At 37.5% G+C, this 136,880-nt stretch overlaps 19 protein-coding genes, 2 long non-coding RNA genes and 1 other non-coding gene across 30 annotated transcripts in view; 10 read left to right on the top strand and 12 right to left on the bottom strand.

Annotated features, from left to right (window-relative positions):
* Positions 1–1,763, bottom strand: part of LOC113701524 (agamous-like MADS-box protein MADS2) — a 5,214-nt gene extending 3,451 nt beyond the window's left edge. Inside the window, exon 1 of one of the 2 annotated variants that reach the window (XM_027222233.2) lies at positions 1,153–1,763. In XM_027222233.2, the coding sequence (XP_027078034.1) occupies positions 1,153–1,337 (185 nt within the window). In that variant the 5' untranslated portion in view covers positions 1,338–1,763. The remainder of the gene's footprint in view (positions 1–1,152) is intronic. The other variant, XM_027222234.2, reaches the window with a different exon arrangement.
* Positions 1,764–8,724: 6,961 nt separating this feature from the next.
* On the top strand, positions 8,725–10,018 carry LOC140010970 (uncharacterized). 2 transcript variants are annotated; one of them, XR_011818168.1, is made up of 2 exons: positions 8,725–9,044; positions 9,717–10,018. It is a non-coding gene; the product is annotated as an uncharacterized lncRNA (long non-coding RNA). The 2 variants fall into 2 exon arrangements; XR_011818167.1 differs by having other exon boundaries at positions 9,703–10,018.
* Positions 10,019–11,299: 1,281 nt separating this feature from the next.
* LOC113701275 (MYB-like transcription factor EOBII) lies at positions 11,300–13,225 on the bottom strand. 2 transcript variants are annotated; one of them, XM_072058748.1, is made up of 3 exons: positions 12,658–13,225; positions 12,234–12,267; positions 11,300–11,995 (listed from the first exon to the last, which is right to left on the bottom strand). In XM_072058748.1, the coding sequence occupies exons 1-3, from the start codon at positions 12,800–12,802 to the stop codon at positions 11,506–11,508; spliced, it is 669 nt and encodes a 222-aa protein (XP_071914849.1). In that variant the 5' UTR covers positions 12,803–13,225; the 3' UTR covers positions 11,300–11,505. The 2 variants fall into 2 exon arrangements, with proteins under 2 accessions (XP_071914849.1, XP_027077645.1); XM_027221844.2 differs by having other exon boundaries at positions 12,138–12,267; positions 12,658–13,220.
* A 3,098-nt stretch (positions 13,226–16,323) lies between these two features.
* On the top strand, positions 16,324–21,676 carry LOC113702340 (tRNA (guanine(26)-N(2))-dimethyltransferase 2). The gene is made up of 12 exons (XM_027223495.2): positions 16,324–16,819; positions 17,249–17,542; positions 17,653–17,740; positions 17,810–17,931; positions 18,207–18,346; positions 18,465–18,537; positions 19,052–19,140; positions 19,282–19,387; positions 19,890–20,102; positions 20,425–20,619; positions 20,961–21,038; positions 21,224–21,676. Exons 1-12 carry the CDS (start codon positions 16,451–16,453, stop codon positions 21,458–21,460), a joined length of 2,004 nt encoding a protein of 667 aa, XP_027079296.1. The 5' UTR covers positions 16,324–16,450; the 3' UTR covers positions 21,461–21,676.
* An 810-nt stretch (positions 21,677–22,486) lies between these two features.
* On the top strand, positions 22,487–22,558 carry TRNAD-GUC (transfer RNA aspartic acid (anticodon GUC)). Its single transcript has one exon. It is a non-coding gene; the product is annotated as a tRNA-Asp (tRNA).
* A 621-nt stretch (positions 22,559–23,179) lies between these two features.
* LOC113700407 (probable UDP-arabinopyranose mutase 1) lies at positions 23,180–26,310 on the bottom strand. Its single transcript, XM_027220844.2, has 4 exons — positions 25,930–26,310; positions 24,215–24,465; positions 23,926–24,094; positions 23,180–23,797 (listed from the first exon to the last, which is right to left on the bottom strand). The coding sequence occupies exons 1-4, from the start codon at positions 26,239–26,241 to the stop codon at positions 23,459–23,461; spliced, it is 1,071 nt and encodes a 356-aa protein (XP_027076645.1). The 5' UTR covers positions 26,242–26,310; the 3' UTR covers positions 23,180–23,458.
* Positions 26,311–28,251: 1,941 nt separating this feature from the next.
* Positions 28,252–33,872, top strand: LOC140011190 (uncharacterized). The gene is made up of 2 exons (XR_011818455.1): positions 28,252–29,146; positions 33,298–33,872. It is a non-coding gene; the product is annotated as an uncharacterized lncRNA (long non-coding RNA).
* On the bottom strand, positions 29,405–32,736 carry LOC113702447 (cytochrome P450 85A1-like). Its single transcript, XM_027223664.2, has 9 exons — positions 32,257–32,736; positions 31,532–31,853; positions 31,290–31,439; positions 30,964–31,209; positions 30,774–30,860; positions 30,600–30,678; positions 29,952–30,058; positions 29,721–29,845; positions 29,405–29,625 (listed from the first exon to the last, which is right to left on the bottom strand). Exons 1-9 carry the CDS (start codon positions 32,445–32,447, stop codon positions 29,538–29,540), a joined length of 1,395 nt encoding a protein of 464 aa, XP_027079465.1. The 5' UTR covers positions 32,448–32,736; the 3' UTR covers positions 29,405–29,537.
* Positions 33,873–45,931: 12,059 nt separating the features above from the next.
* On the bottom strand, positions 45,932–48,811 carry LOC113702455 (PI-PLC X domain-containing protein At5g67130). Its single transcript, XM_027223673.2, has 8 exons — positions 48,349–48,811; positions 48,114–48,227; positions 47,502–47,639; positions 47,311–47,409; positions 46,867–47,170; positions 46,535–46,758; positions 46,358–46,444; positions 45,932–46,162 (listed from the first exon to the last, which is right to left on the bottom strand). Exons 1-8 carry the CDS (start codon positions 48,439–48,441, stop codon positions 46,127–46,129), a joined length of 1,095 nt encoding a protein of 364 aa, XP_027079474.1. The 5' UTR covers positions 48,442–48,811; the 3' UTR covers positions 45,932–46,126.
* A 2,767-nt stretch (positions 48,812–51,578) lies between these two features.
* LOC113700715 (uncharacterized) lies at positions 51,579–52,537 on the bottom strand. The gene is made up of 2 exons (XM_027221171.2): positions 52,286–52,537; positions 51,579–51,981 (listed from the first exon to the last, which is right to left on the bottom strand). The coding sequence occupies exons 1-2, from the start codon at positions 52,396–52,398 to the stop codon at positions 51,816–51,818; spliced, it is 279 nt and encodes a 92-aa protein (XP_027076972.1). The 5' UTR covers positions 52,399–52,537; the 3' UTR covers positions 51,579–51,815.
* Positions 52,538–55,355: 2,818 nt separating this feature from the next.
* Positions 55,356–57,849, bottom strand: LOC113702070 (protein COBRA-like). Its single transcript, XM_027223033.2, has 4 exons — positions 57,498–57,849; positions 56,614–56,693; positions 55,899–56,355; positions 55,356–55,587 (listed from the first exon to the last, which is right to left on the bottom strand). The coding sequence occupies exons 1-4, from the start codon at positions 57,589–57,591 to the stop codon at positions 55,523–55,525; spliced, it is 696 nt and encodes a 231-aa protein (XP_027078834.1). The 5' UTR covers positions 57,592–57,849; the 3' UTR covers positions 55,356–55,522.
* A 5,876-nt stretch (positions 57,850–63,725) lies between these two features.
* LOC113702069 (COBRA-like protein 4) lies at positions 63,726–66,150 on the top strand. Of its 2 annotated transcripts, none has more exons than XM_027223031.2 (6): positions 63,726–64,130; positions 64,195–64,286; positions 64,423–64,879; positions 64,988–65,135; positions 65,238–65,515; positions 65,601–66,150. In XM_027223031.2, exons 1-6 carry the CDS (start codon positions 64,079–64,081, stop codon positions 65,885–65,887), a joined length of 1,314 nt encoding a protein of 437 aa, XP_027078832.1. In that variant the 5' UTR covers positions 63,726–64,078; the 3' UTR covers positions 65,888–66,150. The 2 variants fall into 2 exon arrangements, with proteins under 2 accessions (XP_027078832.1, XP_027078833.1); XM_027223032.2 differs by having other exon boundaries at positions 63,727–64,130; positions 64,207–64,286.
* A 119-nt stretch (positions 66,151–66,269) lies between these two features.
* LOC113702068 (protein COBRA) lies at positions 66,270–69,922 on the bottom strand. Its single transcript, XM_027223029.2, has 6 exons — positions 69,607–69,922; positions 68,724–68,803; positions 68,010–68,466; positions 67,539–67,698; positions 67,156–67,436; positions 66,270–66,946 (listed from the first exon to the last, which is right to left on the bottom strand). The coding sequence occupies exons 1-6, from the start codon at positions 69,698–69,700 to the stop codon at positions 66,654–66,656; spliced, it is 1,365 nt and encodes a 454-aa protein (XP_027078830.1). The 5' UTR covers positions 69,701–69,922; the 3' UTR covers positions 66,270–66,653.
* A 4,654-nt stretch (positions 69,923–74,576) lies between these two features.
* On the top strand, positions 74,577–78,936 carry LOC113702433 (uncharacterized). Its single transcript, XM_027223646.2, has 6 exons — positions 74,577–74,961; positions 75,539–75,920; positions 76,283–76,479; positions 77,275–77,419; positions 77,912–78,065; positions 78,602–78,936. Exons 1-6 carry the CDS (start codon positions 74,903–74,905, stop codon positions 78,625–78,627), a joined length of 963 nt encoding a protein of 320 aa, XP_027079447.1. The 5' UTR covers positions 74,577–74,902; the 3' UTR covers positions 78,628–78,936.
* A 1,192-nt stretch (positions 78,937–80,128) lies between these two features.
* Positions 80,129–81,831, top strand: LOC113701126 (uncharacterized). Of its 3 annotated transcripts, none has more exons than XM_027221635.2 (7): positions 80,129–80,292; positions 80,388–80,509; positions 80,646–80,698; positions 80,833–80,896; positions 81,017–81,059; positions 81,162–81,209; positions 81,328–81,443. In XM_027221635.2, exons 1-7 carry the CDS (start codon positions 80,212–80,214, stop codon positions 81,388–81,390), a joined length of 474 nt encoding a protein of 157 aa, XP_027077436.1. In that variant the 5' UTR covers positions 80,129–80,211; the 3' UTR covers positions 81,391–81,443. The 3 variants fall into 3 exon arrangements, with proteins under 3 accessions (XP_027077436.1, XP_071914680.1, XP_027077435.1); XM_072058579.1 differs by having other exon boundaries at positions 81,322–81,443; XM_027221634.2 differs by having other exon boundaries at positions 80,132–80,292; positions 81,387–81,831.
* Positions 81,832–84,008: 2,177 nt separating this feature from the next.
* Positions 84,009–87,846, bottom strand: LOC113701163 (receptor-like protein kinase FERONIA). Its single transcript, XM_027221691.2, has one exon. The coding sequence runs from the start codon at positions 87,703–87,705 to the stop codon at positions 84,127–84,129; it is 3,579 nt and encodes a 1,192-aa protein (XP_027077492.1). The 5' UTR covers positions 87,706–87,846; the 3' UTR covers positions 84,009–84,126.
* Positions 87,847–91,206: 3,360 nt separating this feature from the next.
* On the top strand, positions 91,207–98,439 carry LOC113702147 (ABC transporter B family member 27). Of its 2 annotated transcripts, XM_027223174.2 has the most exons (18): positions 91,472–91,612; positions 91,763–91,884; positions 92,585–92,656; positions 92,750–92,785; positions 92,871–92,945; positions 93,352–93,476; positions 93,958–94,057; positions 94,334–94,505; positions 94,591–94,709; positions 94,796–94,906; positions 95,040–95,184; positions 95,909–96,041; positions 96,418–96,493; positions 96,780–96,845; positions 96,953–97,060; positions 97,198–97,305; positions 97,410–97,607; positions 97,912–98,358. In XM_027223174.2, the coding sequence occupies exons 2-18, from the start codon at positions 91,828–91,830 to the stop codon at positions 98,131–98,133; spliced, it is 1,923 nt and encodes a 640-aa protein (XP_027078975.1). In that variant the 5' UTR covers positions 91,472–91,612; positions 91,763–91,827; the 3' UTR covers positions 98,134–98,358. The 2 variants fall into 2 exon arrangements, with proteins under 2 accessions (XP_027078974.1, XP_027078975.1); XM_027223173.2 differs by lacking the exon at positions 91,763–91,884 and having other exon boundaries at positions 91,207–91,612; positions 97,912–98,439.
* Positions 98,440–98,909: 470 nt separating this feature from the next.
* On the bottom strand, positions 98,910–102,805 carry LOC113702225 (uncharacterized). The gene is made up of 10 exons (XM_027223321.2): positions 102,444–102,805; positions 102,078–102,207; positions 101,379–101,517; positions 101,076–101,288; positions 100,820–100,958; positions 100,106–100,256; positions 99,898–100,007; positions 99,716–99,813; positions 99,546–99,615; positions 98,910–99,290 (listed from the first exon to the last, which is right to left on the bottom strand). Exons 1-10 carry the CDS (start codon positions 102,534–102,536, stop codon positions 99,207–99,209), a joined length of 1,227 nt encoding a protein of 408 aa, XP_027079122.1. The 5' UTR covers positions 102,537–102,805; the 3' UTR covers positions 98,910–99,206.
* Positions 102,806–104,589: 1,784 nt separating this feature from the next.
* On the top strand, positions 104,590–105,228 carry LOC113701074 (large ribosomal subunit protein eL39x). The gene is made up of 2 exons (XM_027221555.2): positions 104,590–104,728; positions 104,837–105,228. Exons 1-2 carry the CDS (start codon positions 104,726–104,728, stop codon positions 104,987–104,989), a joined length of 156 nt encoding a protein of 51 aa, XP_027077356.1. The 5' UTR covers positions 104,590–104,725; the 3' UTR covers positions 104,990–105,228.
* A 1,157-nt stretch (positions 105,229–106,385) lies between these two features.
* On the bottom strand, positions 106,386–108,800 carry LOC113702084 (protein SPIRAL1-like 2). The gene is made up of 3 exons (XM_027223057.2): positions 108,650–108,800; positions 107,724–107,990; positions 106,386–106,749 (listed from the first exon to the last, which is right to left on the bottom strand). Exons 2-3 carry the CDS (start codon positions 107,970–107,972, stop codon positions 106,669–106,671), a joined length of 330 nt encoding a protein of 109 aa, XP_027078858.1. The 5' UTR covers positions 107,973–107,990; positions 108,650–108,800; the 3' UTR covers positions 106,386–106,668.
* A 3,097-nt stretch (positions 108,801–111,897) lies between these two features.
* Positions 111,898–117,622, bottom strand: LOC113700497 (putative methylesterase 11, chloroplastic). Its single transcript, XM_027220983.2, has 5 exons — positions 117,014–117,622; positions 115,422–115,658; positions 114,836–114,979; positions 113,097–113,228; positions 111,898–112,703 (listed from the first exon to the last, which is right to left on the bottom strand). The coding sequence occupies exons 1-5, from the start codon at positions 117,374–117,376 to the stop codon at positions 112,431–112,433; spliced, it is 1,149 nt and encodes a 382-aa protein (XP_027076784.1). The 5' UTR covers positions 117,377–117,622; the 3' UTR covers positions 111,898–112,430.
* Positions 117,623–125,791: 8,169 nt separating this feature from the next.
* On the top strand, positions 125,792–130,609 carry LOC113701087 (uncharacterized). 2 transcript variants are annotated; one of them, XM_027221576.2, is made up of 8 exons: positions 125,792–126,010; positions 126,886–127,726; positions 127,834–127,915; positions 127,991–128,057; positions 128,869–129,054; positions 129,140–129,200; positions 129,343–129,565; positions 130,163–130,609. In XM_027221576.2, the coding sequence occupies exons 2-7, from the start codon at positions 127,021–127,023 to the stop codon at positions 129,540–129,542; spliced, it is 1,302 nt and encodes a 433-aa protein (XP_027077377.1). In that variant the 5' UTR covers positions 125,792–126,010; positions 126,886–127,020; the 3' UTR covers positions 129,543–129,565; positions 130,163–130,609. The 2 variants fall into 2 exon arrangements, with proteins under 2 accessions (XP_027077377.1, XP_027077376.1); XM_027221575.2 differs by lacking the exon at positions 130,163–130,609 and having other exon boundaries at positions 125,793–126,010; positions 129,343–129,893.
* The last annotated feature ends 6,271 nt before the right edge of the window (positions 130,610–136,880 follow it).

The raw sequence follows: 136,880 nt of genomic DNA, 5'->3' as shown, positions 1-136,880 counted from the left end.
CTAGCAGAATATTCATTTTAAAGCAAGACGGATGATAATAAATTGGTGCTAAAGTTCTAATGCATAAGATTTTCTGGTCTTTCTTTCCATCGGCAGTAGCCAGTACTCCATCAGTCCCAATTATTTGTCATATTTTGGAATTTCAACTTTTTAGAAATAGTGATTTGATGGCGATGTTAATGAATTTATTTTCAAAATTATCCTTGAAAATTCAAATTTTAAATTTAAATTTAGTACGAAATATAGATAAAGATGGAAATAATATTTAAAAAAAAATCATAAGTAATTTAACTAAACATATCAAAAAATAGAAAGCACGACAATTTTATCAACTTCAAACCTTGTCACCCAAAGTTTAGGGGACCCAAAATTTAAGAAAGAACACAGCTTCACCAGCCAGTCAATAAGGAAGGTTTCTTTGAAATCTGAAAATCACATGTTCCAAGAAGACTTAGTTCTCTCAAACTCTTTTCAAGCTCCTTCATCAAAGAGCTTGACGTAACATCTGAACACTAGTAATTACAAGTACCGCAGTATTTCAGGCCAGCATAACAAATTTTTAGGGATTCACTTGTTCCTCCCCCGGCCCAACCCCTTAGAAGATCCTTTTCTTCAGTATCTGTTAGATCAACACGAACTATTTCGTTTATGTACTCTACGTCCCAAGAAATTTTCCAACTGGAAATCACAAGCTTAACTTTTCAAGAAACTAGAAACCCTAGAACTTGAACTGGCACCTAGTTTGCTTAAAATAAAGGGGAAATTTTGCCAAATTTTGAACGGACACAATAAATAAAAGTAAACAATTGAAGGAGGAAAAAAAATAAAAAAAGACCATCCAAACAAAAACATATCCATCTGATTGGTGTAGCAGATCCAATTTTGATCATACTAAAAACTAGGTCAAGCTCAAAACTCTTTTTCAGAGCCAAAAACATGTCTATCTGATTGGTGTTGCAGATCCGATTTTGATCATACTGAAAACTAGCTCAAGCTCAAAACTCTTTTTTAGAGCCTAAAAATAGAAAAGATACATTTATAAGAACCCAAAGGGAATGACTTCATTATGCATCTAAAAAACCAAAATCAACAAACCAAAAGTTAGTATGAATATGTTCTCAGAAGATGGGTAAAAAAGAGAAAGAAATATACTTGGAGCTGCTACAGAACTCATAAAGCTTGCCCCGGTTAGAGAAGATGATGAGGGCCACCTCAGCATCACACAGAACTGAGAGCTCATAAGCTTTCTTGAGCAGTCCATTCCTCCTCTTAGCAAACGTAACCTGCCTATTTATCTTGTTCTCTATTCTCTTCAGCTCCACTCTCCCCCTACCCATGGTCAACACTTCTCAGCAGTCACAAGCCCTTGTTTATATCTATGTCTGTGAAAGTATATATCTTTACTCAACAATAACCTTTCTTCTTCTGGGTTAGTCTTAGATCCTTTATACTTCTCACAAATTGCAACCAAAACTATGCAAGAAACAAGGAAGATATATACAAACCCTAAATTGTAGTAATGTATTTATGTTTGTAGTTAGAAAGAGAGAAAAGGGGAAGAAATGGGAATCTGGGATTGCTTCTTCTCTTTCCTTGTACTTCTCTTCAGGATTGGGGTTTGAGCTTGAACCTCAGGATTAGCATCTGGATGGAAAGACAAGAGGGATCAAAAGCTTTAGGGTTGGAGTCCCTTTTTCTGTGTTTCTACTTTGGTTTGGTTTGATGGGTTTCATGTCCTTGGACCCCCTGTACATTTGGAGTTTAAGGTGGGATTATGTAATAAAGCGTGGATGACACGACGTTCGGCTTTGCATTGAAATCAAACAACGTGAAGGCACGCGCGCGGGAAATCCGTGGTTGTCGTTGATTCGGGTTGAGATTATGTCTAGTCTCCAGAAAAATCTGGCAGTCGTCACTGAGGTTAAATTGCTTTCTTCCTTAAAAAAAAAAAAAGGTTAAATTACTTTCCCACTCATTGCTGATTTAGCGCAACGGATCTTCTCTCCCACATCCTGTGTCACTCTCTATCCCATTTTTTATTATATTACTATTTCTCATACATGAATATCATGTTTTAGTTTTTTTTTTCTTAAGATTCAATAACTATTAATTGAGTAATACACAATATTTAACAAACTCAAAAAATCAAAATGCATAAAAAATGAGATTTTTTATGATTTTTTTGCTGTATTTTTTAATTTTCTATTATGTATTGCTTTTTTGAACTTGTTGTATTTATTTTTTATTCAATTAATAGTTATTGAATCTTAAGGAAAAAAAAAGAACTAAAACATGATATTTACGTAGGAGAAATAATAATATAATAAAAAGTGGGACAAAGAGTGGCACAGGGTGTGGGACAGAAGATCCGTTGCGCTGATTTAGTCATTTAATTACTTCACTAAGCACGCAAATTGTTTTGTCCACGGTCTTACCAATATTTTATAGGGATTAAATTTCATAAACTATTTAGTGCAGAAATTTTTTTTATACAAACATGTTTAGATGAATGCTATATTATCACGGTTTAAATTTTAAGTTCTTTTTTTGCTCATGTATCATATATCTATACGTGATTATGTAAAAAAAATTTATATTGATAGTGTATATAGTATTTAATTCATATTTATAACGATACTGTGGTACATGAGCAAGTGAAATTTACAACAACAAAAAAAAGCTATTAATCTTAATTTCAAGTGACAAAAACTCTTTTTTCCCCTTATTTAGATAATATTTGAGATCGTGGTAGCTCTTTTTTCAACTAATTATAAGCCAATTCTTTGAGTTTTTAATTGAAAATGCGTACCAATCAATTATGGTTAGTCCTGATAGGGCATATGATTCAACAAATCCTGCCTTTTAAAAAAAAAAAAAAAGAAAGAAAGAATGACAAATCCAAGTGAGTATCAGTTGCATTTCCGTCCAGACAAAAAATTGTGTTTGGTAAAAGACCAAATCAAGTCAAGTCAATGTTACTTTACAAACGTACCAATTGTTTAAACATATGGTTTTCAAGTTGTGAAGTGATTCGAAATGTAAGGGTGCTATTTCCTAATTTGCAATTCAAAGGCTGTTAAGTTAGTTCTTGATGTGCGCATAGCCGAAGAAGTCCCAAAAGAATAAACCCAACAAAAAACTCAAATACATAAACAAGAGAAAGAAAGAGGAAGAATACATTAAACATTTGATGATAATAACAAATGTATGTCTAATCTTCAGCGTGGTGCTTTGAACTCAAATTTACACAGTTTTGTACCCCACTGGTGATTTGCAGGAGCATGAGTTTTGATTAGAAGTTGGACATAAGCATCAATTAGTAGTTTTTGCTGAATTTCACGTTTGGTAATTGAAGTGTAAATTATACTACTACAAGCAACCGCGTTGATCTTTTATTGGCATCCATGTCAAAAGCTAATGCCGAATCCACGGTCATTCTAACCACATCCGATCCTCAGTATCACTTTTCTAGTGATAATTCAGTGGCACTTCTATATTTATACCAAATGTCCTGTTTATTTAACTTGTCACGTGTTATTTATTTAAATTTCTTCTATCTTCATATGATAAGTGGGATTGACGTTAAATTTAGCACTGAATAGTGACACATAAGATCGCAATTGCATTCTCACTGTTTCTGAACTTCGAACAATTTCACCACCCAACATTCTACATATATACATACATATATATATATATATATATATATATATATGAAGCCCGATAATCCCTTTTGTTAATTAGCGAATTGTTAAGCTTTATAGGATTTTTAAGCTTGTATTCCACATTATTTCTGTACTTCATTCAAAGAGTAACACAATTGCATTGCATCCCCGCATTTCCTCAAGCATGCGGTTACAATTAGAGCTTTTATAATTTCACTTTATAAAGCGTTTCTGACGTATGATAAATGTCACGAAGCATTAAAGAGAAAAAAGAAATACTGTAGCATTTTCTGACGTATGATACAAACAGAATCCTACCGTACACTTGAAGGTCCCACCCAAGTAACCAAGTAATAATAATAATTAATTGTCTTCTCCGGTGCCTAATGGATATCTAGATGCTTATCTACTCATAACGTTAATCGGTACATACAGGAGTCCACGTGCCAATTTCCGCGACAGCGCCTTAAGCCTTCTTTTCTTTCGCATCAAATTCTTCCCCATCGGATCAAAAAATGAAACCACAAAGGCTGCATTCTTCTTTGACGTTTATTGGTGGAGTACAATTGTGGTATTTAATAACAACTCCTCTATGTCTAATTAAACAGCTGTAACCATGCACTCCATTATTAAGTGCGGCACACCCTATTTTCTTCGACCTTTTCATTATATTGAATGCTAAATTTAGTTTCAATCCCACTTATTAAATAAGAGTAAAAATAAATTTAAGTAAATAACACATGACAATTAAACGTTTGGCATAAATATAGAAGTGATAGTAAATTGCCACTAAAAAGGTGGCACGAAGATATCATGTGATAATTTTTTACTTATTAAAAAATTTCCCGTGCAATTTCTTTCGTGGTTCTATCTCATGCCTTCTCTCAGTGAATCTCTTTTTTTTTTTTTAACTACTAATAGTAGATAAGTGAGATTTAAGAAGCAGGAGGAAGAAAGGAGAATCCCGTATCTCTAAATTCTAGGATCTCGATTTTGACCACACGTATGAAATTAGTAGTTAGTAATCTGCTTAAATTGATTGATCGCAGCAGCATAATATACATATTTTGAACCAAAAAAGTATCGACATTTATCAAAATGTTAAGTTTAGAGAAAATGAAATATTCCGCTCTCTTTATTAGCTTTCACGAACTTAGCATATGTATCTTTATCACATCATGTTCGCTTTTGGTGCCAATAATATCATCACGTCCAAAAAAACCAGTGCAGTCAATATTCAAGCATCCACAATTGTCTGGTCATACTTAGCTAACAATGAGTGAAAACGTAAAGCGACGGCTGACAATTGCGTGAAAACCCCAATTGATAAAGAAAAAGCGGAGGATGCAATGCCTTCTAAATTCGTAAACTTAATCTAGTCCTGATAAAGAGTCTTGTTAATCGAGTCGAGTATTTAACTGTCGAGCTTGAGCTTAACTCGAGCCAGATTCGAGCTCGCTCCACTAATCGGACGAGTCTTGAAGTATGCTCGAATTTGACTCGCCAATGGAACATATGACTCGAGTTTGAGTTCGAGCTCCACTCATTTATCATAAACGAGTCGAGCTCGCATGAGTTTGAGCTCGAACTCGTGTAAATTTATCACAATAAAAATCTATAATTTTCAATTTTTATTTTTTTGACTTGTAAAATGATATATATGCTTTTCTTTATCGAGGCCAAACGAGTTATTTGAATGACAAACGATTCGAACTTACTCGACTCGTTAATTAATCGAGTAAATTTTTAACTCAAACTCAACTCGTTTACTAAAATTGACGAGTTGAGTTCGAACCTTATCGAGTCGAGTTCAGTCGAGTTTTCGAATTGCTAGTTTTGTTTAACAGCACTATCGATAAATTAAGGATTTACAAATAGATTTTGTGGTGATTGAAGTCTAACGTACGTATATCAAGATTGAACTTCCGTCTTTCCTGTGTGTAATTGCGTGCACTTTTCTTCCCAATTGGGAAAGGTTCCAAAAAATAAACTGGTGAATTTTTGTTCAAGTTTTGAATCGGAGTAATTTACAAGCGAGTGACGACTACATTTGAAGGATCCTGACTTAATACTTGAAAGAGTTAACCAAAAATTATTAGACCGAAGCTAGGAGGGCTTACAAAAACTTTGCAGCTGTTGCTTATAATATACACTTGGCGCCACTCTCTCTTCAAGGCCTCATATACCTAGGTACCACCAAAATTTTTTTTTTTTTTTTTTAACGTTCATGAATGAGGATAAAAACCATATACTCCATCAAAATACAGTCATATTTTGATGCACCTAAGAAAACGTTTTCAGATTTCAAATTAAATAACGACTAAATCATACTCCTGCTTCTTGATAGAAAGTCATATCACATTTAGTTCTCAATAAATATTGCTAAGGACTTTGCTCAAAAAAAAAAAAGAAAAAAAAAAGAACTAGGGCTGAGGATTATGGCCTCTTCTCCCTCAGATTCTCGCCCTACAGTATCCTGAAAGGTAATCCGTCTTCCCCTTTCGTGATGAATGATGATCCATTGGGCAGAAATTTGTCACTCTAGAAAGTTTTCTCTTGTTTTGACGAAAAAAAGAAAAGAAAAGAAAGTTTTCTCTTGCAGTTGTCAACTTTAAGTCTGTAGCTGTTGAAAGAACAGAACAGCTACAGACAAAATTATTTACTTTACGATTGTGATGTTATTGATAAAGTTGCCTTGTTTAGCGATACAAATGGGATTAAGGAACTATGAAATACTAAACGAGGGTCATCTTACTTAATTTCTTTGATTAACATAATTGAAGTACATTTGTTTTGTTATTTAGGATCAATTACGAGATTTCATTGGACAAAAGATCCAATTACAAATAATACAAAATATGTAAGGGGGCAAAAAAAAAAAGAGAGAGAGAGAGAGGAACAGAGCAACAAGCATCGTACATTCAAGGTTGTAGACAAGCCACATGAATACGAGTCTTTTCAAGGACCTCGCTATATCTTGTGTGTACTCGTCTGCTACGGTGCAACAACCACTGCAGAGGTCCAAAAATTGTCGTTTACGGGTCAGATTCTAATAAGCTCCAGTGTACAGTGGCAGGTGATGCTGACAAACGGAGGCGAGCTGGAAAAGCTATGGCTCTTACACTTACAGTAGTATCTTCGGCGTCGACAGCACAGTAACTCGCCGCCTCGTGTACACGTGTCAAAATATTACGGGTGACTGTCAGTTGACGGTCTTCTTCATGGCTGCATGACAGAAGTCGGCGCGTGATGGCTGAACTAAACACTGTGCAATAATTAGACTGCGGAAAGGGAAGGGGCCCAAGTAACAGGATTGAACCAAAAAAAAGTGTATATACATATATATATATATATATATATATATATAGCGGGCCGGTGGGGATAAGAGGGGTTGGGCCTTTTCTTTCCTTACTGTTGTGTTGCCCGTATTGGAAATTTGACATCACGAATTTTGGCTGTAAGCCTGCTGGTAATTTTCATTTCAAGGACCATTGAGGGGCGGAGGAGGACTAAAGGTAGAAACCAAGATCCAGCTAAATTAAATGGTAGTGACATTGATCACTGCAAGATCCATAGTAGGGGAAGAACAAGGAGAAAATTTTTAAAAAAAATGAAAGGAGATGTAGGGGAAGAAAAAAAGAACTCTATAAATGTCAAGGCGTATTTGTTTTTTTTTTCCGACACAGGGGGTATTCGGGCCCCCGAAAGGAGAGGCTCAATTCCCTCGAACACGATATCCCTGAGACTCAAACTGTGGTCGTCATATCCTAAAGAGGAGCAACGAAACCACTCGAGTTATCCTGAATTGGACGTCAAGGCATATTTGTATGTTCAATCTTTTTGACGATAAACTTCCCTTGACCTATCATCAAAGGGGTTAAGTGAAACAAAATTAACTTCCAATATATAGTCAAATGCCCCTAAACCAGTGGTAGATTTAAGGTGGGCGCACGGCCCCACTCCCCCCTTAAACTTCTATAGTATTCATAGAATTTTGATATAATCTCAAGTGTGTCCCAAAGTTTTCTTATGAAGGAAATGAAAGAATTACGTGATCTTTTAAGTTGGTTTATGAACTAATATTCTAAAAGGATATGTGGGCCAGAAAGTTCCATTTAAAGTAAGCTAAAAAAAGACTTTTTATTTCAACTTGTTGGTGAATATTTTTTTGCTTAAAAAACTAGAAAAATAGTTGGTAAAAAGTTTTAGTGTTGCTTTTGCCCCCACTGAAAATTTTTTCTGACTCCGCCACTGCCCTAAACTTTGAAGGGTTAAATTTTAAACCACTTTTTAGTTCAACTCTCATATTTTTCTCCTTTTTTTTTTCTTGTGAAGTTTAGAGTCGTCCCTTGAATCAAAAGAGAAAAAAAAATGAAAGGAGATGTAGGGGAAGAAAAAAGAACTCTATAAATGTCAAGGCGTATTTGTATGTTCAATCTTTTTACGATAAACTTCCATTGACCTATTATCAAAGGGGTTAAGTGAAACAAATTTAACTTCCAATAAATGGGCAAATGCCCCTAAACTTTGAAGGGTTAATGTAATTGACCCTAATATTTGTGCCGCTCTTTAACAACATATTGCTATGGCCTCAACTTGAGATTTACTTTAAAAAATGGAAATCTTTTTATTCTCTTTTGTATTTAGTAAAAATGATACGCCAACTAACAAATACAGAACTAACTCCATATATCGCAGTAATTTTTTATCTAATTGCATGATGAAATTTCGGGAATCTGTACTCTTGTCTTTTGAAAAAGAAAGTAGTAGAAAAGGAGTTCTCCTTCCTTCACAACGGAATGTGGTAGCTTTGCAAGGGGTCGATCTTATACCCAAAATGCAGCCTTTAACTTCCCACATGGGCAATGGAAATGAAAAGGAAGACGCTACTAATTACCTGTGTTTTCAGACTCGGACCGGGCTGGGCGGTCGAACCGGGAACCGGCCAGGCATCCGGTCCGAGCTAATTAAAAAACTCGGGTATTAAAAACTCGGTCAAACCCGGTCATAAACCGGGTTTGACCGGTGAACCAGATAATTTGATCAAACCCGGTTTTTTTTTTACCCTTTTTCTGCCTTTTTTTTCAGTCAAAAGTTGGACTGACCAACTAAAAAAGAGACGAAATTATCAAAACTTGGGGTCAGCTCCTCTGCTTCTCTTTCCGTACTTTTCTTCCTTTCTTCTTCAGCTCCAATAACCCTAAAATCTAAAAGCCTCCACCGCTGGCATTTGAGATTCACCGATCGTCGCTTAATCAAGGTTGCCGTTAGTCACTTGTCCTTCAATCTCTAGCCTCCACCGCCGCAACACCACCAGTTTCTTCAGATTTCAAGGTTCAATCAAGTAATTAACACGCTGGTGAACCGAAGCTAAATCTGGTAATTTTTATAATCTAAAACAGTCGTGAAGATAGCTAATTCATTATGTTGAAGTTGATATGTGACTAAAATTTCAGTATTTTTTTGATTTATTATGCTGGGCATTTGGGATTTGGATATTATGGGTGAGAATATCACGTCCTTATTAGAGAATCTGGAAATTTGAATTTGATTGTCTCTTCTTGTTTTCAAGTTTCTTCCATTGATGATTGGTTACTTTTCTTTGTCTGTTCCATCTGGGTTAACCATTTACTGGTAATAATTCGCACAACCATGCTTATATGTCCCTTCACGTTTCTCTGTTATAGCATCAGTACCGGTGCAAACTGGTTGGATACATTGGATCAAGAATTTTTAAGTTGATAATGATCACACAGTTCAAGCGAATAGTTTTCTTTTCGTTTTGAGAATACACTGGATCAAAAGTTAATAATGTCTGTTACATGAATGAGTCTCTTCTGTAGTTTTGTTGACCAACTTATGTGTTTCCTACCTCAAAGGCCGATGGATACAATTATCAGCCGTACTAGTACCATGGACATAAATGGTAGAATAATATGCTACAACCATTTAATGCAGTTTTTAATGTCCTGTGGTCCAATAAAGCAGCAGTTTTTAGTGTAATTTCCTACCTCAATGTCTCTTCAGTCTTCTGTAGTTTTTAATGTGCAGCTTGATGATGAGGATGATCTTGATGACATCGATATCGAAAGTTATGAAATTGGAGAAAAGGGTGATGAAGATGAAGATGAAGATAAAGAATGGTTTAGATAGTTCTTTGGTTTAGAAATTGAACGTGTTGTTTTATTTAGATTGATATTTATCAAGCATTTGAACATGAGATTGTTACCTTAGTTGGATTGCTATTTGTCAGGGATTAAACATGTATGGGATTTCTATTTTATAAATTTTGTGAGTTTGGATGAATTTGGTGAATTGGATATAAATTTAGATGATTGGGTTCTTTGGTTATATTTTGTAAATTTGATTTGTAGGAATATATATATATATATATATATATGACGTATATATGACGTCATCCGGTTCGACCCCTATTGACCCCAGTCGAACCCATTGACCCCTGACCCCTGAGTTCGACCGAGTCGATTCCCGGGCCGAGTCTGAAAACATAGCTAATTACGTATAGTTACCATTTACGCAACTTCTGTTAGCTAAGTCCCAATAGATATTAGAAATAAAAAAATAAAGTCCCAATACATAGGCTGATTAATTCTTTTAGTCGCCCTCAACGAATGCTAAGGCCTTGTTTGGATTGCGATTTTCCGTCGGAAAATTACGTCGTTTTTCGTGATCACATTTCCCTATTACCTTTTTCTCTCACATACATCAAATCGCTACAGTATTTTTTCCATGAAAAATCATGAAAAATGCAATCCAAACACAATAAAATTTTTTTCGAGTAATCCGAAATATGCTTCGACTCAAACCACTTAGGACCCCAGCCGACACACCAAATTGGAGCAGTACGCTGCAACCTTATGCAATGCACCCGGGCGAATCACGAGGATTCAAGTTCTGAGTAAAATTCGAATCCAACCCAAGACCAAAGAAATTCTTAAGAGTTCGCTTACCACTAGACCACTCCGTGGTTACAATGCTAAAATTTCAAGTATTAAAAGTCTTGAGTTGTATGCCACCATGACCACACCAGTTGCAAGCGTGGCAAGATACGAGACGTGTCCACTTAACAAGTCATCATCATGGGGCCGTTTAGTTGTCTCTTTCATTTAGAGGTTTTTTTTTTAATCTTTTTTTCCCATTTAGAACATGATATATTTAGGACCCATAATGCACGAAAAGATTCTAAAGCTTTGCTTTGCTCTCTTACCTTTTGGAGCACTGGACCTTGATTTGGTCGTAGCATGCATGATATGCTAGATGGAGAAGCAGTCTATTTGACCGTGAATTAAGATATATATGTTTCCTGCTTGATCAGGTTGGAATTTTGAGACGTAACTAAAAAGAAGTGCGCGTTCTCTTTGGTCTCTTTAAATGGTAAAAGAAAATGGATTTTGAGCAAAAATAGGTTTTGTTATTTAGACGCATTCATCATCTTCTTAAACTTTCAACCACACCATCAAATTGTACAAGAAAATGCGAGTGGCCGAAAACCCAATACAATCCAAATTATTTTCTTAACTTTCTTAATATATATATATATATATATTTTTGCATGTCCTTTTGTTTCAGACAATCCAAATTCGAACGAGAGGTCTTAGTGAAGACCTGAGAACTGAGACAAAAGAGGCATAGACCAAGTATTTTGACTTGAGGTACCATCCATCAACTCATGAAAAACATCAAATCCTTAGCAAAGTTATTTTGGTTAATCAACCAATACTCTAGTCTCGTTCTAGTTATATATAACCCTAGAAGACAAAGCAAGTTCTAACTTAGCAAAGCCCAACACGACAACTAGATATTAGATTTCTCTGGCTAGCTAATAAATGTATCCTCCATTTTGCACGTCGACATTATCAAATCCAAAGGAACAAGGAGCAAAAGAGGCTTGATTTTTGTTGGTCATTTTGCTGCAATCATTATTAGCTTGTACCCCTTTACCATTTTGATCATCAAAATTCCATAGCCACCCCGATAAACCATCCATGAGAATATTGGTGTCCGACCATGAATCCGCTTCTTGATACAGCACAGGCAATTGTGGATTTTCCATTACTGGATGTAGCGGTAGCGTTGGAAATTCTTGCTGGGCTTGTAGCTCCGGAGAGAGAGTCTGTTCGCTTGTTACCTCTGACAGGGGCGACGCCTTAGCTCCGGTGCCAGTTTCATCTTGTTCCATCTTCTGTTTAAGTAATCTTCTCCTATCTTTCTTTTCAGAAGGCTTTCCCTTTTTCTTGAAATGGGTTCTCCAATAGTTCTTTATTTCATTGTCCGTTCTTCCTGGCAGGTATCGAGCTATGGTTGACCATCTGTGCATATATAAACATAAAGCCGGCGAAGAGTTAATGATGCATAAGATGAGAGTTACTTCTTTAAATTAATATCCCTCTATTAAAAACTCAAAAGGAACTTGCTGAGGTTAAACGACAAGGAGGAGGACAAGTTCATTACTTGTTACCCCACAAGGCATGAAGTTCGATGATGATGCCCTCCTCCTGAGGGGTTAGATGCCCTCGTTTAAGTCCTGGTCTTAAATAATTCACCCACCTTAGTCTGCAGCTCTTCCCAGTCCTACGTAGTCCTGCATACCAAAATAAATGACAAAACTGTGATTTCGATCTCCTGCATATACTATACTATATATTGTACTACCATATAGTGAGCCTATATATATATATAGGTCTAAAACTCGTTGGCATTGCTTTTTATGCCTTTTCCATTAGAATTATAGGCAGAGGAAAAACTCTTACTACCAAGAGCTTGTGCGCCAACAGTATATCGTACGTGTCTGTGATGGTGCCATGCAAGACTGCACTAACTAGCAAGAATTGGATTTTGCATATGGTGAATTTATTCGAAAAAAAATTGAAAATTTCTTGTACAGTTTTATACACCTTGTGATTTGTGCATGTATAACAACACAAATCCTGAAACCCGAGAGCTGCATACTAATACAGTATAAGATACATACCTGCAGACTTAGCCACAGAACTCCATCTTCCTTCGCCATGCAAGCTGACATATTCTTTTAGCAGCTTATCTTCCTCAGGTGTCCAAGGTCCTTTTCTCCACCACCCTTGCTCATGTACGTTCCAACCCATCATTCCAACAACCATCCTTGATCGAACTGCTTCAGTAAGAATCTTTGTTATGCTGTCTCCTATTGTATGACAGAAATCACAAATGCCTTCTTATATTTATACCCTGATCTTCAGCTTGTCACCTGAGTAGTAGTTAATAATTAAATACAATCATGAGTTTAACCAACTCTGCTTTCCTTCTTTGATTATCATAAAATCAGTCCAGATATCTGCCAAGTGTTGCTGCATAATGTTCTTGGTCAGATTCTGAACCAATCACGGTCAACCACGTTCATCTTCAAAATCTTTGTCACAGGAAAACAAAAAAAAACTTGAGGACAACTATTCCCCTATTAATTTCAATTCCGCAACACGAGGTAATTAATTGCACCGTACATTCTAAAAATCAATAAACATATATATGTATAGTGGGTTGTCGGTACGTCTCATGGAAAATGGTTTTCAGGACCAATCGTTACGTAACATATGGTGATTAAGGTATTGCTAAGCAGCATACTTTAAGCATATTTAAGTGATTTGTGAAGCATTAAAGAAGGTTCTGGGATGCTAATTCAGGTAATGCGGATTAGAATAAGAAAAGGGAGACTTCCGACAATTGAGTCAGCTCTTGGACGCGTGGCCTTAGTTCATGGTAATCCAGCAATTTTAGAATGTCGAAGCATTACTTTATTGCCAAGGCTTATTAATTAATGGGATAATGCCATAAATAGGCAATGATGTGTACGATTCCACTTCCTAATGTAAGATCTCGCGCAAGATTACACGGATACTTAAAAGATGTCGTTCAACGTAGTTATGCACATTTTGTGGTCGCAAGAGATTCTTGATTTGATTAGTGCTTAAAAAAGTCGAGGGGAAGACAGAAAATGGGTCGTCACAACTCTTTAAGGGCGAACTGAACTTCATTTGCTTGCTGGTCGCTTACGGCAACTAACTTGCTTTTTCCAGATGTCTACAATACCTTGCTTAATTAGTATAATTGTTCATCCATTTTATTACAAGTTTATCCCATATAAATTTAGTTCTCATACTAATTGAGCTTTGTGTATCTTGTAGCACACAATCAAATGGCCTTGTTTGGCAGGCAAGTTTGTTTGCCAAGTTTGTCTGCTACAAGTTTTTTAAAAACTTTAGCTACAATAACCTTAAAAAAATTCTCAAAGTTTTTAAATTATACATTTCAAAATATTCAAAAATTTACACACTTCAAAATTTTTTTAAAAAACTTCTACAGTAAACTACAATAAAGTTTTAGACAAACACCCAAAAAACTTCTACAGTAAACTTCTACAATAAACTTCTACAGTAAACTATAACAAAGTTTTAGACAAACACCCAAAAAACTCACTTTGACAAACGGTGTTACAACTTACAGATGCCCGCTACTCAAGCTATCTTTAACAAGTACATGGAGCCGGTGCCATGTTGCCTGAAATGTAAAAATAATTATGCGTGATGAGCAGATTAAGATATTACTTCTGGAAGGATGTTGTCGTCTTGAATCTTGAACAACGGCAAATGGAAGTGGATACATATGCTCCAAGACATCAGCAGAAAAGAAAAGGTTTATTTCCTAAAGCACGCAAGGCCTTCTTTCAACTTCGGATTGTCCCACCACCGAACCTGGGATATCAATCATGTTTGCCTCTCAATTCTGAGTCACCATCGATCTCAAGAATGCTAGTCCCACAATAGACTTAAAATTTTTTTTTTCTTTCCTAATTCATTAACGCTTCGGTGGTAGCAGCATTTTGGTTCAGATTTCTAAGAAATAATCATCAATTCGTCGTGGGGAGTAGGCACTAGCCTCCAGCTCCGTTGGGCTTTAACCTTGTTGCTCAGAATCATTCGGCTTTACAGACATCCTTGTGTATCTGAGTGTCTGGTCATGATTACGTGCTTTCCTCCTATATTCTTGGAGTATTTATCTCCTGTATTTGCTTGTTCATTCTTCGTAGGTCTGTGCTGTGTACAAAGCCTTCAAACTGGATTCATCTAAACGAATGAAAAAGAAAGTCGCTCAAAGCTATTCATTTGAATACTTGCTCACAAAACGAAGAGAATAAAAAAAAAAAAACAAATGAAAATTAAGGAAAGCTATTCATTTAGCTGGATTTGTTTTATAACATATTCAACATGCTGATATGTTTGCACCTTTAAACTTGTATCGCGTTTTCACTTTTACCATAAATTTTAATTTTAAATACTTTGCAGTCTAAACTTTTAATTTTACCTTATTTAAATTCAATTAATTATAACGATTAACAAAATTAACAGAATAGAGGGTCATGGAAAATTAATGACAGGGCTTGATCGGGTTCAGTCCATCGTCACTCAGGCCTTCCCTTAGCTAGTGAGGCTTTGCTTGCGCGGTTATGAACCGGACCTTAATTCAAGCCCTGCCATGTGACAAGTGTCCAATCCACATCGTTGATTTGGGCTCTGCTAATCCACAACTTTGGATTTCCATTCTCCGTCGCTTAGCAGTGCTGGTGGCCCAAGGGCACGGGCCTCCTTCCCGCTTGAAATTTTCTCGTGTACGTACTAAAGCTTTCGAAAGAGGCTGAGACCGTTGGTCGTTCCTTTCCAATTTGATCATTGATCCCAGCGCAGGCTAGTCTTAGTGAACTGAAATTGGACATCCTTCAGATTTAGTTAATGTATCAACACTCCTCTTTAACTCTTTTTTTTTTTTTTTTTTAAACCTAAGAAGAAATGACAAAAGCTGAAGACAAAAAATATTTGTGAGATGTGCGTGAATAAACCAACTTTGACAATAATGCCACTTAACATCTTCCGAATAAACCAGTAGTATAAGCCTATATAAACTAATGGAGTATAAACAGATCACCGCCATATATTATTGTACATTTAAGTTACAGGTGGTACTTTAACTATTTCCATTAGTATATTTGGACACTTCCAACCTTTGACTTCCCTCTTTTTTGAAAAAAAAAAAAAAACTAGTAAAACGTTTAACCCTTTTTAACAATTTAATGCCTAGTTAGCCAAACCCTTATTCTTTGATAAAGGCGTTTTATTGTTACTAGTGCTTAAGACAAACTCGACGCGCGTGCAATAATAAATAAATATTTTTAAAATTTTTTTTAAAATATTTGTTAAAATTATTTTTTTAAGAGATTTGGTTTTATAATTTTATAATACATACAGACATTTACATAAATAAAATGTACAAATAGTCTATTATTTGATAGTGGGTAGTTATAAAAACAGAGGTTGAAATAGATATGATTGTGGGTGGAAGAGATAGAGATAGATATGATAATGGGTGCGAGAAGTAACATGATAGTGGACAGTTATATTTAAAGGATAATTTAAAAAGATCATAAGATGATAACTTTTTATTTACACCAAAAGGCTCCCTGCCCTTTTATATGTAGTATAGATAGAGAAAAAAAAAATTTGAAAATAGACAATTGGTGTTAACTATCTCTACTTTTCTTCAAAAAAAAAAAAAAATCATTACACAGGTTCTATTATTGTAAAGATGAATATGTATAATTGTGGTCTAGTACCTAAGGTAGATATTCTTTGACAATATGCTCCAAGAATCTTTCACTGAAAACCCAGGGTAGGGTTTTAGGAATTCCCTTGACCAAATCCAGCCATGTCTGCATACCCCTATATAAGCCCTCTTCCTTGATGCGTTCGCTCCTTCCCCTTTTACAAACTTCAGCCAAAAACACAAGAAATTTCAGAAAATTCCTCTCTTTCCAACTTCGGCCTTTCTCCCCACTTCCAAAGCTACAACCTACCCCGTCGCCGCCGCCGCCGCCGCAGCCGCCAAGTGAAGGAGCATTCAACCCCAGATTCTCCAATTTTATTGTTGAAGCGACAACATTTGATATTGATATGGGCGCGAGTGGAGAGAAAACAGGGGATGAGGAGGAACAGCAAAAGGAGACCTCAAAGGCTGCCTCCCTTGATCTCAATGATTACACTGTCATCAGAGAAGGAGAGGCTGAGATTCTCATGCACGCTAAAAACGAAGTCTTCTACAATAAAACCCAGGTCTTGCATTTTCCCCTGAGTTTTTAGAGCTGTTTACTTTCTAATCAATCAAATTTCAATCCTTTCAATTGTAGAGATGGTATCTTTTATGGATTTTTATTGGATGAGCGCGTCAATTGCGATATAGTCCATCGTGGGCTATTGTGTTTTAGCTTTGGGCTTACTTCTAACCTCAATTGTTACTGGCGGACCAGTCTGTGAAAACGATTCAGTTAAAAATTCAAGTTAGATACATGCATTTTAATGGTCAGCGTACAGTTTGCAGGGGCTGGTCCCCGGCCTTGAAGAAATGATTATGTGTTGTAGAACTAGTAATATCACAATTAACGTGCTATAAATATTGTAGTATCTCAAATATAGAGGTCTCCGTATCTAGTTCAGCATTGGAAACACAATAACCTAATCCTTGGTGCATTGTCTCGTTTCCAGGTTAATAACAGAGATATGTCTATTGCTGTTCTGAGGGCATTTATAGCAAAACGCAAGCTAGAACATGAAGCAATGTTGTCAAAAAGAATGAAAGCAGTAGCAAAGGTATCAGATAAGCCTGTTGACAAAACAGAAGCTCCAGTAGAGTCCATCTCTGAGGCTGAAAAATCTAATGGTCGATACGAAGCTTCAGAAGAGGCGTCTGAACATGAACCTTGTAGCACATCAGAGAAGCTGGTTGATAATATAGAGGAGAAAAGCCGAGGAGGGTTGAAACCACCCCGAGTTCTTGAGGTTTCTGAAAATTCTTCTTTTAATTTAAGTTGTGCCCTATATTTTATTTCTTTTCAAAAAAGAAAAGGGCTTCAGTACTGCATATCTCAAAAACTTATCTGCTTTAACAGGCTTTGTCAGCTTCTGGTTTGAGAGCTCTAAGATATGCACGGGAAGTTGAAGGAATTGGCCAGGTTGTAGCATTGGACAATGATAAAGGTAGATGGAGCTTGGTTGTCCTTGAGAGTATATGATGAAAATGTGTAATAATGTTTGTCTCTTGTGCAGTGTCAGTTGAAGCTTGCCGGAGAAACATCAAGTTCAATGGGTCAGTAGCATGTTCAAAGGTGGAATCTCACCTCGCTGATGCGAGAGTTTACATGCTTACCCATCCAAAAGAATTTGACGTGGTATGGTTCATATGCTTGGTATCCTTTTCAGACAGATTTACATGGTATTGATCTGAAGTTTGGACATTCTTTTAATTTGTGTTCATGCTATTGATCCATGGAAAAAGACATGCATAATTTTCCCAGTCTTTTGTGCTTGATACTTGTTTGTGAGTGAGTAATTTGCCCGTAGTTTGTATCTTGATAAGAAAAGTAAGAAAGAAACATGTTTTCTTGTTAATCGCAGTCGCATTCTGAGCCAATTAATGATCTTTTCCTGTTTGTCGGTGTTTCAGGTGGATCTTGATCCTTATGGCTCACCCTCCGTGTTTCTGGACTCTGCTGTCCAATCAGTCATTGATGGCGGCATCTTAATGTGTACTGCAACTGATATGGCAGTACTTTGTGGGGGTAATGGGGAGGTTTGCTATTCCAAGTAAGGTTTATTACTTATTCATATTATTGCCTCTGATTGAACACAATTATTTAGTGATGGACTCACCTAAGATGATTCAAGTGTCATAAAAAGCTTTTTTGCTGTTGCTTGGAACTAGGTATGGCTCCTATCCATTAAGAGGAAAGTATTGCCATGAAATGGCTTTGAGGATCCTTCTTGCCAGCATTGAGGTACCTATTGTTTAACCAGAAAAGCTGTTGACTTTCTGCAAAGAAATTTGAGTTTTGCCTTCAAGAAGAGGGAATTTAATAATTTTGCGTTTGATGATAGTCTGTTTTCACTAATTCTTGCTGTAGGAATTGGAAATTCGTTATTCAGACGTTTGAGTTTTGTGGTGGTCTGTTGTTGTGACTTCTTGCTCATCCTTTGCTTGATGAAAATGTATCAAGTTTAATAACTTTCTGAAGATAGAAGATGAAGGAGAAAACTTTTGTGTTAGTTCACGTCTGACATTTCGTGGGCTGTGAAGCTCTTCTATAGCTTGAAATAAGTTCAGCTGTACAACCAAACTGTCCTTTCCCTTTTCAAATTGCCAACGTTTTAGATAAGGAAAATAGTAATACCTCAAACATTTTGAGTCAAGGCATTGAGTTGGAAAGGCAATATTATTCCTTCTGTCATTTGCTATTTCTTTCTTTTTTTCCCTGGGTCTTGTAAGCAGTTATTTCCACTTTGGATATGCAGAGCCATGCAAATCGGTATAAAAGGTACATTGTTCCAGTATTATCTGTTCAGATGGACTTCTACGTGCGTGTTTTTGTCCGTGTATATACGTGAGTATATTTCTTCCTCCCTTGTGATGACAATTAGAGTGAGTTAGCATGAATAGTAATGTATGCATTTACATTTTTTATTTAGACTAGTAGGTACTTCTGATTTTTACCCCCAACTGAGCTTCTGAGTGACTCTTGCAGTTCGGCAAGTGCAATGAAAAACACTCCTTTAAAGCTCTCATATGTTTATCAATGCACTGGCTGTGATTCTTTTCATCTTCAAGCAATTGGGCGTACCGTCTCTAAGGTATGCCCTTGTGTCATGATATTTTGATTCATCATGATCACCTATTGGTTTTCGTGGCTTAGATTTGGTGCTTTGATATGTGTTCATACTAGCCATATATATTATGTAAAGTGGGAAATGAATTGTGTTTTTCAGTTGTATTTGACATTTTACTTGAGGAAGGTTGGTCCTTAGTTTGTACTTGGCATATATTTGCCCACTGCATATGTTGAATGGCCAAAAAAGGTAATGCTTGTATTTAATAGTATATCTTAAGGGAACTTTATGTTACACTTGTGGAAACAAGTCCTGCATCAGTAGATTCTTTTTCATATTCCAGACCTCTTGTATCTGAGATATCTTCCATTTGTATGTCCGTTACGTGTTGTTTGGAAAGAAGTCCTGCGTCAGTTGATTACTTTTCATTTTCCAGGTCTCTTGAACTTAGGCTCATGACCGAAATGTGCTTTTGGCATGTATTGGATCCATAATTGTGGTTTTCTTTGCTTCCTTTCTATTGCAGAATACCAGTTTGAGATATCTTCCTGGGTTTGGGCCTGTTGTTCCCCAAGAGTGCAGTGACTGTGGCAAAAAATATAATATGGGCGGACCAATCTGGTCTGCTCCCATCCATGATCAAGAATGGGTAACTTGCATTCTTGAAGATGTGAAATCCATGAAGGATCACTATCCTGCTTATGGTCGCATCTCAGCTGTATTGACAACAATTTCAGAGGTTTGTCTTGGGTTTAGGCTGAAATTGCTTTTTACGCTTTAGAATTCAGTTGTGAATTTCTCATTCATTAAGTGCATTAATGGCATTCTATCATGCTAGACATTAACATAGTTTTTTCTAGTGATAATATTGGGCATGCATTTCAGACATTTATTCCTTCCTTCATCTTCTCTATTTCCTTCGTTAAGGGGGTTGTGGCTTGCCATTATTTTGGGCTAAAGAGTGAAAATCTAAGAATTTTGAATTATAAGACATTTTTGCCATTTATTTTTTATTTGTTTATCCCCGTTATGTTCTTACTTTCATAATTCTCATTTTATAGGAATTGTCTGATGTTCCTCTGTTTCTGAGTTTGCATAATCTGTGTGCCACGCTGAAGTGCACTTCCCCCTCAGCAGTTATATTCCGATCTGCTGTCATCAATGCTGGATATCGTATATCAGGAACTCATGTCAATCCACTTGGGCTGAAAACAGATGCTCCAATGGATGTCATTTGGGACATAATGCGTTGTTGGGTAAGACTGCACGACGAAATTCTTTATGAAATATGGTGACAAAACACACTTCCTTGATTTTCATTGCTCATTGAATTATTCCAAATTCATAAAGTTCTGATGGCCTGAATTTGAAGGTTTTTTTAATTTTTATGTTTTTGGTGGTTGTAAAAACAATCTGAAGAGAAATCCGAGAAAAGCTGTTATTTTCGAAGTTGACATTTTTTATGGCCCCCGATACATTTTATGTCACGTCATATCATTCTTTTATTGTGAAATACTATGTCATCAGCTTCTGTTATTTTTCTGCGATGCGGTTATTCTGCAAGTATTTGTGAGTGAAGTGGCATGTTGTTCTGTAGGTCAAAAACCATCCTGTGAAGGCTCAACCTCCAGACCAAGCTGGAAGTGTGATCCTTGCAAAGGAACGTGTTCTACAGGTATGTTTGTGCAGGCACCCAATCTCCATTATCGTGTTGGTTATATCTCTCTTTAGTTACAGAGGTACATTAAGGTTCGGAGTTAGTGAGACCTTTAATGCAAAGAGCCAACGATTTTGGGCCACATTTTTTAAGCCTTAACTCTCCCATAACAATCATTTACTCATTTAAAACATTTTACTTAGGCTAATTTTGCACGAGCCGTGGCATCTTTAAGCAAGGCACAGGCCAAGAAGGTTGCACGGTTCCTTCCTAATCCTGAAAGGCATTGGGGACCAAAGCTGAGGGCTGGTCGTCAGATCACAAGCAAGCACGTCTCACTTCTTGGTGTAGATGCAGTGAATGGTGCTAGCAACCATGAGGAGGACAGCGATGAACCTGCAGCCAAGCGTAAGAAGGCAGAAGATCTTACACCTAGTTAATAAAATTTAAAGAAGTCCTCGCGGCCCAGTTATTGGGCAAAAGCATCTTCAACCTTGGTGATCAGTTTGTTGTGATGCATTGCCATTGCAGAGAGACCAGTATTGCCGGGGGGATAATTTTGTCAAAGGTGCCATATGAAATCGAAGGATAGATGGATAGTTTCTGTGAATTCTCTGATTTTAAAGGAGCAATGCCAGTTTTTGTTGGTTTAGTAATTCTTTCCGGTGAGTTACTTGTGTATGTATTGCATTTGTTCTTTTTGTCTTCTTGAATCCACGAGTATTAAGTGTCATATAATTTATTGCGCAAGAAGTTAAAAATATTGCCATAGGTGGCAGCAACCGGCGTTAACCGTCCATAAGAGTAAATAACCAATGGCAAATATGTTTGGCCTTTCCTTCCGCATCTTCTTGTTAGCTGCGGATTATGGTAATCTCCAAGTTCCACCCCTTGTCTACACACACACACACACAAAGATACATACATGCAGACATACATACATATACGGCTTGTATACGACATATTAATCTCAAATCGTGAAGTGGTACGAGTCTCTGTGAATGATTCTGATCTCCATTTGCTCCAATCCGAGGGAAAAGAAATACTTCGGTTGCGACTCTGAGGTGGTTATGTTAGATTTTAATCTCCATTTTTCTTTTGGTTTCATTGAAAACCAAGGATTGTTGCCTCTTTTTATTTGACTAAACGCATTGGTACTTCGTCTGCTAAACGATCGGTAGAATATAATCAGAATGAAAGGGGGTAACCATCCCACCTATTCCTTGCCAAAGTCTTCAATTTGCATGACTAGTAGGAATCCTGTGTACCTTTGAATTGCATCAATGCGTTATATTGTTTATACAAAAATGAAAAGAAAAATTTTGAACGCTCTTTATCTCAAATTCTACGGTTTTTTTTTTTTTTTTTTTGGCTGGTTAAAAATTTTTGTTTTAAATTTTCGTTATGTTGTTTTTTTGCTAGTTTTAAAATATTTGTAATCAATTATCCCAATCATCATCAACAAGGTCGTTGTAGTATAGTGGTGAGTATTCCCGCCTGTCACGCGGGTGACCCGGGTTCGATCCCCGGCAACGGCGTTTTGCTCTCAGCCTTTTTATCTACTGCGTTTCCGCTATTACCAGTTAACCTAATAAACATTCTTCAGCAGGCAAATCAACAAGGTCGTTGTGGTATAGTGGTGAGTATTCCCGTCTGTCACGCGGGTGACCCGGGTTCGATCCCCGGCAACGGCGTTTTGCTCTCAGCCTTTTTTATCTACTGTGTTTCCGCTATTACCAGTTAACCTTATAAACATTCTTCAGCGGGCATGCCAATGTGCTTAAACAAGGATCTGCCTTTTTAGCTATTGCTTTTCTGCTATTACCAGTTAACCTTATAAACATTCTTGAGCTGGCATACCAATGTGCTTAAACAAGGAGAAAGGCTATCCAATTACCGAGGAAAGAGGAAGTTATTCCAGATGGTTGTGTAGCCAAATAATGATCCCAGATTGACTACACAATACACGTAGAGAGTGGAGAAATTGACGATAGTTCAATGCCAATCTGTTTGCGAAGGTTTTGGAGTATGTAATGCAACCTGAGTTTAAATTCCATATATTCTTGTTCTTTTCTCCATGTCCGGGACTTAAAAACAAATTAGTATCGCAGATAATCCTTCAATCATGCTCTCAAAATACGGGTGCAGTATAAAACCAAGCCAAAGTTTCTACCTTCATGTGGAAAGAAACAATAAGGATTCAACCGCGGTCTGTTGGAACTTGGAAGTTGCATCAACTATTATTCTTTTCTCTACTCTAAAATATGCATATTGCGCGGATGTTACATTGGACCAGTTCATTAGTTCCATGAAAAAGGAACTAATACACGGACTTATCCGAACGTATAAAGGGTTGCATACTTGAAAAAAGAAGCAGTAAGTATTAAATTTTGAGCTATTGCAAAAACTAAAGGCCGTCGTCAATGCTGCTATGACTTTCACTTAGCAGAGCCGTTTGGTAATTTGGCAGTATCTGTGGCCGGGTTGAGCTCATCCCAAGCTTCAATCCAAGTGACCATGGCATCTGCAAGTTTGGTAAAGTAGGGATCTATCTTTCCTAGCTTCTCCTTAACTTGCTTTGACAGTTCTACATAGCACTTCTGGACTGTAGTGGAATCCTTTGAAAGAGTTGCTGACTGGAAGAACGGAATGATCTCTTCTTGCCAATAGATACCATTATACTCTTTCTTCAAGTTCACAAAAGGATTGCTAGCTTTGCTGTGCCAGATGTAGGGAAGCCCTGTCTTGATTCCCAGTCCCAAATGATCGCATATCACCTGAAAACATCAACAACCACCTAAAAGGTTAGGGAGACAAAATAAGTGCAGAGTAGATCATTTTCTCTTGATTTTACTGCATACAATAAAAATATTTTGAAAAAGAGAAGGAAAGACAGATACAGCACCTTGGTACACCAGCCAGCCCACATGTCGTCGTAACGTCCAATTGGCTGACCCTCTCCCATGAGTCCAAAATACATCGCTGGGCCAATGAGGTCACGATCAAATGCTAGATTCATTCCACACATGGGAAAGAGGGTGCCCTTTGGTATTGTCATGACCGTGTTGACATACCTAATAAAATTAAAACATATATACTTGAGAATTCTGTACGCATTAATGCATGGACAAATGATTGAAAAGTTTGTTAAATACTAGAAGCTTGCTGAGCTAATCTGCGAAAGAAATGGAGACCTGGTATTTCTCTCAAGAGGCTTCACAAGCTGCGTGGGAGCATCATAATCGGGAATATTAAGCCAAAGGCCATGGGAAACGGCTGTAGGCACACCCTCACGAAGGCTGAATGGATAACCCCGGACAAAATCATTGCCTTCTTGGAAAGGATCATACAAAGTGTTGAAGAAATAGGGAGTCGATGGAGAGAGAATATTCTTAATGTGCTGTTCAAGCGCATTGATATCTTTGCCAGAAGGGTCTTTTGCAACCTGCACATCAATGGTGATCATTTGAAAAAAATATAAGCCCCCGAAGAAATATCTGTATCAGCTCCTGATTTTTACTACTGACTGAATATGTTCACAAGCGCAAAGAATTGAAGATCTAAGATCATTCAATCAATCAAAGGTATCCAACAGTGAAGATCGTAATAGTTTGAGATAGAGATATTTATTATTACTAGCTCTTTAACAGCAACTAAGATGCAAGATTAAATCATGAGGTGCCTAAAACGTCAGTATTAGTAGTGTGTGGCCTGCATGGCAAGTCCCGAAAATTGTGGTCAGTTTCAGCAATCGTTACTGTCGAACATAATGGATTAGTAGAGGTAAAGAATCAAGGCGACTTTCTGTTAACTGGAGTGCTAAAGTTCTTTTGACACTACGCGATGCGCGAAGGCAGTTCATTGATGCACCATGTGAATTTGCCTTGCCAGAACATGACCCCGTGCACACGCAGCGGAAAAGTCTTAAAAGTTGTCTCCCCTTCTAAACAGAATAGTGGATGGCAGGCGCCGGCAATTTAGCATTTTTCTTGGGAAACTAGGCATACTCATTTACCTACATGAATACCCCACTTTTAAGAGGAAAAAGAACCATTTGTTATGCTACAGATAGAAAATGAAGGACCAAAAGACCAGAATGATTCCGTCTTATTTTACAAAACTAGGTTTACGTGCTTATCTAGATACGTCAAGCACCACTTTGGCGGGAATCATTTTTCTCCTCTGATAGGTAAATTAATCTGTTAGCTATACAGCCGTAATAACAATTGGCTCCATTTACAGCGCCAACCTATAGCAACAAGCTATAACCAAGCCACCCTATGACGTAAAAGTGGATGCTGAAACTCAATATATAGTGCATTTAAGTGTCATGAAAGTTACTGCTTTTTTATCAGCCTCCTCCTCTCGTTACAAGATCGATTGTAACTTATTGTGGTCGTGAGATGAGTGGGAGAGGGAGAGTGTTAAGTATTTTGAGAATGGATAGATAGTCTAAGAATTGCATAGATCCAGTCGGATTATAGTCTTCATGAGTAAGAGAAATTTAGGTATAAGATTGAATGCAATACAAGCAAATATACTATCAATCTGATTCACTGGGAAATGTATAGTCCAATAGCCTCGTATAGTCCTTGACTATCCCTCATATAGTCCTTAATGAGTTTTGTTGAAGGTGTATATCGAAATTATTCACAAGTTTATCGGCAACAAACCAAACATCATGATCCACTAATCTGAATTATCCATTAAACACATAAACTTTACGTCAATTAGTACTGATAAACAGTGTTGCATCAGAAGAAGAAAAACGAAGGAAGGGCCAAGGGGCAAATGGGGAACTCACAAAGCAATCATCATCATAAACTTTACGTCAATTAGTACTGATAAACAGTGTTGCATCAGAAGAAGAAAAACGAAGGAAGGGCCAAGGGGCAAATGGGGAACTCACAAAGCAATCATCATCAATGGTATAGATGTACTTCTTCTTGGAAACCATGTAACCAAAGCAGCGGCAAGCAGAGTCCTTGAAGGAGATGCAACTAGCCCTGGGGCCCAACATTTTGTTAATGTCGTTACGATTATAGAGATCGTAGTCGAAGCCATCAGGGACCTTGATGGTTCTGGAAGGATCACCATCTTGGACGATGATGAGGTGGTAGGGCTGGAAGAAGGGCCTCCACATCTCCAAGAAATCAAGGTTTCTGATGGTTGGTATCACAATGTCGAGCTCATCTTTCAGAGGAGGGCTTGACGAAGCCATGATCTTCTTGCTTGTTTGAGTGAGAGATGAAAATGCTTCTATTTTTTTTGGGGGGTTTCCGGGGCTTGGATATGGAAGAGAAGAGCTGAGGAGAGCAGGATTGATTTGGTGGGGAGTTTATATAGGCATTGTTGCTTGTTGGTGGTACGGAGCTGGAGGGTTGCTTTGCATGCGGATGCGGGAACTCGTTTAAGATGCAAGTGGGCAAAATGGCAGCAGCGAGTGCGGTGGGTTCGGCACGTGTAGGGCAGTAGGGTGTCCAAAGTCAAAGGGGCATTATATGGCTAGGGACTGCTTCAAAGGGGCAGTTCCAGCCGGTGCGCCATATTTTTGTTTTTTTTTTTTTTTTTGGGATAATTTCAGAAACCTCCTCTGAGATTTTTGAAAATTTTATTTGGCTCTCTTAAGATTTCAAAAATTACACTTACCTCCCTTTTTCATTTAAAATAGCAATACTAACCTTAATATTTTAATTAAATTCTCTTGTTTCCATGTTAATACAAATGATGGATTTTATAATTTTTTTTCTTTTTCCTTCTTACTCATTTCTCTTATATTTCATTAGAAATATAGAAGAACGATCAATGTTGTCGCTAATATCTATTCAAATCAAAAGCTAAATTAGTAATATTTTTCTATGACTTTTAATAGCATCCAATTTTTTTGTAACACTTTTTTTGTATCAAAATCAAGAATAAGTCAACAATAATTAAAAACAAATGGCCCAAAATCACTACGAAACTATGATAGTTTCATCACTAAACTAGTCCATAAACTTTTGTTAAAAAAAAGTCCATAAACTTTAAAAAAAAAAAAGGCAAGATAACACTTTCTTCTCCATCTTGAAGGAATTTATATTCCCAATAAAACACTACAAGAAAACCTATTATAGCAAAAGATTTATTGTTATAGTTGATTATTACATAACAAATATTGCCATGAAAATTTTGTGACTCCTTTTTTTTTATAATTGTGCCAAATTACTTTACAATTGTTTAGAAGAACGAATTCAACTTTATAAGATAAGGGTATTTTAGGATATTCATTAAATTATTGATCTTATTTTAAGGTTTGGTTACAAAAGTGTCAAATCAAGCGAGGTTAGTGTAAGTTTTATAACTTCAAGGGAACTAAGTAAAATAATCAGAAATCTCAAAGGAGGTTTTTGAAATTATACCTTTTGTTTTTGTATATTCTGATTGATGATCTTGTTTTTTCGAGTAAATTATTTTCTTTCTAACAGAGCAAAAATTTGCCAAACACAAGTTGATTTAATTAGTAATTTTCTTCAATAAAGATTGCGTATTTGAATTCCGTTGCCAACATGTAATGCTAGAGGCATACTTTCACGGAGGTGAAATCCACCCATGTTTTGCTTTTGAAAAAAAAAATAGAGTAAAAATTTTGTTCTATGCTTGTGGCAACTTTGCAATTTTCTAACCACAAACAGCCAACTGAAGGCATTCCCACAAAATATGTACCCAAAATGTTGATTTCATGGAGAAATTAAGAAAATATGCTTGGAGAAAAAGGAAATTTGTGTGATATTTGGAGTTAATCGGATTAGTTTAGGCCATGAATTGTGGCCTCTTTTGGTGTGGGATTTGATTGTTTTGGGATGGTAACCGTTAAGTTGATTCCTCGGCGGAAATGATGGGTTGAGCAGTAGGGGAAAGAAAAAAGTATAAGTGAGAGATTTGGATTCCGAGACCCTCGATTTATGCTAAAAAAACAGTAATTGATTCCTAGCTCAAAATAGAAAATATCAATCACTTGGAAGTGCAACAATGGATCTTCCTTCCAGAAGCATTGGTTTACTTTATTTGGTTTCTCCGAAGACTAGTTCAAGGCGTATTGGTGTAGTAGACTAGTGGGCAGATGAGATCCGGAATTTGACACAATGGGAATAAATTATTGCTATTTCTAATTAACCCAAATTCTGCTAATTACAAGAACACACAATACACTTCTATAGGGATACTAAGTGAACTTAAAAGAAATCTGCTGATTTATTAAACTAGAATCCATGAAAATCTCGATCTCACGAAAGTTCGTTTGAATTCAGTTCGTTAAATAAACAAATCAAACTTGAACAAATTTTTAAATTCATTCAAATAATCGAACAAATTTAGATACTCGGATCTTTGATTCGATTAGCCCTGTCTACAACCTACTCCTGTTTGATACTTCGCCGAAAAAGAAAAAAAAATGTGGCCTTTTGTATCTGTTACTGTTGTAAGAGCCCTTAGCTAACGATTATTGGGGGCCCACCTAAAGATCACCAACGAGAGGCCGGGCCAAGAGACAGGCTATAACTTTTAATCAACTTGGGATCACAAAGCTTCCGGTGTTGCCGTGAATGTCATCGAGAGACCAGCCCAAAATTCACACTTACCAAACTGTTTTTGTGGGCTTCCTAACTCATATCGTTGGTCAATCAAAACCCACCTCTCTCTCTCTCTCTCTCTCTCTCTTAAGCACATGCTGCGGATGGAAAAAAATAAGTGGCTGTGTGTCCAATATTCAGTTTAGTTGGTGGCAACGTGAACAGACGGATAGTGAGGGTCTTCACTTTCCCGGGAAGAAGTTTTAGGGACCAAAAAAAAATCTCCTACGACCCCCCAAAAAAAAAAAAGAAAATTTGTTGCCGTTGGTATGTGTGGAAATTGGAGTAGTTTTGAGATTCCAGTCTATAAACCTGCTGTTGGCTTTGGCGCTCAAATTTCAATTGGCACCTTGCACGGGGTGTGGGAGCGGCAATCAAAGTATTATTGTGTCATTCTTTCTTATAATTAATTGATCCAAGTTAAGTTGTTCATTGATTTGGTACGAGCCCAGAAGGGGCAGAGGGGATTTAAATTCATTTGGCGTTGCAAGTCTCCGCTACCTGCAGCGTGGTTCAAAGGTACTAATATTTTTATTATTATGCATGATTGTTTGTTGGTGTTGTTGATCTGCATCTTGAACAAATGCATCCTGTATCTTGAACAAATGCTTCTAAATTCAACAACTAAACTTTTTGCTTAAATGATATGTTGTAAGCTTGTGAGAAGGGGCTTTAGGAATGGAATTTTGGAAGGATAATTCGTGGTGCCCACATGAAATCGATTAGTTTCTGTCTGCTAGAAATAATTGACATGTCTCACATGTAGAACGTCTCAAGAGCCGGCCAAAAAACAGGTTTCAATTTGTCCTGTGTTAACAGATCGGTGATTTGTACATCAAATGTTACTCTAATATGCTGCTACTGTAATTATATCATTACCATTACGCCTCCTGTACATTCAAGTTGTTTGTCAATGACTTGATATCTTAAGGTGTAGTCCATTTGGTGCTTCAACTCTTGGGAACTTCATCAGCTCATCTCCCCCAACTTCTTCCCATCTGCATCATGCCAGACACAATACACAATTTAACACGCTGCCATGAATTAGAGACATAATATAATACCCAAAAAAAAAAAAAAAAAAATGGTTCACCTGTATGTTGTTACGAAATAATGAAGAAAAGCAGAAATTTCAGCAATTCCAAGCTCCTTTCCGGGGCACTGCCTTGTTCCTCCTCCGAATATTAAGAAGTAATTTTTGTTCTCCAGGTTTTTATCCTGTTTTTTATCAGGTAGGTAGGAGTTTTGTTAGCCAGCCTCCAATAAACACATTAATTCCACCCTCTAATATTGCACAAACACAGAGTTGATTATGAATACGAACCAGCCATCTCCAGGGATTAAATTTTAACGGATCAGGATAGAGGCACGGGTCATAATTAATCTCCCTAGTGTAGACATATATTCTCCAGCCTTTAGGAATAATGAACCCTGAAAAGTAAACAAAATACATATAAGTAAGGTGATTGGCATTTCTTTCTTGTAGTGAAAGCAGAACGATATATTCTTAAAGTAGAATTCTGCCTGGAAAACAAGGCTTCGACAATCATTGCAGATGGGGGGGCCTTAAGCTTTTTTCTTGTTTAAATTCCTCTTGAAGAATATATTATTTTATGAAGATCATATTTGCTCTATCCAGTGAGAGTCTGAGAGAGAATCGAGTTGCATCTTCTCTTTATCATCAAAAGTAGTTTGATTAAAATAATTCAGTTGGACAAGAGATAGGGAATGTCTCAGCTGGAATGGTAGGTGCAGCATGTGGATTATGATAGGGTAGGGTCCTTTTGATATCTCATACATGATGCATCATCCCTTGTACGTTTAGGCATTATAGTCTATACGCTCCTTTTTCTTTTCATTTCAGTATCGAAAGGAAGAAGGAAATATAAAGTTGCTACTTTAGCCCCCCACCCCCTGCAGGCAGATTATGAAGCTAATCAAATAAATATACAGCTCATGGTAATAAACCCACCATTCAGTTGCATGTCTTCAGTAGTTTTCCTCAAGACTCCATTCACAATAGTAGCTAATCTGGAGGTCTCATAGATCACCTGAATCAGGAAAATACTAATAAGAACCAAGTGTCAACAGCTTGAACATCCTTCCACCTAAACTTTCTCATGCGTCTATCATTTTGGATACTTACTGCACGTGTGAAGCGCATTGACTTGTAGTCATCAAAATCAATAGGGTCCTCCGGCCTTTTCCTCTCTCTAATTGCCATATGTTCCTTCTACAGTAATAGGGATTTCCAGTTCAAGTTAGAATAAGATGCAAAAGAATTAACTAGTACTGATTTATTTAAGCATGGTAAACGAGTAAAAACACAGACTCACTCTGACTTCTTCAAGAACTTTTGGGTGATCGTGGAGATATTTGACAGCCATCATTGAAGTCGTTGAAACAGTTTCGTAGCCAGAGTACAAAATGGTTATGATCAGATCAATCATCTGCTCATCCGTTAGTTTGTACTTGTTTACTTCATCATTCATAAGAAAGCCAAGCATATCACAGCTCGTCTTTCCAGAAGCTCTTCTCCCCTCTATAAGTTTTCTCAGCAGACTGACAATGTTTTTCCTTGCCTGCAGTACATTTCAATTATTAGTTACACCAAGCAATTTTAAACCTTCTTTCCAGTAGTAAAAGATGAGAGCGCATTTACCTGAAGTCCACGATGGTAATTAGTGCGCGGAAGGTTGATAGGCAGAGAAAGAGTTCCTAATACTAACATGAAAAATTCGGGCATAAATTCTTGAGCTATGGTTCCAGATTCAATGCCTGCAATCTGCTTTAAGGATGATACAAATGCCATCTGGAAAAAAGTTATTCAGCAGAGATGCAGATTAGAACAGGGGAAGAATGAGTTTAGAGGCAAATCTGTCTTTCACAGGAGTTTGGACAAACCTCTTTAGTTTTTTGCTGAATGTCAATCACCGAGTCACCCCAATTGCTTAGGTGGGATCTCATGAATTCATCAATTGTCGGCAAAAGGTGTTCTCTGATCACCGTGGGACTGATAAGAGAAAGCAATGCTCCTCTCATGTGCTTGTGAGCTGAACCATGAACAGCTGCAATGTTGCTTTTCCCCAAGATGTCTAGCATGGACTGGGGATAGCCAGGGACCAGCCCTTTCGCTTCATTCATCAGGATATATCTATTTAGCTCTGGATCCATTGAAACAATGGTTGGACAGCCCAGTATGTGGGATTTGAAAAAACTTCCATACCTGTTATCGTAACAAAAACAAGAAAGTTTTCAACAGTTGGAGGAACCATAAAGCCGGAGAGTGGCTGCTATATGACTTGTTTTACTGTTATATCCGAAACTAGCAGATATCCATCCAGCAGCACCTTCTTGTAAACATAATCAATTATGCCCGTCGACTTTTATGCACATAGATATTGCAAGCATCCTATTTAACGCTTTTCATGCACATATACATATTGCAATTTTCATGTGGTAGAAGTTACTTTTGTGCTGCACAGCTTCTAAGTATCATGCAAGCATCATACTTTGTGTCAAATAAAGGTAGCAAGGCACAATCTATATGTTACAACTAGGCAAGAGACCATTAGAATGTCAAAATCTGTACAATATACAAGGAGAATTACTAAGAAAGATACCATTACCTTGATCTCTGGTTCTTCATGAAGCCTGGACCTTGTTTGAGAAACTCAGTGGTCTCCCCAAATACTGGCCAACCCATAGTTCCGGGAGGCAAACCTTTCTTCCTGTACTTGACTTCATTCCACTTCAATAAAGCAGTGCTCAAGATGCAGAGCCCAAAAACCACGCCAAGAACTACCATTAGGACAGCCATTGATGCCCTCCAGAAGTTCAGAACACTTCAAAGAGAGCTGTAAAATTTGTTTAGGCCAGCTTCGTTGTAAAGCTAGTTGTAATCGTGTGCAGCTGTGTGTGTGTATATATAGGCCTGAGAGCTGAGACACGGAGAGCAAGAGAGCAAGAGAGAGGGAGAGAGAATTAGGGGTGTGGGGAGATGGCTAATACGCCAAAAAGCATGCAACCTACAATTACAGAGGCGGGGCCTAGCCTTCAACCTCAAGTAAATCGATTTCAGACCAGGGAATTAGTAGTAGTAATTGGCAGTCTGATTCTAACTTTTCACTGGATATGGGAACCTTTTTGCGTTTTGACTCAGTATAGCGATTCAAGGCACCTAGAGGCTAGTGGAAAGCGTCTCTCTCTAGCATGCTACTACTAAGACTACTTGGTTTGCAACACCAATAATAAAAAGTAAACTCATTCCTATGGGAGGGAATAGGGCCCTAAGGTTGGAAACCCCTGAAGGAGTTCCCAAGGTTTATGGTCAAGATCTCGTCTCGTCACGTCACAACAATGAACCTTTGATGGTAAAAACTATTTTGCTCAATATTTCTTTTTGTAGTAGACACCAGCGTCTCTTTTATCATCTAAGAGTTGGAAAGGGAAAAAAAAAAACTCTCCATTCATGCAGTTGTTTTGTACTAATGGTTTTAATTTCTACAGCTTTTCTCTTTTCTTCATACTAATGGTTACTTGCACTGATCTAGATATTGGTGTTCTGAAGAGAAAGGGACATTCAGTTCATCCAAATTGTTCCTTTTTTTTTCCTTTCCCTTCTTTTTCCCCTTGTGAGCAGTTAATCAGATGGGTGCTATTGTGGGCAGAAGGAAAAAGCACATGCAAACCATCCATTTGAGTTGAGAGGAATAGCGGTCAAAGAGTTCACATGTAGCCTAAACAACAGATCTGCCCTGCCCTGGAATTACAAAAGTCACTAGAAGACACGGAGCCCTCTTGGTTAGCAAGTGAAAAAGTGCGAGACAATACAGAAAGCCCCAGGAAGGAAAGGGAAATTGGGGGGGCATTGGGTTTGGGGAGATGGTCTTTGTTTCACTCCAACAGCAATTTCCAAATCTTAGGCTGCATCCGACACTAGGTTGAACCCTGTGGACTTTAAATTTCCTGAAACCTTCCTCGTGGCTTTTTGACTTTTCGGCCGATGTTCCGAGTAGCCATTTGCTTCTCCACAGTCCATACTCCATACCCACTGGCAAGTGGCAACTACCACTATGCATTATGCAATGCAAGTCCTTAATTCAACTGTGGTAGCTTAGGAAGAGACGAGAGCTCCTTTACTGAGCCTCACGTGACTCAGAGCCGATTTCCCTTTTCCTTTTGGGAAAATTTGGCTTCTTTCTAATAAATTGAATTCGCTCCTCTGAAAAATGATTAGATTGGACCCTCGTGCTCGTGGTGATAAAAATTCTCCTTCGCTAATCACATCGATTGACCTGGGGATGACCAATGTCTTTTCCGTTTTTTCCGTAAGCAAATGCATATCGATATCGGAATTCCACTTCTGCCATCGGAATTTTAACTAGCTCAAAGTATTACTACAAGTTTGAACGCGCTCATAACAAATGTCAGAAATTGCTCGGTTTGTCCCAGTTGAGCATGTCGGACCAACACTTTTTTTTTTTTTTTTTTTAGAGATTTCTCTTGATTTTTCTATGTATTATATTTTAAAGGTGAATTTTAATTCGAAACCGAGAACTTTGAAATGAGAGAGCACCGGGAATCCCGCTTATAAACCATTTTGATTGGCAACTGCTAAATTTATTGCAGAAAAAATGTTATTGCCAAGTGAACTTGTCATTTCTTTTGATTTATGTATTTATTTTAGCAAGGATTGAGGCTAGTTTTGGAATGACCTTAACGATTTTCTTTTATTCTTTTTTACTTTCAAGACTGAAGCTACGTACCCTGAACGAGCGACCAGGAATTTCTGCAAGCTATATCTTCACAATACTAGTAGTCTTTTCTCATATATATATATATATATATATATATATATATATATATATATTCATTTCTTAAGATAGCAAAATGCTGGTTGAAAGTGAATTTTGAAGAAAGGCTGCATACTTCGATGTCATGCAATGTCCCATGAGAGATTTTGCATGGCAGTCGGCGAATTTGGATGCACAAGTTGTAACTAATAATCAATCTTACCTAGTATTTTTAGTTAGGGTGCAGCATTTAGTTGCTTTCGAACTACTACTTATTAAACTTGTCATCTGTTTTATAGTGGGATTCGTCAACTTCCCAACAACAAATGAACGATTAGCCTCTGCCCCAGGGCAAGGGTTAAACCTGGCTGGTGACTTGGGTTGTCTTGAACTTTATATTCTTTTGTCCTGTTCAGTCTTTGGTTGCGCTAAAAAATGAAAATTCTCATCCGAACATTCTTATGGATTGAAGATTGAGGTTGTGGTTGTTCAACAATGAGTCCAAAGTACCGGTGGAAGCGTTTGGATTGGTATTTACTTACCTCGTAAACATATTTTTTTATTATATTTTTTAAAATCTCATATACATCACATCACGTCATCATTTTATCTTCTAAACGGAACCTTTTAAACATGTGCACTGCAATGTGTTGCAATGATGAATTTCGGGGTGGTCTAAGCAGCAAAAGTCAGCGCTTGATGTGCGATCTCATGCATTCTGAAACTTGGCAGAATAATTATGGTCTAATCCGATTCAATCATCTCACAAATTAAATTAGGAACAGAACATAAAACGGGGATGCATCAATTAGAGACTAGTTGAGTAAGGTGAGTTATTATTTCAGTGAAATGAAGATTTGTTATTTAGCTCAGCTCGCAATGAACTTGCCATCCCCCAGAACGAAAGAGAGTCGGATTACTCCGAGCGATTGCGGATTAGATAAGAGTTCTAATTTGCGGTTGTGTACCGTACACAAGCTGTTCATGCTTGAACTGTCTTATCAGTTGGTAAGATCATTAGGAGACGTGGTTTGTATGGAAACAGGAGACGTGGTTTGTCCTGCAAATTTTCTTTCTTTCCCCTCCTCATTATCTCCTCTCCTCTTTACGTTCATTTTGTTTGTTGACTTTTGAGTGAGAAGCGGATGGCTTGTCTTGATGTGGCTCAAAAAGGTTGATTGGATGGTAACTTGAACAAAAGTGTGGATCCATGGAGAGATCCTTAGAAAGCGATCTGACACTATACAGGCAGCGTTTCCCTTTTGCAATTTAAAGAAAACCCAGGCCAACCCTCCTTTTCCTCCTCAACTTGCTCTTACTGCTTTCGGACCAGCTTTCACGTTGCATGCTAATGCCTTCTTCCATTTTGCTACCTTTTTTTTTTCTTCCTTTTTTTTTCTATAGAAGGAAGAAAAAAAAGGAAAGGAAAGGAAAAGAAAGATGAGCGACACCAGTACTAAACGACAGACTGGAAATTTTTTAGAATCTTATCAAAATTTGTTGACGTCTACCTCCATTTCTTTGGCAGCGTATAAAACCAACAGGATGAAAAGAAGAAAGTCATAAAAAGGAAGAGGGAGGATGCTTTGCATAGAAAATTTGAACCACGCATCCATATTCAACAGGACCGTTTTGGAGGCATATACAACATGGACGATGATGGATGGATGGATTGATTACATACCGAATTAAGCTTCTACAAGATTGTCATGTTTTACGAGCAATTCTTTCAACTTCCCTTATGATTGGTGAACTCTAATAATGATATGTCACTCGGGTTTTGATGAGATGGTGTCTTTATCTTCAGATCACCGGAGTTACTACCAAACCACCCCTTCTTCTTGATACTAGTTATTATTAATTAATACCCATTTGAGCGTGTGATATCATATGCGAACATTTGTCTAGCCATGTGGATGACAAATGGCAATATGGATATGGCTCTTCTCTTTAGTTCATTATATTTGATTTTATCTTCCTTGTCATCTATGGATCTCCATGATTTGCCGACACATGATACGAATTAATACCAAAATGATGGCGACCTGGGGGGCCAAATGGACTGGTTCAAAGCCGCCACAGTTTGCAAGAGTAGTAGTGCTACTCCACTAAGTACAAGTCATTCGTTTGGCGGAACTTAATTCAATGGGTCAGGTGAGGGAAGTGAGATTGGGCGGTGGAGTAGGGGAAAATTACACCACTGATTACTGCTAGGATCTACTATTGTAGAAACAAGGGTGCTTTTACATTTAAGAATTAATCTTATATACACTGGCAGACAGTGTGTAAACGATCAGCGTCGGATGATTGATAATTATTTAAAATTTAACTTTTACATATATGTCATGAATCCAACAATGATAGTATTATGTATATACTATCAGTGTATATAAAATTTACTCTTTAATTAAACATTTTACGTGCGTATTTTTTCCTCTTCGTAGATGGGTTGGGCATCGAAAGAAGAAGGCGAAGGAGATAGGGCTGCGTGAGGGATGGACACCAAAGGGAGAAATAAAATCCTTTATTAAGTGCACCAACTGCAGAAAGAAAGGATGGATACAATTAATAGGCTGCAAAAAGGTTACGCATATTACCAACAATAATGTTTGAGAGATAGAGAGAGAGAGCTGGGGCTGGGGCTGGCTGGTCTTTGAACCGGATAGTAGATAGAACTTAGAAGGGAGGAATGTCCACCCACACGCACGCACGCACGCACGCACGCATTAAAGAAGAAGGAAGTAAACGAAGGAGTTGAATGATGGATGAATCCAGAAATTGAAAGCCCTACTACTATTTTTCTTCCTTCTTTGTTTCCTACTCCTTTTCTTCTTCGGCTTCTGCTTCATTAAATGAGTGATGTACATTGAAAACCCACACAGGGCAGAGAAGGGAGGCCCCAGCCAGACCTGCCCGCACGCACGCACGAGGGCCTCTCTTTTGTTTTCATGTGCTTTTCAGTTTTTCCATTTCGTCCGCTACTGCCTTTTTTCATTTTTTCTTTTTCTTGTGCGCGGGGGGGAACTGCCCTCCTTCTCAGTTTCTCAGCCTCCATGCCCTCTCTCCCCTTTTACCACAATTAGGAACGCGTCCTTCTCATAAAAGTTCCTGTTTATGATATGTACGAGAGGCGAGCGCGCGTATCAATTAAACGTTTATTGTTCTGTACGTGTGCGTGGTTTCACAACACAATTCTGCACGCACGTACCGCTCCCTACTCTGGTCGTGTAATATCTATCCACCGCTACAGCACTTATCTTTTTGAGGGCCTTCTTGTGTGTTTCCAGCAATAATGTTATTAAACTCGGACCGGACAGTGAATCGAAAAATCTTCTGATTAAGTTCGATCTCGATTCAAAGATTTAATAATTTTTTATTTATTTTAGTATTAAAAATTTTAATGAAACTAAAATATTTATTTTAAAAAATAAAAATTGATTGAACCTCTCGATTTTTATCGGTTCAATCAGTTCTTGATCGATTCAATTAATTCTTTAATTTTTTAATTAAACCAGACTAAAGGCATGAAACCGGCCGATCCGATTCGATTTTCAAAACATTTGTTTCCAGAGATATTCAATGGGACGTCTCTAAATGTAAATGTATGTATGCACGTACATATGTATCTACATAGGTTTGTACGTAGCTGTTGTAGCTGTCTGACATGATGATTGAATGAATTCATGTTAGACGTGTAGATCTGACCTTGTCGATTAATTTGTCATCTTGTATGGAATGATCTCATATCACGGACGGATCCTCAAGTAACGCAGCTTAATTGGCTATGATAATCAAGTTTTCAGAAACCATCTCAATCTGAAATGATTTGCCAAAGGATACATGGCGCTGTCGGATATGCCAAACTTTTATCCCCAATCAGAGAAGGCCTCTAAAATCAGGACTGCTTGTGTGGAAACGGATATCATACCCGTAAAACAAACACAAACACAAACACAAACACAAACACAGGTGTGGCTTAGATTTCAAGTATGCAAATCTACTATTAATTACCATGACTGTGTTAGTACAGTACAGTATAGTATAGATGACATGAAAGATGGGGTGTGATTTTAATTTTGTTGTTTTGTTTAGTGAGGTCTTATCCCGGGAGGAGGGATGGAGACGGGGTTGTTGGGGACTTGGACCGTGACGAGATGATTGAGTGCACGTGTGGGGCGATTCAGCCCTCGTGCGGTCGTTTTATTCACTCAATTCATTCACTTTTGTCCTTGTCTCTCTGTACTACTGCACTGCACTGCACTGCACTCATTAATTAATTAGCTAAACTAATGATTTGTCTTCCCCCTTTTTTTTAAAATTTTTTTTTTCCTATTTTCCCCCATTTTCTAGTGTTGTGTGTGTGTGTTGGGGGGATATTTTCCTTCTGTCCTGTTTCTTTGGCATTCCAAGTTCCAACTCCAGGGAGTCCACACAGTCAAAAACCTGAGGGGTCCTGTTTCCTGACTTACAATTATCTACACTGCTTTCTGGTTCTTTAAAGTCGAAATTAATAACTAATCCATCAAACCTGTAACCCCAAATCAACAAGAAAGAATGAAAGATGATGATCTGTTTTTTTTTTTTTCCTTGTTTTCCAAGAAGGTAGATGAGGGCATTTAGCAAAGCGTCGCTGTCACCCTGGGGGAATGGGACGATGATGATGGTCCAATATCCAGAGTGTCTCTCTCTCTCCAGAGCGAATTGCATAGTCCCATTGCCATTGCTGCTGGTGCTGCTGGCTTCTGCAGCCTATTCCTTGCTAGCTGAGAGGCCTGAGCTCCCCTGTCTGCGTTGCTAGTGTTTAGTGTTCACCATACAGGAACAGGATACACCCACCCTTAATTTCTGCCCACCCCATTTACTCTCTGCTTTAAATTCCCCCCACTTCCTTTCAACTGCCTCTTTTTTACTCCCTCCCTTTTTTTATAACTGACGTTTAAGAAATTTGCTCTTAAGTACTTTTATCTGTCGTTTTACTATCCCCATGCAGCATTAATTATTTTTTTATAATTTTACCCTTTTATCTCTCTTTTCCAATATAGGGTTCTTAATTACTACTCCTAGTTAGTTTGCATTGCTTTTGGCCTAGTAAAACAGCACCATTTAGTATTCTAGTGAGAGAAAACATGGGTGAATTGGACAATTAATGAGGGTACAAAAGAAAAGTAGTGTATAGATTTAAACAATGAAAAATTTTTCTTAATTGGTGTGCAAAATCTTAAACGTCAGTTATAAAATGAGGGAGGGAGTATTCTTTAAAACGGTATTAACTTCTCTTAACTGGCCACTCCTGCCCACTTTCTACTTTACCATTTCTCGCATTCTTTCATCGCACCACCAGTTTCTTTTAGCCTGAGGCTTTTCCTAAGCTTCACATTTCTGAAAATGGGGTAATTCAACTGATCGCTCCACATGAGAAATTATGTTATCAATTGCTATGTGTACACTTGTTGTCGCTGGGGAAAAAAAAAAATCCTTTGACTGGTACATCTTGCATTGTTATTTGTTTAACCCAGAGTTAAAAAAAAAAGGAAAGAAATTATAAGCAATCGCCCTTGAGGTTTGACAAGTTGATGCCCCTTTTAGGATGGGGTTCAATTGGATGATAAGTAAAAAAAATTATAAATAAGAGATTTTGGATTTAAATTATCTTATTTAAAAAGATAGAGAGAGAGTGTTGATGCCCCTTTCCATTTCCTAATCGGAGTTCATCGACCGGAGCAGAATTTTTTTTTTTTTTTTTTTTTTTAAAGAGAGAGTGTGTGTTGAATGTTGATGCCCTTTTGGAGAAGGGTTGGATAATAAAGTGGGAGAAGTTATAAGTAAAAATTGAATTCAATTCCTCTTATTTTAGAGAGAGAGAGAAAGAGAGAGTTGATGCCTCTTTCCTTTTCCTAATCGTAATTAGGCGAGGGGGGCAACTACCCCCACAATGGGACTTATTGCTAATTATTTCTACTGCAAATTACTAAATGCTTGTTATTAAATACGTCAGAACCATAAAGGAATTCGACTGCACAAATTAAGTACCTCTAACTTCCATCCTGCTTGTTCAGTACTTCTTAACTTTTGGCAGCGGCTCAATCTAGCGGTACTATCCCATAACCTAAAACCAACGTCCTACTGTCTGTCTTTTCGTTTCTCGAAAGAAGGCCCTTCCAAAGTAAATTTTTTTAAAATTTATTTTATTTTTATAAAAAAAAATAATAAAAACAATACCCGTCCTACCAAAAATAAAAGATAAATAACAATATAGTTTAAGAAAAGTTATAAAGCATTTAACCATAAACTATATCTAATCAAATTTTATATATATTTGATCTAAATTGAAGCCAACCACTAAGAATAATCTTGAGTATTATTAATTATTTTCTGTACTTTTATTATTTTCGTATGATTGTTAGGGGTATTTTAAGATATTATTAGTTTTCCATTTGTATTTTTAGATGCCAATATTTGTAATCTTTGTGGTCAATTCTTGATTTTTATACTTATCATATTATGGGGGTAAAATTAATTATATTCTAAAAATATTAAACCAAATTGAAGGTTATGGGGTTTTTTTTTTTTTTTGTCTTTTGCTCCCTCAACTTAGAGGATGAATACAGAATCAACTATAAATTTTTTTCAGAAGAAAAGTTAATACCATTTATCCAAATTCATATCACAAAAAATAAAACTTGGTTCTTTTACTTTGAAGATACAAATGTAAGTACATTGTAAAGGTGTAAAACTAAATTGCAAGGTATGGGAGTTTTTCTTTTGCTTCAAATTTAACTCTTTATTTTGGAGGTTGAAATAGCACGGGTACGGATGCTAATTAAGGAAAATTTTCTATGGTTTCTTTTGAAACTTTTAAGAGTGAAGTCGTGAATTCTGTTAGACTGTCAGTTTATAGCTTAATGGTTTCTAGCTAAGACTAACTAGCAAAGTGTTTTCTGGATTCAAATTACAAGCTGTCATATATATATATTTTTTGTCAACACAGGGAGTGTCCCAACCTTCGACCAGACTAATCTCCCTATTCTTGTGCATCCCGCTCCCAAAAATATATAAGACGGTAGAAGGGGTCGAACCCGATCACACGGTATTAGGACCTAACTAGGCAACCCTGGCACCGGCCACGCAAACCCGGAGGGGCACCACGCGGCCGCTACGAGGAGCTCTGGTCATCAAAAAGTTTCACAGTCACTCGAGGTCTCGAAAACATTCAAATTAATTTCGCTTTCTTCTTCCTCTTGAAATGATGTATGAATGCATCCTTTCTGCAAATGATAATGGAATGCAGACTTGAAATGCGTTTATTCTCTCCTTCAAAGGAAGACAGCCATAACTGGGTGGTCGAGTGAGGATACAAGAAAAGATTGGTACCAGCTAATATGTAGTATAGTAGTATAAAATTTGCATGATGAAGGGATACAAACGCACACGTTACTATTGGATTTTCTTGGAAAAGTTGTGAGTAGTAGTACTAGTACTAGCTAGGAACGTATGTACGGTGTAATATGGGTGCGCTTCCAACCAACATATTGCAAAAGAATCTTAGCTTTTGGTTGGCTCCATTGATCACTGGATGCCCCAAATTTTCTTGCAAAGTTTTTTTTTTGGGTTCAAGGCACCCCACCCCATGTGTAAAAGGGTCCCCATTTCACTTTGTTTGATGCTTTTAAGTGCTTGTCTTTGCTGCTGTTTCTTTCGCTTACCTTTGTGTTTGTTTTCTTCTAAGTAAAGATCTGTAATAATTACTAGTACTACACATAGCATAATAATGATAAATATGGCGATCGGTGACTGCATGCAGACCAGTGAGTCCGTAGCGTAGTGAACCCCTCCAAAGTCCAAAGTCCAAATCTTGCTAACTACCAAGTATTATTAACTAAGCTACTAGCACTACCTCTCTTTGATGATTTGATCTTTGGTCCTGTGTCTCTCTTCTTCCATGTTTCTACCTTTTGATGGAAACTGAACTCTCGAGCAGCGCACATTTTGCATCCTTACGTTGAAAAGGGGATACCGGCACCATGTGATCCGGTGACTGCTTGGCCACAATGGGAAAAATGGAAATTTTGCCCAACCATAGGTGTGCCCAGCTGCCCAGTCCCCCCCCCCCCATCCCCACCACCACCTTCCTTGTGTGGGTCTTCTCATTCTGTTGGTCTCTTATGTTCAGTCAGATTACTCAGATTCTCCAGACCCCCCCTTCTAGTCTCTACAGTCTACACATAAAAGATGTGCGAAATTTTCAAACTGCATGTTACCCCCTCGTGGGATTATCGTAATCGTCCTCGGTACCATAATCATCAACAAATTGACCCTTTCTATCCATACCTCACTCTTTTCAAACCAACAAGCCTACCCTGTCCTTGCGTTTCCTGCACCCCATAAAAAGAGCTTGGGCCTATCTATTTATTTGTTTCCCCCTTTCATCTACCTCGTGAGAACCTTGCTTAATTGAGGACGAACAAATGGAGCAAGCAATTATTGTCTACCCATTAATTGTAGAGATAGTACTGAGATCAGTCTATTTCTTTTCTTCGTCCGTCAGAACAAATTAAAGAGAAAATACTGCTACTTACTATATACGTGTGCTTTACATCTCTCAAGCAAAACAGAGAGAATACTATAATGACTTGGGAGTCAAGATGGTTGTTATGTTTGTGTGTTGAACTCTTGAGATGGAAGTCAATTTTGGGAGTATACAGGACCATGAGCTATAGAACTGATCTACCTCATCAACCGCATGCATGCACATTTATTAGCCTTTTTTATCTTTCAGACTCATGCTGACACAGTTTTATGGTGCCCAAGAAAGTGGGGGACCTAAGTATTAAAAGGGCGTTCTTATCATTTGCAAACAAAGAATTCGAAGGATTTTATTGCTTTCAATTGATGATGCGGACTTTTGCTATACCCCTTTTTTAACTCTCAGTTTCGAGATAAAATGACCTCTCGCACTCAGCATACGCCTTTTGCACGTAAATTTTCTACTTCTGCAACTCGCATCACCATCATATCTCACATCTTATGAGCTCACCCATTTTCTACGGATCGAAGTATTAACATCATCCATTGATTATATGATTGTTACAACCCCAAATGAAAATATCTTAGATTGGATCGATTGACTAGTTGTTAGATTGTAATTTCCTGTCTTCAATATAGTATATTCTAGTAGTTTTGACGCCTCCTCCTTCCCGTGTGATTTGGTCACGACTCGATGTCCTATAGCCGGCTGGCTGGCTAATTGTTGTTGGGATTACAAACAAAACACTTGCAGTTCCCAATCCCTTAGCAAAAGTTAAGGTACTACCCATTTGTATCAAGAAACTTAGGAAGGAGCACAATTTGCCTCGAAAGGAGCATATTCGTTGAATTTCAAAATGCAAATAAAATGTATAGGCAAGCAGCAATAATAAAGCGGTGATTAAAAGATTCCCTGGCTCGAGACATTCTTTGAATGGGGCTGCATTGGGGGCAGAAATTTAGGAGATCGATGATGCCATGGTAGTCAACGACGGGAAGAAAATAGGACCATATTGAAGCCATACAGGTTTGCTCGTATTAAATCTCCTCGTAAAATACACGAGAGAGTGACAAAAAAGACTCTGTCCTCGATCGAAATCTCGCATCCACCAATAACATAACATGAAGCCCATTAATCATGCAAAAGAGCAACATCGAAGCACGTTAATGCAGTAGTATTAGGTTAATCATGTAGATCTGATATCCCCCCCACTAGATAATGCCGGTAATAGCCCATTAGAATTAAATAATTAGCAAGCGATTTAATTTGTTGAAACCCTTTCTTGGCTAGCATGTGTTGGATGCATCATAATCTACCTAATCACATGCTCTAGACCAGGATAATCAAAGAGGGTAGTGTGAAAGATTTATTGTTGTAGCGGAGATGTAATCCCTTTTCTTCGGATTCTTCTTCTTCTTCATCCATTCTCTTTGTTTCTTTAGTGTAGGTGACTTTGACTAATATTTCGAGCATTTTGACCCTCCGAATTAGTGCTTAATTAATGTGTTGTTAACGTTAACAAAACTCAACTACTGTAACGCTGGCAATGGACTGTCGTGTCAGTATACTTGCACTATCTTTCAGAAAAGAAATATATATATAAAGGATGCGTATAGTAATCAAAAGACCATTGGTGACTGTTTTATTAAATAAAAAAAAAAGGGACATAAATGAATGAAAATCTAAAACTATTACTTAACCAAGGCTAGAATTGGAATTTATTTATTAAAAAAAGAAAGACAAAGAAGATAAGGTCAGACTTGAAATTATATAACTTCTAAGGCTTCGTTTGAATAGAAAGAAGGCTGTGTGGGAGAGTAAACTGCAAGAAAGTAAAGGTACAAGAAAATAAATATTATATTCCCATACGCATTTGTTATCGAGAAAATGAGGAGTTCGTAGCAGTTATTAAATTTTTTATGTCTAACTAATTATTTTCCTTCAAAATCTTGCAAATTTTGCAAGACATGAAACTAAGGAAAGTTCAAGAAAGTTTTTCAATTTTGATTCGAACCAATCATCGCATGATTTAAAGGAAAAAAAAAACTAGTTTCCCTTACTTTTTCATACACTTCTTTGCAGACAAATATTACGTAATTGTTGGATTTCACAAATTTCAAGGTGCCGAGTATTTTAAGAATGGCTGGGTTTTGGGACGGTCACCATTTCTTAACGGGCCATTTTTACATTGAAGCTGGTTTTTTGGGCTGCTTCGTTTCCATACGTTTACGTGGGCTGAAGAACTGTCCAACAAAGGATCGTTGAAGACTGAAGTAGCACGGCCCAGAAGATCCTGCATGATGGACCATAGCACAGAAGGTATTGGGCCTCCCAGTCTCCCACGTTTTCCTTTGTCCTACATGCATGTGATATAAACACGCGTTGTCATTTTTTGAAATTTCTAATCTACCCTTAATTATACGACAAATTGATCGCAATCTATTCCAAAAAAACAACTCGCCACAATCAGCAGATAGTTATCCCCTTGAAATCTAATTACAAGTTTCTCAGACTAACTCTTCTACATTCTCATTTTCTTTTCATCGTGTTTTAAACACTCCATTTGGATTAGCTGTTTTTAGGGATATTTTTGAAAAATTTTACTGTAGCAGTGTATATGAAAAAATTTTATTATAAAATTTTTTTGAAATATTTGATATATTATATGGATGAGATGTTTTTTGAGTTATTGTCTATTACAATAACATTGTATTTAAAAAACTTATTTTTTGCAAAAATGGCCAATCCGAACGGAGCAATAACTTTCTCTAAAGTAGTAACTACATCGTCTTGGCTTGAGGGGAGAAATCGCACAAGCCCTGTTGCACAAAATGAAAGGTGATCTTTAGTAATATTTGATGCAATAGGATTTTAGCATGACTTAATTTTATTTTATTTTTCACTCTAAGCTACCGAATGGAAGATTAACACGGGTCTAAATGCATTTACATGGAGTCGCTTTGACTTTCTTTCTTTTAATGGAAAAAAACAAAACCCGTTGAATTTCCATTCAAACCATTTGAAGCCGAAGCCACAGTCTAGGGAAATACGAGATCGTGATTTTATCAATTCCTCGATTTGGTACAATTTTTTTCGCTTACTACAGGGGAGTGTTGGCGAAATTTGCAGCCAAGCAAGACAATAGCTTCGAGTCCGAGTCAGGTAGGGTAGCACTAGGGATCATCTTGATAAAGAAGCACATGATGTAGATCCCGGCTGCACAAGTAAATTATGCTTGTCAATTCCGTTTGGATTAAAATACAAGTTCTTTCCATGAATTTCAGGCAATATTTCTTGTCATTATGGAGCCTGCAAGCGTGATTCAACACCAGCAACAACATAATCTTAATCGGAAGAGGAAGAGGAAGAGAAGAGAAAATATCCTCCAATGGATCAGAAATGAAGACTCACCACACACGAATGTACGTTATTGCATCCGCAAAGTAGCTCCCCGTTGCAAGTGTCCACAGCTTGAAATGTCCCTCCTCCCATGCTCCTCTGCTCTCATTCATACCAGACAACAGAGTGGAAACTAGGACTGAGTTTTGTTTCTTCGATGGCCAAAGAAAAGAAGCATATTTGGATTACCTTGTAATAATCAACAGCAACGAAGTTAGCCCATCTATTAGCAGAAGCAGCATGGCACGTTTGAAGCATGTCGATTAGGTTCCCAGAGTTCTGCACGCATGCTAATGGCTTTACAGGCACTGATCTGAAGTAATTCGCCAGCACCAAGGATTTAGTGGTGTCATTTAGAGGAGATGATTCCGCCCGATTAAAACAGTCTCCTGCCTTCATTCCGTCATCCCCATCTACAGAAGTGTCATCATCCACACCATCGTCGTTTCAATCATTTACTTGTGTGACAAATCAAGAAATTAATAAGGCGCCTAGAGGGTACCATTAGGCATCAATCTTACACTGATTTTCAACCATGTAATTCCACTGGTAAGCAATGCCTTCGCTCTGCTCTTTGGAACGAACGGAAGTGAAAACCAGTAATCTCTGGTTGTTAGCTACCATATCGCTGACAAGCGGCCAGTCTGCACCATTTTGGGGCATCTTGGACACCGGAAGCCAGTACTTCATTAGCCCTGCATCTGTAAACACCTTGGTCAATCCACTAGGAGCCTGAACGTAGTCCTCTAATATCACGGTCACAATTTCGGATGGATTCGCAGATAAAAATGCTTCGATCTCCCTCAGGGTACCTATGGCTGGTTCCTGTTACGTAAAACAATGCACCTCTTTTAAGATACTGTGAAGAATATAGAGCAAACTCTGTACAATTGTTACAAATTAGAAGCAAAGAAGAATATGGTAGAATAATAAGAGAAGAAATAGTGGCTAGTAGGGTTACTCACAAAGGCGGTATAGTCATGGCATTGGCCTTTGAAAGAATGGCACAACCAAACATCTCCTTCAAAATCATACGTATCCAGCATCAGCGCTCTAACTCCATTCTGCAAGCGAGCAATCGTCCCAACTTTTAGTTACCAAAGTCAAAACAGTGGTGTTCTAAACATTAAAGATTAATGATCTAGAGATAACTTGCGTTTAACTGCTGAGTAACGTTGTCTTCCTGATTGTTGAAGGTGATTCGAGGAACTCCAGTGTGAGATGGCTCTCCCTCAATAGCAAATGAGTTATGGGTTGTCAAGAAAGCATACTTGTTGAATGGTAATGAGTTGTTCTGCGATTGAGACAAATGACATGCACTCATAATATACTAGTAATTGAATTCGAGTTTGGTTAATTATTACAACTTCAATTGTGAACGTCTTAAACCAATTTACTGTAATATAATATGACGACGACATTTATACCAATGTTTTGTTTGTCATTCAAATTTTGTCGCACATTTACAAAACAAAATACGTAATAATGTATTTTGCTGCTATTGATCAATTATACAAGACACACACACCACACACAAAAAGAAACCCTTCAGTGTCCCCCTATAGATACATTTTACGTATCTTCAACCGAGCAACAAAATCTGCAAAACCGGATCATGCATTTCGCCATTTTTATGACTTTCTATCCGAATTAAAATATTCTCTCTTCAACAAAAAGGAAAAGAAAATTTGAAAAAAAAATCCGAGATTGTGTTAGTCTGAGAGAGAGAGAGAGGAAGGGGGGGGGGGGGAGAGAGAGAGAGTAGTACCACAAGGTTGAATTGGTCGGTAGCAGTTGATCTAACGCATCTAGACTTTGCAAGACAAGAAAAGCAATAAAGTCCTGCTCCACAATCTGCGTCCGACGAGCATTCATCGAGGAACTGCATTCAAATTCGGACATCATCCATCAGGAGCAAGTGTAACTTATACATCAACCTCCCATTCAATCCCACCTCTGACTAACGAGAATCAATCAGAAGAGAAAGAAGACTAATCAATCACCTTGCACGTTCCATTGGAGCAAGCTGCGTTGGCAACCTCGATCATCAACACCGAAAATACCATCAAACCAAATACTCTCCGAAAGACCGCCATAGAGACAAAGTGAACAGAACCGATCGATTATCCCGAGGTTTCACGAATTAAGATTGTTCTAAGGGAATTCTAGACAGCTCCCCTTGTACTTAATGTTGATGTTTGTGTCTCGGTAGGATGAGGAAACTTTCATTTAGGACAGTACTCTACTGGGGAACACACACACACACACATATATAACAAGGGCATGTGCATAATAAAATAAGATAAGGACATGGTATGAAGTAGTGTACGCTTTATAGTAAGCAAAACAACAGCCAAAAGGTAACGCAGTTTCTGTTCGGCTCCAACCCTCTCAAGATTTGGTATTTAAGGTAGAAATATATTATTGTCATTTGAAGGCGTCAACATACAATTGAATGCAACGCGACGTGTTTGGAAGGTTGAAATCCTCGTATTTGGAAGCTAGTGGAATTGCGCTACTGTGTGAGTGCGTGACAACTTTGGTTTACCAGAATGGATTAATCGATTTAAGCGCTCCGTTTGGGAAGAAATTGATGTGCGAAAGATACAGGCAGGGAATAGGACGATTGCATGTTCAATGCTTTAAACTCTGAGAACGAAGTATTGGGGGCGGAACCGCAAAAGAAAGTGATTGATAGAATATGCTGTAAGAATTAGTCTTGACCACTGCAGTAGTTGGTTGATCTGCAAAGCAGATATTTTAATTATAGCAGATTTTTTTCATCAAAAAAATCGAAAGGGACTTGAATTAATACAGCAAAGATGCTTTGATTCTTCGGAATATATTACGTAGTTGAACAAGAAAATCTTTTGAAAAAAATTAGGAAGAAGAAGAAGCAACAAAAAAAAAAAAGGGTATCATATCTGAACTAACTTCACCGGTTTGTTATCGGACAAGGATCAGTTATACTTCATTTCGCTCTGTGGAATATGTTTGGGGATAATTTCACAAACCTCCCTTGAGGTTTATGACGATTTCACTCGGCTCCCCTCAGGTTTTAATAATTACACTAACCTCCCTTGTCACAATAAAATAACTATAATGACCTTCACTTAATAAATAATTCATAGTATAACGAAATGAGATTAAAAAAAAAAAACGTGACCTCTTCGACTATATTATTTATATGTTACAGCCAATGATGATTCTCTTTCACTTACTGTCATTCCGTTCTCATTTATCAATCTCTTTCTTCTATAACTCGCTCTCAAATTACCATCAATTATTGCTTATAAGTGGAGCCAATCACACCACAAGTGATCTCTCAAACTCTATTATATATTCCCATTTCTCTTTTCTTCCATTTGGAATTGCCAAATCACAAGTTTAGTTGAGAGATTAAATTTGATAGTTGAAATAAAATTCGATTTTGTAGTCAAATTAAAAGGACATAAAGAGGCACACAATAATAATGGAACCAATAGTGCAATCATCGGCCAAAAAAAGAAGAGGGACTGAAATTGGTAAATTTGCTAATTTGTTTACCATCCATCCAAATTTTTTTTTAAAATGTTAATAAGTACATTTATATTTCTTTTTATGTTTAACAATTGTTGGTTGTGATTTCGTTATAGAGATAGAGTTTCTTCTTTTACGTTTGGAGATTTGATGGAAGGTTAAATTATTTTGTTTTGAGAAGGTGTAGGCATTGAGTTTGAAATTTAAGGTGTGATTAGTTGTAAATAGAATTTTGATTTTTGACAAATGAATTTCTTGAATAGTCATAATGATATCATTCCTTTTTTTTTAAACCTGATTAATCTCATCCATGCCTAAATCTCTTCTAAAAATTTTCTTCAAGGCCATAATGTGGCTCATGTAGTAGGAGTTGAGTCACTTATATAGAATCAAACCATGGCATCATATGTCGAAGATTATGCAAATATAAGGGTATTTGATTATGAGTTTGACCATTCTATAAAATCAAATGGTGAGAATATTTCTGGAGGATGGAACGAATCTTCAGAATTGAATGCATGCTTTGGGAGAAGCAATTTTCTGACTGTGATGATAGAATTGCTTGAATTTAGAATTTGGAATTAGACTATTTGTTAAACTAGATTGTTAGTATAATGGGTTAGGTTGAAATATGGAAGAAAGCAATTGACAAAATAATTTTCGTACAAAAAAGGTAGTTTAGGACTTTTGAGAAAAAATATAACCTTTTGAGTTTATATTGTTATATAAATAGTAAAAATAAGGCAGGTAGATGTAACTTAATAGACTTAAGGGGAGCTCTCTGCAATTATTAGTAACTTCAGAGGAGGTTTGTAAAATTATCCCTATATTTGGAAAACACGTAAACGCCAGCACGCAAAATTTGAAATGAGAAAATGAAATAAAAGTCGAAAGTTTGTTGGGAATACAATACTTGCAGCACGTTCCAATTAAAAGATGTCCAGGGTATATAACTTGTAATTTCGTCCCACATCGCTTGTGTGTGAGTTCTTCGGCCTAGACTTCAGTTTCATGGGGTCTCGTCCTGTCATCAATTGACTGGACGTGGGTTCTCGGTGGATCCCGCATAGGTTTAACGAGCATAACTTTCGAGTGTTTGGGGATTGGGAGTGTCGGGCTTTCATCCCACATCGCTTGTGTGTGGATTTGTCAGCCTAGACTTAAGTTCCATGAGATCTCGTCCTGTCACCAATTAACTGGACATAGGTTCTCTGTGGTCCCGCTTAACTTGTAATTTATTTATTATAACTCCAAAAAGGAGGCCACTGCCACGGTCCATGTACAGATTTTTTTTTAAACGAACCCAACCCATATCATATATAATGAATTAATGATTATATATGGATCCGACAAAGAGTTTGTGTACCGAAAATAAATAATTAGAAAATAATCATTATGTACCCAAAGTACCACATAGGTAAATGTTGGTCATTTTAGATTCATTGCTGTTTATTTTCTCTTTATTTACGTACCGAAATTACTTAACTCCCAATTACTTAATTCAGGTTCATCACATCATCTTCTTGGAGGCCCCCAAATAAATTGAAGCATGCAACCGAGTGAGTGATGCTGGAAAACCAGCAGGCAAGTCGAAGCGACGCACTCATTACTCCACGAAAAGGAGTTAAGGAGTTTGATAATTAGGACATGGTTGAAAACTAATTAGTTGACTAAGTCTAATTAGAAGCATGATTATATACAAAACCTTTTCAGATTCGGCCAAAACGATCACACAGCCGTAACTATGTTGTTATCCATGATTATACTAAATGTTGTTGTTGCTGCTCTGTATACAGCTAGAAAGAGAGGAAAATAACAAAACAAAACATGCTTATACTGGCAAAACCTAATTAATTAACCTAAAAAAAAAGATTACATGGCACAGAAGAATGACGCAAAGGCTCGTACGTACGCATAACAATTTGAGTGATTTGTTTGTGGAACTCCATGGTTACTGATCCCCCTTCATATTTTCATTTCCGGCGAAGAAGCGATTGATGGAAGGCATGATCTCAGGTGGGCGAGTCCGAAGAAACCTGCGGAGGCTGTGTTGGGCGTATTTCTCTCCTTCCTCTTGGTTTTCCAGAACCGCTGTTTTCCGGTGAGCTTTGTCCACTCTTAAATTTGCCAAGCCACATGCGCGCAAATTAACGTAATTAAACGCGGTGAAAAAGAAGAATTTGATCCAGTATACGCTAAAAGTGTGCATACTACGGATGCATGTCACCTAATTCCAAATTAATTTTGAATTTCAATCTTTACATGCATGGACGGCATGCATCTTTTTTTACCTATTAGCATCAGTGTAGACGAGATTAATCCAAATAAACGTGTCAATATCAATTGGTAAGGACATGACATATGGGGGAACAGATAACATAGATGTCGAATTTAAACTACTGCACTGTACAGATTAATCACCTAACATCAGGGTTGAGGAGGACGTTCCTTGTGAGCTGGAAGATGCACATCCCCGTAACGAAGCTCATTGCGGCCATGAGAGGGAAAACCTCTGGCTTGATCCAGCGCCCCATTTCGTTGTTTGATTGCTTTTTCTTTTTGGCGTTGCCTCTCCTCCAACAAATATACTGCAATAAATATTTATGTGGCTTGGGTTTAGCGTCTAATTTATGCTCAGAAGCTTATGGTGTGACTATGAATGAATGAATGGATGAACACATATATATTTATACAGCTTGTGAAATGTGAAAGAACGTCTAACATACGGAATAAACAAGGATAGGGATGGAATGGTGGCTTGTTTTAACTTCCCAGTTTTGGAAGGAAATCTGCAATTTCAGTGGGCTACTTTGAAAGGTTTGACTTCGATAATACCAGGTGCTTTAGCCTCTTGTTTTCTGGTAATTTTATTCTTTTTATTTTTGGGCATAATCTAAGCTTGACTAGGTTGTTCTTTCTTGGAAATGATATCAGAATGGATTGAAGAATTCAGAAATATGTCTCCCTCTATCTAATTCTAAATCTATCAAGGATTAATTCCTCCCAAAACCAAAAAGAGGACGCTGGAATTCTTTTATTTGCTAGCTGTGCAATTTATTTCTTTCTAATTACATCAAACCAAACAGTGAACCTACCCAAATTGCTTATTTGCTTCAACGCACGTGTGCAACTCCTACATAAACACCAGAATTGTTCTTGCTGTTCTTTTTTTTTTGTGTGTATTTTGTTGGGGGGTGGGGGGGGGTGTTTGTATTGTTACAACTTCTAATGAATCTTCGTTATACAATTTTTTGTAGCGTAAATATTATATACACTGACAGTGTATACATCATCATGATTGGATGTTATAGAGTAATAGTTTATATATTGACAGTGTATACTCTACAATTTTTTATAAAGTAAATGTTATATACACTGACAGTGTATACACTATCACGATTGGATGTACGACATATATACAAAATTTGAATTTTAAATTCAAATTTCATGCATTTAATGATTAAAATGTATATACTGTCAATATATAAAATGTATATATTGTCAATATATAGAAAATTAATTCTTTTTTATACTACTATTTAATAAATTTTTTTTTGGTCAACGCGATGGGTTACTCCACTTTGCGGACAATCAAATGCCACGGCTCTTAAACAGGACGACAATTAGTCAATGTGAGCCCCCGGGAGGAGAGAGGGGATCCGGGGGGGGGGGGGGATCCAAAGTTAATTAGGCAATGGGTTCTCAGTTGGAGCTTTAGGGTTCTTTAACTTTCCATTTTGATGGGCCGTTTAGATTGGATGTACTTGTTAGCCCAACATTTCTAGGCTTCCAGTACACTTAATGGATCAGTCTACTCAGTAGTACTAGAAACAAGCAACTCGTGACAATCTAATATATTGACCTCTTCATACCTAAATCTGTACCTCCCATAGCCTTCAGTTGTATGGGCTAAATATCAGGATTAAAGTTACATTAATGTGATGTGTTATTTTAATTTTTATTAATGTGAAGTGAAGCCATTATAATTTTCAGTCTTACCCGGGGAGCTTCTTTACAAAAGCCTCTTTTTGTCACCGAAAAGATAAAAAGACTTCATCATAGACCTAGGCACCGTTTGGATCGAGGGAATGGGAAGGAAAACAAAAGAGAGGAATTAGAGAGATTTGGTTTTTGTTGTTTGGATTGATTTTTGAGGAGGAAAAGGAAAGGATTCAGAGGGAAAAGGTCTAGTTTTTTTTTTTTTTTTTATCGATCGTCATCCCTACTCCTACTCTATTCTAATCTAACTACGAGGAGTTTTAATTGAGCCTACGGGGGACCGATGAGGACAGAACCACCACCGAACCAAACGGATGCACAACGCACCCGCCTGGATTTTTTGAAAGACCACATAATATGGCAATTTGGTGGGAGGCAAGGTTCGAATTAGACTGGTGGCTAAGGCTGAGAAAAGGTCTAGTTGTTTTATTGAGTTATGTTTACCACGAAAAAGTGGCCGAGAATGGAGGAAAACAAAATTAAATTAATTGAAACAATTTAAATTTTTTTAAAAAGCCAATTTTTTCTATCTTTTCTAGTAAATTAACACTTAATCTTTTACTTTCCTCTCTTTTCCTTCTTTGATTCAAAGAAAATTTCAGTATTTCCTTTCTTTTTCTTCCACGCTTAACTCAAACAAGATGGATAGAAGCCACTTTCCTGTCTTTACCATCGGTATCATTTCCTTTCCTTTCCCTTCCTTACCGTCAATCCAAATGGTGCATCAAGTATTGAAGGGATGGCTACCCCAGGAATCAACAATTTCCGACTCTTTGCACCAATGCACTTTGAATATTTTTCTTAAGTTTTTCTTTTCTTGGGAAAACTAAAAAAGTTTATTGCCATAAATAAAGCTTCATTTTGTATGTTTTCTTTTGTGCTACTCTTTGCTTGGGAAAGAAAAAGTCAAGCGTATGCTTTATCCGAGCATACAGAAACTCTAAACGTGAGGAAATCATGGTTGGCCCCGTTGAGTTTCAGGGAGTCGTTCGGCCCAAGCGAGATAAATTTCTTGCTTGGCGAAGCAGGAGCATTGCCACCATGCCAAGAAAAGTGGAAAGCATCAAGTCGGACCACCATGCAATCTTTCTTTTTTTTCAAAAAGGAAAAAAAAAAACAAGCTTTGCATGCGATCTTAAAATCTACTAATTTCTAATTCAGTTTTTACATTGTAAATTTACATGCATTTGGCACATTAACATGAGAAGCTGTTAGGATAATTGCGATTTGAGACATTTATATAGGAAATTAGCGTTCACTACTTGGTGAATCAGCTGAATTTGGAACGAAATAGTTACAGTAGCTGTTTACAAAGTTATAACCCCCCCCCCCCCCCCCAAAACACACAAACAGAAAAAAAAAATCAAATCCCAGAGAAGTTGAGCTTTTCTCAAGTTGGTTGCGGTGTCTCTGTTGGGTTTGTTTGGATAGTGTATTATTTGAAATATTATTTGGAATAATTACTGTAACATTTTTTGTGATATGATGTATGTGAGATAAAAAAGTGATTGAAAATATAAAAAGGTAGGTTAAAAAATGTGTTTGTGATACAAGCAAAATATTATTTAGAATAATTTTGGTATCCAAACACTCCCAAATTATTTTCAGAATTCTTGGTTACTGGAATGACACCAACACCGACATTCTGCTCCAGACTCATTAGCCTTTTACTTGATGATTCAAACTCCTGCTTTCCCAGTTCCGACACGTAACGTTCCATGTCACTGCATAACAAGAGAATCATTTACAACCAGATCTTTTAGAGGCTAAAATAGAAATTTACCTTCAGTTACACAATGAAGATACTTTTAATTGCAAGCATGACTAGGAATTGATGCACTTTTCCATCAGTCTCCACAATGCCACCATAATGCAATCAACCATTTTCAAATCTTCAACAACATCTCTAAATTCTAAAATGCTTTCTACAGAAACGAGTGCATGATGAATTTGGCTATTGTGCTGGTGCCTCAAGAATAACAACGTACATAAACAAGCGTGTTAAAAGCAAATAACAAAAAGGGTGGTGACTTACTCATTGCCTGTGTCGTCCTCCTTCCATCTGCGGTGGAAAATTTCGTAGGTTTACCAACTTTAGCTGGTCCACAAGTATATCCAGGTCCAGGTGCTTTTAAAGTGAAGTTTTTAGGCATCCTAACTGTCTTGTTGGTTGTTCCTGAAGAACCAACACTAACTTGGAAAGCACTAACAGCAGTTGCTGGATCTTGAACCCATGGGTTCAGCACACCTCCCTTGCAGCAATTTGCTATTTGTTGGTTGTAAGGCGTTCCAGGAAGCAAGTCAACTACCGTTGGGTCTTTCTTACAGCAATGTGGTATGTTCCCTTTGAATCTTGAACAATCACCTTGCTCTGTAGTTTGGGCTCCCACCATATTCCATATGACTTCTCTCTTTGCCCATGTCCATCCCAAAGTCCAACCTGGTGCCTGAATGCGCCGATATTGCTGGAAGTTGAACATTGTGACAACAGCCTGGCAAATGTATTTTATTAAATCAGTTAATGCAGCAAAAGTTACAAGTACAACATTACAACTAAAGTTGCTAAAAACATGGTGCCATTAGAGTGTAATACTGCAGTTAGGCCATATAATCCCTATACATCAAGAATGGGTCCAAATTAAGATCTCTTGCGCTCTCAAGTCAAGTCATAAACAATACATGCAGGTGTAGTGCTCATCTGTGCACATGAATGTGTTAGTGCCCGTCTGTACACAAAAGAGAGTACATACCACATAGCCATCTGGCGTCCAAGCCATAACGTCCCATTTGATCGTGATGTTCCCGTTTGGATCAAGTGCATCATAAGCTTCTGGAAGAGAGGCAGGGAAGGCGGAGAAAAGATTTAGATCAACATCAATCTTCTTGGTTCACATACCATTTTAGAAGACTAAACTCCTACTTGAGTTTTTAAACATCTCTAGATGTCACAACTTATTAGCAAATATAAGAAGAAACAACGTAGCACATCAAAGAGTTAATTAGAGCCACCTGCTATCACATCGTGCCACACATAGTTCGTCACTCCAACTAAATGCTAGAATTGGCAGATAATTTAAATTAGTATTACTTGATTCTGGAACAACTCCATGGACTAAGGTGCAAAATTAAATCGTTTAATAAAGGCTCGATTTTTTGCACCCCAAAATCTCCCCTTCATGTGACATCAACCAAGTATGGAAATTGAGAATTGGGGTCTCAAACAATCAGCTATCAAACTTGAACAAGAAATTCCAGGCTAGCTCATGAAGATATAAAGCCAGTGCTTCTTCTTGTCATTTCCGCAAGACAATCACAAAACAGAGAGCATCTTGTATTCAAACCAAGGCTCTAGCAAACAAGCTGAATATAGAAATCCTGTTTCCCAAAAACCCATTAAAAAGAGAGCAAAGAGTTGCATGGAAAGACAAAAAGATCTGAGCTTGATGATTAATTCATTTGCATTCTCCCATTCTTCGACCAATTAACCAAGTTGCTATATCCGTCACATAATTGTGACACACCAGTAAAATCATCTTTGCAAAATTGTCAAAATCCCATTTCATCAAAATCAAGAAGCAACAGAAAATTCCCGAATTTAGAATCATTACACGAGATAAGGAAGAAATGGACGCACCTGTCGTGGTAAAGCTGAAGCAAGAAAGGGAAAGTAGCACCACAATGGCACATGCTGTAAATTTGGATAGAGATCTAAAGCAGGAAGAATCCATGTTTGTTTTCAGCAGCAAGCTTTCTTGTTTGGCCACCGCTCAGGATCTGGTACCGAAGTGAATGTTGGTCGAGAAGCAAAGGGAAAAGAGTAAGCGAGAGAGAAAACGCGGTGGTGAGCTGTCTCTGGTCAGCACTAACACTACCTGGCTATGCCTAAGCTCCCTCCCTCCCTCAACTCACGCACATGGAGCTTTACTACTTTAAAGAGGCTTCTGTGGACTTTGTTGAGCAAGTCTTTCTTTAACCACTGCTGGTCATAGAATTCTTTCGTAATAGTTTCAGTGATTATGACAAACTGAATAGTATTTAGTTATGTCACTTTCATAATGGTCTGTAGGCTTATAATTCTTTCCTTTCAGTAACCATTCATAAACTGCAAACAGAGAAAGGAATGCTGAGCAATTAAACCAGAGAATACCTCCTAAGAAAAAGAAAAAAAAAAAAAAACAGAGTACACCAAATTAGCTGAAGACATTACCCAACTGGTAAGGTGAGAGCCCAGTTGGGTGAGAGCCACCAACCAAGGATCGAATCCCAGTCGTTACCATTGATCGATGATGTCGGGCAGCCTCTCGCGATCACACAGTGGGATTAGTTGGGGCGTACGGTAACCGGTTCTCGACCCCAGATACCCACTGTGATGAAAAAAAAAAATTTACCCAACTGGTAAGGACATCGAAAAGGTAAACCGAGCCCCACATACATGTATCCTGGATGGGGAGAGTTTTTTTTTTGGGTGCCTCTTTCCTAAATCATGCTGGATTTTTCTTTCCTTTTCTTTTCTTTTTTAATAATGATTTGGATAGTATTTCAATTTCCTTTTTAAAAAAAAAACATTGTTTGTAGCCAGTGATGGTATCCTTAATTCAAATACAATAATCGCCTTAGTTGGCAAGCAAATTTTTGATTAAGTTTGTCCGCTACAAGTTTTTTAACAATTTTAGTTGTAATAATCTTAAAAAAAAATTTAAAATTTTTAGACTATACATTTCAAAATATTAAAAAAAATTTCTACAACTTCTATAGTAAAATTTTAGACAAACACCGAAAAAAACTCACTTATCAAACCGAACCATTTAAATCTTTCTTCTTCAAATTTTTTTTCCCCCTTCCCATTGTTAAAACATTAGACAATACTTCATCTGGTCAGACTGGGAAGATACTACGTCGTAATCAAGGGCATTGAATTTTGCAGGTAGAGCTGTTAGTACGCACTTGCCGACGCCGCCGAAACTGGGACAAAAGATTTTTCTCTAAAGAGAATTAAACACGGAATGTATCTTAATTTACCTTTAATTGGAAGGATGAATGTGTCCTAATTTGGTTCCAAAAAACAAAAAACTCCACAATCAGCGGGTAGTTACTCGTTCCTTGAGATCAACCACTGGCTATAATTTTTTCATTTCAACTCGCATGTATTACCTTCAACTTTCATCATTCTTCTCTCTCTCTCTATATATATATATATATATATATATATATATATATATATTGATACATATTGAACAGTTTATGGAATTATCTAGATTGTGAAGGATTTTTTGACAACCAAAAAAAAACTTTATAAAGAGAAAAAATTCATATACTATATGTTCTTAGTTAACTGCACAAAGATTAGTATTTGCCTTGTTGAAATAAAATGAAAACATAGAACTCCGTAACAATTGTAGTAATTTGCTTTTTTATTTTTGGGAGAATTGTAATTTTGGTCCCCAATCTATAGTGTATGCGCCAAATTATCCCCAATCTATTTCAAAAATCAATTTTGATCCCCAATTTATTCAATTTTGCGTTAAAGTGGACAATTGATGGAATATCTTCAATTTCAATCGGAACTAAGTCATGTGAGATCACGTGCCGGCACCTAAAACCTCTTTTTCAATTTTTTAATTTCTAAAACACGTTTTTTCTAATGGCTTGGCTTTTGGCATGGATACTCTTGTCCCTTCAGCCAGATCAATCTCCTCCTCGCCAATTCTTTTCCAATCAGAACTCTGAATTAGAGATCCCAAGGCCAAACCCACTACCTGCTATGCTAGGCCAGAACCAGGGCAAGATCTCCTTCCCATCCCAAATGGAATCAGCTTTGATGGTTGAACTAACAAGCCTTCGAATCTCTTTGGCTTGAAACTTGTTGGATCATCCCAAACGTTTGGGTCCCTGTGAACTGCCCATGCATTAACTAGCAAAATTGTGCCTCGCGGAATATTGTATCTCCCAATTTTGCAATCATCGGATGACTCATGTGGCACTAGCATTGGTGCTGCTGGGTACAACCGAAGTGTTTCTGAAATAATGTTATGAAGATAAGGAAGATTGGATAGATCATGTTCGTCGACCAATCGATCAGTCCCTACTTGAGCATCCAATTCAACTCAAGCTTTGTCTAGCACATTGGAATGGTTGAGCAAAAAAGATAAGGCCCATTCTATAGTCACCGATGAAGTGTCTGTTCCAACCGTAAGCATGACCTACCAATAATATACTAGTGGTTCAATTGAATGCTCATTCCAGTTCAACGGTGAAGAATGGCTAATAGGGAAATAATATACTTGCCAGTATAATCCCTTTATGATTTGGTTTGTATAATCTCTTTGATTTCCAATTATTATCATCCGCTCTTCTCTCTCAGCTGCTTGTTTGCTTGCTTATGAAGTAGTACTGCTGCTGCTGCTGCTCCTATTGTTTGTGCAGAGGAGTTGAACTGGGTCCGTCTCTGACGTTGATTGCAGATTATCTCAGTTATTAATGGAAGCAAGAACGAGACTTGGACTTGGAGGCCAAGCTGAGCTTCTTACTCGTGCTGTGGGTTCTGGAGATTTGAAGGCGGCGGCCAACAAGAGGAGTAATTTGGATTATGAGATTACTCCTTTCATGTATTTGTTTAATAAGACAAAAGGCAAGAGAAAGGTGAAAATATTAAAAAACGTATTTTAGAAATTAAAAAATTGAAAAAGGGGTTTTAGGTGCCGGCACGTGATCTCACGTGATTTATTTCCGACTGAAATTGAAGAGATTCCGTCAATTGTCCGCTTTAGTGCAAAATTGAATAGATTGGGGACTAAAATTGATTTTCAAAATAGATTGGAGATAATTTCGCACATACATTATAGATTGGGGACAAAAATTACAATTCTCCCTTTATTTTTTAATAAGATGGATGATTGGGAGACTTGGCCCTTTAATGATTAACAAATTAAACGCATTTCGCATTTCTAGTGTCGGTGGTGGCTTTAAGATTATACTACTAAACAAAGAAGTTTAGAAAAGGGCAAATGATATGACCAAGTCGGGGTGGGGGCCCCGCATTGTCCCTTTTTTCCACCTTACGTAAACAAATAAAATAACAGGATGATTTTCTTTGTCGCATTTCCTTTGTCAATCTGTACCGTCATGTTTGGATTGGATTTTTTTGAATTTTTTGTTAAAATTTTTTTTTGTAATAAACTAATACAAATGAAATAAAAAATAATTAAAAAATATATTCACAAAAAACGTAACAATATTTTTAAAAAAAATTGCTTTTCAAACAAGCCCTAAGAATTTTATGTGAATTTATCAGTCCTACTTTCTATAGTGAAGTTAACAAGATACTGTGGTGGCTTAGCTTTACTTTGACGGGTTTGCTTTTTAATCCGCGTTGGAAGATAGTGCGAAGCCAGCTCAATTGATATCACGTGCACGTGTTCCTCCCGGATAAACAAAAGCAAAATCTCCACACCTACAATCCACTAATCAATCCCCTAAACGTTACTACTTGGCAGTTGGCACTACTAGTTAATTAGGCTATGGGTTCTCAATTGGAGTTTCGGCGTTCTTTAACTTTCGATTTTGATGGGCCGTTAAGATTGGATCTACTTGTTAGCCCAACATTTCTAGGCTTCAGAAACTCTGCTTCCGGTACACTTAATGGATCAGTCTACTCAGTAGTACTAGAAACAAGCAACTCGTAAAAGTCTGATATAATGACCTCTTCATAACTGAATCTGTACCTCCCATGGCCTTCAGTTGTATAGGCTAGCTTCCAGTAGTATAAAATTAGGCCCATGGTCAACCTTGTTTGGGTTACATTAATGTGATGTGTTATTTTAATTTTTATTACTCTAAAGTGAAGCCATCATAATTTTCAGTCTTACCCGGGGCGCTTCCATACAAAAGCCTCCTTCTATCACCGAAAAGATAAAAAGACTTCATCATGGACATAGGCTGCAGCTGTTAAACGAACCGAGCTGTTCGGTAGCTCGATTCGTTTCGACTCGTTCGTGTTTGTGAAAGACTCGTTCAAAACCTTAAACGAACCGAGTTTGAACGAATTTTTTTGTTCGATTAATAATCGAGCGAACACGAGCATGTTCGCGAGTTTTAAGGAACGTTTACGAACACTTTAAACGAACGTTCGCGAACACGAGTATGTTTGCGATTTTAACGAACATTCGCGAACATGAACATAATTATCATTTGACAAATTTTAGAATTAATTTTATGGCTGGACTTTTATATTTGGAGGGCAAATTGCTTTGTTTTATTTGTTGTTTTTATGTTAATGTTAGTTATATAATTAATGAATAATAGAATTTAGTCACTTAGTTGCTTTCATTATTTTTGAGAATGATTAATGATTTGCATGGCATACTTAAGACTTAAAATAATTTGGATTCAAGCATTTCAAACATGTTCGCGAACGGCTCGTTTATTTTAAACGAGTCGAATACGAACTCGAACACGAACTTTGCTTAACGAGCCGAACACGAACACAAGTTTGGAGTTCGAAAATTAATGAACGAACACGAACGTTGTTCGAATCGCTTAACGAACAGAGCTCAAACATGAGATACTGGGTTCGATTCGGTTCGTTTACAGCTATACATAGGCACCTTTTGGATCGAGGGAATGGGAAGGAAAACAAAAGAGAGGAATTAGAGAGATTTGGTTTTTGTTGTTTGGATTGATTTTTGAGGAGGAAAACGGAATGATTCAGAGGGAAAAGGTCTAGTTGTTTTATTGAGTTACGTTTACCACCAAAAAGTGGCCGAGAATGGAGAAAAACAAAATTAAATTAATTGAAACAATTTAAATTTTTTTAAAAAGCCAATTTTTTTCTATCTTTTTTAGTAAATTAACACTTAATCTTTTACTTTCCTCTCTTTTCCTTCTTTGATTCAAAGAAAATTTCAGTATTTCCTTTCTTTTCCTTCCATGCTTAACTCAAACAAGATGGATAGAAGCCACTTTCCTGTCTTTGCCATCGGTATCATTTCCTTTCCTTTCCCTTCCTTTCCGTCAATCCAAATGGTACATCAAGTATTGGAGGGATGGCTACCCGAGGAATCAACAATTTCCGACTCTTTGCACTAATGCACTTTGAATATTTTTTTTAAGTTTTTCTTTTCTTGGGAAAACTAAAAAAGTTTATTGCCATAAATAAAGCTTCATTTTGTATATTTTCTTTTGTGCTACTCTTTGCTTGGGAAAGAAAAAGTCAAGCGTATGCTTTATCCGAGCATACAGAAACTCTAAACGTGAGGAAATCATGGTTGGCCCCGTTGAGTTTCAGGGAGTCGTTCGGCCCAAGCGAGACAAATTTCTTGCTTGGCGAAGCAGGAGCATTGCCATCATTCCAAGAAAAGTGGAAAGCATCAAGTCGGACCACTATGAAACCCCCCCCCCCCCCTCCCCCTCCCCAAACAAAAACAAAAACCCAAAAAAAAAAAAAAAATCAAATCCCAGAGAAGTTGAGCTTTTCTCAAGTTGGTTGCGGTGTCTCTGTTTATATCAGAATTCTTAGTTACTGGAATGACACCAACACCGACATTCTGCTCCGGGCCCATTAGCCTTTTACTTGATGATGCAAACTCCTGCTTTGCCAGTTCTGACTCAGGACACTTGTGCCGTGGGTTCATCATGAAAAACTCCTACTTTCTACTTTCTAGACCTCTTCACTTTCTTATTTTTATTGATTTATTTTTGGGGGTAGAATCAGATATAAAGTTGGTGAATTGGTGCCTTGCCTTCATTTTCCTGATTAACCACATTGACGTGAAGAGCAGTGGTTAGGTTTTAACTACAAAGTCTAGAAAGTTTCGATGTGGTACTGGTAATTTTCTAGTACCTGTCAACTTCTCTAACCGAAGCATGGCCGTTCCGATGTACTGCTCATTCTAAAAAATCCACCAAATCTTTGCTTCCAGATGCAGAAACTCTTTAACAACATCATTCAAAACATGTAAGAAACACACCAATGATAAACCAACAACCAGTTGGTATTTGGTAAAGCGCTCCCGGCTTTCAAATACTTCCCTTTGCGCATCTCTTTCCTTGGTTAGTATCTCAGTCTCCACCAGGGTAGATAGTTGCCAACAAACTGGTTCTTTGATAACCCCAGTTCAACCTACATTGCATGCCATCATCAGTTTGATATCGAATGAGAAAATTACAAAACGCTCATATCGAATGAGAAAAAACTGATCAAAATTTCTCAGACGAAAAATGACCAGTCTTGTCCTAGCAGGCTGCTTCCTCCTCCTCCTTCCTTGTGCAGGTATTAACAAGTTGATTTCTCGATCTCAGTTGTATTTATTGAGCATTTTCTAAGTTGGTTCCAGGTTTTTTTGCAGCTGCGTACGACCCTTTGGATCCAAATGGGAACATAACAATCAAATGGGATGTAATGTCATGGACTGCGGATGGCTATGTGGTGCGTCCTCTTCCCTTCCGTGGTCGTATGATGATATTACGCGTGATACTGTCTGAGAATTATTTAAAGATACATCGTTTAGACTAAGCAGTTATATATAGAGTGAATTGATGAGTAATCTTGATGCTTTGCCAAGGCTGCTGTGACGATGAACAATTTCCAAATGTACCGGCACGTCATGAGTCCTGGTTGGACGCTGGGATGGACGTGGGCTAAGAAAGAAGTAATTTGGAGTATGGTGGGTGCGCAAACCACTGAACAAGGTGACTGCTCCAAGTTCAAAGCCAACATCCCACATTGTTGCAAGAAGACCCCAACCGTTGTAGACCTCCTCCCTGGTGTTCCTTACAACCAACAATTCACCAACTGTTGCAAAGGTGGAGTCTTGTCTTCCTGGGGCCAAGATCCACAGGCTTCCGTTTCTGCCTTCCAAGTCAGCGTTGGCCAAGCGGGTACTTCAAACAAGACTGTCAAACTTCCCAAAAACTTCACTTTGCTCGGTCCAGGACCAGGTTATACCTGCGGCCCTGCAAAGGTGGTTCCTCCAACCAATTTTCTCACTCCTGATCGTCGCCGCAAAACTCAGGCCCTGAGTATGGCCCTCTTCCTTAACAACTGTTTGATGGTTTTTGGCTCTGCAAGTCATCTCTACTAGTACTTATCGATTTCCCCCTCAATGCATGCTTGCTTTCTCTCTGCAGTGACATGGAACGTGACGTGCACCTATTCCCAGTTCTTAGCTCGAAAACACCCCAGCTGCTGTGTTTCCTTCTCGTCCTTCTACAATGAGACGATCACTCCTTGCGCATCTTGTGCTTGCGGTTGTGAAAACAAGAAAAAATGCATCAAGTGAGCTCACATCTATCTAATAGCAGTACCAAAACAACATATATCATTTGCCTGTTCACTGTATCATGTAAAGGATCCCAACTCAAATGCCTAATGATGCAGGAGCGACTCCAAGCTTCTTAGTGTAGTTGGAATAAACACTCCGAGAAAAGATAATGCACCGCTGCTGCAGTGCACGCACCACATGTGCCCTGTAAGGGTGCACTGGCATGTGAAGATCAACTACAGGGATTACTGGAGGGCAAAGATAGCAATCACTAACTTCAATTACCGGATGAACTACACGCAATGGACTCTCGTCGTTCAGCATCCCAATCTCAACAACGTGACTGAAGTTTTTAGCTTTGATTACAAGCCACTCGAGCCCTACCGAGCCATCAGTAAGTGACATGCATCCTTTGTCTTGCAAAAAGGGAAAGAGTGCTAGAAGATGTCGAGCTGAAATGAATGTAATGTGAAATGCAGATGATACAGGGATGTTTTATGGCATGAAATTCTACAACGATCTGCTAATGGAAGCAGGACAATTTGGAAATGTCCAATCTGAGGTACTTCTTCGAAAGGACAAGGACACTTTTACGCTCAAGCAAGGATGGGCATTTCCCCGGAAAGTATACTTCAATGGTGATGAGTGTATGATGCCTCCGCCAGAAGCCTATCCATTCTTACCAAATTCTGCAAATCAAAACCCAGTTCGTTTCTCAACATGGATATGTTCAGTTCTTACACTTTTAATTGTATGGATATGGTAATCATATCCTAGTTTTGATTATTTGAACATTACTGTTAAGTTTTGAAGCAGAGAGACACGGCCGCAGAAAAGTTGGAAGCCCAGGTACACATTTATTGAGTACTTTGCTAAGGAGAAAATGGCACTTAATCTTAAAGATGCATATGCTCAGTCAACTACTAAGAGGTTGTAATACAAAAGATATACACCCAACACGCTGTATTTATGCACCATGGTCCATGACAACCTATCATTCGTTACTTTATGAGATCTACTTTTCCTTTTTTTTTTGGGTAAAATAATTTTATGAGATCTACTGCTCAACGCTGAATCAAGTAACCCTTAGAAAAGACAATATGTCAAAAAAAGAAAAGAAAAGATAAAGGTACTACTACAAGCGTGCATTATCTTCTGAATGGCTCTATCATGTAGACAATGTTAAGAAAACAAGAGTAGAACGTTGAAAAATACAAGTCAAAATCATCTTTGCTATCAGCTATTTATGTTCTTGAGTGGTATTTATTAACACTAAGAACTAAAAAACTATAAACAATACAATGTGGTACAACAAACATGGCATGGCACGAACTGTCACAAAAAGGAGGTTGGCAATGTGTTCACCAATCTTTGCTGTAAGAAGAAGATGAAACCGATGGTTTTTTCCAAATTTATGCACTTGGAAGCTATGCATTCCTAGACATCTTTGATGCGGTGTCGACTCTTCAATTGGCTCCCTCAGCTGTAGGCTTGACACTGCTGCTTAAGCTACTGCTAGAAATGCAGCATTCTTAAAGACAAGAAAAGAAGAATGCAATAGATGACAAAAGAGTGGTCACTAGCACAACAATGGAGATATCTCGTCGAGAACTGCCATTGGGTAAATACGGATAAGAATCAGGAGGCGGCATTACACAGTTATCTCCATTGAAATAGATTCTTCGAGGAAAAGCCCAACCCTTGTCAAATGTGAAAGTTGATTTATCCTTCCGGAATAGAAGTTCTGACTGAACATTTCCATAAGGACCAGCTTCCATGAGGAAATCATTGTAGAACTTAATTCCAAAAAGCATGGCGGTATCATCTATCGAAGGAAAGAAGAATGTTAGGTTTATCAAGTTGACTTAGACTCCCAATACTTGACGTATAGAAAAACCTCCAGATTATGAATATAGAGGCCGTAATGGTTATTGCTTCCCCCAAACCCCAACAGAAAAAATGAAAACAGAGGAAACCCAAAAGGACAAGTAACGTAAGACCCAAGATAGCTTTCATAGGTACCATAGGACTTACTTATAGCTTGATAAGGAGTTAATGGCTTGAAGTTGAAGCTGAATATCTGAGTCAGGTTATCAAAGTTGGGGTGTTGGACGACTAAATTCCACTGTGAGTAATTCATTCTGTAATTGAAGTTTGTTATTGTGACCTTAACCCGCCAATATTCCTTGTAGTTGACTTTCACATGCCAGTGGATGCGAATTGGGCACATATGACTCGTGCATTGGATAAGAGGCGCTAAGTTGTTGCTCTTCCCATGGTCTGAAACAACTGAAGCTAGATGTGGCGCATCAGCGCTGCAGGAGCAAAGGCAAACAAAAAAAAAAAATTTATATCAGAGACTTTTACAGAAACTAAAAATGAAAAGGAGAAGAAGCATAATGCTTAAAGGAACTTACTCTACACAACTCCCTGGATGAGAACCATTATTTTGGCAGCCACACGTGCAAGTTGGGCATGGTACAATTGTATCATTATAAAACGATGAGAGTGAAACACAGCAACTCGGAGTTTTCTGAGCCAAGAACTGAGAGTATGTACACGTAACGTTCCATGTCACTGCATAACAAGAGAATCATTCACAACCGGATCTTTTAGAGGCTAACATAGAAATTTGCCTTCAGTCACACAATGAAGATACTTTTAATTGCAAGCATGACTAGGAATTGATGCACTTTTCCATCAGTGTCCACAATGCCACCATAATACAATCAACCATTTTCAAATCTTCAACAACATCTCTAAATTCTAAAATGCTTTCTACAGAAACGAGTGCATGATGAATTTGGCTATTGTGCTGGTGCCTCAAGAATACCAAGGTACATAAACAAGCGCATTAAAAGCAAATAACAAAAAGGCTGCTGACTTACTCATTGCCTGTGTTGTCCTCCTTCCATCTGCGGTGGAAAATTTCGTAGGTTTACCAACTTTAGCAGGTCCACAAGTATATCCAGGTCCAGGTGCTTTTAAAGTGAAGTTTTTAGGCATCCTAACTGTCTTGTTGGTTGTTCCTGAAGAACCAACACTAATTTGGAAAGCACTGACAGCAGTTGCTGGATCTTGAACCCATGAGTTAATCACACCTCCCTTGCAGCAATTTGCTATTTGTTGGTTGTAAGGCGTTCCAGGAAGCAAGTCAACTACCGTTGGGTCTTTCTTACAGCAATGTGGTGTGTTCCCTTTGAATCTTGAACAATCACCTTGCTCTGTAGTTTGGGCTCCCACCATACTCCATATGACTTCTTTCTTTGCCCATGTCCATCCCAAAGTCCAACCTGGTGCCTGAATGTGCCGATATTGCTGGAAGTTGAACATTGTGACGACAGCCTGGCAAATTCATTTTATTAAATCAGTTATTGCAGCAAAAGTTACAAGTACAACATTACAACTAAAGTTGCTAAAACATGGTGTCATTAGAGTGTAATACTGCAGTTGGGCCATATAATCCCTATACATCAAGAATGGGTCCAAATTAAGATCTCTTGCGCTCTCAAGTCAAGTCATAAACAATACATGCAGGTGTAGTGCTCATCTGTGCACATGAATGTGTTAGTGCCCGTCTGTACACAAAAGAGAGTACATACCACATAGCCATCTGGCGTCCAAGTTATAACGTCCCATTTGATCGTGATGTTCCCGTTTGGATCAAGTGCATCATAAGCTTCTGGAAGAGAGGCAGGGAAGGCGGAGAAAAGATTTAGATCAACATCAATCTTCTTGGTTCACATACCATTTTAGAAGACTAAACTCCTACTTAAGTTTTTAAACATCTCTAGATGTCACAACTTATTAGCAAATATAAGAAGAAACAACGTAGCACATCAAAGAGTTAATTAGAGCCACCTGCTATCACATCGTGCCACACATAGTTCGTCACTCCAACTAAATGCTAGAATTGGCAGATAATTTAAATTAGTATTACTTGATTCTGGAACAACTCCATGGACTAAGGTGCAAAATTAAATCGTTTAATAAAGGCTCGATTTTTTGTACCCCAAAATCTCCCCTTCATGTGACATCAACCAAGTATGGAAATTGAGAATTGGGGTCTCAAACAATCAGCTATCAAACTTGAACAAGAAATTCCAGGCTAGCTCATGAAGATATAAAGCCAGTGCTTCTTCTTGTCATTTCCGCAAGACAATCACAAAACAGAGAGCATCTTGTATTCAAACCAAGGCTCTAGCAAACAAGCTGAATATAGAAATCCTGTTTCCCAAAAACCCATTAAAAAGAGAGCAAAGAGTTGCATGGAAAGACAAAAAGATCTGAGCTTGATGATTAATTCATTTGCATTCTCCCATTCTTCGACCAATTAACCAAGTTGCTATATCCGTCACATAATTGTGACACACCAGTAAAATCATCTTTGCAAAATTGTCAAAATCCCATTCATCAAAATCAAGAAGCAACAGAAAATTCCCGAATTTAGAATCATTACACGAGATAAGGAAGAAATGGACGCACCTGTCGTGGTAAAGCTGAAGCAAGAAAGGGAAAGTAGCACCACAATGGCACATGCTGTAAATTTGGATAGAGATCTAAAGCAGGAAGAATCCATGTTTGTTTTCAGCAGCAAGTTTTCTTGCTTGGCCACCGCTCAAGATTTGGCACCGAAGTGAATATTGGTTGGGAAGCAAAGAGAAAAGAGTAAGCGAGAGAGAAAACGCGGTGGTGAGCTGTCTCTGGTCAGCACTAACACTACCTGGCTATGCCTAAGCTCCGTCCCTCACTCAACTCACTCACATGGAGCTTTACTACTTTAAAGAGGTTTCTGTGGACTTTGTTGAGCAAGTCTTTCTTTAACCACTGCTGGTAATAGAATTCTTTCGTAATAGTTCCAGTGATTATGACAAATTGAATAGTATTTAGTTATGTCACTTTCATAATGGTCTGTAGGCTTATAATTCTTTCCTTTCAGTAACCATTCATAAACTGCAAACAGAGAAAGGAATGCTACTAGACTGGCCTTGTTTGGATTGCTTGTTTCCATCGAAAATAATTATCATTTTTCTTGATCACATTTTTCTATCACATTTTTTCCTCACATATATCAAATCGCTACAGTAATTTTTCCATGAAAAATGACGGAAAATGCAATCCAAACACAATAAGCAATTAAACCAAAGAATCCCACCTGCAAAAAAAAAAAAAATTAGGGATGATTCCAAAGTATTCCTTTAATTTAGTCAGATCTATACATTTATTAATCCTTAATAAAAGTCTTTTTAAACTCCCCTTCCCTGTATACTAGGATAAAATAGATTATACAATTATTATCGTTGTTGTCGAAAAAAAATTGTACTTGATAATACCACCTAAGAAAAAAAAAAGAATACATCAAATTAGCTGAAGACGTTACCCAACCAGTAAGGACATCGAAAAGGTGAAACGAGCCCCACATACAGTATCATGGATGGGGAGAGTTTTTTTTTTTGGTGCCTCTTTCCTAAATCATGTTGGATTTTTCTTTCCTTTTTTATTTCTTTTTTAAAAAAACAAAAATTGTTTGTAGCCAGTGATGGTACCCTTAATTCAAATACAATAATGTTTAAATCTCTTCTCTTCTTCAATCTTTTTCCCCTTCCCATTGTTAAAACATCAGCCAATACTTCATCTGGTCAGACTGGGAAGATACTACGTTGCAATCAAGGGTATTGAATTTCACAGGCAGTGGTGCTAGTACCCACTTGCCGACGCCGCCGACACTGGGACAAAAGAGTTTCTTTTTTTTAAAAAAAAAAAAGAAAAAACAAATTTTCTCTAAGGAGAATTAAACACGGAATGTATCTTAATTTACCTTTAATTGGAAGGATAAATGTGTCCTAATTCGGTTCCAAAAAACAAAAACAAAAAAAAACTCCACAATCAGCGGGTAGTTGCTCGTTTGTTCAGATCAACCACTGACTATTATTTTTTCATATCAACCCTCATGTATTATTACCTTCAACTTTCATCATTCTTCTTCTCCCTCTCTCTATATATAAAGTTTTTTGACTAATCAAAAGAAAAAATTCGTATACTAATTATATGTTTTTAGTTAACTGCACAAAGATTAGTATTTGCCTTGTTGAAATAAAATGAAAGCATGGAACTCCGTAACAAGTGTAGTAATTTTCTTTTTTATTTTTTAATAAGATGGATGATTGGGAGACTTAGGCCCTTTAATGATTAACAAATTAAACGCATTTAGCATTTCTAGTGTCGGTGGTGGCTTTAATATTATACTACTACTAAACAAAGAAGTTTCGAAAGGGGCAAATAATATGACCAAGTCGGGGTGGGGGCCCCGCGGTACCCCTTTTTTCCACCTTACCGAAACAAATAAATTAACAGGACGACAGTGAAATGCCGCTAAACTATTAATCGACGGCTTTCGTCCCATTCCCTTTGTCAATCTGGACGTTCATGTCCTACGAAAAATTGCCCACTTAACTTTTTTTGTCTTTAATTAATATAATAATAATAACCCAAGAAGTTCATCGAATGTTTATTTTGGTAGCATCTCCTTTTGCCACCAAAGAGAAAAGGGGAAAAAAGAAAAAAAAAAGAAGAGAGAATTGATATCCCTACTCAAAAGTAAAATTACATATAATAATAAAAGTAAATCTTATATAAATTGACGGTACATATATTATCACGATTAGATTTATGACATATGTGTAAAAATTAAATTTTAAATTTAAATTTTATATAGTTATCATTCATCAACGCTGATCAATAATATAAGATAGATTAATCCTAATAATAAGTAGTACATTTTGGATTTTTAGGTGAATTTATCCGTCCTACTTTCTACAGTGAAGTTAACAGGATACTGTGGGGCTTAGCTTTACTTTGACGGGTTTGCTTTTTAATCCGCGTTGGAAGACAGTGCGAAGCCAGCTCAATTGATATCACGTGCACGTGTTCCTCCCGGATAAACAAAAGCTAAATCTCCACACCTATAATCCACTAATCACCCCCCCCCCCCCTAAACGTTACTACTTGCCAGTTGGCACTACTAGTTTGAAAACCAAAATCAAAAGATGGTGACGGATTGAGAGTTGCAACTCAGTCGTGGATTATGACTGGCTCTCGGTGGCATGTATTGGTTAAAAAAAAAAAAAAAAAAAAGGTGTGAGTGGCTTCCATCCGAGCCACTGCACGAATTAGGCTACGCCCAAATCACGCGTAAGGATTTTTACAAATTGTTCATTATATTTTTATGAAAAATCATCATATACTAAGTGAAATATGATTTAAAGCGTTTGCTACTAGTTGGCCTCCTCAAGTGATGTTATCGTTCAATTTTTTAATTTATATGTCAAAATGGATTATGTGTTACTCAATATGACTACATACGTTAATAATGATATGTTTCTCTATTTGTTCTCCTTATTTGGTATGAAATAGGAATACATTCTAGTTAAGTCGAGCTCAATTATTGTCAATGTTATTCGAATTTGATTGAGTAAAAACTCTCAAGTTCAAATTCGATTCAAACAAATAGTACATGGCCTCGACCTCAACTCAAATGACTTCGGGGGTTCTTGCAAGTTGTGTCAAGTTTGAATTACTTGAATTCAAACTCAATTCTTTAATAGTAAATTTCACTACTTTCATACGTATAAGTGTAATTTCACATATATATTATTTTTAATTAAAAGATATAATTGCTCAAATAAATTGGTCGAGCATTCGAGCCTTCTTCTTCTATGGGGCAAGTGCTCAACTTGAATTAACAAACCAGCTACTCGAGTCGAATCGTTGACCAAGAGTTCGAATCTCTAACAGCCGTAGACTGTGAAATTTAAGAAATCAAACAAAGCTTAAGCAGCTAACCGACTTGGTATTGAATATTTAAGGTTGGTATCATAAAAAGGAATTTTTTATGGTTGGCAGTTTTGCATGCCCTTGCGCACGCCTTGTAATTAATAAAATTGGGCTTCCACTAACAAGCACTCATTTGATAATATATAGAAGTAATTATATGGCAGCAACATCGTCATAGAAGTAAAAAGTTCTCACAAGAGACCGATGATAACTCTCTCTCCTTTTCCTCGTTTGTGGTGGAGTTTTTTCATAAATATATTATTAAACATGTTTCTACAAATTTCTAAAACCAAATTTGAACCATCTTAATATCTCCATAAGTAAATTATCAAAGAAAAAAGCGTCCTTACAAATCTTTTGTAAAAGCACCCGGAAAATGACTACATAATCTTGAAAATGGACTGAGTTCTTCTTCTTCTTTTTTTTTTTTTAATAAAAAAAAGGGATAATTTCACAAACCTCCATTAAGGTTTTTAATAATTGCAGAAAGTTCTCTTCAAGTTTTTAAAATTACATATACCTCCCCTATTTTTACTATTTCTATAACAATGTTCGTTTGACAAACTAGATTTTCTCTCAAATATCTTAAATTGCTCTTTTCTACAAAATTAAGAAAGAAAAACATAGTATATTAAATCATTTTCTTCCACACTTTGCATAAATCGACAAGCCTAATCCTTAATAACCATCCAACCATAAGCTCCAAATCTAAATAGCTGTTCAAAAGTCTCAAATTGCACATACAATATCGATGCTTGCTATGCAACAAAATAAAAATACAAATACAAAAAATACACACACACACACACCACATACCATTGACAACCAATTTTATATCCCAAAATGAAATCTCAATACCCAAATACCTTTTCAATACAAACTCATTTAATCTAAAACCATCATTACAACTCCCTTATTACCTTAAAAATATTAATATTTTAAAAGTAGAGAATAAATTCTACCTCCACAATAAAATTATAACAACAAATCCTCGTGCAATTATTGATATTTTACAAAAAAAATTTATTGACAACAAGCAAAATATGACAAATTCCATATCTTTGGTTCTTCTTCTTATTTCAATAATTAATTTCATTATTTATTTATATGTTACAACGAGTCTCTTCATTTCCTTCTAATTTGACACATAATCTGCTCCATCTGTCAATATTCCAATTTCAATTTGCTAATATCCATAAAATTGAAGGTAATAAAAAAAGGGTATAATAGTATATTAACTAGAAAAGAAAGAAGCAAAAATAGACGAGATAGAAAAATAGAAATTTTTTTTGGATTTTGTAAATCTATTGCTTTAAATTGAGAATTGTCTACCAAGTGAAGGGCATTTTAGGTACTTTTTGATGCCAAGGGAGGTAAGTGTAATTTCTTAAACTTAAGAGGGCCGAGTGAAATTATTTGAAATCTCGAAGGAGGTTTCTGAAATTATCCCAAAAAAAAAAGGGAAACGGAAAAGAAAAGACGTACGATTAAAGTAGTACAAAATTTTAGCCGCAGACTCAACAGCAGCAGATACACCGGTCTCCCCCAAAATGACAGAAACACCCTTGCATGACTTTTGTGCTTTAGCTTTCCATAATTAGGCTAAGAGAGTCTTATTGGGTAATTTAGCACGGCAGATGCTCCAGCCGCCGCCCGCCAATGAGGGTTGCAGCGTTGCCCAAAATCTAACTGTCAAACAAACGCACAAACGGCATTCATCTTTTCACACGAAATTTGTAGCATTTAAATGACTGGTCAGCAGCAGAGGAACCATCTTTCATTTCTTTTCTTTTTCCTGTTTGATTCATTAAACGAAGAATCCTAATTCGAAGAGATCTTAGACTTAATCAATTTTTTTTGTGCCCCCCAAAAAAAAGCCAAAAAGAAATAGTATTCATTCCGAGTTTGGCCTCTAGGATTTGGTATTGCCTGGTTGACGGATTTCCAGATGGACGCTGCTGAGGCTCATCGAGGTTCGTTAGGTCAAGCGGAGATTAATTGGGACAAGTAAGGTTTACTTGATCCGCCTGTTCATTCTTATTTCCGACTAATTATGGTGCTACGAATTAACTGTGTTCTTTTGTTCATTAATTTCATTTCCCCTTTATTGTTTCTTTGTGATTGCATTTAAGTTTGCCAATCACGACTTACGATTTGGAGCATTAATGTCTTAAAGTGTATTAAATTTGTGTCTCAATTTGTTGTTAAAGCTGAATTATGTTTTGATTACACAAATGCGAGACGATTGTAGATGGATTTTTTTCCTTATTATGATGGTTTAATGTGGGGTATTTATTACTTCTTATTGCCTGGTTTTATTGTAGAAGCTGAAACTGACTATACCTACCCATAAAAATATGAGACTATTTCTAGGGCATGGCCAGGTTATTGGCTTTCTGTAGGCAATTATACGAAGGGACAATGGTGAGTAGGTTGTATAATTAGTTGAATGAATCTGTTAACAGTTGACATTTGTTTTGAGTAATATTATCACTTATTTCCTTTGCCGTGCATTACCTTGATAGACGCTGTTAAAGAAATACTAGAATCAGTGGTGTTATGTTTCTTTGAATCTTTCTTGTAGGCTTGACAAAAGCAAATTCTATGTTGTTGGAGCTGGAATATTTACGGGTCTTACGGTTGGACTATATCCTATATCAGTTGTGAAGACTAGGCTGCAGGTTGCTACAAAAGAAGCTGTAGAGAAGGATGCATTTTCTGTCATAAAAGGAATATTAAGAACAGATGGGATTCCTGGATTGTACAGAGGTTTTGGTACGGTCATCACTGGAGCAATTCCTGCTAGGATTATATTCCTCACTGCATTAGAGACAACGAAGGTGGCTGCTTACAAAATGGTTGAACCATTCAAATTCTCAGAGCCTACACAGGCTGCTATTGCGAATGGAATTGCTGGAATGTCTGCATCTCTCTGTTCACAAGCTGTATTTGTCCCAATTGATGTGGTATGCGGTTGCCATCTCTCTATCTTCAAATATTCTAAGGGAGTAAGATTTTGGGGCTGGGAGGAAATTTACCATATTATAATTTGGTTTGATATCTCATAGTCTTGCTAACAAAATCATTTTTTCGGTGATTGCTTTTTGAGTATACAATTACCATTCAAAATCTAATTTTTCCATGTCTTTTGTTTTCCTCCTGGAGTATTCGTACTTTCCATGTTTGGTTTATTCTATTGTCAAGTAGAACTTACATGCTCAACCAATTTCAACAAACGTATTCTCCAATAAATTTTCTCTCCAGCATAAATGTTCCAAGCTGTGTGGTCAATTTGGGAGTTTAAGTGCTTGAAACTGATTTTGAAAAGGTTAGCCAAAAGCTGATGGTGCAAGGATATTCAGGCCATGCAAGCTATAATGGTGGCCTGGATGTTGTGCGTCAAGTTCTCAAAACAGATGGGATTCGTGGATTGTACAGAGGATTTGGTCTATCTATTATGACTTATTCCCCATCTAGTGCTGTTTGGTGGGCAAGCTATGGTTCAAGCCAACGGTTTATCTGGAGGTGAGATTTGCTATTTCAGTTTTCTTGCTAATAGATGCGGGACAGGATTATAAATGGACTCTCATGTTGAAAGGAAAATTAACTATTGAATATTTGTAATATTTTACGTTTCTGCTTCTGCCAGTCCAACTGCATGCGTGTTAACAACTATATAATTTGCAATTGCATCAGTGACTTACTAACTATATCTTGTGATTCTGGACATGGTTGTGATGCTGTACATTAGAAGTAAACATTTGCATCCTATCCATAAAGTGCACGCTTAAATGCTGCCTAAATTAAATACTCCCTCTGTCCCAAATTTTTTGTCACATTTTGGGAAGTGTACTTTTTTTTTCAGCAGTGTGAGTTGGTGAAAAGTTTGGGTTCGTTTGACATGATTACCCTTAGTAAAGCAAGTTGGCAAGAGTGGTGGGGCTGGAACATACTAATTCAGATTCTTACTCAAATGGCTAAATAGTAGATTGTGGGGCCAAAGAATAGTTTTAGTTGACCAAAACCCATGACATAGCTCGAGTGTGTTGCACACTCTTGTGCATTTATTAGTTTGTATGACATATTTACCTTTCCATGCGTTTGACTGGCTTTTTGCTGATGACAAAATGGTGGGCCGCCCAAGTAAGTAAATGAAGGGGTAGACTTGTAAAGTGCATAAAACACTTTTTGCCAAATTTAGAAATTGACACAAATTTTGGGACAGACCAAATAGAAAAACATGACAATGGGATGGAGGGAATACTAATTGAACTTTTCTATATCTTGATTGGCATGGCATCATTCTGATGTTTCTGGCAGGCTTCTAGGTCAAGGCAGCGAGCATGTGGGACAAGCTCCTAGTCAGGGGACTATAGTGATGGTCCAAGCTGCTGGAGGGATCTTTGCTGGTGCTACTGCATCATGCATCACAACGCCATTGGACACTATCAAGACTCGATTACAGGCATGCATATGTTCTAGTAATTGTAAATTCTGATCTAGATTACAAGAACACAATTTACCATTCATTGCCCACATAGATGGCTGCGTCAGCATGCTTAGACTATCTTGTTTTATCTGGTGGCGGTAATCTTGTTTTTACATTGTCCTTCACCTAGTTCTTTTCATGTTATAGTCATGACTTTTCCAAGTATCTTGCTGCAAACAACTCAAATCTTTGAAGTGAGTGACTTGGCCCTAGACTTTGGAACTAGTTTCTGCAAATTTTGTTCACAGCTTCCCAAAAGAAGTGATATTAATAGCAACAGGAGTAGAACGGGTGCCCTTAGATGGTGAAGACTGTAGCTTGAAGTCCCAAACTTCTTTCTTTTGAAGTTAGAATGATTTAACTGTCTTTAAAGTAATACATGTTGGATTTTGAATTAGATGTTCTATGTTCTGCTATGAGGCTCTTGATGTTGATGATTTTATGCAACTAGTCTTTCATGTTCTACAGGTTATGGGGCATGAGAAGAGACCCACAACCAGGCAAGTAGTCAAAACATTGATCTCAGAAGATGGATGGACAGGATTTTATAGAGGACTCGGTCCAAGGTTTTTCAGCATGTCAGCATGGGGAACTTCAATGATACTAGCCTACGAATATTTGAGTATGACTCTTTGAGTTTTCCAGTCATATTATGTCATCAAAATCCCGCTTTTTTAGCATCATTTTCCATCTTGTTTTAGAAATTATGTGCTTATTGATTTTTCATGAAACCATAAAAAGTAAAAATGAAAGAGATGAAGATTGATTCTAAGGCCACAACACAATGTTTTCTTGTTAGCTTTAGTTTGTGTTGCGAGAAACTACTATAATTTAGTGCCTTAAACTGTACGGTCTTTGCCTTTTTACACAACTGCCTTGGTTCTTAGTCTGCTTGAATAATGTCCTCTAATGATCTTGGCACAGGATTTCCTTGTCATGCGTTTATGCTGTCATTCCCTACTATATTGTTGCATTCTTGCTATTTTTCATGTTGATTGCAGTTTAAGGAGTAATATATTTGTCGGGCCACTTTTGTATAGAGTATTTAGTTCACACGTTCCTTCTTATTAATATTTTCTTATCAGACACAGCAATCAGATTTAGAGTCATTTTTCTCGTGGTCAATCTGTTGATTAGTCATTGTGTTTTCTTTGACAGAGAGGTTGTGTGCAAAAGAAGAATGACTTTATCAAGCAGGATTCGATAACAGTTGCGTTTTTCCTAGTAGATTATAGATCTTTGTTAAATTTGATGAGATTTAGATACAAAATTGGAGGAATGCTTACTCTGGGAAGGGACAATGCAAGGGAAGGTGGAAGCGTGTATTACCTGCAACAGACCTGGCAACCTTAAAACTGAAAGTGCACGGTTGCCAATTTTTTCAAATAACTTTGACGATGTGATCATATAATTATTTTGATGAATTTGTATACTCCTGTACTGGATGTACTTATAAAAATCACTAGCTTAAATGAAAGAATTTTGTTTCATGATATCTTGGGTCGGGGTTGATTGTCAGTTGTCAGTTGCTTCTAAGCTGTCAACCTAAATACTATCCCCTGAGCAATCAATCGCCAGAGAGAAGTCCAGTCGTTAAGCAAGCAGTTTTGGTTCGCTCAAGCACCTGATTATTGGGTATCGGTGTTGCCCATTTACCGTTTGGGTCTGCGGTAGTACCACTGGGGATGCAAAGACACTAGACAAGGTTTATCGTGCGCTTCTCTGAACAACTTTCAGTGTAACAGCAGTGACACTTCAAAGCCATTCTTAAGATGCAGACAAAGATCCCCAGTTTATGACGTAAAGAAGATTTGAATTTCTCGAATGTAATGCTAAATCTGGAGCTATTAGTTACAGACGCATCAATGCATAGGCGTCATGGAAGCATAGAGGACGCGCATTATCCGTATTAGCTTTCGAACAACCTGAAATTATTAGTATTGTTTTGTATCGCTCAAAAAAGTTTCTTTTTCTTTTTTGGGAAATCATGAGCTTCAGCTTCAAGGCGAATACTAGTCTTCTTTTCCTCATTTTGTTCCTCTTCCTTAAGGGAGACGTGGCGGGAAATTCGGTTTCTTCCTCCATAAAGAATGCAGATGCATCGTGCAATGGTACCTTGAGTTGGGTGGTACGGAAATGGGGAAATGGGGTGAGAGGGTAATAGAGAGGTTTGGAGTTTGAGATTTTTCACTTTTATATATATATATAAAGAGACAAGAAAAATATGCATTTTTATAAAGGTTTAAGACTTGAATTGCAAATTAAAAGGTCCAATTCACACTTGCCATCCAACAGTCTCTTAGGCTGTTGGTCACCGAGACGTCTTTAAATTTTGATGAAGGTGGGAGATTAATGGTTCGATCATGTCTATTGGTGGAGGTATTTGTGCCTTCCCCCTCCCCCGCCCTCCTCTTAGATTATGTTAGAATAGATTTGTATAAATCCTCCTATTAGTCACTATTTGTGGCTTCCCTTTCCCCTTAGATTAAGTTAGAATAAGTTATAAAAACTGTCATCATTGCTAGTACAAAAAAATAAAAAAATAAAAATAAAAAAATCGCACTTGCCATCAAATGTTGGAAGGGGTATTCTTGTCTTAAAGATGGATAGATTGCAATAAAGTAAAGTTAGGGGGCAAAGTGAAATCAGGTTGTTATGACAGGGGGTTTATTGTAGTTAAACAAAATTACTGAATCACAACCGCTCAATAGGTTTTTGACCGGGGAACCAAGAAACTTTGGTCGGCGGCGAGAGAGGTGAGACAAAACATGAGCAGCAGGAAAGGTCCCCCAAAGCACCCAAATCAATTTGCCTGGAAGCCCAAGGCTGGTGTTAAAATCAACGAAACCGTAATCTTCACCGCCTTCTTTACAAGTTTTCCCCTCTTTATTTTCGTTTGGGAAAAGAAAAAAAGTAATAGTATTGCTATGATTAATGATGGCAGGAATTAGGAGGGAAGTTCCGGCCATATTCAGAGGTAACCGGAGTATGCCAGAGATGTAAAGAACAGATTGAATGGAAGCGCAAGTACGGCAAATACAAACCCCTCATTGAGCCCGCTAAATGGTACTTACTTACCTGGTCTCTTTTCTCTTTTCTTTAAATTTATGTAGTACTAAAAGATTGGTATTGAATTATTGATGCGCAACTCAATTTTGGCTACGGGATTCATTTACTTATAGTCTTATTCTTTGGGATTCAGTCAGAAATGTTCCAAGCGGGCTGTTCGACAAGCTTACCATAATCTCTGTACTGGTTAGTTAAACCTTTCTGTTTGGTTCAAAATTCTTTGTTCGCATTTCTACTGATTCGTTTAAATGTTTGTCGTAGTGCGTTGAGTAATATTTGATTCTTAATTGCTTGGCTGAAATGCTTTGTAATATTACCAGCTTGTGCTAAGGAGAACAAAGTATGCGCAAAGTGCTCATGTCGGGTTGGGCATATAGTTGGGAGGTAAAAAGATACATGTTAGATGTTACACCCAAAGGATTGTGTATAAGCTTATGTGACTATGTGTTTGAGGAAAGCAATTACAGGCTTTTTCAGGAACTTATGATTTTCTGTACATTGCAGAGACCTTTCAGAAAAGGAGACTGAGCAGAAGACACTAGAGGAGGTTTGTTTACTGAGCAGAGAATTTTTCCCTCCGTAATGCTGGAGGTTTGGACTTGGGATTTTTGTTCCTTTAGAAGCTAATTATCTTTTTATTTGGTGATAGGCGATCAAGAATGCTAGGGAGAGAGAGAGGAGTACTCTCCTACGGACGGTAAGATAATGCACAAAATCTGGATTCCATGCAGTCCGACTTGTCATTGAATTAGTTGATTCAGATTGTCCATTAATTTGCAAGTCTGCTGCATAATGCTAATTGTTTTTAGTTTCAGGACATTGATGTAACTGCTGTGCTAATTTGTTGTGGTTATTGTGATTCAATGCGAAACAGATGAATAAAGGGAAACCCCATAGTTCAGTAAAAATGCCAACTAACAATGATAGCAAAGCTGGTGAACTCTTCAATGCTTCATCACTTGAGGAATATTCGGAGTTTAGCCGGGATGAGGATCATGATAATGATGATGATGAGGATGGGGGTTTAATCTTCAGTTGAGGTTTACCATGGATTTTGAGGGCAACTTAAAGTTACGCAGCACCTTTTGATATTGAGTAATGACTTGTGATTACTTCTACCCAAAATAAAAAAAGACTTCTGGATTATTTCCTTGGCATTGGCAGCTTTGGTGATTTAGATGAGCCTTCGCATTTTCCATGTCTTGTGCTTATATGATTGAATATTTTCCTCTTTTCTTAAGTGAGAGTTTGTCTATTCCGTCATGTGATGTTGGAAAACTGTTTAAAGACGTGAAATTATAGTGTTGTTTGCATTCCAATCTGATCTTGCATATATGGATTGGGTTAGACCTCCTCCAGGATGTCCTGTTTGATTGGTACTATGTGCTTCGGTCCCATGGGCCCCTTCGGTAGCAGATTTTTTTTTTTTTTTTTTTTGCAGAAAAGAATACATGGAGTTACACAAACAAGAATTTGACAAACTTGGCTACAGAAAGCTGTTCTTTTCTGCCATACTGGAAATTCAGTGTGGCAGAGTACTGAAGGACAGCTAAGTGTAGTGATTTGTGGCTGATCTTTACTCTGTGAAAGTGCGTGACAAGTTCAAATGCTGTTTCCAATTTGTCTTCCAGATAAACCGATCAATAAAGCCACTAAATTTGAAAATTGAATACCCCTGTGTTCCCTGTAAATTACTTTTTCCTGCAATGAATTGCCTATAATTACTAGAACAGCACTAGTGATGATGCACAAGGTCACAAGACTGAGCAGGAGCATTCTTAACATGAAATGTAAAAGCACAAGGACAAGGGAATGACTTGTTCTAATAGTTGTTATTTCTTGTGCTTGTAGTCAGCAAGCGATTAGTAGCATAACATTACATTTTAATAGCACTAGTGGTGTTAGTAGTTAAGATGTTCACTGATCCCTTGTATCTTGTGGCTCACCTGTATCTCCACGACTTTGAGAAGAAGATAGTACTCCTGATTGATACGGAATTTAAAAGAAGCAGTTGTTCATGAACTGTTGCTCATGTACTGTGCCATACAACCTCTAATGTGAGATCAATATTGATGAAATGATCTTGATGATGGCAACCAATTTCCATGGTTGCGTAAAAAAATCTTGGAGAAAACAGATGTGCCGACAGCCAAGTACTACTACTATTTAAGCTTGCTTACAGACAAATTCGGTAAATTTGGAATCAAGTAAATCATCTGCCGACATCAATCATGCAGAATGTAGAATCATAAGAAAAGGGTTCGCTAGCGGACACTATAAGCTTTCTTAATTCTCCTAAACAAAATATACTAATAAGGAAAGGATTCTTAGCCAGTTTAAGTGTAACAGCATAGGGACAAAACAACAAATAAGAATGCCTGCATAGTTGCCGTATTATTTGTCCGCAATCAAGTGGCTCAATGGTATTACTCACTGTGGTAGTCAGCGACCTTCCTGGACCCCTTTTACAGGTCTAATCCTATATCACCACGAGATCGAAGCTTCACAAGAGAATGAAGAAAACACTAGTGTACAGACACTGCTGAAATGGGATTAAAGAGATACAGCAGTTTTATTGTCCTCGTTTTGTTGCTCAGCCTCGGAGAAGACTTGGGAGGAGCTTCAGCTTCTTTTTATATGCTTAACAATGCACGGGTGTCGTGCAATGGCGCTTTTGCAGACTGCTTCTTCGGCAGCCGGGGAAATGAGGAGGATTGGGAGTCTCTCAGGCACTATTCTGCAGGTGGCAGGTTGCTACTCCAACAAGGACAGGCAATTTCCTACGGCGCTCTTCAGCGGCCGGCAGTTTGCAATGCAGCTCAGTATGCTAATTGGTTCGTGCCAGTTAATATGAATAATAGACCATGTACAGCCTACAATCGCTGCAAGCGTGCGGGATAGCTCGAAGACGTACGTTTGAACAAATCAAGCCGAGAAGGCTATTTCATTGGGAGTATTTCCAGTCTTTAGGTGAATTGTAATTCTGAATACCGTCCCGGTTTTGTGCACTGAAAGTATGGACTCCGCAAGTTTGCATCTCCCAGATCACTACGTGTAATGCAAATAATTCAACTAGCACAAGGCTGCGTTTCGATTGGGGGATCTAACGAAGAATTTAAAAAATTCTCTCAAAATTCTCTAGTTCTTTACGTTATTTAGGAGGTATTTGGATTTATAAATTATCAATTATTCTAGTATTTAAAATATATTTTAATAGTTGGTGTATTATAAACTCAAATGTCTATTAAGCAATCCAAATAATTAAAGCGATTTGAATTCAAATCTTTCATCAAATTCCTCGATCCAATAGAATAGAATCTCTCCGCACAATCTTCAGTATAAATAGGAAGGAGAAAACTCTTGCAGTTTTTCTATTCTTGGCCTTTTTATTTTAAACTATCTTCTACCAAGTTCTAACCAGGCATGTTAGCCAGTTAAACTTGGTGCTTCAAAATAAGCTGCCCAAAGGTTTGTAACCATCCCATCTATCGTATAATTTCCGTACAACAAGCTTAATTAGCATTAAATAGCACACATAATTACAGAATGAAGTGAACAATATTGGTAAACATCATACAAAACTGAACTGCATTATCATGTCAGCTACTTTGCACTTAAACACCCTCGTCATTGTCTGACGCTTCTTGCAGCTTAAGCGCAGCCTCAAGACTTGCCACTATGTCATTCATTGATGGTCGTTCAGAACCCTTATCAAGCAGACATTTAATGGCTGTTTCTGCAAATATCCTACAGCATTCAGGTGCAATTTTACCAGCTAGGCATGGGTCAATGTTGCCAGAGAGGTTGTTTCTTATGCCTGATTTTATCCACTGAGCCAGACTTACCTGATCCTCATCCAACCAATGAGTTGATTCTTTAGTGGCACAGAGTACCTCAAACAGTAGCAAGCCAAATGAGAATACGTAAGATTTTTCTGTTAATCTGTCATCCAGTATATAGTCTGAGTCCAGAGAACCCCAGTCACCTCTAACAATTGTATGCGCACCACTGACTCCTCTTCTTCGGGATAACCCAATGTCTGAAACCTTGGCCACCCAGTTCTCGTCTAACAAAATGTTGGTTGACTTCAAGTTGCAGTGGAGATTCGTTAGTTTAACAGTGGACTGGAGATGGGACAATCCTCGTGCTACGCCAATGCAGATTTGAAGTCTCCGCTTCCATGGGAGTGGATCCTTGTTAGGGTCACATAAATGATCATGGAGGCTTCCATTGGCCATGTACTCATACACAAGCATCAGTTCAGCTTCATCATTGCAATAACCGATCAGAGTTACGACATGAGCATGTTTTAGTGAAGGGACCATTTCCATCTTTGATTGCAATTCACGTGCCATCGAAAGTCTTGATTCTCTACTGCTTGATCGTCTGACCGCCACAATTCTTGGGATATCATCCACAAGGCCCTTGTACACACTGTCCAAGCCTCCAAAGCCAACGATGAAACTGTTCTGGAAATTATTGGTGGCTTTTCGTATCTCTTGGATGTGGAATTGGCGGAGCCCTTCATGTAGTGCTGAAGCTTTCGTTTTTGATGGACTTCTTGGCACAAGCCCAAATGGATCCCACCACCATCTTGATGATGTTGCATTGTTGGAACTGTTATCCTTCTTTGAATTCTTGAGAACATAAGTTTCTTTTGTTCCAGGAGCAGCACCTGAAAGCTCTTTGGAGACATTCTGCTCCATTCCTCCATTGGAGGGGTTAACAGATAATTCATCAAATGAGAAAACACCATCACTTTGTTCACTGGAACTTCTTGCAACGTTGTTGATATCATCGTCTTCTTCTGCCTGTTCTGTGGAACCTGGGCTCTGTTGCAGCACCAATGCTAACTCAAGGGGTATGACAACATCAGCCATAGCAGGCCGTTCATGTGGATGCGTATCCACGCACCTCCCTGCTATTCCAACAAACACCTTTAAGCAAGCTGGGGAGATTTGTCCTATCAGATTACGGTCGATGAGGTTATCGACTTTTCCCTTTCTCATGCAGTATCGTGCCCACGCAGCTAAGCTGTGTTTCTCCTCTTCAAGTCGTAAGTCCACAGCTGGCCTTCCAGACAGCACTTCAAACAGCACCACTCCAAAAGCATACACGTCAGATTTTCGTGTCAATTTGCGAGTCAAGAAATACTCTGGATCTAAATACCCAAATGTCCCTTTGACATTGGTACTGATATGTGTAATTGACTCGTTAGGTGCTCCCATCTTTGACAGGCCGAAGTCTGAAATCTTAGCCACCCAATTCTCGTCCAGCAGAATGTTCGAGCTCTTCACATCCCGGTGGATTACCCTCTGTCGAGAGGTGTGAAGAAAGTACAAACCACGTGCCGCACCGATACAGATCTTAAGCCGCTGTTCCCAAGAGAGAGGAGGAGCACAACCACCATGCCTACCAATCTTGTAAAGATGATCAGCAACTGTTCCTTTTGGCATATACTCGTATACCAGTATCATCTCTTGACCTTCATTGCAGTAACCAATCAGAGGGACAAGATGCTCATGGCGGAGCCTGGATAGCATCTTTATCTCTGTCCAAAACTCGTTTTCGCCTTGCCTAGACTCTGATTTCAATCGCTTAATTGCAACGGTTGTAGCTCCTCCATCAATGCTTCCTTTATACACTCTACCATATCCACCACTGCCAATGAGGAATTCATGACTGAAATCGTTGGTTGCTGATCGGATCTCATGAATTGAAAATAGGCGGCAAAATTTTTCTGAGGATGACGAACGCAAGTTCCTGGCACTAGTTTCTGAAAGACGCCTGATATAATACACACTGACATTCAACAAAGTGATTATAACAGTCAGCGCCGTTGCAACTGCATTCTTACGGCCAAAAGACTGTGTCTTTTTGTCCCCTTGTTTCTGAGATCTGGAACTCCGTACAAATTCGATGGTCCTCATGCTTGCTAGATTGTTATCAGGGTTGCTCAACTTGAATATTTCCATCCCATTGAGGATCCCATCTGTTTCTTTACCGCTTAACACCAATTTTGGCTGGAAGGTGATGTTTAGATAACGCTTACCTTCCATCCTATCTCCCTCCATCAGCACAACATAGTCCCTGTACACTGCAACTCCATGTTCAGCACCCCATTTGATGACATCAGCACTATCTTCAGCGACTTGATTATTTATGATAATCCTGAACTCCCTCTCACCGCACTGCGTTATCCCCAACTCAAGCTCTGAGAAATGGAGCCTAATCAAGTATCTAAATCCCAAATCCACTGGTATTTTCCACATAAGATTGCGTCTTCTCAAATTCATATGTGGAACCATGGACCTGGCAGTTTGATAGACTTTCTTTGGTGCTATATACGATGGTGCCTGCGTATACTTGATTGGAATGACCCTTTTAATTACAAGGCTTCCGTTTTGTGGCAAGTGATTGAGGTCTTCATCCCATGACCGGAACATGCCTCCATCTTCAACAGATGCAATGGAGTTTCCGCCAATGTTTAACCGCTGAATCATCTCAAGTGCGGTGCTGTTGTCGATGTAGAATCTGTATTTCTGGCCAACGACAAAGGGTCCCAGGCCATCATCGGGGGTGAAATAAAGACCAGCAGGCATGCAGACAATCTCAATACCGTTGACAAATGCATATCGGTCATCTGAAGAACCTTCGTTTCCTTGATCTGGGGAGAACGTTATGCTCAATACTTCATTTTCCTCTATATTGACACAGAATTCTCTAGTAAAATGCCCAGCCCCCGAAGCACCAGCAGTAAGGGAACCATTGAAGTTGCTGAGAAGGGTGTAAGGACCGGCTTTGACGGAAAAAAGAGCTCTAGACTTCTTGAAATTCTTGTATGAAACAGGGTTGAAGTGCAGACGGATGATTTTCTGGCCAGGCTTGACGGGGAATGTGTAGGTGAAGTGGTGATGAGATATGCGTGCGGTCAGGTAGGGGACAGCATCCACGGAGGCAGCTGGATGGTGGATGACTCTTGACTTGGTTGATTTGCCACTCAATTGCAGCAACGTGGAAGATTTGGAACCGGTATCTCCAACCCAAACGCGGCCATTGGATGCAGTTAAGACGCCAGAAGAACCGCTGGAAATGGCTATGTTATCAAGAACTGGGATATGACTGGCAGAGATGGTTGTGAAATAGAAGTGCAGAAGGAAAAGGAAAAGAAATGATAGTTTGGGTACAAGCATATTTCAGGTATTGATTGTAGAAATGGTACTGGCAAAGAAAGGATTTTTTCCTTATTCAAGTTGCTTGCAGTACTATAAAATCATTAGAATGTTACCGGAGCCTAAATGAAGCTGCCGCGAAAGAAATCAGTCAACTCGTGCATGCAAGTCTTCGTTATCCAAGAATTGGAAGTTTTCCTTTTCTTTTTCTTTTTTTTTTGAAGAAAAAATAATTTTGATGTGTTACACTCACACCATCCATCCATTCTTGGTTTTGAAATGTCTTGTAATATTCTCAGAAATTCAGAGGAATTGTGCACGAACTATGCTTATAAACGAAACGAAGGCGGCTGCTTGATTCTTGCTGGACCAAACAAAATTTAAGGTTGTGGGGTAGCTGCATTTGAGTTGGTCTCGGCACACTGGGACTTTGATCGATTGCTGCTAGCGACTGATTCTCCTAGCGAAGAAATGAAATGCCTTCTGGACTGGAGACAATAATTTATTTCCTTTATTTTTGTTATGAGAAAGTTCCAAGTAAATTAATTGAGGAGGAAAGAAAGGCTTACTAATAATAAGCTAGCTAGTATTAATAATAATACAAGAAGCTTCCAAAAGTAAAAGTAAACGCGAAACTAAGCTGGCACTGCAAATGCTTTTCTGAATAGAATAGATGGAGACAACATTTTTCTTCTTCCGTCGTTTGATTTGGAGAAATTTCTAAGATTGTTTGGTTGCGTGTCGCTATTACGTACTAAAAACCTTTTCTAATACATTCCCCTTTATTCTTTGCAAATTATTTATTTATATCTTTTTTTTTTTTTTTTGGAGAGTAGCAAATTCACAGTCCAATATTTTCCACTTTGCCATCACAGCACAGCTATAGTAGCCTATAATAAAGACTACTGATCTATGCAAACCACAACAACTTCGATTCTAGTCTAGATTTAATAATATCATATGTGAATTTGCGTTTTTGTTTAGTTACTGTTGTGTAATGGGTTTTGTTTATCTACTCGCACAGGACGATTTTTAACTAAAACCAAAGAAAAATGAAAAAGAAAATGAGCTTTTTTCTTTGGGCTGGTCAGAAGGGAGGCCCAAAAGCCTGCATGAAATTTTTTATTGTTCAGGTAGATTGATTCCAGTGCAAATTAAGATATTGGATCTCCCGTGCAGAGGCAAAACCAAACAAGACTTTAATGGGCTTTGGAGACCGCTGTGCTGTGAGTATGACCACTCTACGCCGTTCTAAAACCAGGCTATTAAGGTCAAAAGCCTAGCTGTCCATTTTCGGTTGGAATGTACAAAGGTTTATGGGTCTGATCCGGAGAGTGATAGTCGTGGGCCTTGAGAGTGGCAGTGGACAGCAAGGGAAGAGCGCCATGCGGCCCACGCGGGGCTTCTTTTTGGCATTCGTAGTCCAGGAATTGAGCAATATGCTGAAATTCGTACGACCAGAAAACTGGATGCCGACCAAGAATTTAGTCACATTTTTAAGAGTGAAACAAACTGTTGACAGAATAAACAACTCCGTTAAAAATTCACAATCTTATTAGAAAAGGAGCTGTTAATTAGTCTATCAAAATTAAAGAAAAAGAAAGAAAGAAGAAATTGCTTTAGCCTCTATCAAAAAAAAAGGTACTATATTACTATAAGTTATCGAAAGGAAACTGGAATAGACAGAAAGACAACTCATCCAATGTTTTCCACTGCATGCCACCTTTTTGTAGTTCTAACACTGGATGTGAAAGATTTCCGTGATCACCGTCCATACAAGAACATAAATATATTTTTTTCGTTGCTTAAGCCTTGAACTCCGGGCCTATTGGACCAACAAAGACTTTTACGATAGAAGACATAAATTAGTGCACTAGGCTAGTACTTAAAAGCAGTTGGAATCCTCTATATCACTACTTGGTGTCAAATTCAGTGCCAATCTCACTTATCACGTGATGATAAAAGAATTTTAAATAAATAACACATAATAAATTAAATAAACAGAACACTTGGTATAAATATAGAAGTGACACTGAAAAAGTGACACTGAGGATCCCGTGTGACTTAACAGAGCCTTTGGTCACTCCTCAGAATCCAAAATAAATAAATAAATAAATAAATAACGAAGTCCATTCAATTAATTAGTAGTACATGATAATGACGAAAGAGATTTCGTCAGTGGTAAATTTTTCTTTCAAGAGCATAAAAGATTCGAGTCTATTGACAATAAATAAATGACAGGGGAAAAACAAGAAAATGTTGGTTAAAAGCAGAGAATTACGATCTGGTAATGTCACTTTCACTTTTGCCATCTTGCGGACGTGGAATTAGGTTCCTAAATTCAATCACGCCCCGAAAAGACGTTTGCACTAAAGAGAAGTGAATATTATATTGAGAGCTTCAGAAGGACGATGAGGTACAAGAGATGTACGTGAAAGGCACTTTTCGTGAGTTGTTTTCACATGACATGGGGGCAGCTGCAGATGGTGCCACGACGACTGGACCCCTACCCACCCACCCACCCACCCCAAAAATTGATTTCTTCTTGTCTTCTTTGCTTTGTCCTCGTCTTCGTTTCCTTTTATCTTTTTCTCATAGTTGAAACCTTCCCTGCATGATAACGGTCCGCTGGAACCCGTGGATTCTGTTGTTAGTACTACCGTATTATGTTTTGTTTGATAAGCTACGACTCATATAGGGGATAATGTACTAACATTTATTACTGCTCTAGTTAAGGCTTCAATTATTAGAGTAATAAAGCCCCCAATCATTAATCATGGGGTGAATGATTAAAAAAGGTGACATCTTTTTCTAGTAGAGCTGCATTATCTTGATAGCATTTGGTATGGACCGCTTCTTTTTTTTCTTTTTAGGACGTGAGGATTATTGCATTGATAGATATTATTGACGAGTAATTGCTTTTGTAAGTAATTCATGTTCTTGAAAGTATGTTTTGATTATGACAGTAAAATTAAAAACATACGAAAATTGTGTTAGTAATTACTAATAATTTATAAGAATTTCGACGAGTGATCAGTGATCTAAAAAATATAAACTTAAGCTACAGTGATGATCGGAGTGAAAACACTTGACTTTTTTTACTATAACTTAAACTGCAGTGATGAGCGGAGTAAAAACACCTAACTTTTTATTACTAAGGGACAGAGACTTGTGGGGGGACTGGGGAGAGGTGAGAACTAGACCATATTATCTAGGACTAAACACCAAGGCATTACTTGACGAAGGTCTTATTATTGCTATCTAAAGAAAGAAAAAAGGTCTTATTATTGCTTAAGAAACCAACCTCGCATCGACCCGTAACACTTTGCATGAAAGTTTGGTAATAAGCCCGCCTCAAGTAATGAAAGTTAAGTCAAAAAGGGGGCGAATGAGGCAAAAATCGCTTCTTCCTTGATTGGTGTTTGGTCCCGAAAGCACGTGAAAATCTCAACGTCTCAACTCCTGAGAGTGAGTGACAGATCAACCTCTCTATGAGTATTAGCGTTCTGGTGGCAGCATTTGATTACATTCTATAAAATGTGTGTTGGCATTATAACTGCCCTTCTGGTTTAGTGGTGGGATTATTATTCACTAAATTCTAGAATCAATAGGATACCTTGATGGGATTTTGACCCAGTAAGAATCCTTGCGTCAGCGTAGTAGCTTCCAAAGTCCGCCAAGTTTTCATTTTCTTTTTCTATTGGTTTTCTTGGAAGAATTTTAATTTAGGTCAGCTCCTAGTTATCTTCTGGGGAAGGAAGCCAAAAGAACATTCATTCTTTGGCTTTGAATTTCCTTTAATTGTATTTGATTATTCAACTAGCTTCTTCAGTTATTACTTTTCATGGGGAAGAAACAGCATTTGGATTGGACGTCGAAGTCTATCATGTCCACTGGTAGCGAAAGAGTCTCTCTTTTGAATAAACAGGCAAGCTTTTTCATCAAAATTTCTGCCTTTCCTTGTCTGTTTTACTTGTTCCGGGGATCCTAATCATCTGGTGTATTTTGTTTTGATTCATTGATCACGCATTGTACCCTTTTGCTATGTGAAATTTCGTGTTGCTTCTTGTTGTAGCAGTACCGTGATTTTGTCGACTTACTCGATGGCTTGCATTATCTTACTTTTGGGGCATTTGGCAAGGCATGTTGCAGCAGCCAATTTTGGTTGGTGCTTTTTTTCTGCACCGGCAGCTACACATGGTGCGTGAAACATGGTGGAGGCCAGTACGGTCTAACCTGCTTCAAGGGCTAAGTCTGATTGGATTTGTCAAACCTAATACACAGCGGTCTTTAGGGAGACAGTACTTATATGAAGAACTTCATGACTTGAGAATTTTGGCTTTAAACTTTTATTAGCTTTTATACTGGTGTTTTGTTGTGTTTATTCTTCTAGAAATCCTGGGAACAGATATTTCGCCTGAACTGGAAACTTTGCATTCTGATTTCACGATACCAGAGCTTAACAATGACTAGCCTTGTTCATCGACTGATTTGTGCTGAGCAGAGAGTAGATCCTTCACGCTAGGAAATGGCTAATCTTTTCATTTTGTATTGCATCAGCATTGGCCTGGACACAAATGGAAACTAAAGTGGCTTTGATCTGGACACTTGACTGGAAATGATTATCATTTCACAGTTTGCTTACTTTACAAAATGCACCTCGTCCCTCCTGAATTAGAAGAATGGGTCGTTGTCCTCCTTGTAATATATACCTATCAAATTTGCCTTCTTCTTCTTCTTCCTTTTTTTTTTTGGTGAAGGGTATTATTAATGTTGTATCTGTTGAATGCTATATGAGAAATCATGTTGCATGGTAGATTATCAAGTGCTTCAGATACATAACTGCGGTTTATTTGTTCATCTTAAATTTGACAGGCTTAACTTACCTTTCTACCTGTAGGCTAGACTGAAGGAAAATGAGGATGGTTCACCTGATGCTCCCAAGACAGACCTGGAGCATGGTGCATTAGAGGTAGTTACATTTCTGTTCCTTGATTCTGCATCTCTTTGTGCACTATGTAGTAGGTTTGTACTAATAATGTTCAAATTCTGTGGCAAAATTCAGGCTGCAAATGTTGGATTTGGTAGAGTCTTTTCTCTGGTGAGTCTTGCATTAGCTGTGATGACTAGAATGGAGTCTCATTGGTGCTTTTACTAACACTTCATGATCTCTTTGAAATGTGTAGGCAAAGCCAGATGCTGGAAAATTAATTGTTGCTACTATAGCATTGCTGATAGCATCCACATCAAGCATTCTCATAGTATGGTATTTTGCGTACTGATTCATAATCCTTCAGCAAAACTCTGCCCTTAATATATGCTCATCTTGATTATTCCATTTCCAGTTTTGATGATAACCCTGCTAATCAGTGTTCTAAGAATGGTTGCTAAAGGATTGAGATATCATCCATTCCATGCCCTGTTCAGCAAAGTTCAAGTTTCCTTTTTCCTGTTCTACCACCCCATACTGTATAGTTTCCTCCTGGCTGGATTTCTTTTCCTTTTATTAGTACAGATCATAAACTTGTTCTGATTAGCTATCTTCCAATATTAAGCCAGATAAAAGTCTCTCCATACATAACAGTTTCCTGCTCTCTTGACAAAAACCCTTGCCAATTTTCAAACTTTGTAGGATTGCTCTTTAACCATATTTGTATTGTGTTGCAGCCAAAGTATGGTGGCATGATTATAGATATTGTATCAAGGGATACGAGGACTCCTGAACAGCAAGCTGAAGCACTAGATGCCATCAAGAACACAATTATAGTTATCATCTCAATAGTTGTCATCGGGTATGGGTATTTCTGTTGTCCTCAGAACCAAATTGATATTCACAAGTATTTCTAGAGTAATGTAAATGCAATTCCCTAGTCATGTGTGAAGATTGGAGAAGTGAGCTTTTAATAACGAACTTAATTTCAAGGCTTAACATGAGTACATGCATACCTGATAGCATTCTGGTATAATTTCAGCAGTATGAACTGATAATCTATATGCTTAACTCAAATAATTTGTGAATTCAGTAGGATGCAGTAGATCTATTTTTTTTCTCTAGATATCAAGGGGGTCTGATCAAAGTTTGTCTTTAATATCAGGGAGGTGGGTGAGGGGAGGGGGTGGGGGGCTGTTGTGTTTTTTCCATGCGCTAGCTTTCATTTTTCATAAAAATACACAAGCTGAGGTTCACCTGCACTCATTCATCATCAACCTCTTTTTCACTGCTATCTTTTATTCCAAGCACTTCTCGGGTATCTCATCCTCTATTCTGTTCAGTTCGGTATCAACAGCAATTCGGTCTTGGTTATTTGCATCAGCCAGTGAAAGGGTGGTTGCTCGTCTAAGGAAGAATTTATTTAGCCACCTTATCCAACAAGTAAGGCTTCCCATTGTTCATTACCTTTGTGAAATACATGCATCTTATAGTACCAATCCACAACCTTCCTGATAAATTGGTTGCCAAAATTTGAGAACCATGAATCTTTTAGTAAAGAACGTTATAATTGCCTTTAACTCCCGTGATTGAGACAGTAAGATGGCAAATTACTGTGGTGGTACAGATTTGGAAGATTCTGACACTTATACCTCAAAATTGATGTTCCTTGTGTCCAACTTGGACATTGGTAAAGTGCTGATACAAAAAATTCCGCAGGAAATAGCTTTTTTCGATGTTTCGCGGACAGGCGAGCTTCTCAGCAGGCTATCTGAAGACACGCAAATCATAAAAAGTGCTGCAACTACCAATCTTTCAGAGGCACTACGAAATGTGACTACTGCAATCATTGGAATTGGATTCATGTTCACATCTTCTTGGAAGTTAACATGTTAGTGATTAATGGTCTTTCATCTGTGCTGCAGTATCCAATCTGTATGCAGTTGCTTACTAAGATTTTCTGTCATGTTCTATAGTGCTGGCTTTGGTTGTCGTGCCTGTTATTTCAGTTGGTGTTCGTAAATTTGGCCGCTATCTTCGGGAACTTTCACATGCTACTCAAGCAGCAGCAGCTGTCGCTGCCTCAATTGCCGAGGTTTGTGTTTATTGTGTTTGACTGAGATATTGTGTAAAACTTACCAACAGACAATAAATTAGTTTGACTAGTTAGTTAACCTTTAGGAATCATTTGGGGCCATTCGTACAGTGAGATCTTTTGCCCAAGAACAGTATGCAATAGCAGGTTACTCTGAGAAGGTTGATGAGACATTGAAACTTGGACTCCGACAAGCAGTCAGTCTCTTTTCTCCACTCTATACTCACAAAAGATTCCATAGCCCAGATACTTTTCTCCTCTGTTGTTAGCTTTAGATGCACAAATGGAGTACCTTTGATGTCTGATCCTCAAACTAATTATCCATCACAGAAAGTGGTTGGACTATTCTTCGGAGGACTCAATGCTGCATCAACATTATCTGTCATAGTAGTGGTGATATATGGAGCTTACTTGACAATAACTGGCTCCATGACCACTGGATCTCTAACGTCCTTCATTCTCTATAGCCTCACAGGTAAATCTCTTGTTCTTTTTTTGATACCATTCCACTTTAATAGCCAAAAGAAATTATCCAAGGTTATGAAATCGTTTATTTTCCCTTTGTGATAGAAATATTTAAAAGATTTACTCAGAAGTTATCTTTACGTTAAGTGTTTTACATAGACATCTGGCAACTGGAGGATGATAACTTCTATTAGTTCATGAATGCACCCAAAAAAAAAGTCCCTCCTTAACAGTCAGATCTTGTTTCAACTATTGAGGACCAAACTAGAATTCCATACTGAAAGGTTTCCTTTATTTATTTATTTATTTTTGGCAAAGATCAAGCTAGATCTACACCTTAATAAATATCACTATCCAAATGATAAGGTTAACTAGGAAAGATTGTCAATGGGAAAGATACTGGATAAGGTAGTAAAGGTGAAAATTATAAAACTCCAAACCTGGAATATTTATGCAGGTTGTACTTGGAGCTGATGCCATTTCATATCTACATGATCCTAGTAAAGGCTGGATAAAACTCCAAGCATGGATAATTTAGTAAAGGCTATTATGGAAGGAGGACACCTTGTTGGATGATTTATTATCTTAAATGATGTAACCTGCTCCAAAAGTTCTCCATAGCCTTGCAGCAGAATATTGCATTTTTCAAATGGTTTCAACAGTTAATGTTGCATGGTAAAGCTTCAAGTTTTCACATTATCATTGCCTTTATTGACTGAAAACTCCTTGTGCAGTTGGGTCCTCAATATCATCATTATCAGGATTATATACAACAGCTATGAAAGCAGCAGGTGCAAGTAGGAGAGTTTTTCAAATTTTAGATCGTGTCTCTACCATGCCTAAAGCAGGAGATAAATGTCCCATGGGGTTAGCTTCTTGTCTGTTGGACATACATGAAAACTTGCTTAAATAACAATCTAGATTTAAAGTGTTTCCATTAACATGTGATTTTCCATATCAAGACCCTAAAGCAGTATTTTGATGAATGGAACATGAAGATGAGGAACCACAGTGGGGGACCGTGACCCATTTCAAACTTTTACAATTCTTTCCTTTCCCTGTTTGTTGGAAAAGTAATTTTAAGTGTTTCTAGGGGTTTCCCTCGTAAAGATTGTTGAATTTTCCCCATAAACATGCCCTTTTCCCCTTTCAGAAACCACCCTAAACTAGAAGAAAGAATCCCGTTGTAGCTGCATAGGATCTCTGGCTTTGGTGCTAATTTGATATTTGGTCTTGTGATCAGCAATCCAGATGGAGATGTGGCATTGGAGGATGTCTGGTTTGCTTACCCTTCTCGTCCGAGTCATATGGTGCTCAAGGTATGACATTCCTTGATGAACTAAAATTTCTCACATTTAGATGAAGCAGTGAGATATTGAATGTCTGTTTCTTATATTTACACTTTATATTCATCCTGAGATGATGCTTTGTTTGAGTTCTTCATGAAGATTAGATCGAAAGCTTTTTTTGAGTAGTCTTTTCATTGATAGTATATATCAAGATCAAAATGACAAAAATTTTATATACACTTTTCCTGGAGAGATGATGAAACATTCATGTTTTCATGTCTGGATTACAGTTGAGCATGTTCTGTAACAAATGCAGGGAATAACCTTAAAACTGAAACCCGGTTCAAAAGTAGCCCTGGTTGGTCCAAGTGGCGGAGGAAAGGTATTTTCCTAGTTCTTTTATCTTTTTGCTGTGAAGGCACCTTTTTCTGCATCTGAGGAGCTATTTGATATATTATCTCATCAAGCAAGCCCATATTTTGATTGCAGACAACTATAGCTAACTTGATTGAGAGATTTTATGACCCAATAAAGGGAAAGATTTTGCTTAATGGGGTTTCCTTGGTTGAAATATCACACGAGTATTTACACAGGAAGGTATTCTAGTCCTGCTATCCCTGAAGTTAGATTCAGAAACACTTTAAGGTTGTTTTTTGAGCAATTTACAACACAATAACATTGTGTCTCCCAATACACTGAAGTTTTGTGCTTCTTGTCTGCATGTCTACTTAAAGATCAGTATAGTGAGCCAGGAACCTGTTCTTTTTAATTGTTCCATAGAAGAGAACATTGCATATGGTTTTGATGGCAAAGCAAGCAGCACAGACATAGAAAATGCTGCTGTAAGTACCTCCGTGTTTCTATTTCATGCTTTTGTTTTATGTTGTGATTTCTTTGCCTGGGCATTTGATTCACTGACTAATACTAATGGGATTAAATTCTACAGAAAATGGCTAATGCACATGATTTTGTTGCATCGTTTCCTGATAAATATCAAACTGTTGTTGGAGAACGTGGATTGAGGTTATCAGGAGGCCAGAAGCAAAGAATTGCGATAGCAAGAGCTCTCTTGATGAACCCAAGAGTTTTGCTATTGGATGAAGCAACAAGTGCTCTAGATGCTGAGAGCGAGTACCTTGTACAGGTGAGATTAATTATCCTGTCGTAATTCCTTTTTGTATGAAAACTCTATGATTAATATTCTCCTAAAATTTGTGTTCCAAATTGGGCAATGCTATTTTATTGTCATTCGTGAGTTGATGTTAAAGTCTTAATAAAATTTTCAGTACCTTCTCCATTTATAATCAGTGTTTTGTGTTCAGTGGCTAGTAGTTCTGCATTATTTTTCTCATACCATAAGTAAATGTTACTGTGAGGATCATTTTGCATCTTTTTCATGTCTCCAAACCAGTTCCAGCATATTCCGCTGACTTGTAATTTATGTACAGGATGCCATGGATTCTCTAATGAGAGGCAGGACTGTTCTCGTCATAGCACACAGGCTTTCTACTGTCAAAAGCGCTGACACAGTTGCAGTCATATCTGATGGCCAGATAGCTGAAAGTGGCACCCATGAAGAGCTGCTGAACAGGGATGGAATTTACACTGCACTAGTGAGGAGGCAATTACAGGCACCCAAAAGCGACACTGATCTTGTAACTTTGGAATGAAGTGCACTGGAGCAGTTCACCAAAAAGTGAACTGAGCTAAGATCATCTGTGGTTCCTTTGGAATTTCCGACAGTGCAATAGTAGGATCCTTCAACAACAAACTTCTGGAAGCAAAAGTGGACAGAAGTTGCATATCTTATGTTCCCAGCAACCAGTTCATATTACCGTTTGTAACCAGGAAAAGGTTGCATATTTAGTGTATTATGAAAGAAACAATTACTTGCACTGATTGCCCCGTGTAACCTTTCGGAACAAAATGAGATTTTGTTGGTGTGAGTGAACCAATTTCCAGTTTCGATGAAGAAATGATGTATGAAAAACTGGTCATGCGTATCTACCAACTACAAAAGAAAACACAAGGACTTTCATAATAACAAGAGTTGGATGCAAAATGGTGCGAATGTCTGCCAACGTGTTCGATTCTGTAAAAATAAATTATCAGTACTTAACAGTTTTCCACCGCCCGGCATCAACTCTGTTTCAAAACATGGTACATATCTTCTGGAAATTCCTCAAAAGATAACACAATCTGCCATAAATACCTCATAAGAATGAACAGGTGCTCTTTTGTCGTTGCTTTTAGAACTTTGCTCTTGCAGTTAAACTAGAGTTTTTCCTCTGTAGCTTTTTAGAACTTTCATCTTGCACTTGTTTAATTAAATAGCAACGCAAGTGACGCAAAGACATTGGTAATAAAACAAATGAATGAGATTGCTTTTGCAGCTCCCTCAATATGCTGAAATTTAGGAGGATTAGAAGAGTTCCAACGGCCCCAATTACAAAATAACATACACTGCAGAAGTCGATTGAATCAAACTAAGCAACTCATGGTCACGAGTCAAAATTGTTTCCATACAACTTAAATGACTCCAAAATTTTGTGACATGCAACACAGAGATTTTCAACCTTCCTTTTTGCTGTCTTTAAATTTAACCTAAACCGAGGCTATAAAGATACAAAATGTTATCTGACATCAAAAGTAACACAGAGATTGCGATTTTTCCACATGGAAGCCCATTTCTGTCTGGTACCCAACGATTTCCATGGACCAATGGCTGATCAACGAACAAATTTCAGCGAATCATCAATCCTTCTTGTGTGCTGTCTTCTGATATCTTGTTAGCCTGAATGGAGGTAATGACGTTTGCAATATTGGTCTGCAAAAAATTCAGCAGAAATAAATGATCCCAAAAAACACTTTATAGTTAAGGAAAACCCAGTAACAGTGGTGAAGCAGTACAAACATGACCGTCAGCTTTAACATCAAGAGAAGGTTATTACAGGCATACCACCATACACAAAAAAGGTGACACCGCTAAAGGCAAAATTAACAACTTTGGTGGTTATAAATTTCAGATTTTGAGAGTGCAGTGCCCAAAAGGAGTTTATATGACTGAAGCTAGAGAACTTACCCTCCAATTCACAAGCTTTGCTCTGAGTATTTCCCACTGGTGTGGCCCAAAAACACGCTCTGTGCCACGTCTACTCACATAATAACACAAAGTAACTGCTGTAAGTGCCAACATCACATCTCACCACTGGTTAATCTGAGTAGAGGAAAAGAAAACTGCAAATTCTGTACCTCACAATTACTATTTCATTCATTTGATCTATCTTACAGTCGATTAACTTTGCTGTGATTGCTTTAACAACCCATGATTCAACCTCATCCCCTTCGATCTGCGAGAATGTCAACATCTAACACAATGAATATTAAAATGTTGCAGAATCATTAGACTTCAGAAAAGGAAAATGAAAAATCACCTTCAGTGTGTCCCTGATCAAAGAATAAGGAACTTGGCCAGATTCATTGGAGGCAAGATCAACCAATGACAACAACCTCATTTTAGCTATACAATCTTCATGAACAAGTCCTGTATAATCCAAACAAGCAATTATAGGCAAGAGAACTAAAAAAAGCATGACGCTGGTACATCAAATGGACCACAACTGCACACGTATAAGATAATACCGTAGCTTTTCAGCAAAGTAGAATTTGCAGTACTGAAATCCAAGTAAGCATCCAGCCTCTGAGTCAAGAAGATCTTCAGAAGCTGATATACCAATGCATGTTTAGCATCCTTCTCCAACTGTGCCACAGCAGGCATATCTAGCAGGTCACACTAGCAAGAAAAAGCATAAAAGAATAATTATTCGAACAGGAAGAATGAAATAGCTTATCCAAAACATAATAGCAAGAGTAACTTCCAGATGCACCAGTACAAGATGCACACAAAGTAAATTAGGTCCTTGGTTTCGTAAAAGGCATACAGCTTTTCACCTTCTACAAGATTGACATATAGCTGTATTCCAAGAAGACATAGCATCTGCCAAGTTCGTCCAGTTTATCAACTATTCACATAACTATGGAAGTAGAAATCCAACTACTGTACTCCAAGACCACAAGAACAAAATCTAACTTGATTGATGAGTTGTAAGTTTCCCATTCCAAGATACAAATGACTCAATAACGTTGACACATCATACAAATAAGTTCCGACGTACCAAATTGATAATTAAGTATAAAAGCATATATGTAACACTGCAGCTCAAAATTACATTAAAGAAAAAATTTAATGTAACATTTGGAGATGAATAATCATGCACCATAAAGTCAGATTCAACCAAGCCTTGGAGCTCCTCACAACCAGTTTATATGCAATGCAAAGAGACAGACAAGTGAAACCTGAAACATGTCAGGTGCCTTCACAAAATCAACTATAGCACGGACTGCTTCTTCCTTTGCTTCACTCAGAGCATATGCATCTTCATCAGAAAAGGTTGCGAGATATCTAGTGAGAAACTTGAAAGAATCCTTTGCAGAGCTGGGAACCCACAAATAGACAAATAAGATGAAATGAGACAACATACTTTGGGCAAGAGACGTCATAGCAAGTACAATGAGTACAAAAGATTAATTGACAACCTGAAACATTTCCTACCTCTTATTTTCTTTCAATGCATTAGAGATGGTGAGGAAGAGCTCTCTCTGATCCTTCACCCCAAGATTCCATTCCCTCAAGAAGCTATCTATATTCTTGAATGATGGTATTACATGTTCAGTGACTTTTCCACTGACTGCCACGCTAAGAGCTTTCATGTACACAAAGAAGCAGCTAGCTGGGTTCTCCAGCAGATTGTAGAGGTTGAACAAACTGTTATGTTTCAACAAAGAGAAAAGACTAAGTGCAAGAAAGCATCCAGGCTTACTAAGCTGATAAATAATCATCAATGGTGTGTATTACATTTTTACTCGCAATGCAGGTTTAACATTGGGCTGTTGGGTGACTTTTGAGGATATGATATCTGCCATCGTGTGTACTTGATCAAAATTTTCAGCCTTCTTAACAAGGTTGCAAATCACAGTGAAAACACACTCAAGATCTGATGAAAAAACCAACAAGTATTAGGTCACTCGTACAATTGACAAATAGAAAGCACAAGAACCACCAAGAAAAACACACGAGAAGAAAATGTAACCAAAAAACAAAGCAAGACTTAAATACAGTAGAAGGGGTAAAAGTAGCCACTGGATAGCAGATTTTATGCCATGTACAACAATATGAACATTTGCAGAGAGAAAATGGAGGAGGAAAAAATTGTTTATGAAAAGCATTAATTCCATTCCCCAAGAGACAAAGGTGTCTTCGCTTAATGCGTCGAAAGCCCTACAGGAATGTCATCTCACCTAGTAAAACAATTTGGTTCCTCCTGTTCTATACTCGGCAATGAGAAAATTTTGATAACTAACAGGAGGTTGCAATCCTTTGAGAAATCTATATATTGAATCCCTAGTTCCCTAGTTCCCTATTCAATTTTACTACTAATGAAACCTCCACCCACCAAAAAAAAGAAAGAAAAAAGGAGAATACTAATCAATGTGATGATTTACGTTTCGCAAATTCATGCTATAATTAGATATTTAATTTCTCAAGAGAAATTACCTTTCTCGGAAGCTTTGGAAAAGATCAAATCAGCAGACGTAAGCATGAGAGAAGCCAAATCCAGCCATCTACCTTCAATCATGCACTCCTGCGCCTCCATGCACAAGCTATTTACCTGTGCCTCCGATACCTAATATTGGCACACGCATCCATAATACGAACAAAATTTTAAAAAAGAAGTACAAAATTCAAATTCTACTCGTTCCTACGTCTAACAAATTACAAAACATACATATCTATATTTTTTTTATTGGTTGTACATATATGCATCAATAATCTCAATAATATGAGTGTGTTTGTTGAGGAGCAATCTCAGACAAGAGCTATAAGACGATGTTACAGAGAAGTGGTGAAGAAGGGGAAAACCTCGGGACCGGCATCAGCCCAGGACAGCTCGGCGGTGAATCGGACGACGGAGAGCGCAGGATCTTCCTCCGCAGTAGGAACCACAGTTGTCATTTTCCTTTTATCTAACTTCCTTTTTTAATTTTTGATGGGAAAAACTTGCTCAGCTTCCGCAGCAAATAGCACTGGGGGATAGGGCCGGGAAGGGCTCTGCAAGGGAGGAAACCCAGAGAAAGATAAAACCCTAATTTGCGGGTAATTCAACTACCCGAGGGAATTTTTATTCGTTTCTTCCTTTTTTTAAATTAGTAAAGAGTATCTTTTTATTTTCTCCCCCTTTCAGGTTCATGTTATATTAAATTAGAAACCTCTTTGAACCTTTCCTGATTTTCAAGTTTTTTTTTTTCTAAATTTTATCTCCCATACTCTCCGTTGCTGGTATTCAAAGAAGGGACAATTGCATAAATCTCTCCTGAGGTTTTTAATAATTGCATTCACCTCGTCTAAAGTTTGAAAAAAAGCACTGATCTCCTGTAACATGACAGATTAGTGCTATTCTTTAAATCTCAAAAAAGGCGAGTGCAATTGCTAGGAATCTTAGGGAAGATTTCTATAATTATTCCTTCAAAGAATGCAGTGCTTACGTGTAAATACTCAAAATAACGGATCGCTCAAGAGTAAGGATGGCAATGGGCGGGCACCCGCCCCACGGGGGACTAATGGGGCGGGGGCAGGGGGAACCCCGCTTAGAAACGGAGCGGGGGACGGGGGAGTGTACTCCCGTCTCATCCCCCATCCCGCCACCCGCTTTAAAAAATAAATATATAAAATATATATGTATATAATTATATATATAATATATAATTTAATTAGTTACAAACTTATGATAATGATATTATTAGTTATATGTATTATATAATGTATATTAGTATATGTAATATAATTGAGATTATTAATTATACTAATAATTATATATGTGTACTAATACAAATTATTAATTGTTATACTAAATTTACTAATACATTTATACTAAATCTCTAATTTCACTTAATACAATAACATTTTTTTCTTAAAAAAAAGCACAAGCACAATAATGAATTAGTGATTGTATTTGTGCCAAAAGTGAAAACTTGACTACTTTAGTTGTATTTATTTCATCATGTTAGATTGTATTCAAATAACTTTTGTTTGATTGTTTTTATAAGTTTCAATTGTGAAATTACAATGAATAATAATTTGGTGATGTGTTGATATTTTAGTACTTGATTATTTACTAAAATTTAACTATAACACATTTTTATTAACCCCACGGGGAAGAGAAACAGGGGACGGGAGAGAGGTCCCCCGCCCCAACCCTCTATCGCCATCCCTACGCAAGAGTTCAAATGCCTTCACTCTAGAAAACAATTGCTAACATGACAAGGCAAATGTTTACTATTAAACAAAGGATTAATTTTCTATATACGGCAATGTATACACTTTCACCATTAAATGCATGACATATAATTCGAATTTAAATTTGAAACTCAAATTTTGCATATATGTCATATATTTAACCATGATAGTGTATACACCGTTAATGTATATAAGATTTACTCAATAACAAATGAGAAAAAAAAAAAACACGCACACGCACAAAGGTAGAGGTCCAAAGAAACATGTTCTTTATATGCTTATATTCCGGGTACACACATTTATTTACGTTACTAATTGATTTTAAATGTTATGTTCTATTTGGATTTTTTATTAAGTAATGATTTACACCTTTCATTTTTAGCTTCATAAACTCTCTTTTTTGCTTTTTTTAATTAGGTAAATAGTCTGGAAAGCTCTTATATTATGTTTAGCATTATAGCCTTTCCATGGTGAAGAAAAAACAAGGGCAATTTTTTTCTTGGGTAAAATAAAGATCTAGCATAGATAAATAGTAGTAAATTCTTTTTAGTTCATTACAAAAGTTTTCCTCCCATATTTGCTAATAATTTCTGTCTCTACTTTCTTGAGGTTTACTTTTGTATGAGTATTTGTTTTTCTTTTTTGACTCAATTCTACGAGTACTAGTGGGAGACACCCTGTTTGGGCTCATGTGAAAGAGTTTGGGTAACTGGGCCTGGCGGTCAAGACTTCAAAAAGGTGGTAAGTAGTCCGCCCCATAACTCCAGAGTACATATAGTCCCACTATATATGTTCATTTGATTTAGGGTTTATGTTTCTCGGCCGCCTCGCTTTCAGCCTCTCTGCAGCTATTCCGAAGCCAACCCATCCTCCCGCCGGAGCTCTCCTTCAACTTCCAGCAACCGAAGATGGTAAGCTCCTCTGACTTCATCTTTCTCTTCTATTGCTTCCCGTATTCCTTCTTAGTCGTGAATCGTGACTGCTGAAATGCGTTTTGTTTCTCTTGGACGTTCAATCAGCCGTCCCACAAGACCTTCATGATAAAGAAGAAGCTGGCGAAGAAGCAGAGGCAGAACAGGCCCATCCCTTATTGGATCCGCATGCGCACTGACAACACCATCCGCTACAATGCCAAGCGCCGCCACTGGCGCCGCACCAAGCTCGGCTTCTAAATTTTCTGCGTCCGCCGTCACCATCATGTTACCTTTATTTGTCTCGAGCTTTTTACCCTCCCCCCTCAAAAAAAAAAAGAACTTTTGGTTTAATTAGTAGCTTAATTAAAGATGGTGGTGTTTTAATCAATTTTGGTATTGTTATTATCCTTATGACTGTTTCGTTGTAGGTCTCGAACGAATTTCATTGAAGTCACAAAATTGAAACTTTAATTTGATTGAAGAGCCTTTTTGGTAGATGTTCTGTTGTTTCCTTCATTTGTGTTTTATAGTTTCTACAAATGCTTTGAGATTCTTTGTTTAAAGCATATCCTAAGCTTTCTTTGGCTTTTTTATTGTTTCTGGTCTGCTAGGCCTATTTTTAAGTTGATTAGGTGTGTAATATGTGCTGAAGGTGTTTTATGACTTTCAGTTACAATTGCAATTTGTTTGTGCTCTTTCTGAGATCTCTGAAGCTCAACATTCAGCAGGGTGGGACTTTGATAGATAGAAGATAATGATTAGATGTGTTCATGACATGTTTGTGGATTAAATTGGGGTTTAACCGTTCTACATTATTCTGGTTAACAACCTGTTTTGGTTGAAGGAGGAACGGCTTTCAAATCTCCTCGTAAATAGTGGCGAAATTTAGTTTATTTTACTTCAGACTATGCTGTAGATTTTGATCTGGGGCCGATTTGATACAAATTTGGCAATCAATTTTTGAAGCTCGATTGATAACAAAGCTGGTGACTGGGATTTCTGCATTTCTTCAGTTTAGAGGAAATGGATTGTATAAATTTTTTGGGCAAAAATTTGAGTGATAAGAGACCTCTTCAATTGACAAATAATTATTGCTGAAGAGCCTATGTACAATCGTCAAAATCTACTATTCTAGAAGTGCAATGCAGATTCAGGGTTTAGCGTTCGATAAGTTGGAATTAGCACCATCTTAGACAATCCAAACCAATGAGCCATGCATTTTGACGGCATAAAATAAAAAAAAAAACAAGAATGGCTTACCCCCCTCTTAACGCAATTAATAGGCGGTTGCGAAGCAAAATAAGAAATAGAAATACAATCCTTTGTCGATCGTAAAGGTTTAAAACAGAAGCACAAAACAAAATCGAAAGCTGCAAATTTAAAGCCTTCTACACGATTTTTGAAGGCTCTGCATGCAGCCTTCGGAGAGCACAAAACAAAAACTAGAGCAGTAAATTTACAGCCTTTCCCGATTGTGAAGGCCTAAAGCTCGAAAAGTAAAAGCAACCCTTTGTTTGGAGAGCGCTTCGTTCTGACTATCGCTCTATATTCTGACCTGCACTCCCAATACACAGCGTCATTGTCACAAAACACAGCTGATGTACATAGCGTCATAGTCACAGAACATGGCTGATGTACTGCTAACAGATTACTCTTCATGAACACGTAGCAGTAACATATCACTCAAAAAAAGAACATGTATCACTAGCATATTACTTCCATTAACATGCCTGTTCCAATAGAAACAAGAGAGATTATCAGCAAATGCCTTCATTTCCAGCATTGCTTTTATAACTCCCATTGTCAAATTCAATCATGGAAGTGACTGAAAATAAGACAGTTCCACATAAATTTCACGATCCAAACATCAAATAATAAGGAATTTTTGTTTTTCAAAGTAATTCCACAAGCAACAGGCCACAGGTCTCAAGTACAAATCATTTCTTGCCATCACCAAACAGGTAACCAAGTGAAGAACCACCGCCAGGAGCAGCATGGACCTTGGTTGACGGCCTTTCCTGCAGTCAGAAGATTATGATTCTTAGAAATGCTTGGCAACTTCCAGAAATGTCAAGACAAGCAAAAGCATGATGGCTACCCACTATAACTAAATCAACAATCAAATCAAGCTCTCAAAAGATAAGATTATTAACACTGTGCACCATCTAGAAAGTGAAAACCTATTTGGCTATCAAGTTCAAGGGATGGCAGTACGCCATTGGGGTGGAGGCAGAGCACAGGTCGCATCTGCTAATTTGCAGTTGCTAAGTTGCATCTGAAACTGATCTAGTATAGTAAACAGATAATACTGGTGATAATACTGGTGTCTCAAAATCAATTGCAGTTTGCTTATCAAGGAAGAGAGTGTTCTATGATAAAGACCGCAACCTGGCGAAATACGTAAGAATCTTCTAGGAGGATTAACATGACAAATATGGTAAACCTCCATAATTCTTTCTTTTAACAGAATGGAGTCATGATAGCATCTACAGCTGCCATGTGGATTTGTGCTAGAGATGCTATTGACGATTCCAGCAGGTTCATAAACATGACACATCCAAAAAAATTGCAGTAAAGCCTTATCACCAGTCAGCTAACCCATCAGCTATGCATCATAGAATGACAGTAATGGGTAGCGAAGTGACTCTTTCACATTAAATTGTCCAAAAGGAATTTAACTTGCATATCATACTAATACTCCTCCAATTCATTAGTTCAACGATGAATCAAAATGCATAGATATGTTCATAGCTTATTAACCCATGAGGCAATGTGTGCGAAAGATTATCTGATACATGCATTGTGTATTGCAGGCTAAATGTTGTATTTGATTCTGACTTAAACCCAAACTATAGATGAGTCAGATTGTGGATCTCTTTCCAGGTAAGGTAATGCATCTTTACGTCCTCCATGCAAGCAATACTTATTCCAGAGCAACAAGAACTTGACAATACATAATAAAATAGCATAGAACTAATGCAAAGAGTCATACCGTCAGAAAATTTCCACAGTTTTGGCCATCTGCCCGCATATAGTTGTTGGCGTTATTACTTTGAATGCCGGCTGGAACTTGCTTAATGGCATCCACAGGCTGTGAAACAGCAGCAGGGTTGGTGGAAGACTCACCATTTGAAGCCTTAACTTCAGTCTTTGCAGCTGGAGGAGTGTTAGCGGCCTCTCCACCTCCAAAGAGGTAGCCCAAAGAACTCTGACCTCCTCCAGCACTGACTCCCCGACCCATTCTCTTTCAGTAATCTTACTGTATCAACAAGAAGCCAAAAAATTTCTTACGATTTCATCGAGAAAACTAAACATGCTAGATCGAGTTGTCCCTATAGATCAGTGGCACAAACATTCATCAAATTAACTTTTTACAACAACGGACTGATACTGAACTACAAGAAAGAAATCTACGCGAAAAAAGTTGAAGGAGATCCAATTCCTAAACCTGTAGCAGTGAAACTGATTGAAGTAACTCAACATAAATCCACATTGAGAAATCATTCACAATTTAAACGAATTAAACCATCTATCCAACAAAAGGATCTGATAAAAGACAATTACCAGGTCATGAAAATTCCGCGAGTCACCTAAAATCTAAAATTTCTAAAAACGCATCAACTACAGTTGAATCGCTTGTTTCATCGTTAGTGCTAAAAACTAACCGATCTAAAACCAGAACAAACAGATCATTTAACAAATGCTAAAACATGAAAACACAGAAGCAAAAAAACGGATCAGCGAGAGCCAAAAAAATGAGCTTCAAACTAGTCGGAATTAACAACATATAAAAATTCACATTTTGTTGAAATTACTAGAGCTCTTAAAGATTGAGACAAGAAGACCAAATCTGAACGGTTAGGATAAAATGACTAATATGATCGATTGGTTAGAATTTTTCTTATGACTCGTCCGTACCTTTTTGAATTTGCTTAGCCGAGACGCAGAGAGGAAAGAGAGAGAGATGTTTGGTTTTAAGTCGGGAGGGGGAGAAGAAGTAAGGAGCAAGTGAGGTTTAAATTGAGGGAGTCCCAAAGCGACAATAATAATTTTGTGTGTGTGTGTGTGTGTGTGTTTTTTTTTTATTACTTTTTTTGGGGTTGCGGGTGGGGGTGTTCGCAAAGGAAAGGACTATTATGCTGAAACTGAAAGGCCTGAACGTAACGTACTTAACATTCAAAGCAAAAAAAAATTAGCAGTAGAAATTCTTGGGATAGATGCTGGATACATCATCATTATAATTTCCAACACACCTTTTTATTTCAAATAATTTACAATCCAAACAAAGCCATTGGAAGTTAGATGCTGGGTCAATGCAGCCTAGATTTTGCACTCGAAAAAGTTAATTTAATTTAGTTGAATGACATGCGACTATTTTCTAACATAAATGAAAATGTGTTTATGATGCAAGCGAAATATTATTTGGAATAATAATGGTATCCAAACATTCTAATAATTACACATAAATATCTTTTAATATCAAAAATTACACTGCCCTCCCATTTCATTTTGAAGTGACCAGATATCATCTTCAACAACAGTAAAGTGACCGAAATACCCTTACAAAATCAGTCCCTAGAATCCTAGAAATATGGGGAAAAATATAATATTTTTCTATTCAAGTATAATATTTTTCTATTCAATTTATTAGTTGTACTACTTGTAAAACTTGTCGAGCAATAAATGCTGGTAATGGAAGAATGAAAGATTAGTTGAGATTGTTTCTAGATAATAAACCTATCTAATGTGAGTAAATGAACAAAAAATTATAATTGTTTGGATAGAGTATTATTTGAAATATTATTTGGAATAATTACTGTAGCACTTTTTGTGATGTGATGTATGTGAGATAAAAAGGTAATTGGGAATATAAAAAGGTGGGTTGGGAAATATGTCTATGATGCAAGCGAAATATTATTTGAGATATTTGTGCTATCCAGTGTATTCTGAAAAGTGCTCTTAGATGTTATTCCTATATGATAAAGAAGGTTTCAGTTTATTATTCAAGTTTTGATTTTAGTAAGTAACAATTATGATACTAATGATTAATTGTATAAGATAGGATGTCACCTATAGTTGCATATGACATTGTAGTTCACTACAATGGAAAGAGAATCAGGATTCTTAATGTCGGTCTTGATAAGTACTCTTATATAGAACTATCGAATGATATTTGTGAGAAAGTACTTCATGAATTACCTAAAAATCTTAATTATTTGCTACATATGAAATGTATGATTCCAATGAGTGTTGCAACTATGGATGCCAATACTGATAAGATAGTCATTGGAAAGGTTTAAGTTACATGAAAATGGGCTGGTAATCAACTTGTTTTGTGGACCATATGAACGTAATTCCTCCTAATATGCTTGAATCGAACAACATGACAACTTTTGGTGGGTATTCAATAAACTTGAAGTGTATGACCTTGTTATTTATTATATTTAAGACTTGTTTTAGTTTATAGTGCTTTGTACATCTAGAATCTTTGATTTCGAAGTTTGGTAGATAAATTTCTACTAAATATTGTAGATGAATTTAAATCCACCATTTCGTGCCCTTGTGGTTCTACCATTATATAACTACCAAGTCTCAACTTTTGGGGGTACATTTGTATAATTATATTCATATTTCAAATGAATTTTACAATCTGAATGAAATGAATATAGCTAGTAAATGCAGGTTGATCATTATCAATATTTGGGTACCGCTGCACTTCTAACGGTTCCTGTAAGACTTTATTATCCAGAATGTTGATTTTAATGTTATTTTCATGTCCCAAGGGGATCAACTTGGTGCCAATTTTTCTTTTTTATTGCCATTTTTCTTACCCAAAATTTTAACTCATTTTCTTGCAGGGTCAATAAGGGCAAACTTGAAATATAATTGTTTGACAAGATTGATTCATCACTTTTAAGATTACCTTTTCTCATATGGGCTTAATTTGTTATCAACTATGTCAATCAAGGGGAGGGCAGTATAATTTTTCATATTAGAGGGTATCTATGTGAAATGATTAGAAACCTCAAGAGAGGTTTCTGAAATTATCCCTAAATTCTATGGCTTAATGTGTCATGGAATGTTAAAACGCACAATTCCATGTTCTGTGATTCAATAAAGTAGCATTAACTTCTAAGGCCTCTGGCTCACAGTTATTAAAGCACACAAGTAGGAACAAAGATGGCCGTGGATGGTAATTAATCATGCCTATTTTCCAAGGGTTAATTCCACTTTGCACCCTTCTACTGTATTTGGATTCTTACTTCGATTTCTAAATTTTAAAATGAAACATTTTAGTCTGTAAAATCTAAGTTCTGTCCCACTTAAATAAAATCGTGGGACAAATTTTACAGTTAAAGGTTAAAGTAAGACAAATTTCATGCTTTGAGACTAAATTTTAGGAATTAAAGAGAGACGGAAGTGGGAATTCAAATATATTTGAAGGGTGTAAAGTAAAATTAAGCCATTTCCAAACTTTGTTCATAACATACCTCAAAGCTGTTTTGTAATCTATTTGACTTTGTTTGAATGATTGGATTTTGGAGTTGTTTTCAGGAAAACAATTTTTTTTTTTTTTAAAAAAAACTCAGTCGGAAAAACGTCAGTATATTATTAAAGTATTGTTTACTTAATTTCAAGTTTCTATCTCATTTCTCCTATTTAAAGTTAGACTTTGGCAAAGGCATGGGTTGACATTCAGGTGCTTTGATTTTCCATCACCCTGTGTAATTTGTTGTCGGCATAAGAAGAAATTCACTTTCTGTTTTCCTTTTCTTTTTTCCCTTTATATTCAATACAATATGGCTTGAACCTTAATTACCAGTTAACAGCTCATGTAAATTACCAATTTACCAGGTCTACCTGACCTCATATATTTATGGATGGCCAGCATATGCGACCGATTTAAGAATCATTTTGTCACTTGCGTTCCAAGGATGGGCATGCAAAAAGCACACCGAAAGCTAAACCAGTTCAGATATTTAAATTGGTTTTGGAAAACTTTTATTTTATGACTCGTGTGTGAATATATGATATGAGGGACGCCCCTCTCCTTTTTCCTCTCTCTCTTAAGAGACTGGAAGTTGAGGCATTCTAAATCCTAATCATATCGAAGAAGTTATTTTGTTTTAGTGACACAGAAATAATTTGTTCCAAGGCAAATCAGATTGCGTCCAAAAATTGCAAATGCTCCTTTTTCGTTTCACTCCCTTTCGATTCTTGAAACAGATCAGCACTTAAAAGCAGGACAGGGCGAGAGGCTCGAAAATCTCGCCAAACCCCGCAGCGGATTAACATTGCAGGGGGAAGAAATAGAAACCCAATTGCAGGCGAAGATGGTCCCCAACGAATTTTAGGAGAGAGGCCGCTGCAAGATGTTCAACCACAAGTAGTGGCCTCCTCTTCTCCGCTCCCCAACTCACCTCCATAAAAATCTAGAGCCCTCGCTCTCTCTCTACATCCAGTGATTCCATTCCACACAGCAAAATTTTAAATGCCACTCATCTCATAATTTATTCATTGCCTTTACACTTGCTAAGAGAAACAGACAGATAAATTAACCGTTTTATTACTATCTCACTCCGGAACACAGTGTCTGGTGCAGCTTGTAGTCTGTCTGTAAGTCAGGAGGCAAATTTCATAAGGTGTGCCAATTCTCAGGTCATGTCAGTTGGACTCTAGGGAATGCAAAGAAAAATGCTCATGGGATCTTTGAAATCTCTACCAACAGCTTGTGTAGGGCTTGAGGCTTCGAGAAGAAAGGTGAGTGGTCAGCACCTTTTAGACGAAAAACCTTCTCTGGGGGACTTTTGCTTACCATACTCTCCTGCACAGAGATGGGTATGGCATTGTCATCTTGAGTTTCAATGTAAAACCGCCTAACAGTACCATACTTGGCGTCAGAAAGACACAGCTTCTCCAAAACTGGCAAGAAGGGGATCGGCCTCATGGAGACAGATGCTAAAGCAACATCCTGGCAAATGAACAGAACCACAGAACGAGCATGAGCAAGAGCATACATGCATAAACACGGCCATCTTAGCAAAGATTTAAAGCAAGAGGCATGCAAGAGTAACCAAGCAAATTGGAAACATGACGATCCCCTGTACAGCCATAAAGTTAAACTAGGCAAGCACACTCGAGCATCCGTCATCCTAAGCATGATCTAACCATCCAATTGGCATGGTAAGCTGGACAATGATTTAACCCACTACGTCAAAAGCTACTAGAAGCAAAATGCCACGGATTCCCATTCAAAAATTTCAATTTTGTGCAAATTGTAAATAACATTCCTGAATATCAGGACTCATCCCCCTTCAGGACCATCTATTACAAGAAAATCTGTACCATGTATAGAGCACATTACCTTAGATGGACTCTGGTTGAACAATAAATCCCTTAAGAGAGACTTATCCAGATCAATAGCGGTTGGAGGGTGACTATTCCCATTGGCATAGAGAAATATTTGTGCCTGTCGCATTAGATCATTTGAATCTGTCTGCAGAAGTTACAGAAATTCAGTAACACCCCAGAAACGTTGTAATCAGTAAGCACACAGTTGAGTGAACACCAGCACTGAAATACATAATATGAGAAATTTTAAGAACGACAGCTTATTTTTAATTCAAGAGTTCATTATTTCCAGTAGACCCTCTGCAGCATGAGTTTTTTAAGCTAATTATAAGGATTACATCCTAGACAGCTACATAAACTCATATCTGCGGACATTGATAGTTGCTAATGCACGTCTGTTCCAGAATCCAAGAGCTGCTTATAGATAATGCAACTTGCTACTGAGAAGCATAAGCACAGTATGGCTCTAGAAATGCCTAATTCTCGAAAGTGCCATACATCTTTCCACTTGGATTTGTTTATTTAAAAGCAACAACCCCTCTCTGTAGTTGAAAAACGTATTGCATTTTCCCTCACAAATATCAATGGTCCCCTTTTTTCCCATAGTTTGCCTGTGAGAATATCCCACCCACACCACCACACAACCCCCCCGCCCCCCAAAAAAAAAAATAAAGGGGGGGGGGGGGGGGGAGGCAGATTAAGAGCAAATTCAGCATGTCAAGTAGATATCTAAGATACACAGTGCATAAAATCCACAATTAAGACTACTAGATGGTGATAGAATGAAAATCATTCTTCAGAAATTGTGCTGTTGGTGTCTGTGTGTGAGCTCCCAAGCACACTATGGCTCTAGAAATGCCTAATTCTCGAAAGTGCCATACATCTTTCCACTTGGATTTGTTTGTTTAAAAGCAACAACCCATCTCTGAAATACCAGCTTCACTAAATAAATGCATTACCACGACACTAAATAATTCTTCCAAATTCAACATAGTTGAAAATCGTATTGCATTTTCCCTCACAAATATCAATGGTCCCCTTTTTCCCCGTAGTTTGCCTGTGAGAATATCCCCCCAAATAAGGGGGTTGGGGGGGCAGATTAAGAGCAAATTCAGCATGTCAAGTAGATATCTAAGATACACAGTGCATAAAATCCACAATTAAGACTACTAGATGGTGATAGAATGAAAATCATTCTTCAGAAATTGTGCTGTTGGTGTCTGTGTGTGAGCTCCCAAGCACACTATGGCTCTAGAAATGCCTAATTCTCGAAAGTGCCATACATCTTTCCACTTGGATTTGTTTGTTTAAAAGCAACAACCCATCTCTGAAATACCAGCTTCACTAAATAAATGCATTACCACGACACTAAATAATTCTTCCAAATTCAACATAGTTGAAAATCGTATTGCATTTTCCCTCACAAATATCAATGGTCCCCTTTTTCCCCGTAGTTTGCCTGTGAGAATATCCCCCCAAATAAGGGGGGTGGGGGGGGCAGATTAAGAGCAAATTCAGCATGTCAAGTAGATATCTAAGATACACAGTGCATAAAATCCACAATTAAGACTACTAGATGGTGATAGAATGAAAATCATTCTTCAGAAATTGTGCTGTCAGTGTCTGTGTGTGAGCCCCCAAGGGGGGGGGGGGGTTCTATGACAACCACAGCATTGCAACAATTAACTGAGCTAAGAGTTCCTCAAAATAAATTAAAAATAGAATCCATGTATGGTGGGAGGAAGAACAAACCTTCTGTGAGAACATGTCAAGGGTACTTTGGCCGCTAGTCAACATTGCTGCAGCTATAAAAACAGCTTTTGAAATTTTAGAGGGGTAGAGCTCCATAGAATATGATAAACACGCACCGCCAAAATCATGTGCTACCAAAATTACCTGCACGTGGGGTAAAATGTGTAAAAAAGACTAACTTTTCAAGTTTGTTATTATGCTTTGTTGCATCAGACAACATTAGCATGGCACTTGAATATAGTTCACTCAAGTTCAAACAATTCTGCAGAGGAAGTTAGTAGTCAGTATGGTATTCTCAGGTGCCACAACATGATAAAAATGCAAGAGCAGTTTTAGTCCCCTATGTGTTTTCTGGGTAAAAGAAAGCAGCTAGATGAATTGTGTAGGTATAACACAAAACTAGGGCTGAAGCTCAAGTGTCAAGCTAACCCACAATAGCTAGCGAGCACTGGACAGGGATTCAGGCATTCATTCTTCTTTTCTATTAAAGAATCATTGTAGCTCTAATATAAAAAAAATTACAAAAAGCACCCAAATAAAAGTTGAGCTTGACAGGAAAGATCAAATGATGGAACTGAAAAATGACCTTCTCCCCATCTGCAAGCTTTTCAAGGAAGTCAAATAGTGGCTTCACGTACTGTGAAAGACTTGTGATACTATTTGAGTCAAATGAATGAACTCCCGAACCAGTCAAATCTATTGCAGTAACTTTAAATCCAGCTTCTTCTAAAAGAGCTATGCTTTTGTACCAACACCATGCCCCAAAACCACCACCATGAACAAGGACAAAATGGTTTGTCTCAAGACCCTCAAGCTTTACATCCTGGCAAAGGGAAAACAAGTTGAGAATGATGCAGTAGAATAAACATAAGCATTGACCGATAATGCATACAGACAATCCGCCCCCGGGGGGGGGGGGGGGATGGATGCGGATCTTTTCCAGCCATCAGCATATCTAGCTTTTATGAGTTTAAAAAAAATAAGAAATAAAAAAGGGTTAAGAAGTATGCTGTGCAACATTACCCCAACATAGATTACAAACTGAGACCAGAAAAAAAATTAAAAAATGAAAAAAAAAATTCTTGAATCCTGAATTTACATCCTCGTGCATAGGCAGTAGTTTTGGATACCAAAAATTTGTTTTCCAATTCCATAGATGCCAAATTTGAACAACTGGCAAGAAGTCAAGGATAAAGCACCATAAAACCATCCTTTGAGGGAAATTCTAGTCGACAAATAGAAAACCTTTAGGAGATAGCTTGTTAGGGTGCAAAATTATACTTTGAAACTATTCTCAATTTTTCAGGCCATAAAATACTTTCACTGGATACACTTTTGGCTACCATGAAAAGTACCTCAACAGAGTATTTACTCCAGGAACAATTGTCTTACCTTAGTATTTAAATATGTACAAAACAAAGTGCTCTAAATAACTCCAGCTTGTTAATAGGAATATCTTCTATGTGCCCATCTATGCTTGTAGTTCTAGAAACATAATCAGGCATCTTTACAATGCAAGGATATACTACAAAACTGTTAGTCTTTTACATTAGCCAATAAGAAGCAACATATAGAAGTACCTGGGGGAGACAGGACAATGAAAAAGAAAATTTTGTCCACATGCCAAAAATTTTAGCATGAAACGAATATATACAATTTTTAAATACTAACAAAATTCTACAAGTATGTGATTGAAGAAAAAAAGGAATGTCAATTGTCAAATATTCCAGGCAACCAACCACTACCAGCCGCTGTGTAATTTTCGAATGTGTATGATCATAAACCTTTTTTTTTTCCATTGATGCAAATATAAGACCATAGCTTTAGTCGTTGGCCTGAATTTTATCACTGATTTTAATCAGGTCCTAAAGTGTTATTCCACGATTGCAAATGGCACATTAATACGAATATAATAGTCATACGAGCTTCATATCTCGAATCGCGACTGTAATTTGTTTGCAAAGAAGAAGAGGAAGAATATGAAAGGTGATGAAAAGAAACGGCCAAAATAACAGAGTCCTCGACTAATTTAAGGATCACCTCAATCAGTTACCTTCCAATTGGGAAAGTTAGAAACAATATTGGAAGTTCATGATGAAGAAATTACTATGAAGGAAAAAATAACCGGGGGGGGGGGGAGGTAGGATTTCATGTATGATGATTTATTATGAGGAGTACCTGATTGAGCAGCTGTTGAGGGTGCAGTAAAGGATCAGTAAGGGAGCGGGCTCTGGAGCTGGAACTCCTAGGCAAGGTCTGATTCCTTTTAGCGCTTCCTCCGTTGGGATACCTCAAAGAAGTTGACCGATCAAAAGGCACGGCGGCGGCGCCGCCGGAGTTCTGCAACTCCTGTTGCAAGAGGATCGCGGCAGCCAAAGCTCGCTCGTGGATGATGGGTTCCTCTTTCTTAGTGGACCGAATCCTGGACCACCTATTACTCCCTCCAATTCCTCCATTTCCAGCCGATGACGACGACTGGTTAGTCAGCCGTCTCGACTGCTTCTTCCTCACCGTCGCCCTCCGCGAAAAACACAACCCCATTAGCAGCTCTTTCAGCAATTGATCACATGCAGCAAATAATTTTTTTTTCCCTTTTTTTGAATAATAGTAGTACTACTGTGATGGGAAATGTTCACTTTAGATGATACAGGTATAGATATAGATATAAGTAAGTATCATTAATCGGGAAGGTTATGAATAAATGTGATTCTGCTGGACGGTGGCGGGGGCGGGGGATAAGGAGTCGCTAGGCAGTAGCAGTAGGGAAAGTGGAGGAGCGGGGCGAGTGGGGGTTTATGAAATTCTCACATTACTTCTATTAAAAAAATGAAAAAAGGGTGTGACGTGGGTAAAAGCTATTAGTATTTGGGATTGGGACGCGATGTTGGTCATTTTGTATCTGCTAAAAATAAGTTCTTTCCTATTCCGGTCAATAAATATACTCCTGATGCACCGTGGTTGTTGAATGTTGAATTGTAATGGCTTTAGAATTTTCTATCTTTGAAAAGATTCCAGGCTTAGGGTGTGTTTGTTTGGACAGGAAATATTTTCGAAAAATGTTTTTTCACAATTTTCGGTGTTTGGTTGCCTTAGAACTGTTGAAAATATTTTACGCAAGGAATTATTTTTCTCATTTTGATGTAAAACAGCATCCTTAAATGAGGATTTGAAGTTGTTTTCCAAAACAACGCATCCGTTGATAAAAGTTGAAACTCTTGTCATTTGTTGATAAAAGAACATTCAATCCAAAGGACGCGAAAGACCCCAAAAGCGTGTCAGATAATTTGCTGAATCTTCACTCGTGACAAACTCATCAATGTATCCATTACCGAAAAACTTTCGATGTAAATGGAATTTTCTCCTTTTCAACAACTTGATTTTTCCTTCTCCAACGACCATGGCAGAGAACAACGGTGGTGGCAGCGATTGGTCATTGACATTTTAATGATAGAAGCAAAGCTTCAAATTGCAACCAAACACCTGAAAATTATGTAAATGCAAATCTTTTCCTAGAAAATAATTTCAACATAAAATATTTTACATCTTACAAACATACCATTAGAATAAAAAAGTTTTGGAAAAGAAAGGGACTAGGGAGGGAGGAGTTGGTCAAAAGGATAATTTGACGTTGACGTAGAAGGAACTGATACTGACCACGTCCGAAGAGTTGGGAGTGAGGGGGTGGAGTGATTTGGTTTGGTAACGGAAACTTTCGGCAATATCTAAAATGGCATTAGATACAAGTATAACCATAGTTAATAGTACTGCACCATCAATTCAGTTTACTTACTTTTACAATTAATTTATATATTTTGAAAAATATTATTTGCAATCTCATTTTCGTTAATCACACTCATATTATCATTTTAATGATATAATTTTTATTTATTAGATTATATGATAAAATAAATAATAAGAGTGCAGATAATATTTACATATATATATATTGAATTAACAATATGGTATTCCTGTTCCGTACGATCTTCGGAAAATTGAAAATAAGGTTGTGTTTGGATTGCATTTTCCATGATTTTTCATGGAAAAATTACTGTAGCGATTTGATGTATGTGAGGGAAAAAGGTAATAGGGAAATGTGATCACGGAAAATGACGTAATTTTTCGACGAAAAATCGCAATCCAAGCAAGGCCAAGTTGGTGAAACTTGAATGCAAATGCAATGGAATGTTGTTGTTGGTTAAGATAACATAATTGGTGCGCTTTTCTATTGTACTTTTGTTGTAGCAGGAGGATAATCCGATAATAAGTGTTTGGATATCAAAATTATTTCAAATAATATTTTGTTTGCATCACAAACACATTTCTCAACCTACCTTTTTATATTTCTAATCACCTTTTTATCTCACATACATCACATCATAAAAAGTGCTACAGTAATTATTCCAAATATATTTCAAATAATACATTATCCAAACAAACCATAATATAATGTCATAATTCTGGTGGTTTGTGGTTGGCGGGAGGAAGGAGATTATTTCTCTTTTGAATTACTTGTGTGAGACTTGCAGGTCAACCGGCATAGAGATAAAGAATTAAAGAAACGCAGCGTCGTAATTAATGTCCGGCGTCATTTTTGTCCAGGGCAAAGACGGTTATGCTTGTCGGCATCATGCATTTTAAAATCAGTTTGTGACTTTAAGAGTACTAATTAATGTTACGTGTTCTCAAACTTTATTCAGGTATATTTTCAATCGTCAAATCTACTGATTAACTATTTCAAATTTTCAGATATATTAATATTTGCACATTATCTGAACAGTAAAAGTTGAATATTTGGGCGAGCTTCCACATTGGATTTTATTTGTGGATGATTTCGTCGTGTGGGGCATTTAAGGAACGCCGGGGTGGAACCATGCAAGATTCTTTAATAGCTAGTTTGGGAGTTTATAATAGAATATAAAAGAATAGAAATGATAAAAGATTCTTTAATAGCTAGTTTGGGAGTTTATAATAGAATATAAAAGAATAGAAATGATAAAAGATTCTTTAATAGCTAGTTTGGGAGTTTAGAATAGAAAAGAAAAGAATAGAAATGATAAGTTAGAAAAAAAAAGAAAGGATCAAAGTTTCTATCTAAGTTGTTTGGGAGTTTTAAGAAAGAAAAAAAAGTGAGTAGTTTTCTTTTGTTTGCGAGTTGAATGCAAAGGAAAGGAAAAGATACTCAAACAAATTATTTTACAAATATACCCTTTCTATAAAACAAATATGAATTAAACAAATTAATGTAGATTTGTCTTCATTTACTGCAATCTAATAAAAACTATAGAATAAAAGATGTATATTACTTGTGTCAAGAACTTTAAGATCACGTAGGTCCAATTGATACAAGTTAACAATTACTACAACCACACAACAAAATGGATAATTTTGAAGTGGAGGGATTCATCGGGTGTTAAAATGTTTTGTATCAGAATTTTAAGTGTGATTTTGTCATATTGAAAAATTGACATGCTTGGATTGCTTGTTTCCGTCGGAAAATATTGTCGTTTTCCGTGATCACATTTCCCTATCACCTTTTTCCCTCACATATATCAAATCGCTACAGTAATTTTTCCATGAAAAATGACGGAAAATGCAATCCAAACACAACCTTAAACTTCCGTCCGTTCCTTCCTTTTCCGCCCAATTTTGGGCGGAAAGTTGTCCAAAAGACGGAGGCAGGTGAAATCTTTCCTTTTCTTTTCATTTTCTTCTCATTTTTATTCCCAAACAATGGAAAAACTCTCTTATCCTTTCAAAACCTTTCTTTTCTTTTCATTTCCACCCTCCCAAACTAGCTATAAATGTCGGAAGGGAAAGAAAAATGACTTGCATGGATGATTTTCCTGTTGGTCCTCGTTCAGTACCAACTGTACAAGTACAAGTACGTCTATAGTGTACTTAATCTTTTTCCTTAAATTGTTCAATTTAACTTTTGTTAATTTTTTTGTTCCAAAAGTTGTGGGGTCCCATAAGATGAAGCATCAAGTATGAGGTAGGAGTTGGGAAATGGGATCAAACAAACACAGGCCCAGGACATGAAGTACAATACCAGCACGGTGGTCCATGCGTGCACTTCAAGTATATGATATCGAGAGATTCTGTAATTCTTTTTGGATATTATACTATGACGTTAAATTTATTATTAGACAATAAAGCGAGTCTTTTTTTTAAGCTTTAGATTGTAACAAACTCAATATCATCATTAAGGGATACAACTTGAAAAAATAATTTCATGCAAGGTTCATAGAATTTTCTCAACATATAATGGAACAGATTAAGCAAAATTTATGTCAATACCCACAAAATCACACTGCTGTGTTGCGATTATTAGTGGTTTTTATCACATTAAGAATTTGAATTCAAACCAAATGCAAATGCATATAAACTGACAAACAAAATTTTTTTTTGTCAATGATCAACATTTACAGCTAAGCTAGCGTACACTGAAGGAGGGCCCATGTGGACTAGAGGTAGAGCTGGCAATTTGTCCCAAGTCCCAATGGGCTACCCATGCCCAAAGGAACTTTGGGCGGGATGGGTATTATAATTTGGTATTGGGTTTAAGTTGGGACACATCCCAACTATACCCATTAATGAATGGGAAAGGATGGGAAATACTTGGGTACCCATTGGGCTCAAATGGCAAGGGCTCCGTTTGGAATATCTGTTTTTGGTAGGTGTTTTTGAAATATTTTATTGTAGCAGTGTATATGAAAAATTTTTACTATAAAATTTTTTTGAAATATTTGATATATTAATATGGATGGGATGTTTCTTGAGTTATTGTATATTACTGTAACATTGTATTTGAAAAACTTATTTTTTGAAAAAAAAGTCAATCCAAACGGAATCTTAGATTCAAAAATTATCTTTAACAATTTTTATAGTCATACCAGCGAATATAATCTAGTAGTCTTCCTAGTCATTATCCACAAGAATTTCCAGCATTTCAGTTAGTTTAGACCTGTCATCCTTGGACAATGATAAGGATAAATATTCAACATCCTAAGGACCTTGGCCATCTTGATATATGTTGGAATATGGCTGTATATCTATCTTTTCCTTTATTTGTTAATCCAATTTTTGGTGGGAATCTTGAGTATAAAGCACTTGCATGTTTATTTAATAAAACTAAAAGAAATTTAATAAATCAAAAATATTAAAATTATATAAAAATAAAAAATGAATTAAAGGAAAAAAAATATGTAGAAAATGGATTTGGGTATTGGGTGGGATCAATCTAAACCCATCCCAAAATGATCCCGCCCAAGTTAGTCCCAAAACACATATGGGTAAGGTTGGGCCCAAACCCATATGACTCGGTTCCATCTCAAACCCAAGCAAATCCCGCCCATTTTGCCACCTCTAACTAGAGGGATCCCGTCTCTACCAAAGAGTTGCGTGACGTACTATTTACCTCTGTACAAACTTACGGTTATGGTTGACAAACAACCAAAAAATTTGCACAAAATCGTGCGCGCAATGACTTTTATTTATTGATAAAGGATTAATCTTTTATACATTAAAAGTGTATATACTTTCATCATAAGATTCACAAGACATAATTCGAATTTGAATTTGAAATCTAAATTTTACATGTGTATCATATATCCCAAATCATGATAGTGTATATACCGTTTGTGTATAAAAAATTCACCCATTGATAAAGTCTCCCTTGTTTTGCTGCTTCTGACTTTCTGGTCACTTAGCTGACGTTTGAAGAAGTCACGAGCATTTGAACAAAAACCAAACACCGTAAGAAGCCAAGAAGGTGAGATGAGACTTAAGTCAGAAAAAACACGTACTTCCTCCGTCCAACTTTTGATAGCGTTATTTTTTCTTTTCATTCATCTCAAATTATAGGTCACGTTTCAATTAAAAATATATAATAATTTTTTTATTTTTTTAAAATACCCTTATTTAATATACTTCATTATCAATAAATATAATATATCTTATTTAATACAACCAACATTTTCATCAATAACTGCTTTAATATATGTCTTGAACGGTGCAATATACCATCATTATTGTTGTTATAATTAATGTTAAAGTATAGTGATTAGTGGTACTATTAATATTAATGTAAAGGTATTTTAGAAAAACATTAGATTATATTTATTTTTTGAATAAAGTTAACTAATTTTTTTTAAAAATTAAATTATGTGAGAAAAAAATTAAGACTATCAGAATGGGACGGAGGAAGTAAAATACAAGGATTTAGAAATTTTGTTGCACTCAATGTGAATGACACGTATTTTTCATGATTCATTAACTTTTAATGGATATTGAATAGGAGAACACATACGACCTTTTTTTAAAATGTTTAGAACACATACCACCTTGATGTATGTCAAAACCGTAACAAATTATCAAAGCCATTTTTCATAAGAGGAACACATACTAGCGTAGCCCACAAAGAGGAAGTGGTAACTTATTTTTTTTCTGAGCCTAGAGGAAGTGGTAACTTTGGGATGGCCAATAAACAAGCAAGTCGACCCAATCAATGTGCCGCGCCACGCCAACCCCGGCCTCCCCGTCGTTTTCATTTTTTTGGGTCCCTCTTTGAGATGGGAAGCATAATATTCCTCGGAGCAGGTAAGCGAAGGCGGCCGCAGGATGCACATCACGTCATGCATGGTCCCATACGGTGGAGTGTATAGAGAGGCAGCCACCGTATAGAAAAGTGCTAAAGCTTCCTGAATTTGGAGGCCATGTTTCTTTGCTTCCAATAAATTTGACTAGTCTGGCGACACTTTTCTTGTCTAGCCAATTAATCCACATACCACACGCATACTTAAGGGAAGGTGGACAGTAGTGGTTTTTAGTTTCCTACTTTTAAATGCTCATATGATACGAGAGGATGGCTTGGCAATTGGCATGAGGTACCTATACCTACTGATGATTATTTTTACTTTCACTATTTAAATATATGTTTTCAACTCTACTTTTGAGTTTTGAGTTTTGAGCCCATGCCACATGTTGCACCTCCGTACACGAATTGAACTCCGCCGCTTTCGGTTAGTTTAGCAGCAAATCTTTCTAAATCAATCCGTCCGGATGGCTGACAGAGATCCTCAGCAACGGGGCGTCCACCCAATTGGCTTTTATTAGTACTATTATACTATGGCATTTCCAAAATTTTAATGCGTACGTATTCGCATCACTTGATAATTAGTACTACTAAATTACTGCTGCTAAGAAAAGGCCATCAATCATGTGCATCCACGACGGCCGTGCTTGGATTCCTGCACTTGATCCTAGGAAAACTTTTTTCTCTTTTTCAAGGAAAAAACGTGGCACCTTCGGAATTCTCAGGCGCGGCCGGTTGTGATTGGAGATGTATGTGTTATGCGAAGTGACCGGGACGTATCTTCATACAGACATCTCCGTAGCATATTTTTCAGGACTCCGTTTTGATTGAGAGTTTAATGTTCGTGTTAATGCAATTTTTTTTAATTAGTTCTATATTGTCACATACAACGTCACACTGTAATTTCTTTTTTTTTTTTAAAAAAAAAAACTCGCAATCTACATGGGATATATTTTTCACGTTGGCTTGACCTGGAGGATTTTTCGTGTGAATATTTTGCTAAGAGTGCACATTACTAATGACTAATTAATCAGACGATTCCCAAACAAACATGATTTTATTTGGGAGTAGTAGCTAATCAGTGAGCACCAACGTCGACCTTTTTTTTTTTTTTTTTTTTTTTATCACTTTTCTCTGTTTGAACAGAGGTCCAACCCTAACCCCTCGTCTCTTTTTTTTTTTTTTCCCCATTTTTTGAAACGATCAACTGCTGCATGATCTAGGTAGGTGGTCGGAGGAAAGGAATGGACTGGACCACCACCATTTTTGGTGATTTGCCTTCTGCAGGAGTGGACCACTCAGCAAGACAGAGAGATGCATCAACCACCGTTCATTATTCTCTCACGTTCATTCCCGTAGTGGACTCCTCGTGGAACTTTGCTTAGCCTCTCTTGCTTTTCTCTTCTTGCTTACCCTTACGATTAACTACACGTGCACTTCTTCTGCAAAGCTGCACCTTATTATTACTCTGCAGTTTCTCAACATGACATATCTCTACGCCACCAAATTGAAAATGTTTGTTTGAATCCGGTTTCAATAAGTTATGGGCTGCACCCTTTTCCAGAACTTAATGTGGCCTTGTTTAAGTCAAATTTAAGCTTGAGCCTAATTAGAACACGGCCTTGTTTTGGAAATGGGCCTACATCAACTCTCTTCCAAATTTTAGATGGTCGTGTCTGATTGTTTTTCATATAAATTTGTCTTTTTCCCCAAGTCGTTGAGTCAAATAGTTTTTACTAGGTTGAAATTGGAGTAGGTTAACATATATATATATATATATATATATATATATATTAGAGAAGTTGACAAATTATTTTTCGAACAAGTTGTTAGCAAAACCAAAATTGGTTGTGGTAGCCAATAACTCAGATTCATCTATTGTCACCGCAAATGAATGCAAATGCTTTCTTGCAGTGCAGTTATAAATCGGTGCAATCAATTCTCTTTTAGTTTGTACAACCACTAGAATTTTTTTTTTAAAAAAAGAAAGAATAGATAATGCAAAAAATAAATTGTTGTTATGAAGCCATTTTTCGCGGAAAAATTGCGTCATTTTCCGTGATCACATTTTCCTATTATCTTTTTTTCTCACATACATCAAATCGCTACAGTAATTTTTTTACAAAAAAATCCTGAAAAATGCAATCCAAACACTAAAATATACTAGAAGTACAGTATAAAAGAGTAAAATAGAAACAATGAAAAAAGCATGAAAATGTTTCTATCTATCTTTTTTTTTTTGGTTTGGTTTGTTTTCTGATAAAAGTAAAACTTGTTTGTTTGTGTTGTGTACTACATACAATAGGCATATTACCTTAGCGGCCTTGACAGTCCATATTCTATTGGGAATATACTTAACTGCCTCCCCGGTTCATTCTCATGATCTCTTCTAATCTAAGTCCAACTTCTTTTCCTTTTTGTCCTTCAAAACCACCCCACTCAACTCAGGGAACCTAAAATTTTTTTGAGTACGAAACACGTTGTACTAACCTGCGACGCGCTTCTCCATCTTCTTGTTGAATAACTGAATCCCTACAGTCCAAGCCGCCGACGCCCAACTTTTCCGGGCACCCAGCCCACAGGTCCGTTTCAAACCAATATCGATCTCTTCTTCTTTCTCTTTCTTCCTATTTACTCCAGCGGCTTATGTTGTATACTCGTAAATCGTAATAGCAGATGCTAAAGACTTTGGATTTGCTGTAATTTCCTAACACAATCTTTCCAGGCTGAAGTCGGATAAAATAACCGAGCTTCATCTTGGTCGTTTCTCAAAACCTGCTACAACGTGCAAAGTTTACGTCTATAATGAAGTATGCATACGAACGTGTATATATATTGACATGCGCGCGCGCGCGTGTAGATTATAGAATCCCCTGTTATATCTGTAATTTGCAACCGTTATATAAAATTTGCCTGATTTACAATTGGAAAAGAATCGTTAAAGCTGGGTGTTGGTAATTTTGTTGTTGACTACGTAATCCTGGTTTATTGCATCACGAGAATATGTCCTGTGATGAAATTCTTATTCAGTACGTGAAATCAAGTTCTTCGTTACTGCTACTAATTGTTGTGTTCCATGCGTCAGTGAATTTAGACGCTGTCAACCTTGACTAGTCTATATTTAGCCCAAAATATGTCAATTCAATAGTGTATTTGATATCGATAGCGTCGTCTTCGACGTTAATATTAAGGACATCATGTCACCAGATCTAACTGGAATTTTTTGGGAAAGATTCATGCAAAAATTCAGCTCCTGCCCAGGTCTTAATACTGATATTGAGGTCTTTCTCATTCAATATTGTCTAGTGTGGTTATAGAGTTGGTTTCTATTTCTTTATGCTTCTGATTATCGTTCCTTGTCTCATCCTTGAGAGTACTTTAGCTTGTTGGAATACATAATCATCACATATCTTTCATTTTAGATTGATTTTGAATTCAAATTATTGTGCTTTTTCAGCGCAAAACAGGAAGTGGATGTGATGTGTAAACATACCATATCACACGACCAGATAAATTGGTAGTCGGCCTCTTGTTTGGGAATCAGAGGCTACAAACAATCTTAAAGGTGTTGTATTGTGTGGACACAACGATCATGCCAGCCTCGATGGACACAAGCTCAGGTGTAACTCTTGCTGAAGTCAACCTAGAGTCAAAAAAGAAGAGGAGGAGGAGGAGGAGAAAACGGGGGAAGGGACAGGCTACTGATATTGAAGTAGTACAAAATGCGGGTCAAGTGGATCAGAATGTGGATGGACACATTAGCACAAAAGCTGAGGGTAGTAAGCCAGATGCCAATTTGGATGTGGATTCAACTCCCAAACTGACTCAGGAACCCCAAAAGCCAGATAGTGTGTCGACCACAGATCCTTTGGAGAAGTCTGTGTGCACGAGAAAGAAAAAGAAGAAACAGAAGGCAACAAAAAAGGTTGATGGTGTTTATGGACCCCAAGGCATGGATCATGCAGATATCTTATCAAATCTGAGTTTGGCTGATGCATGTAATCAACCAACCAATGGTACAATAAACCGAATAATGACTACAGATCAAGAGCCTGGGATTTCTATGACAAAAGAATCAGTAATACCTCCCTTACAGTGTGCGAACAATGCAGAATATCTCTCCAATGTTGCCAATGGAGGACTCAATGTACTGGTTGTTCCACGCCACATGGCAGCAAGATCACCAGTATGTTCAAGAAGAAAACTCCTCATTCTTGATATAAATGGGCTACTTGCAGATATAGTCATGCCTCCGCCACTGGACTGTAAAGCAGACACACACATCTCAGGACGAGCAAGTGAGAATTACAAATTATTTTTGCTGCCCAGAAAAAGCATCCCTTAGCCAAATAGAGGAGCAGAAGATTGGTTGAAATCTGACGAGCTCTCTCTTTTGCTACTGCAGTTTTTAAGAGACCTTTTTATTATGATTTTCTGAAGTTTTGCTGTGAGAGATTTGATGTTGGAATTTGGTCCTCAAGGTCTAAGTAAGTGTTCTCCCCCTTCCCACATGCATCTTTTTCCGGTTATTTTCTGAGCACTAACTTTTGGATAATATGCAGGAGGATCATTGATAGAGTGGTTGACTACTTGTTGGGAGATCTGAAGCATAAGTTGCTATTTTGTTGGGTAAGAGCCCTTGCCCTTTTTAAATCCAGCTGTTTCGTTTCACCCCAAAAAATGTCTGACTTTAAAGAAATGTGATGTGTTTATGGTAAAGGGAGGTGTTTTGATCCTTGAGGCCAAAGTTTTAATTTCAGCCCGCGCACGGCTTGTCAATTTTAAGAAAAAAAATCTGTAGAGGAGAGTGAAAGTTATATAAACAAACAGTTTGTGTAACAACCTAGAAAGAATGAGTTAAAGAAACAAGAAGGAAATAACAAGAATCCAAAAAAATAAATAAGAAGTGATAGCCTTGCCTCTTTTTTCTGTCTGTAGTTGGGCCCAAGAAGCTGCTTTTATGCCTTGCTTAAGCTTTCCTCATTTTTACTTGTAGTTCTGCTTGTTAGCAACTGTGTCAGTCATTATCTAGCTGCTATACAAGGGTACATATGATAAAAGTCGGTCATGATAACAGGTTGCCCTCTTTCGTGATCTCATTTAGTTTTACTTTAATCTTTTATTTACTTCTAATTTGTGCAGTCTTGTGATGATTCCTAGATATTGCTGATAGAGTTTAAAGAGAAGCTTTTCGTGGATATTTACTCAGTTTATCTCAGTGTAACACTGATCTCATTGGAATTGAAAAAATTGAAACTTAGCCTACACTTCTATGAAAATACATGCATTCGCGTTTACCTGTAAGAGAAAGTATTGCATTTCGTACCAGTATACTGATTTCACAGCTTTCAACAAGCTGATTCTGTTGTCATGCTGCTGTTGAACCCTTGATTGCGGTTTCTTTTTGAACCTCATAAACTGGGATTTAATGTGATTGCAGGATATGTACCAGTGCACTGATACAGGGTTCAGAACACTAGAAAATAGGCATAAGCCATTGGTTTGCAAAGAGTTGAGAAAGCTATGGGAAAAAGATTACCCTGATCTTCCTTGGGAGAAAGGAGATTATGATGAATCAAATACTTTACTGGTGGATGATTCTCCATACAAGGCCTTGCTCAATCCTGTGAGACATTGATGCCATTTTGATGTTATTGCAAGTTTTGTAGTTTCTTTGTTTTGCACTAAATTTTTATAACCATGTTGGGTAGATTCATACTGGGATATTTCCTCATTCTTACTGCTACAGAGACACAAGTGATAATTCTCTAGGTATGTACCTTTCACCAAGTTTCTGTGTTTTTCTTCCCTATGTTTGTTGAATCATCTCTGGGTATAGCCTTTTTTGTGGTTTTTCTCCCCTGTATTATTTATTCTTATCAAATTTACTAGAGAAATATGCAACACAATGCAGGACCTGGAGGTGATCTTCGAGTTTATTTGGAAGGCTTGGCACTAACTGAACATATACCGAAGCACATTGAGCAGCATCCATTTGGTCAAAAAGCTATTGATGAAACTAGCTCCTTATGGGGCTTCTACTCCAGAGTGCTCCACAGGCTGTCTGGGCAATCTATCAGAGATACTGATCCTTTGTCATTTTCTTACGTATGAAGCTGCCCTTTGGTGTTGCTCAAGTGAGTTTTGGCAATTAATTTGATTTCTGTTTTAAGGGGAGAAACCATGGTATAAACTTGCATAAGGTGATGATTTTTTTTTTGTCAATAACACACAATAGAGTTTAATTGAGCTCAATAGTCAACAAAAATTTTTACCAGCTCGCCACCTGAACGTTTTTGCTTGTGGGTGGTCATACCCAAGAATTAGGCGTAGCAGTGAAAGTAGTGGATCTTGGTATTTAGCCATTGGTGTTGTAACTTCTATTGTTGTATTGAAATTTTTGGATATTGCCATACAGCTTCATAATTTTGATATTTTGGTGATGGTTGAAGATTTTGCTCTTAATGCTGGATGTCCTAGTAGAAGTGTCCAGTCTTGACCTTCATGCACCACTGTTGTTAGCCATTGAAATTTGCTTTCTGTTGTAGCAAGTGTGTGCACGATCTGACTTGGGTATTGTGAAAGCATTTTAATTCCAAGTATCTTTCCATGTCTAGTATGTCCATTTGGTGCCACACTTCTACAATTTTGTGCCTTGATGTTTCATTAATCAAAATATAATGGAAGCAACTTTTTTTTTTTTTGCCATTTGTTTTATGGTTTCATGTAACTAGGCGCTGTTGGGATGCCCGTGATGGTATGGCAGAATTCCAGGCCAAGATTGAAATCACATATCCATAGAGACATTGATTCGTCGCTTCTATACAATCAAGTATTCTCTTGAATCCATTATTTCCTCCTCCGTACACAGTAGCGGCAATAGTAGAGCGGCCCCAGAAGAATAACAATTACTCCTACCATAAAGACTAGGAATGAAAGCCTATATAAGTACAAGGAGTGTTCAAATGCTCTACTAATACGTTTGCTAAAAAATCAACAGGCATGGCATGGTTGCACTTGTGTGTGGACTCTTCGATACTCAATTATTAGGACCTTTTTTTTTCCTTTAGTCGGAATTCAATTATGAGCGGTGCTTGATTTGTAATGTTAGGCGAAGTTGTCGAACGGATAAAAGTAATCCAATTAATATAATTGAGAATCATAAAGACGCAATGCAATTATATTGGCAGGGATGACAATAAATATAGGAGACATGTCTCCAGAATAGGGGTGCAAATGAGCCGAGTCGAGTCGAGTTTTGGCCTAATCGAATCGAACCTCCAATTAATCTTATGAAGCTCGAACTCGAGCTCGACTCGAGGTGCTTGATTTGTAATGTTAGGCGAAGTTGTCGAACGGATAAAAGTAGTCCAATTAATATAATTGAGAATCATAAAGACGCAATGCAATTATATTGGCAGGGATGACAATAAATATAGGAGACATGTCTCCAGAATAGGGGTGCAAACGAACCGAGTCGAGTCGAGTTTTGGCCTAATCGAATCGAACCTCCAATTAATCTTATGAAGCTCGAACTCGAGCTCGACTCAAATTCGAGTCGAGCTCGAGCTTAAAAAATAAAAAAATAATAATTATTTTATTTTTAAAAATGAATAAAATAATAATTTTTTAACAAATAATAAAATATTATAGATATATATATGTAATTTTACTATTAAAATAAAAAATAAAAAAATATATATAAAATCGAGCTCGCGAAGCAACGAGCTTAATATTTTTGAACTCGTGTTCGACTTAATTAGCTCGGGCTCGATCATTTGATCGCTAGCGGCTCAATTGGTGAACAACCCTATTCCAGAACATATCTTGGATAGGCTGATGATAATCAGTCAGTTTCAGCTAGAGAGATAAGACCACGGCCAAATTGAATGAACAACAACGAGGCCACTTTGGCTAATTTGGCCTTTCTGGCCAATTGGTATAATTCGATTTCTTCGTGGTGGCTCGATCTCGATCTACATTTCTATTCCCAATTTCAAGATTTTGCACTCTCAACAATTACTGCAAATATCAGCTGATTACCAAATAGTAATTCAGAGGGGGACACAGAAAGAAGTCGACCAGCCCAAAAATAAATATTTGAGGACACAAATGCACAGAGAGCAGGGTTGTATGTGTGTACTGGGCCATGACTTAGTCATTCCCATATCATCATTGTGTCTGTTCGTAATCATTTTCTTTCTCTATCTTGGTGTGCGTTGGTGTTGGGCAAAGGACTCCCTAGTAGTAGGTACTGACGCCAACCTTACAGACACCTCATATCCCTCCAAATCCATTGGACGCTCCATCTCTCTCTGTCTGCATTCTCAGATTTCACATGCTGCTGTCACTAATCAGAGAGAAAGAGAGAAAGAACCATGCAAGTAACTGTCCATCAATCAAGGGCAGTATATACCCATTCGACTCATATGCCAGAAGCCGCGCATTGGGTTGAGAATCTGAGAGATCTTGCAACAGCTTTGGGATGTGTTCGTAGCCAATGGGCTACACGTGTGAGCAGGCGTAAGTAATAGGAGTAGTACTAGAATACTTGTATTAAACTAAGGTTAGAGTTAGACCAGACCGTATTATAAGTAATTCAAGAATCAAGACCCTATATTTATTATATCAAAAGAAAAAAAAAAATAATCAAGACCCTATATTTATTTTATTGGATGAGCAGTTGCCTGCTCATTCTGTTGTGAACTAGAATTAGGTGCTGATAATCATCCAGAGTACAAGAAGGCGTTACTGCTGGCTAATGACAATAATTAATGAAAGTTGAGATCCCGGAGAAGCCCATTGATTATGCGATTCATATGAAATCGCCTAGGAATTGATGATGCGAGGGGCCGTGCGCCCGCCAACCGACTTGGCACGTGCCCAGTGGGTGACTTCTGATTCCGATGATCTGGCAACTTGATTGATTGTCTGAATTTGTAATGGACTTCCTTCCAATTGCCCACTCCATTTTTTATTTTATACTATTCCACGTCACATACGCCGCTTCGGGTTAGTTCGGATGGTTTTGGGATAGTTTAATTAGATTTTTCAAATCGTGTGCTCGAGTTATTTCTCTATCGCTTGTGTATTCTTGAGGGGCGAGGTGCACAGACACAGATATATTAATCTAGCAAAGTTGAGATATTCCCTGTGTTAAAAAAAAAAAAAAAGTATTCCACATCACATGTCAAATAAGATTTTAGCTTAGCTAAAAGCTCATTTTAAATTAATCTTTCTCTATCTTCTGCATTAATTTTTTTTTTTTGGTTATTTTTGGAAATGTCAATCATGAGAGAGAAGAAGCAAAAGGTGATCATGGTCTAGTGGCACTTTTCAACGAAAATAGTAGTGTAGTAGTAGTACTACTACTAGTGGAGTTGACAAAAAGTTGTTTGTGCGTGCCTGAGACTCATCTGACCATTAAGGATGCTGCTTAATTTTGATTCTGTACTTGTTGCGTACAAATTAGACTCGACTCACTTATCATATGCCTGCTTTTTTGCTCAATAACAGCAAATCCGGACTAGGGGTACCATACTTAATTATTAAGCTTCTTCACCGACATAAATTAAGCAATTCCCAGTAGTAGGTTACTAAAGCTTGACTGCAAGCTTTAGATCTATGAACCTTTCATGCTCTTCCTTCATTGTCATGTGATTGAAAGTCATAAGAATCAAGACGGAATCACCCCGACTTATGCAGCAGTTTAGCTAAAACTTCAAGGAACACCATCATCACGCTATGTACTGGCTCCATTATTGTTGTTGTGAAGCATTTTCTTTGACATGATAGCAGAAGAGAGGAGTCAGAGATTGAATAGCTTAATTATTTCTTGTATGACGAAGCAAGAATCTGACCAGACCCTGCTTTTCAATCACTTTCTTTAGCCATCACTCTGGAGATAATTTTGACTAAATATTTATCGCTGCTGTCAATTAGTAGCATCGTGTGTTTACTGAATTGACTTGGGGGGGGGGGGGGGGGGGGAGGGCAGGAGGAGAAGTTGGGAAGGAGGAGGCAGCCCATGTTGGATTTGGTGGGGAAAGAGTGGAGGGAACATCATGTGGCAATTATGGTGGACCGATGGGGCAGAGGCTGGAGAGAGCTTCTTGGAACATAGTATTGGGGGTGGATGATTAAGATTGGTTAGTTGGGCACTCTCGGGCCTCATGGAATTCAGGCAACCCTCATGCACTCTCTTTACTTTATCCACGTGATCTTGCAGCTTCCTTCCAAGTTCCAACCTCCTCTCCCACCTAGCTTTCTTCTTCATATCTCTCAAGCATCGCTGTCAATCTATTCTTATTCTTATTATTGTTATTAGTTTAATCATCTTCAATTAGGGTACATTTGAAAAGATTGAAATCTGAAATTTTGAGATTAAGTACTGAAAGTATTAATTAAGTTGTTGAATTGATTAAGGCGTATCTATTTGATAAATAATTGAATTATAATGTTGAATTGTAATATCGCGATAATATTATGGTGAGTAGTACCAAAAAAAAAAAAGAACATCCGAACCCAAATAATAAATGAGTTTTTAAATAGTGTTGGCCTCCTAATAAATACTACACGGAAACATTCTCGAGTATTTAGAATAGTGTTGGCACTCTCACTTAATTTCTAATGAACTAATTTTCTTTGCACACACATGAAAATCGATCACATCGCACAAGCTAGGAGTATATTATTATTATCGACAGAACTCGCGAGAAAAAAAGAGGGGCAAAGGAGGAGGAGGAAGATAGAGAAGTTTTGCACTAATTAGTAACTCGAATCAAAGAGAAATATATAGTATTATTTGTCAATCAATGCAATGGTAATTGCAAATTAAGGCGATAAGGTTTGGTTTTCAATGAATTAAGCTAATTAAATCAACAAGACTTGTTTAATGATTCTCAAGACACAATGGTGCGTGGGACAGAAATTCAACTTGTAATGAATGGATGGTGTAGTGAGGCAGCTGAGCTGATATAAGCATAAAAATCATAATCCCACCCAAGCAGCGGAACATGCAGCAGCGCACCCCATGTTCCATTTGCAGTTAATCTGTCAAATTCCCTTGGGATCATTCCGATTTGGCATCCCGCGGAATCGTTCATGCATCAAAATGTTTCTTTTCCTGCCGTGTTTTGACTAGATAACAGCTAGTAGTACTATTTAATAGATATCATGTAGTAGTACTGATTATTGATTATTCCATTCAAACGCCATCATACGTTCGACCAATAATTGAAGCTCCGATTCAATACAATGCATTGTATGTTTTTGCCCAAGCTCCAGATTTTCTTCGCGACTCAAAATTATAAAGTATATTTTCTGGACTTCTCCATACTTCAGTGCCATGCCATCAAATTTGTACTCATAATTGAAATCAGACTTTTGGAGCTTTTTTTTTTCTACTTTTATTTTGAGGTCAAAGTCGGATTTCACTTCGAAAAATTTTTATTCTTCTTTAACTGCTCCAAGAACTCATGCTATATCTACACCCCACACCCCCCCAAAAAAAAAAAAAAAAAAAAGTCTTCAGGTGAACAAACTTATGCGCATACAGGAAATGGTGATGACAATAGTAGTGTACTGTACTAAATAGTGGGAGTTGCTGGGACGAAGGCATGCAGGAAAATGGCGACAAACAGGGCAGGCAGCATTAAGTAGTGGCCGGCGAGAGGCAGGCAATTCTTGACAATGTGTTTAATGTGGCGGCCGGAAAAGTCATATCTGTGTCTGTTATTGGCGTCAAAAAAGAGTGAACCAATTAAAACGCCAGTAGTTTCCTTAAAAGCGAAATCTCTAAGGAAGTTGTGAGATTTCCTTCGACAGATATCATGCTTAATTGCACTATTACAGCCTGGGCTAGATGATGCGGTTTAGTCATCATCCGTCCAATGACCTTGACAGCAGAAGTCTTTAAATACTAGTACATGAAAAATGATGGATCATTTAGCCATGACAATCTTGTCGCTGGAGTGGTTAGATTTTGGGTCCATTCATCTGAACTCTTGTAGCTAGTTTCACTACATAACCACATTTACACAAAAAAAAAAAGGGAAATCGTAAGTATTTCGAGGCTCATAATTCGTGGAAGAATTGAATTAAGTTGGATCATCATCAACGGATCCAACGTGAACACAAGTTGGTTCAATTGATAAAGACGAATCACTTTCTAACAAAAGGTCGCGTATTCGAATCCCATTGTTGAGAGTCATGTTGTGAATAATCTGTAAGAAAATCCTGTAAACGATCTATTATGATTCCGAAAACATATAATATGTTCTAACTTGTCACGGTCAGCGGAACGGAACCTAACCAAAATTTTATTTACAAAAAAAAAAGAAAAAAACTCATCAGACCCAATGAATAGTATTTCATCATTTCCAATGATTTTACTGTCAAGAGGCGATATTAAATTGATTGCTGAAAATGAATCGAAGACATCTTTTAATTATTTCCATCCATAAAGTACCGTCCGAGGGATGAAAGCTGTGACCTGTTTTGATCTTGCAAAGACAGGCTTGCGTACAGTTGGCGTTAAATTTCGTTGGACAACAGTCCCATCGCCGCCGCAGTCGAAATTGAATTGTCAACAACTCAGACGAGCTTCACCGAGATCTCTCTCTCTTTTGCTTTTTTTTTTTTTTTTGTGCCTTTTAATTTTGACAATTACTAGTTTGAACAAATCATCAGAACAGCATCTTCAAATTATACTAGCCCAAGAAAAATTAGTTTTTTTTTTTTTTTTGAGGAGTTCCAGGGTTTGGAAATTAGTAGGACCTTTAACACATTTCCGCTGAGTATTGAGTCATTTTTTGGAACATCGCAACCATACTCGGTTTTGTACGAAGAAGATTAAGTAAAATTTCAGGAAGTAGAAAAATCAATGAAACGTCTTCGGACAACATGGAAAATAGCAATGTCGGGAGATCACCTAACCCTGGAAAGCAAGTCAATTTCAAAGTTACGGAAAACTCTAACATGCACCCACACATTTCCATACTCTCAAGTCTCAAGTAAGTGTGCTAGGTGCTGTTGGACATGGACCACATCCTTCCTCCTTCGGGGCTCGGAGCTCAGGTTCGGAGGATATACATATACTACTGTCAAAATCCAGCTCTCTAATTTAATTTGGCCATTATTATTTTTATTTTGATCTCACCTAAATTCTAGGCTTTAAGAAGCATTTTTTTTTTTTTTTTGTTCTTTAAGAAAGCTAAAATAGATAGTCTTCCAAAAAGGAAAGGTGGACAGAAGTGGTTTATTTTGCGGTCTGTTACTCAAATTGTAATGGAGCAGCTCCTCTTTGCGGGTTAATTAATGTTGGTAGTTCACAACGGTTGAGATATTTGTTAGGTTAAAGACGCAAAATACTTTTGGAACATAAATTGACAGACAAAAATTCCTATAAATGGAAGTATAATCTTTTTCTCTTTCCCTGAGAAAAGCCCATGA

Source organism: Coffea arabica, chromosome 7e, assembly GCF_036785885.1.
Source record: "Coffea arabica cultivar ET-39 chromosome 7e, Coffea Arabica ET-39 HiFi, whole genome shotgun sequence".
NCBI classification, from domain to species: Eukaryota; Viridiplantae; Streptophyta; class Magnoliopsida; order Gentianales; family Rubiaceae; genus Coffea; species Coffea arabica.
This window is presented reverse-complemented; position numbering and strand designations above follow the sequence as displayed.

Coding starts and splice junctions, on each gene's coding strand:
- LOC113701275 (XM_027221844.2), bottom strand. CDS start 12,802: ATGGTTGTTGGAATGATGGGTTGGAACGTACATGAGCAAGGGTGGTGG. Junction 12,268..12,657: donor TTCTGTGGCTAAGTCTGCAG/GTATGTATCTTA, acceptor TTTGGTATGCAG/GACTACGTAGGACTGGGAAG. Junction 11,996..12,137: donor CATGCCTTGTGGGGTAACAA/GTAATGAACTTG, acceptor ATATATGCACAG/ATGGTCAACCATAGCTCGAT.
- LOC113702340 (XM_027223495.2), top strand. CDS start 16,451: ATGCGTTCGCTCCTTCCCCTTTTACAAACTTCAGCCAAAAACACAAGA. Junction 18,538..19,051: donor TCCTTCTTGCCAGCATTGAG/GTACCTATTGTT, acceptor TTGGATATGCAG/AGCCATGCAAATCGGTATAA. Junction 19,141..19,281: donor GTTTTTGTCCGTGTATATAC/GTGAGTATATTT, acceptor TGACTCTTGCAG/TTCGGCAAGTGCAATGAAAA.
- LOC113700407 (XM_027220844.2), bottom strand. CDS start 26,241: ATGGCTTCGTCAAGCCCTCCTCTGAAAGATGAGCTCGACATTGTGATA. Junction 24,466..25,929: donor CCATTGATGATGATTGCTTT/GTGAGTTCCCCA, acceptor ATTGATGTGCAG/GTTGCAAAAGACCCTTCTGG. Junction 23,798..23,925: donor GGGCTGGCTGGTGTACCAAG/GTGCTGTATCTG, acceptor TGATGTTTTCAG/GTGATATGCGATCATTTGGG.
- LOC113702447 (XM_027223664.2), bottom strand. CDS start 32,447: ATGGCTGTCCTAATGGTAGTTCTTGGCGTGGTTTTTGGGCTCTGCATC. Junction 31,440..31,531: donor TTCAGCAAAAAACTAAAGAG/GTTTGTCCAAAC, acceptor ACTTTTTTCCAG/ATGGCATTTGTATCATCCTT. Junction 30,679..30,773: donor CAATGCGCTTCACACGTGCA/GTAAGTATCCAA, acceptor TTCCTGATTCAG/GTGATCTATGAGACCTCCAG.
- LOC113702455 (XM_027223673.2), bottom strand. CDS start 48,441: ATGGCGGTCTTTCGGAGAGTATTTGGTTTGATGGTATTTTCGGTGTTG. Junction 46,445..46,534: donor TTGCTGTTGATTATTACAAG/GTAATCCAAATA, acceptor GAATGAGAGCAG/AGGAGCATGGGAGGAGGGAC. Junction 46,163..46,357: donor ATAACGTACATTCGTGTGTG/GTGAGTCTTCAT, acceptor TTACTTGTGCAG/CCGGGATCTACATCATGTGC.
- LOC113700715 (XM_027221171.2), bottom strand. CDS start 52,398: ATGGGGCGCTGGATCAAGCCAGAGGTTTTCCCTCTCATGGCCGCAATG. Junction 51,982..52,285: donor CTCCTCAACCCTGATGTTAG/GTGATTAATCTG, acceptor GGCAAATTTAAG/AGTGGACAAAGCTCACCGGA.
- LOC113702070 (XM_027223033.2), bottom strand. CDS start 57,591: ATGGATTCTTCCTGCTTTAGATCTCTATCCAAATTTACAGCATGTGCC. Junction 56,356..56,613: donor GGACGCCAGATGGCTATGTG/GTATGTACTCTC, acceptor TACATTTGCCAG/GCTGTTGTCACAATGTTCAA. Junction 55,588..55,898: donor GAGGACGACACAGGCAATGA/GTAAGTCACCAC, acceptor CTTGTTATGCAG/TGACATGGAACGTTACGTGT.
- LOC113702069 (XM_027223031.2), top strand. CDS start 64,079: ATGACCAGTCTTGTCCTAGCAGGCTGCTTCCTCCTCCTCCTTCCTTGT. Junction 64,131..64,194: donor CCTCCTCCTTCCTTGTGCAG/GTATTAACAAGT, acceptor AGTTGGTTCCAG/GTTTTTTTGCAGCTGCGTAC. Junction 65,136..65,237: donor AACAAGAAAAAATGCATCAA/GTGAGCTCACAT, acceptor CTAATGATGCAG/GAGCGACTCCAAGCTTCTTA.
- LOC113702068 (XM_027223029.2), bottom strand. CDS start 69,700: ATGGATTCTTCCTGCTTTAGATCTCTATCCAAATTTACAGCATGTGCC. Junction 68,467..68,723: donor GGACGCCAGATGGCTATGTG/GTATGTACTCTC, acceptor TGAATTTGCCAG/GCTGTCGTCACAATGTTCAA. Junction 67,437..67,538: donor CATCCAGGGAGTTGTGTAGA/GTAAGTTCCTTT, acceptor TTGCTCCTGCAG/CGCTGATGCGCCACATCTAG.
- LOC113702433 (XM_027223646.2), top strand. CDS start 74,903: ATGGACGCTGCTGAGGCTCATCGAGGTTCGTTAGGTCAAGCGGAGATT. Junction 76,480..77,274: donor AGCCAACGGTTTATCTGGAG/GTGAGATTTGCT, acceptor TGTTTCTGGCAG/GCTTCTAGGTCAAGGCAGCG. Junction 77,420..77,911: donor CTATCAAGACTCGATTACAG/GCATGCATATGT, acceptor CATGTTCTACAG/GTTATGGGGCATGAGAAGAG.
- LOC113701126 (XM_027221634.2), top strand. CDS start 80,212: ATGAGCAGCAGGAAAGGTCCCCCAAAGCACCCAAATCAATTTGCCTGG. Junction 80,293..80,387: donor GTGTTAAAATCAACGAAACC/GTAATCTTCACC, acceptor TAATGATGGCAG/GAATTAGGAGGGAAGTTCCG. Junction 80,699..80,832: donor TTACCATAATCTCTGTACTG/GTTAGTTAAACC, acceptor TAATATTACCAG/CTTGTGCTAAGGAGAACAAA.
- LOC113701163 (XM_027221691.2), bottom strand. CDS start 87,705: ATGCTTGTACCCAAACTATCATTTCTTTTCCTTTTCCTTCTGCACTTC.
- LOC113702147 (XM_027223173.2), top strand. CDS start 91,529: ATGGGGAAGAAACAGCATTTGGATTGGACGTCGAAGTCTATCATGTCC. Junction 96,494..96,779: donor CGAGTCATATGGTGCTCAAG/GTATGACATTCC, acceptor TAACAAATGCAG/GGAATAACCTTAAAACTGAA. Junction 97,306..97,409: donor CAGACATAGAAAATGCTGCT/GTAAGTACCTCC, acceptor TAAATTCTACAG/AAAATGGCTAATGCACATGA.
- LOC113702225 (XM_027223321.2), bottom strand. CDS start 102,536: ATGACAACTGTGGTTCCTACTGCGGAGGAAGATCCTGCGCTCTCCGTC. Junction 101,518..102,077: donor TTCCAAAGCTTCCGAGAAAG/GTAATTTCTCTT, acceptor TTTTTTCATCAG/ATCTTGAGTGTGTTTTCACT. Junction 100,959..101,075: donor GCATTGAAAGAAAATAAGAG/GTAGGAAATGTT, acceptor GTGGGTTCCCAG/CTCTGCAAAGGATTCTTTCA.
- LOC113702084 (XM_027223057.2), bottom strand. CDS start 107,972: ATGGGTCGGGGAGTCAGTGCTGGAGGAGGTCAGAGTTCTTTGGGCTAC. Junction 106,750..107,723: donor ACTGTGGAAATTTTCTGACG/GTATGACTCTTT, acceptor TTCTGACTGCAG/GAAAGGCCGTCAACCAAGGT.
- LOC113700497 (XM_027220983.2), bottom strand. CDS start 117,376: ATGGGGTTGTGTTTTTCGCGGAGGGCGACGGTGAGGAAGAAGCAGTCG. Junction 113,229..114,835: donor TTGACATGTTCTCACAGAAG/GTTTGTTCTTCC, acceptor TAACTTCTGCAG/ACAGATTCAAATGATCTAAT. Junction 112,704..113,096: donor TCAACCAGAGTCCATCTAAG/GTAATGTGCTCT, acceptor TTCATTTGCCAG/GATGTTGCTTTAGCATCTGT.
- LOC113701087 (XM_027221576.2), top strand. CDS start 127,021: ATGCCAGCCTCGATGGACACAAGCTCAGGTGTAACTCTTGCTGAAGTC. Junction 128,058..128,868: donor ATAAGTTGCTATTTTGTTGG/GTAAGAGCCCTT, acceptor ATGTGATTGCAG/GATATGTACCAGTGCACTGA. Junction 129,201..129,342: donor CACAAGTGATAATTCTCTAG/GTATGTACCTTT, acceptor AACACAATGCAG/GACCTGGAGGTGATCTTCGA.